We start from the raw sequence: 129,828 nt of genomic DNA, 5'->3' as shown, positions 1-129,828 counted from the left end.
GGTATGCTGGCCCATTCCTCCATGCAGATCTCCTCTAGAGCAGTGATGTTTTTGGCTTTTCGCTTGACAACACGGACTTTCAACTCCCTCCAAAGGTTTTCTATAGGGTTGAGATCTGGAGACTGGCTAGGCCACTCCAGGACCTTGAAATGCTTCTTACGAAGCCACTCCTTCATTGCCCTGGCGGTGTGCATTGGATCATTGTCATGTTGAAAGACCCAGCCACGTTTCATCTTCAATGCCCTTGCTGATAGAAGGAGGTTTGCACTCAAACTCTCACGATACATGGCCCCATTCATTCTTTCATGTACCCGGATCAGTCGTCCTGGCCCCTTTGCAGAGAAACAGCCCCAAAGCATGATGTTTCCACCACCATGCTTTACAGTAGGTATGGTGTTTGATGGATGCAACTCAGTATTCTTTTTCCTCCAAACACGACAAGTTGTGTTTCTACCAAACAGTTCCAGTTTGGTTTCATCAGACCATAGGACATTCTCCCAAAACTCCTCTGGATCACCCAAATGCTCTCTAGCAAACTTCAGACGGGCCTGGACATGTACTGGCTTAAGCAGTGGGACACGTCTGGCACTGCAGGATCTGAGTCTATGGAGGCGTAGTGTGTTACTTATGGTAGGCCTTGTTACATTGGTCCCAGCTTTCTGCAGTTCATTCACTAGGTCCCCCCGCGTGGTTCTGGGATTTTTGCTCACCGTTCTTGTGATCGTTCTGACCCCACGGGGTGGGATTTTGCATGGAGCCCCAGTTCGAGGGAGATTATCAGTGGTCTTGTATGTCTTCCATTTTCTAATTATTGCTCCCACTGTTGATTTCTTCACTCCAAGCTGGTTGGCTATTGCAGATTCAGTCTTCCCAGCCTGGTGCAGGGCTACAATTTTGTTTCTGGTGTCCTTTGACAGCTCTTTGGTCTTCACCATAGTGGAGTTTGGAGTCAGACTGTTTGAGGGTGTGCACAGGTGTCTTTTTATACTGATAACAAGTTTAAACAGGTGCCATTACTACAGGTAATGAGTGGAGGAAAGAGGAGACTCTTAAAGAAAAAGTTACAGGTCTGTGAGAGCCAGAAATCTTGATTGTTTGTTTCTGACCAAATACTTATTTTCCACCATAAAATGCAAATAAAATGTTAAAAAAACAGACAATGTGATTTTCTGGATTTTTTTTTCTCAGTTTGTCTCCCATAGTTGAGGTCTACCTATGATGTAAATTACAGACGCCTCTTATCTTTTTAAGTGGTGGAACTTGCACTGTTGCTGACTGACTAAATACTTTTTTGCCCCACTGTATGTGTCTAATGACATATATATATATATATATATATATATAGACAGTATATATATATATTTTTTTCTTTTTGGGACACATGGATCATTTCTATAGCGGTATGTTGGTTTTGCAAGCCTGCGAGAAAACCACGCAGTACGGATGCCATACGGATTACATACGGAGGATGCCATGCGCAAAAAACGCTGACACACCCTGCCTACGGAGGAGCTACGGACCACTATTTTCGGGACATTTCAGCGTATTACGGCCGTAATATACGGACCGTATTTTCATACGCTGAGTGTGAAGCCGGCCTTAAAGCCTGACCCCTCATACCTCTCTAAGGTAGCATCCACCTATCACAGATCTCAGGAAATTTTTCTACCTTCCTTTTTTGATTCTCCTATAACCCCAGAGCAACATAAGTTCCACACCTTAGATGTCAGAAGAGCCATCCTGACGTATATAGAGAGGTCTCAGACATGGAGGCAGAGTAGGGCTCTGCTTATCTCCTTTCAGGGCCGCAAGAAAGGACATGGGGTCACAAGAGTTATCATATCTCGGTGGATCAGAGAAGCTATCTGTTTGGCCTACACATCAAAGGGCGAAATCCCTCCAGCTGGGATAAAAGCACATTCAACACGAGCCATGGCTTCCTCCTGGGCGGAACAAGCAGATGTACCAATCCACTTAATATGTAAGGCCGCAACCTGGTCAACCCCTTCTACCTTCAACAACCATTACAGACTTGATATTTCTACATCTTCTGATCTGGCCTTTGGTAGAGCTGTTCTTAGTACAGTAATCCCACCCAAATAATGAGTCTCTGAAAGTCTCTCATGTGGGGTGCTGTTGTGGCGAAGGGTAAAAAGCCGGATTACTTACCGGTAATGCTCTTTTAATGAGTCCACGACAGCACCCATGTACTACCCTCCCTAAATTATGCAGTTCTTTATTTTAAATTCACAAGTAATGGTTGTATAGAGTTAAGAAATTTACGTTGCTGAGTAAGAATGAATACTAAAGCTTTTGCGGTTCCCTTTTTATACTCTGTAAACTAAACTGAGGAGGAGAGGGGACCGCCTCCTTTTATTTTGTAGGTTTCCTGTTCCTATGGGCGGATCCCTCTCTCTCATGTGGGGTGCTGTCGTGGACTCATTAAAAGAGCATTACCGGTAAGTAATCCGGCTTTTCTTGTGGATTGAGTTGAAGCTTTTATTGGGAACATTTTACATAACGTTTGGGATCACATTTATCCAGCGCTCTAAGCTGAGTACTTACCTTGTGGTTTCCATCTAAATCTGAGTGACAAGAAACCCCTGATGGATCCATTCAATATAATGTTGTCGCGGTGGGATAGCTTTTATGCTATTTTTGATCAAAAACATATTACTAAAAACTGTGTTATTTAAATGCACTTTTTGCTTTTTATTTACTTAGTTACAGCAGGGTTTTTGCTCATTTTTTTTCTCATGTAGTTTTTATGTTTTATGGCCAATGTGAACATGCGTTTATGTGCTGCATTTGTACCAACTTAAGTCAAGCTCAATTTTTGTGTTGTTTTTTTTTTATATGATACTCCTTTGTATGACGAGCCCAATATATGATGCTCCAGTGTATAATGGGCCTCATACATGATGCTCCAGTGTATGATGGGCCCATATAATACTCAATATACACTGCTCAAAAATATAAAGGGAACACTTAAACAACAGAATATAACTCCCAAGTAAATCAAACTTCTGTGAAATCAAACTGTTCACTTAGGAAGCAACAATGTTTGACAATCAATTTCACATGCTGTTGTGCAAATGGAATAGACAACAGATGGAAATTATTGGCAATTATCAAGACACACTCAATAAAGGAGTGGTTCTGCAGGTGGGTACCACATCTCAGTACCAATGCTTTCTGGCTGATGTTTTGGTCACTTTTGAATGTTGGGTGTGCTTTCACACTCGTGGTAGCATGAGACAGACTCTACAACCCACACAAGTGGCTCAGGTAGTGCAGCTCATCCAGGATGCCACATCAATGCAAGCAGTGGCAAGTAGGTTTGCCGTGTCTGTCAGCGTATTATCCAGAGGCTGGAGGTGCTACCAGGAGACAGGCCAGTACATCAGGAGACATGGAGGGGGCCGTAGGAGGGCAACAACCCAGAAGCAGGACCGCTACCTCAGCCTTTGTGCAAGGAGGAACAAGAGGAGCACTGCCAGAGCCCTGCAAAATGACGTCCAGCAGGCCATCCATGAGGATGGTCTGAGTGCCCGACGTCCACAGATGGGGGTTGTGCTCACAGCCCAACACCGTGCAGCACGCTTGGCATTTGCCACAGAATGCCAGGATTGGCAAATTCGCCACTGGCACAGCTGGCACAGCTGAAAGCAGGTTCACACTAAACAAATGTGACAGACGTGACAAAGTCTGGAGACGCCGTGGAGAGTGATCTGCAACCTCCTTCAGTGTGACTGGTTTGGAAGTGGGTCAGTAATAGTGTGGGGTGACCTGACTGTCATTAGGTACCGAGATGAGATCCTCAGACCATATGCTGATGCAGTTGGTCCTATCCCTGAACTAATTTGTACAGCACATTGCACAAAAAAACATTACACATAAACCTTGAGGGAACCATCAGTGTATAAGAGAAAGGAAACAACGCAGATTCCCTGCCACCTCCTTACACTCCTCCTTCCTAAAATATGGTCATCCCCGACCATAATGGCTCCTGTAAACTTAACACAGTTTATTAAACATACGCAGTCTCTGTCTCTTGTCTCGGCTGAGGTAAAACCTTAGAAACAAGAATTCCAGTTCCTCTTAAAGTTGGTCCGACTGACCCCGGTCCCTTGGCTCCTGGGACCCATTCAATCATACTGGCCCGATGGCCACATAGTCCTGACCCTGCTCTCACCTCGGGTCCTCCTGCTCAGCTTCTCCCCCTCCCTCCTTTTTCTAGATTATGGGCCCATTAGCACTTTGGTGCTCTGCTTTTAACGGGATAGTTCAGGGTTAAAAATGGGTAAAGTTCAAGGTTAAAATAGTTCCGTCCTTATAGCAGCTACACGCACAGTTCATAGCGACCAACCCTCATAGGGTTCCAGCCCCGTAATCCAGCAGGGGATGCACAACCATGCGCAAAGACACTTGGAGGAGGGGGAAAACAAACTCAACTGTGACCGTGATGGTCACCACTGACACCTAGTTCGGGTGCCATACAGGGCTCCTTGCCCTCGAGAGATGTGGAACAGTCTCTTCACTCACATTCTTTCTACACTGCAACCGGCACAACTTTCTTAAAAGGGCCACATCCGTCAATACACGGGCGTTGGTTAGAATAGTGGGCCGCATTTGGACCCTGCACAACAATATATGTATGGGCTGAGGATCCGCTGGAGGAGGAGTCTCCACTGCATCTCCTACTCCGTGCCCTCTCCAGCAGTGGCCCCATGGCTCCCAAAGCTTCCAGCTCTGATGATGTACCTGCAGCCACTACACTTTGTCCAGGTGCTGCTTCCTCCTGTGTAGCTGCAGGAGCTGTGACTGTTGCAGTCGGCCGCTCACAACTCTGTACCACTCGCGGTCGTTCTTCCTCCAGACTGGAGACCATTTTCACAACCACCGCATATGGGCCTTGGGGCTCTTCCTCCTTCAGAAAGGTGATGCGGTCCCATGCTTGAAGGGGACCTCTGTCATGATCCCAATGGCAGGGGATCACTAAAGGACAAGCACAGATACAAACAAGCTCTAGGGCGATGGAACCTGAGCTGACCGCGACCCTGAACCTAACACACAAATAAAAGTAGCCGGGGAACGTGCCTACGATGATCCTAGACGTCTCGCTCCAGCCGAAGATCTAACTTCCCCTATTAGAAGAAACACAGACCTCTCTTGCCTCCAGAGAAATCCCCCACAGAAATAGCAGCCCCCCACATATAATAACGGTGAAATGAGAGGAAAGCACATACGCAGTATGAAAACAGTTTCAGCAAAATGAGGCCCGCTAAAGCTAGATAGCAGAGGATACAAAAGTGAACTGCGCGGTCAGCGAAAAACCCTTCAAAAAACCATCCTGAAATTACTTGAACTCATGTGCCAACTCATGGTACATGAGGAGCAATTTCAGCCCACTAGAGCAACCAGCAGCAAGAATCACATATCTGCAGGCTGGACTAAAAACCAAATAAAGCAAAAGACCAAAACAGGAAAATCCAAACTTAGCTTGACCAGAAGGTTCTAGGAGCAGGGAGCAGAGGTAACAAGACACACTGGATACATTGATAACCGGCGAGGAAATGCCAGCAAAGCCAGGTTAAATAGGAAACTCCCATATGCTGATGGAACAGGTGGAACCCAGAAACCCAGGAAAGACAAGTCACCCAGTACCATCAGTAACCACCAGAGGGAGCCCAAAAACAGAACTCACAACAGTACCCCCCCCTTGAGGAGGGGTCACCGAACCCTCACGAGAACCACCAGGGCGACCAGGATGAGCCCTATGAAAAGCGCGAACCAAATCATCAGCATGAACATCCGAGGCAACCACCCAAGAATTATCCTCCTGACCATAACCCTTCCACTTGACCAAATACTGGAGTTTCCGTCTGGAAACACGAGAATCCAAGATCTTCTCCACAACATACTCCAATTCTCCCTCCACCAGCACCGGAGCAGGAGGCTCAAGCGAAGGAACAACAGGTACCTCATACTTCCGCAACAACGACCGATGAAACACGTTATGAATAGCAAACGATGCCGGGAGATCCAAACGAAACGACACAGGGTTAAGAATTTCCAAGATCCTATAGGGACCGATGAACCGAGGCTTGAACTTAGGAGAAGAGACCTTCATAGGAACAAAACGAGAAGACAACCACACCAAGTCACCAACAAGAAGTCGAGGACCCACGCGGCGACGGCGATTAGCAAACTGCTGAGCCTTCTCCTGGGACAACTTCAAATTGTCCACCACATGACTCCAAATCCGATGCAACCTATCCACCACCATGTCCACTCCAGGACAATCAGAAGGTTCCACCTGACCAGAGGAAAAACGAGGATGAAACCCCGAATTACAAAAGAAAGGAGAAACCAAGGTAGCAGAACTAGCCCGATTATTAAGGGCAAACTCGGCCAATGGCAAAAAGGTAACCCAGTCATCCTGATCAGCAGAAACAAAACACCTTAAATAAGTTTCCAAGGTCTGATTAGTTCGTTCAGTCTGGCCATTCGTCTGAGGATGGAATGCAGACGAAAAGGACAAATCAATGCCCATCTTAGCACAGAACGTCCGCCAAAATCTAGACACAAACTGGGATCCCCTGTCAGAAACGATGTTCTCAGGAATCCCATGCAAACGAACCACATTCTGAAAAAACAGAGGGACCAACTCAGAGGAGGAAGGCAACTTAGGCAAGGGTACCAGATGAACCATTTTAGAAAAGCGATCACACACAACCCAGATGACGGACATTTTTTGAGAGACAGGGAGATCCGAAATAAAGTCCATGGAAATGTGCGTCCAAGGCCTCTTCGGGATAGGCAAAGGTGACAACAATCCACTGGCCTGAGAACAGCAAGGCTTAGCCCGAGCACAAACCTCACAAGACTGCACAAAAGAACGCACATCCCTCGACAAGGAAGGCCACCAAAAAGACCTGGCCACCAAGTCTCTAGTACCAAATATTCCAGGATGACCTGCCAACGCAGAAGAATGGACCTCGGAGATGACTCTACTGGTCCAATTATCCGGAACAAACAGTCTCTCAGGCGGACAACGATCAGGTTTACCCGCCTGAAACTCCTGCAAAGCACGTCGCAAGTCTGGGGAGACAGCAGACAAAATCACCCCATCCCTAAGGATACCAGAGGGCTCAGAATTTCCAAGGGAGTCAGGCACAAAACTCCTAGAAAGAGCATCCGCCTTCACATTCTTTGAACCTGGCAGGTATGAAACCACAAAATTGAAACGAGAGAAAAACAGTGACCAACGAGCCTGTCTAGGATTCAGACGCCTGGCAGACTCAAGGTAAATCAAATTTTTGTGATCAGTCAAGACCACCACACGATGTCTAGCACCCTCTAGCCAATGACGCCACTCCTCAAATGCCCACTTCATGGCCAAAAGTTCCCGATTACCAACATCATAATTCCGCTCAGCCGGCGAAAACTTTCTAGAAAAAAACGCGCATGGCTTCATCACTGAGCCATCGGAGCTTCTCTGTGACAAAACCGCCCCCGCTCCAATCTCGGAAGCATCAACCTCAACCTGAAAAGGGAGCGAAACATCTGGCTGACGCAACACAGGAGCAGAAGAAAACCGGCGCTTAAGTTCCTGAAAGGCCTCCACAGCCGCAGGAGACCAATTAGCAACATCAGCACCCTTCTTAGTCAAATCCGTCAAAGGCTTAACAACACTAGAAAAATTAGTTATAAAACGACGATAGAAATTAGCAAAGCCCAAGAACTTCTGTAGACTCTTAAGAGATGTAGGCTGCGTCCAGTCACAAATAGCCTGAACCTTGACGGGATCCATCTCAATAGTAGAAGGGGAAAAAATATACCCCAAGAAAGAAATCTTCTGGACTCCAAAGAGACACTTTGAGCCTTTTACAAACAAGGAATTGGCCCGCAGGACCTGAAACACCTTCCTGACCTGCTGAACATGAGACTCCCAGTCATCAGAAAAAACCAAAATATCATCCAAATACACAATCATAAATTTATCCAGATATTCACGGAAAATATCGTGCATAAAGGACTGGAAGACTGAAGGAGCATTAGAAAGTCCAAAAGGCATTACCAAATACTCAAAATGGCCCTCAGGCGTATTAAATGCGGTTTTCCACTCATCACCTTGCTTTATTCGTATAAGATTATACGCACCCCGAAGATCAATCTTAGTGAACCATTTAGCCCCCTTAATGCGAGCAAACAAATCAGTCAACAATGGCAAAGGATACTGATATTTTACGGTAATCTTATTCAAAAGACGATAATCTATACAAGGCCTCAAGGAACCATCTTTTTTGGCCACGAAAAAAAAACCTGCTCCCAAAGGGGACAAAGATGGACGGATATGTCCCTTTTCCAAGGACTCCTTAACATAATCCCGCATAGCAGTATGCTCTGGCACTGACAGATTGAACAAACGACCTTTAGGAAATTTACTGCCTGGAATTAAATTTATAGCACAATCGCAATCCCTGTGAGGAGGAAGCGAACTGAGCTTAGGCTCCTCAAAAACATCCCGATAGTCAGACAAAAACACAGGAATCTCAGAAGGAGTAGATGAAGCGATAGAAATCGGAGGTGCATCATCATGAACCCCCTGACAACCCCAGCTTAACACAGACATTGATTTCCAGTCAAGGACTGGATTATGAGTTTGTAACCATGGCAGACCAAGTACTAGAACATCATGCAAATTATACAGTACCAGGAAGCGAATCACCTCCTGGTGAACGGGAGTCATACGCTTGGTCACTTGTGTCCAGTACTGAGGTTTATTCATAGCCAAAGGTGTAGAGTCAATTCCCTTCAAAGGAATAGGGACTTCCAGAGGCTCCAGACTAAACCCACAGCGATTGGCAAATGACCAATCCATAAGACTCAGGGCAGCGCCTGAATCCACATAGGCATCGACGGAAATGGATGATAATGAACAAATCAGAGTCACAGACAGAATGAACTTAGACTGTAAAGTACTAATGGCAACAGACTTATCAACCTTTTTTGTGCGTTTAGAGCATGCTGATATAACATGAGCTGAATCACCACAATAAAAGCACAACCCTTTTTTCCGCCTATACTTTTGCCGTTCACTTCTGGACTGAATTCTATCACATTGCATTATCTCAGGTGACGGTTCAGACGACACCGCCAAATGATGCACAGGTTTGCGTTCCCGTAAACGCCGATCAATCTGAACAGCCATAGTCATAGACTCATTCAGACCAGCAGGCGCAGGGAACCCCACCATAACATCTTTAATGGCCTCAGAAAGGCCATCTCTAAACTTTGCAGCCAGAGCGCACTCATTCCACTGAGTAAGTACCGACCACTTCCGAAATTTTTGACAATAAATTTCTGCTTCATCTTGCCCCTGAGAGAGGGCCAACAAAGCTTTTTCAGCCTGAATCTCTTGGTTAGGTTCCTCATAGAGCAAACCTAATGCCAGAAAAAACGCATCCGCATTAAGCAACGCAGGGTCCCCTGGTGCCAATGCAAATGCCCAATCCTGAGGGTCACCCCGCAGGAAAGATATAATTATCTTGACTTGCTGAGCAGGGTCTCCAGAGGAGCGAGATTTCAAAGAAAGAAACAACTTGCAATTGTTCCTAAAATTCAGAAAACGAGATCTATCTCCAGAAAAAAACTCTGGGACAGGAATTCTAGGTTCAGACATAGGAGCATGTACAACAAAATCCTGTATATTTTGAACCTTAGTGGCAAGATTATTCAGGCTGGAAGCCAAACTCTGGATGTCCATGATAAACAGCTGGGATCAGAGCCATTCAAAGATTAAGAGGAGGAGGAAGTAGCCACGCTGCAATAAGGCTAGGCAGCAAACTCTGAGGGAAAGAGAAAAAAAAAAAAAAAAAACTTCCTCAGACTACTTATTCTCCTACTTCAGCCAATACAATTAACACTTTGTGGGCCGGTTATACTGTCATGATCCCAATGGCAGGGGATCACTAAAGGACAAGCACAGATACAAACAAGCTCTAGGGCGATGGAACCTGAGCTGACCGCGACCCTGAACCTAACACACAAATAAAAGTAGCCGGGGAACGTGCCTACGATGATCCTAGACGTCTCGCTCCAGCCGAAGATCTAACTTCCCCTATTAGAAGAAACACAGACCTCTCTTGCCTCCAGAGAAATCCCCCACAGAAATAGCAGCCCCCCACATATAATAACGGTGAAATGAGAGGAAAGCACATACGCAGTATGAAAACAGTTTCAGCAAAATGAGGCCCGCTAAAGCTAGATAGCAGAGGATACAAAAGTGAACTGCGCGGTCAGCGAAAAACCCTTCAAAAAACCATCCTGAAATTACTTGAACTCATGTGCCAACTCATGGTACATGAGGAGCAATTTCAGCCCACTAGAGCAACCAGCAGCAAGAATCACATATCTGCAGGCTGGACTAAAAACCAAATAAAGCAAAACACCAAAACAGGAAAATCCAAACTTAGCTTGACCAGAAGGTTCTAGGAGCAGGGAGCAGAGGTAACAAGACACACTGGATACATTGATAACCGGCGAGGAAATGCCAGCAAAGCCAGGTTAAATAGGAAACTCCCATATGCTGATGGAACAGGTGGAACCCAGAAACCCAGGAAAGACAAGTCACCCAGTACCATCAGTAACCACCAGAGGGAGCCCAAAAACAGAACTCACAACAGACCTCTATTAGCAATGGATCCGGCATTCATGTAAACTTTATCTCCAGTGCTGGTCTCCAGAATAAATCCGTAACCCCTCATGGAGTCACCCGTCCAGCCATAGCTCCCCCGCTGGGGCACTGCAGCTCCTTCACTATGCGGCGCTCTCGCCGCTTCTCTTTGATGACTCCCCAGATCCACTGGGCCTCCTCGAGAGACAGCGCCCCTGGGCTCCTGCAGACATATGCCAGAAGAGGCAGTTTGAGTCTACGACATTGGTGGGGCCAAAGGGGGTAGGAGCTGGTGCAGCCGCCTGGTCAGACACCGGTCCCCTACTCACCGCTGATGCATCAAGTGACGATCTTCTCGTGCAGCCGCCTGGAACCGCGGTCGTGACGCCCCTCTCAAGACAATCTCCAAAGTCTTTCTGGCCTTATCCGGCTTGGTTTCCAGCAGTCCCACGATCTCATCATCCTCCACAGCTCACTTTTCTGGCCATCGGAAAAGGTGCCACTCCTCCCACTTTCCCATCCACCAGGCCTTCAAGCGCAGGCCAATCTCTGCTCAGGCCACAGATCGCTTCCAGTCCTGGCATTCGATGCCACTGTGGAAGGAGATACTCTGTCTCTGCATATTGTCTGACAATGGCGTCCTCTCTCCTGACATGCCGACCCGTCCTCCAGGGCTCCACCCGTTCATGGGTGGAGTTCCTTCTGGATGCTCCACCCATTTCCTCACACTCTGTTGGGAAGGCTGAAGCTTCTTAACCCACACTCATTTCGGGCAGGCATTACTCACAGTGGGGTGCGGCTTCTTTTTTTTTGGCACCAATTGCTCTCCATGCTGCCTAGAAATGGCGGCACCGCCCTCCATTCTCGTGCCACTGATTTGTCAGTGCTTGCTGCCATTTTAGAGTCACTATCAGCCACCATCTTTAACTCTTTCATGGCTGTCAACAGTCCACAACTCTTAGGGCTCTTCTACCCTAGTTCTGTAGCTGCAGGAGAGCCTCTGGATTTGATCCTGCCGACCACGCCAAGTGTAACAAGGTCGCACGGTGTGGTAGTCATGGTTGAGGTTATTGAGGTTACTAAGACACAGTCAGTGAGCATCCCGGCCCCTCGCACACAAACAAACAAGTGGAGTCCCAGTCCTGTGGTAGTCAGTTACCTCCAATATACGTGTACTCTATCCGCTGGGGATGAGCATGCAGGAAGACACCACAGTTCTGTCCCAATGGGAAAACTTTACTACAACAATACAATGCTTCCTGCACTGTCCCTGCAACTTTGTGAGATGGCACGGTCTCCATAGCTCCCATCCAGGCCGGGAACCACAAGAGTCCTTCTGGGGTCAGTCCTCAACACCAGGACCAGTCCACACTGCCCGACTGTCCGTGGCAGCCTGTTTTCCCCGACCGGGGTACCCTCTGCTCCTAGCAATGAAGAGCGCCCTGCCTCAGGCAAGTCTTACCGGGCTCTGCTGCAGGAACAGGAAATTCCTTCCCTGTCAGCCTGTTGAACCAGCCCCCTTTTTTAACTCCTATCTCTGAACTAATTTGTACAGCACATTACACATAAAACATTACACATAAATCTTGAGGGTTCCCCGCTACCTCCTTTCAAGTGCATCACACTACTATAATGATGTGTGTAAGCTCTGCTACTCAACAAAGGAACCAGGAATTACATAGACCCACAGACCTCCTGCCCAGGGGTCACAAATTACTGACCTGGAAGGTATATAACTCAAAGATTATTGTTTTCACAGCTTGAAATATGTTTGCAAAAATGTTTAATAACCACAGAGTTAAAAGAAAATGTGGTCCTCACATGAACTTCTTATTTTAAGAAGAAAGTTCTCAGTGGAGTTCTTCTGATCTCTGCAGTTAACTTTCTAAAACCACTAGCTAGGAAAAAATATAATTGTTTTATAACAAAGAAAACTAAAATATACTGTATCCGCTGCTAAAGAAAGCAATCTGCAGGGTCACAGTTCAGCAGTTTAATCAGCTTCTCTAGGCTCAGAATCTCATCCATATTGCTGTAAATTAATCGGCCTCTCCTTATAATTCTCTCGGTGTAAAACTATAGGAAACATCTACAGAAGAGATTGTCTTTAAAGAGGTTCTCCACTACTCAGAGGTGGCTTCATTTTACTTGGGAGAAACATGGTGATTGAGAAAGACTTGGCTGAGTTGTGGACAACTCCTATAACATGGGGCTCCCTCCATGTAATATTCTTAGCCGGTAATGAAAGTTTAAAATGCACAAATGGAATAGGGTTGGGGCATCTTATATAATGATTGGATGTCAATCAAAATTAGAACCGACGTAAGAACCGGGATGGGTTGAAACGTCTGCAATGTAGCATAGTCGCTTTGTATTATCTTTATTCCCCCCTGCGCCTCCTTTGTTTCAGGGACTTGAATAACATTGTTTTGCATGATCACCTGAACCAAAGAGTGTGTTGTGAAATTTGTCATACAATGTCCATGCCATGGAAGATATATCATAGTTGTTGAAGAACATAACCACTTGTGTGATAAATACCATACTCTCTTCTCGGTCTTAACCCCTTTCTGACCTCTGACGGGATAGTACGTCCGAGGTCAGAACCCCCACTTTGATGCGGGCTCCGGTGGTGAGCCTGCATCAAAGCCGGGCCATGTCAGCTGTTTTGTACAGCTGATGTGCTCACGATACCACCCGCCGCTATTAACTAGTTTAATTAACTAGGGCTTCTGGCCATCAGGCCGGAAATGAGCGCATCGCTGACCACGTCACGTGATCGGGGGTCAGCGATGCGTCGGCATGACAACCAGAGGTCTATTGAAGTTCTCTATGCTTGTTGATGCTGGATTGCTGTGAGCGCCACCTGTGGTCGGCGCTCATAGCAGTGCAGCAATTCTACTACGTAGGAATGATCTGAGCATCGCTCCTATGTAGCAGAGCCGATCAGGCTATGCTAGCTTCTAGCCTCCCATGGAGGCTATTGAAGCATGGCAAAAGTTAAAAAAAATATGTTTTAAAAAATCTGAAAAAAGTAAAAAAATATAAAAGTTTAAATCACCCCCATTTCGCCCCATTCAAAATAAAACAATAAAAAATCAAACCTACACATATTTGGTATTGCCGCATTCAGAATCGCCCGATCTATCAATAAAAAAAGGATTAACCTGATTGCTAAATGGTGTAGCGAGAAAAAAATTTGAACGCCAGAATTACATTTTTTGGGCGCCGCGACAATGCAATAACCGGCAATCAAAAGAATGTATCTGCACCAAAATGGTATCAATAAAAACGCCAGCTCGGCACGCAAAATATAAGCCCTCACCCAACCCTAGATCACGAAAAATGGAGACGCTACGGGTATTGGACAATTGCACAATTTTTTTTTTTAGCAAAGTTTGGAATTTTTTTTTTACCACTTAGATAAAAAATAACCTAGACATGTTTGGTGTCTATGAACTCATAATGACCTGCAGAATCATAATGGCAGGTCATTTATAGCAATTAGTGAACCTAGCAAAAAAATCCAAACAAAAAACAACGGTGGGATTTCACTTTTTTTTTGCAATTTCACTGCACTTGGAAAAAAGTTATGGCTCTGGGAAGGAGGGGAGCGAAAAATGAAAACGCAAAACCAAAAAAAGCTGGGGTCATGAAGGGGTTAGAAGTTGTGAATTATATTGTTCATGACCACTCTAAGACTGCTTTCATACAACAATTTTTTGCCGTCAGGCACAATCCGGTGAATTTTGAATAAAACGGATCCGGCAAAAGTTGCCGCCGGATCCGTTTTTTTTCTCATAGACTTGTATTAGCGACAGATTGCGACGGATGGCCTCACGTTTCATCTGTTTTATGCTGGATCCATCGAAAATTGGCTTTCCGGTGCTGGAGAAAATGGACATAGTAACGTTTCTTGTGTCTCTCTCTCTTTCTCTTCCCCTCCCCACCGAGAACAGCTAGCCGGACTCCCCTGGAACATCTAGTCGAAAAAACGCATCAGTTTTTCACAATTTGCGACTGATCTGTTTTTTCAAAATTCGCCAGATTGAGCCTGACGACAAAAAACTGATGTGTGAAAGCAGCCTTAAAAGTTTATAGTTTTGTTTCGGGGGTTGAAGCATTTGAAAGAGTTTCCAATTCAGACTTTTAATTTGAGACCACATACAGTGGGGCAAAAAAGTATTTAGTCAGTCAGCAATAGTGCAAGTTCCACCACTTAAAAAGATGAGAGGCGTCTGTAATTTACATCATAGGTAGACCTCAACTATGGGAGACAAACTGAGAAAAAAAAATCCAGAAAATCACATTGTCTGTTTTTTTAACATTTTTTTTGCATATTATGGTGGAAAATAAGTATTTGGTCAGAAACAAACAATCAAGATTTCTGGCTCTCATAGACCTGTAACTTCTTCTTTAAGAGTCTCCTCTTTCCTCCACTCATTACCTGTAGTAATGGCACCTGTTTAAACTTGTTATCAGTATAAAAAGACACCTGTGCACACCCTCAAACAGTCTGACTCCAAACTCCACTATGGTGAAGACCAAAGAGCTGTCAAAGGACACCAGAAACAAAATTGTAGCCCTGCACCAGGCTGGGAAGACTGAATCTGCAATAGCCAACCAGCTTGGAGTGAAGAAATCAACAGTGGGAGCAATAATTAGAAAATGGAAGACATACAAGACCACTGATAATCTCCCTCGATCTGGGGCTCCACGCAAAATCCCACCCCGTGGGGTCAGAATGATCACAAGAACGGTGAGCAAAAATCCCAGAACCACGCGGGGGGACCTAGTGAATGAACTGCAGAGAGCTGGGACCAATGTAACAAGGCCTACCATAAGTAACACACTACGCCACCATGGACTCAGATCCTGCAGTGCCAGACGTGTCCCACTGCTTAAGCCAGTACATGTCCGGGCCCGTCTGAAGTTTGCTAGAGAGCATTTGGATGATCGAGAGGAGTTTTGGGAGAATGTCCTTTGGTCTGATGAAACCAAACTGGAACTGTTTGGTAGAAACACAACTTGTCGTGTTTGGAGGAAAAAGAATACTGAGTTGCATCCATCAAACACCATACCTACTGTAAAGCATGGTGGTGGAAACATCATGCTTTGGGGCTGTTTCTCTGCAAAGGGGCCAGGACGACTGATCCGGGTACATGAAAGAATGAATGGGGCCATGTATCGTGAGATTTTGAGTGCAAACCTCCTTCCATCAGCAAGGGCATTGAAGATGAACCGTGGCTGGGTCTTTCAACATGACAATGATCAAAAGCACACCGCCAGGGCAACGAAGGAGTGGCTTCGTAAGAAGTCTTTCAAGGTCCTGGAGTGGCCTAGCCAGTCTCCAGATCTCAACCCTATAGAAAACCTTTGGAGGGAGTTGAAAGTCCGTGTTGCCAAGCGAAAAGCCAAAAACATCACTGCTCTAGAGGAGATCTGCATGGAGGAATGGGCCAACATACCAACAACAGTGTGTGGCAACCTTGTGAAGACTTACAGAAAACGTTTGACCTCTGTCATTGCCAACAAAGGATATATTACAAAGTATTGAGATGAAATTTTGTTTCTGACCAAATACTTATTTTCCACCATAATATGCAAATAAAATGTTAAAAAAACAGACAATGTGATTTTCTGGATTTTTTTTTCTCAGTTTGTCTCCCATAGTTGAGGTCTACCTATGATGTAAATTACAGACGCCTCTCATCTTTTTAAGTGGTGGAACTTGCACTATTGCTGACTGACTAAATACTTTTTTGCCCCACTGTAATTTCTATGAACGCCCCTGGTCACATCAAACTATCAGGTCACCCTACGAATTGGTTGGAACAAGCTGAGCATTGGATGAATACCTGAGCAACTATCCTGATCATGTATAGCAGCATCTGTCCATTGTCAATGTGAAATAGGATGGAAAAAAAAGCATCACTGGACAACCTTTGTGAGCTGCAGTTATATTGTAAAATATATTATACCTATTGTTCATATGTAACGTATATACTCCTGTGTAAGCAAAGTTTTTCAGCACCTTTTTTTTGTGCTGAAAACACTCCCTCGGCTTATACACGAGTCATTGTCCCAGAAGCCGGTGAGGTAGGAAAAGCGGTGGAGCAGCGGGTCACAGGAGGCAGGACCCGGCAGGGAAGGTGGAGCAGTGGGTCAAAGGAGGCAGGAGCCGGCAGCTCTTATAGCGCACACACATTTACAGGCACAGCTGCCGGCTTCCAGCAGCATTAAACAAAAAACCTCCTACTTACCTTCCCTGCGTGCCCTCGCATCTTGCTCCGGTACTAGCAGCTCCTGCAGTCTAGTGATCATGTGTCCCAGCTGAGTGGAGAGGGGTGAATATTCATTACCGTAATGAGCAGGGTCACATGATCGCTCGGCCACAGGAGCTGCTGGAAGCCGGAACATCAAGATGCTGCGAGGGCGCGCAGGGAATGTAAGTAGGATTTTTTTTATGCTTTTCTCAAGGGGGGGGGCATGCATACATGGATAGAGATGAGGTACCATGCATACAAGGATAGGGATGAGGAACCATGCATGCCAGGACAGGGATGAGGAGTCATGCAGACAAGGATGGGGATAAGGAGCCATACATACAAGGATGGGGATAAGGAGCCATGCATACCAGGACAGGGATTAGGGGACAATGCATACCTGGCTTACAGTGGGTATGGAAAGTATTCAGACCCCTTGAGGAGTAGAACCATCTCAAGGAGGATCACAAAGAAATGGACAGCATGTGACTTAAATATGAGTGTCTAAGAAAAGGGTCTGAATACCTATTGACCATGTGATATTCAGTTTTTCTTTTTTAATAAATTTGCAAAAAAAATTTTACATTTCAGTTTTTTTTTCAGTCAAGATGGGATACAGAGTGTACATTAATGAGGAAAAAATGAACTTTTTGAATTTACCAAATGGCTGCAATGAGACAGAGTGAAAAATTGAAAGGGGTCTGAATACTTTCCGTACCAACTGTATACTCGAGTCAATACGTTTTCACGGCAAAATTAGGTGCCTCGGCTTATACTTGGGTCGGCTTATACTTGAGTACATACGGTAAGTAAAACAAAATGGTCAAAGGTAATTGTGTATACTTTTAAAAAACATAACTGCTCTAAATGGTTTTCCCTTCCTTTTGAAAATTTTACTGTAACATTTTTTATTTTTACATTTTGTCAATTAAACAATTAGAAAATGAGAATGCTCAGGGCAGGGAGGAATGGCTAGCCATGATGGAGTGAAGATGCTCATCACTGAGCTCCTCAAGATTTCCACAAGATCAGACATCCACTGCCCAACACTGCTAAGAAGACAAGGACCCTTTCCTCAATGAAGGCACCTTCCCCTCCAGGGGTCATTGAAGTTTTTCTAACACTCATCAGATGCTGCTGGACTCCGATGCCCACGATGTGTCTACTACTGCCATGATGGAGGGGTCAGGTGAGTCATTCTCTGAGTTCCTCTGCCAAACACCCTTGTGGAGAGGCTCTCTCTGATCTCACCATCGTCCAATATCCCCGCTAGACCGTCACTGTGATGATGGCAGGTAGAATAACACCATTGCAAGATGGCTGCCAACGTTGCTCTTGGCATGGGTTGGCAACCATCTTGCAATGGTGTTATTCTACCTGCCAGGTACAGCAACCCACGAGCTCTTACTGCACCTCAGCTCACATTGCCTAAAATCTTCACATCCTGACTTCATCATCAGGAAGGCCTGACATCATTGCTGAGGTATGGGGTTTGTCTCACGGAAGGCTTATCTTGCCATTAGAAACACAGGGAACCACCTCTTCACAGTCAGTGTCACCAAGCCTTCGTCACAACCAGGAGGCACAGATTCCAGAGGACTCCAGCCATATTAATAGAGACATGTATCCCTGCCACGGGATTGACCACTAATCATGGGTTTCCCATAGGGCTCTCCTCTCTGCAATTACCTACATTCCATGTCAGTGGCTTCGGCCCATCTCACATTAAAGACCAGGAAAACCTGACCTGGTCCGCATCTCCATTGGTGAATCAACCCCACTTGCCAGAACAGTGGTCTACTCTTTCCTCATGGGGTGACTCACTTCTACAGTACATCCTTCTACAACTACCACCCCAACTCCAGAACCACACTGTGGTACATTTACTAATTCACCCTTGAACACCTTCCAACAGGTGTAAGCCATAGGTGCAAGGAAAAGGAGGGCCTTATTCCACAAGCCCTGTGTCCTGGCTGCTCCATGAGTCTTAACTATTTGATACACCATGCTCATTTGACATAAAAAAAATTACATAATTATAGCGCAATTCATTCATCCGTAGATACAGCCACCGCTAGAGGCTCTTAACTGTGTCCTAAGGGAGGGTGTTCATCAAACACAGCACTAGAATAAAAAAGAACACGACGCATGCTTAAAAACAGCCCTCCAGAACGTCACTAAGCTGGAAACAATCTACAAACAGGCACCTTTCATGACAACCCTTAGGGACCTTCTTAAGGCCAGAATGGAAGCCAAAAAAATGCTAGATATCTCCCATAGGTGCTTACTTTAACTGGGCTAAAGCAAATTCTATGAATTCGGAAACAACCTGGGAGAATTTTAGCCAGAGCCCTGAAGTCCAAAATGGTTCATAACCAGATTCCTTGCATCAAAAATGCAAAAGATTCTTTAATAAATACTACCCCAGAGATTACTATGGTAATTCCTTTTATAATAATATTCCAAATTATATAACTTACCTACCACACCCTCTGGTTCAGAATCCCCCACTACTATGTCCTCTCCTTTCTGACAGATGTCAGATGAGGCAGTAAAATATCTAGAAGACCCCTTCACTCCCAAAGAACTGTTAAAATTAATGGAAGAAGTACCCAGAAACAAAAGCCCAGGCCTAAATGGTCTCACGTCTAAATTTTATAAATACTTTTCGAACTAACCAACCCCCTGGTGATAAAAGCTTTTAACTCCATCTCAGATTCCACCACATTTTCGTGTCATTTCACAACCACACATATTAGTTTTTCATCAACCGGAATTAGATCCTAAATCTTGCAAAGCTACCATCAAATTTTAATATTGACTTGAATATGTAAGTTAAATTACTTGCAAATAGAGTGAACCCTTATCTTCCAGGCTTAATTCACCCTGACCAGGTGGACTTTGTCCTGGGCAGAGAGGCATGTGACAACACCCTCAAAATGTTTGACATAATTAATTATGCACACTTAACTTATATACAACTTTTTTCATGATTCTGTCTTTGGACGCTGAAAAGATTTTTAACAGAATTTGTTGGCCCTCCCTCTCACAAACTCTTGACCATATTGTCTAGGGCCAATATTTATATCTATAATACTTGCTCTATATCACACACTGATCATCAGACTAAAAATTAATGGTTCATTATCAGACCCTTTTTTGCATAAATAAAGTCACTCGACCAAGCTGTTATTTATCCCTCCTACTCTACATACCAATTATGAAAATTTCGGCAGCCATATGCCCCAACACTGATAAACATGAAATCAATATTGCAGGGAGAGAATACAAATGGTCATCATTTGCTGATGATCTCCTGATTTCTATTACCAATCCACATATATTTGTTCCCTCTCTGATTAAATTGAATTGATGCGTTTCGAGAAATGGTCACATTTCAAGATAAACATTGACAAATCTGAAGCATTGAATGTCTTTCTACCCCAATTAGTGAACACTTTGAAGTCCAACTTCCCCATAAAATGGCCCCAAAATAACAATATCAACTATTGGGGCATTGATGTTCCCTCAAATCTCAAGGCTATACTCTCTCAACTTTCAATTTTCTTTTGCTCAGTTGGAGTTGAAGCTAATCTTCTGGAACTAGAAAGAATTCTCTTAATGAGGCAATGCTCTTAAGAGGACAGTCTACATAGGCTGCTTTACCTGCTGATATCCATCCCGATATATGGTATATACCGCCCTCTTTTTGGGTTAAAATTCATCGTTGTTCTAGTTGTTCTGTTTGGTCATCAAGCTGTCCAAGAATGCAGTATAATATTATATCCTGCCCAAGAGATGATTACTGTGTCGGTTTACCTGATTGCTTACCTGATTGCCACCGATATTATCTAGCATCAGCCCATGCAACGATTCTCAATTTGATGCATTGCATTAAAGGTATATTCCCATCTCCAAGATCCTATCCCAATATGTAGTAGGTGTACTAATAATATTACCAAATGCCTCTAATTATATTAGTGGCCATAAACATGGATACCTAAGGTCTTGCAATGCCTACACATGAGGAAAGAGACATAACGAATCAGAAAAACTATACTACATGTCTAATTGGAGGTATTTGCTAATAATATTATTATTACACCTACTACATATTGGGATAGGATCTTGGAAATGGGAATACCCCTTTAAGTCAATACTTTAGGTCCGCTTTGCACGCAATATTTGCTAGGTGTTGGCATCCTCTTTTCCATGGACTTGGCTACTTGTGGTGCATAATAATACTTCAGTAACATACAGGGTCAGGCAGACACTGAAGACTATATATACACCAAGTGCGGGGGGTGTTTTGCTTGATCAAAGGGGACCAATGATGCCTATAACTGATCACTCTAGGTTTCTACCTGACACTTCCACAAATTCCTTCCAAGCAGCTATAAAAAGATGTCTTTACGTATACACCAAGTAGCTCTATTTGGTACCCTCATCCGTTTCTACTATCCTAGGTGACAGTCCTCAAAGGATGCGTCTTAATTTTGAATACATACAACTTCAACATGGTTACTCTTCACTGAACAGTCGTCCAGAATCCTTAGGCAGCCAAAACAATACCACATCATTGGAAATCAGTAGACCCCTCTTCCTTAGAATATGGTTCGTAGAAATGGCTAGAACTCATGCAATGGAAAAGCCCAAACACAAGAAGAGACTATTACAACTGCTACTAAATGGTTTTACTGGGAACCATTCCTCTATTTTCCACTCTACCAAACTATCCTAAGGTACGTTATAGTTTATCCCTTCTTTGCAATCACATAGACCAACAAGTTGTTGAATACTTTCCTGCCAAACAACATCCTTACACCCTGATTGTAATCCAATCTAATCTAAAAAGCGATGAACACCCATGGATCCCCTCAATTTGGCTTTTTTTTCTCCTTATTTCCAATCCTTTAAGTGTAACGCTTATCCATATTCTACATTGGATTCATGATATGTGTACCATGACTATCCCTCTTTATTCATATGCTTTATGTAATAAAGTCCATATTTGCCTTATTTCTGTTCTTCCTGTTCCAAGCTTTGATTTTCTGTTTATTGTTATATTATGCTGTTACACAATCAACAAAAACTTTGAATTTGAAAAAAAAAAAAGAAAATGGCTACATTCCGGTGTGAGTTTTCTGATGTCGAACAAGTAAGTATTTCTCACTATAACATTTCCCACATTCTGAACATGAAAAGGGCTTATCCCCAGTGTGATTTTTCACATGTGCAACAAGATTTGTTTTCCGATTAAAACATTTCCCACATTCTGAACATGAAAATGGTTTTTCCCCTGTGTGTATTTTCTGATGTCTGACAAGACATGATTTAGTTGTAAAACCTTTCCCACATTCTGAACATGAAAATGGTTTTGCCCCTTTGTGAATTCTCTGATGTGTAACAAGTTTTGATTTAGTACTGAAAAACTTCCCACATTCTGAACATGAAAATGGTTTCTGCCCTGTATGACTTATTTGATGTGTAACAAGAGTTAATTTATATGTAAAACATTTTCCACATTCTGAACATGAAAATGGTTTCTCCCCTGTGTGAACTCTCTGGTGTGTAACAAGCCTTGATTTATCTGTAAAACATTTCCCACATTCTGAACAAGAAAACGGCTTCTCTCCTGTATGAATTTTTTGATGTTTTAAAAGTACGGATTTCTTATTATAACGTTTTCCACATTCTGTACATGAAAATCTCTTATCCCCAGTGTGATTTTTCAGATGTGCAACAAGATTTGCTTTGCGATTAAAACATTTCCCACATTCTGAACATAAAAATGGTTTCTCCCCTGTGTGAATTCTCTGATGTGTTACAAGACATGATTTCATTGTAAAACATTTTCCACATTCTGAACATGAAAATGGTTTCTCCCCTGTGTGAATTTTGCGATGTGCATCAAGATGTGTTTTCCGATTAAAACATTTCTCACATTCTGAACATGAAAATGGTTTCCCCCCTGTGTGAGTTCTCTGATGTGTAACAAGTCTTGATTTAGTATTAAAACATTTCCCACATTCTGAACATGAAAATGGTTTCTCCCCTGTGTAAGCTACTTCATGTTCATCAGCCCTTCTGTGACTTTTGATTAGCATAGTTGTCTTTGATGAAGCAGAAAAAAGGACCTGCTGAATCGGATCAGATGACAGTTTTTTTCTGACAGGGTCTTGAGGTGTATCTGGTATAATGACATGTTCTTCACAAGTATCGGGTGTGATACCAAGATTATCTGCTGAAAAATCTGAGAATATCAGACGTCCCTCTGATCTCCTGGTATGGTCATCTGACAAGAATAAAAATGATTTTGTTATTTGTGAGTAACCTTGCATTGGAATTATTACTATTATTATTATATACTTTATCGCATTTTCATGCAAACTGTAGTACAATTTAATTATTGACAGACTAAGACAATAGACCACAAAGAGGGACTGAGATTACAGTGTTCGGTCACCAAGTTATATCCTTACAAATTTTCACTACTCTATTATAGCCATCTTTTCAGTTCATGTTTCACGGTGTCTGTCATGAATCTGTTGCAGTTACATGTTCAGAGAAGACTCATAAAAGAGATCTGTAATGAGACCACATTATACTAATAATAATGTCTTAATAGTGTCATCCAAGTAGCCTATATAATTTACATGTACTATTATTTTTTACTTACTGCATGGTATAAGCTCATTTTTTCTTGCCCTTGGATCTAGTTGCAAGACTTCATCGCTGCCATTCAAAACCTTTGCCCAGCGAGCCATGACATACATGTACTGTACATGACCGTAGCACATTCAAGCTTAATGCCATGAGGAAGAAAGAGTGCTGATGTAATCCTACCCATGTGAGGACAGAGCAGGCACCCCTTTCTGTAAGAAATAATGGCATCTTCCAGCAAAGCTGAGAACAAAAATTCTGTGTCATGTCATAAATCAGTGATGGGACAACAGCAACTTGACCAGGCTGAAGTTGAGTTTGGCACAAGTGGATGACTGAGAGTGTACATCTGTATCACTGTCACGCACTCAGGGACGGAGGCCTGACAGTGAGATAGAAAGAGAGGAGTAGGAGTATGATAAACAGTGGTTGTGGATGATGCAAATGAGGACACCAACAAGTTACTATTTAGGGATGCTGCCTGGTTACGAAAAATACAAGTGAAGGATGATAGATTGAGAACGTTGCTCATAATAGCAGGCCAACGTTCTTTTCCAAAATGAATAGTTCATGTTGCTTCGTGTGTTTATGAAGAGCTGTAATTCGTAGCTTTTTCTGGTGTCACCAAAATGGGCCTGTGTCTAGATGTTTCGGCAGTGAAAAGATAGCCTACTGATGAACCTACAAGATGAAGAAATGTGTCGGGGCAATGAGGATGCCCATATAAGAAGGACAAGCATTGAATGATAACTTATCCATTTGTTCCATTATTTATTACAGGGGTCTCCCTTTATATTTATATTATATTTCCATACCAGATGTTGCCTGTATTAAACTAATTTACATAATATAAAAGCTTAAACAGAGGCAACTAGGGAGAAACAATGAGAACCAGAATTGAGCGGGGGTGCCACCCTCTGCAGCTAGGCAGTACCAGCCTAGGTATTTATCTGGGGTTCCACAGGTTTGGTGTTGTCTGGGATTTTTATACCACTCAGTATCTCTGACCTAGATACACTACCTGCAGATCTTTTGGATTCATATATCAAATTATCTTGGAAAGATTTACACTATTGATTAATTGTGTATGTCAACTGTAAGTTACCCAGATATACTATCCTGTTTAGGATTTATATATCACAGTAGTTTGGACAGATCTACAGCATTGTAGGTCATCCAGACATACTACCCTACATCGGAATTTTTACTGCACTGGATTTTTTCTTGGTGTTTTTAATAAAATTTAATAAATAATTGTTTTAGGGGTACACTGTTGTGAATTCTGTTGTCGTACTCCCTCCTGTGGTCGTGAATGGTACTTCGGCGAGTTCTGTCTTTGGGCTCCCTCTGGTGGCTATGAGTGAAGCTGCTGCTTCTGAGCTTCCTTACACAGGTGACGTGGTTTATCCTTTGGTTGGCTGCTCTATTTAACTCCTCTCAGATTGTTACTCCATGCCAGCTGTCAATGTTTTTGCATTCGTTCAGTTCGCTCCTGGATCTCTCTGGTGACCTGCAGAAGCTAAGTTCATTATAGTCTTATTTTGTTCTGTTTTCTTGTCCAGCTGGTTTTCATGATTTTGTCTTGCTAGCTGGAAGCTCTGGGAGGCAGAGTGGTCCCTTCGCACCGTTAGTCGGTGCGGAGGTCTTTTTTGCACACTCTGCGTGGTCTTTTGTAGGTTTTTGTGCTGATCGCAAAGTTACATTTCCTATCCTCTGTCTATTTAGGAAGTCTGGCCTCCCTTTTGCTGAAACCTGTTTCATTTCTGCGTTTGTGATTTTCATCTTTACTCACAGTCAATGGGGGGCTTCCTTTACCTTTGGGGAATTTCTCTGAGGCAAGGTAGGCTTTATTTTCTATCTCTAGGGCTAGATAGTTCTTAGGCTGTGACGAGGCGCCTAGGTCTGGTCAGGAGCGCTCCACGGCTATTTCTAGTGTGTGTGATAGGATTAGGGCTTGCGGTCAGCAGAGCTCCCACATCCCAGAGCTCGTCCTGTATGAGGTTTAACTATCAGGTCATTCCGGGTGCTCCTAACCACCAGGTCATAACAGTACACATGGTCACCTTGTTTAACACTCTCTTACACATATCAATGTCTGCTAAAAAATAACCATTGCAAGTGGGTGTGGCTCTGTAGAGTTCAAGTATTGCCTTTCTTGTTTTAGGTCAATTAGGATTACCATAATATTTGCCTAATGCCAGAATAATGAGAGAGACAATATTTTAGGGCATTTTTATTACTTACTGCAAAGTCATAAGTTTGCAAACATTTAATTAGTGTTTGATACCATTGCCCTTAAACTGAATGATATGAGTCAAACATTTGCGATATCCTTCCACAAGCTTCTCACAATAGTTGGTCAGAATTTGGGCCCATTACTCCTGACAAAACTGGTGTAACTGATCCAGGTTTGTAGAACGCATTGCTCACACTTGCCTTTTCAGCTTTGACCAAAAATGTTCAATTGGATTGAAATCGGCTTTGTGATGGCCACTCCAAAACATTGACTTTCTTATCTTTAAGACACTTTGTTACCATTCTGGCAGTATGCTTCGGGTCATTGTCCATTTGGAAGTCCCATTTATGCCAAAGCTTTAACTTCCTGGCTGACAACTTCAAGTGACAACTTCAAGGCGCTCTTCTCTTCTGGCTCCCTCTGTCCTGTCGCGCCGGCTGTGTGGTGACACCCTTCCTGGAAGCGCCGGTTTCAGCTTTCTAACCCTGCTTGGGCTGCTTCTTAAGTGCAATAATTTTTTTCTGGGTGAATGCTCCATCCCCCATGATCCCATCATTGGGGAACACAATAGGAATGGTTTATCGTTTATACATGATGCATCACAATCTTGGCCTGCTATATGAGCTATATGGGGGGCAAGGATGTATACACATGGGGTGCCAGGATGGATACACATGGGGGGCCAGAATGGATACGTATGGGGGGGGGGCCAGAATGGATACACATGGGGGGGATTAAAACTAGGAACCACAAAGGTAAACATATAAACCAATAGTTTAGTAATTTTTTAGGGAAAGGCACATCTATCCTCCCTAGTCCTTTCCTATATTTATTTTGGTATCATACATCTGAGACCATAGATCCTTATGTGCAGGTTCTCTACTATTGGTTTATATGTTTACCTTTGTGGTTCCTAGTTTTAATCATTTATATTAAAGCTTATTCTTTTAGGTCTTTGTTAGCATAGTTTTGGTTCTTTTTGTGAATATATTAGACCTTAGTTACTTGTATGTTGGTTTTCTTTATACACATGGGGGCTAAAATGCATACACATGGGGGGCCAGGATGGATACACATGGGGTGCCAGGATGGATATATGGGGGACAGGACAAGGGGCCAGGATAGATATATGGGGAGCAGGAAAGGGGCCAGGATGGATACATATGGGGGGCCAAAATGGATATATGGGGGTGGCAGAATAAGGGACCTGGATGTATATTTGGGGGTCCACGATGCATGTATACGTTAGGGATGGATTTATGGGGGGAGGACAATGGATTAGGACTCATATCTGGGGGTCCAGGATGGATATATGTGGGGGGGGGCCAGGTTGCATATATTGGGGGCCAGGATGGATATATGGGGGGGCAGAACAAGAGATCAGGAAGCATATATATGGCGGACCAGGACAAGGGACCAGGAAGGATATATGGGGGTCCAGGAGAGATATATGGGGGGGCTGGACAAGGGACATGTGAGGGCCAGTACGTATAGCTGGGGGGCAGGATGGATATCTGGGGGCATATTATAAAATAAAGGGGGCCAGGCTGGGCAAGATTATTCAATAGAGGGGGCCAGGATGAGGGACTTAATTACTGTTTGAGGGCCAGAATGAGGAACATACTATATTAGTTTATGGTGACAAGTGGGGAACATAATTTCTTTAGGGTCCAATTAGGGACATTATTACTTCTGTAATATAATTTACTTTTTAGAAAATGGTTTTCCATGGAGGGAACAAAAGAGAGGTCCTGTTACTGAGCAGGGGCGGCACTACGTCATTTTGTTTCTTCATCTGACGTAGTGTAGAAGTCAGGGAAAAAGTGGGGAAAGTGCTCTGGAGGCGAACAGCTAATGATGACTGTGTGTTATTTTTTGCAGAGACAAGTCCTGGCTGGAAGAAATGATGGTGGTCTGTGTTGGTCGAAGAAGAAAAGCGAAAATGAAGGACTTAAACTACAGACGTCACTGGTGAGTCAGTGTATTACATGTACACGCACGCTATACATAATATACTGTGTACAGAGCTCCCTGTTTATAATGTCACAGGTGATTACTGTATTACCTATACACTGTATACATAACTTCTGTGTATAATGTCACTGGTGATCACTGTATTATCTGTACACTATATACAGAACTTCTGTGCATAATGTCACCTGTGATAATTGTATAACCTGTACACTGACACTATATACAAAGCTACTGTGTATAATGCCACTGGTGATCACTGTATTACCTGTACACTATATACAAAGCTCCTGTGCTTAATGTCACCTGTGATCACTATTACCTGTACACTGACCCTATATTCAGAGCTACTGTGTATAATGTCACTGGTGATCACTATATTAACTGTACACTGACACTATATACAGAGCTACTGTGTATGATGTCACTGGTGATCACTGTATTATCTGTACACTATATACAGAGCTCCTGTGTTGTGAATTCTGTTGTCGGGCTCCCTCCTGTGGTCGTGAATGGTACTTCGGCTGGTTCTGTCCGTGGGCTTCCTCTGGTGGTTGTGAGTGGAGCTGCTGCTTCTGAGTTTCCTTCCACAGGTGACGAGGTTAATTCGTTAGCTGGCTGCTCTATTTAACTCCACTTAGATCATTGCTCCATGCCACCTGTCAATGTTCCAGTATTGGTCTAGTTCTCTCCTGGATCGTTCTTGTGACCTGTCTTCCCAGCAGAAGCTAAGTTCCTGCTTGTTTTTCTCTGTTTTGCTATTTTTCTGTCCAGCTTGCTATTTTGTTTTTTGTCTTGCTTGCTGGAAGCTCTGGGACGCAGAGGGAGCGCCTCCGCACCGTGAGTCGGTGCGGAGGGTCTTTTTGCGCCCTCTGCGTGGTCTTTTTGTAGTTTTTTGTGCTGACCGCAAAGTTACCTTTCCTATCCTCTGTTCAGTAAGTCGGGCCTCACTTTGCTAAATCATTTCATCTCTGTGTTTGTAATTTTCATCATTACTCACAGTCATTATATGTGGGGGGCTGCCTTTTCCTTTGGGGAATTTCTTTGAGGCAAGGTAGGCTTTATTTTTCTATCTCTAGGGTTAGCTAGTTTCTTAGGCTGTGTCGAGTTGCATAGGGAGCGTTAGGAGCAATCCACGGCTATTTCTAGTGTGTGTGATAGGATTAGGGATTGCGGTCAGCAGAGTTCCCACGTCTCAGAGCTCGTCCTATATTATTAGTAACTATCAGGTCATTCCGTGTGCTCTTAACCACTAGGTCCATTATTGTCCTTACCACCAGGTCATAACAGTACAGGTGGCCCAAAGTATTAATGCATCTCAATAGAGGGATAAGAGAAGTTCTGAGACCATTTTTTTTTCTTTGCAGTGTGTTTTGTCTCTCTTTTCCCCTTTACCTCTGGGTGGTTCAGGATACAGGTGTAGATACGGACATTCAAGGTCTGTCCTCTTGTATGGATAATCTCACTGCAAGGGTACAAAGCATTCAAGATTTTGTGGTTCAGAATCCGATGTTAGAGCCTAGGATTCCTATTCCTGATTTGTTTTTTGGGGATAGATCTAAGTTTCTGAATTTCAAAAATAATTGTAAATTGTTTCTTGCTTTGAAACCTCGCTCCTCAGGTGACCCTGTTCAACAAGTGAAAATCATTATTTCTTTGTTACGTGGCGACCCTCAAGACTGGGCATTTTCCCTTGCGCCATGAGATCCGGCATTGCGTGATGTTGATGCATTTTTTCTGGCGCTCGGATTGCTTTATGATGAACCTAATTCAGTGGATCAGGCAGAGAAAATCTTGCTGGCTCTGTGTCAGGGTCAGGATGAGGTAGAAATATATTGTCAGAAGTTTTGGAAGTGGTCTGTACTCAACTCAGTGGAATGAATGTGCCCTGGCAGCAATTTTCAGAAAGGGTCTCTCTGAAGCCCTTAAGGATGTCATGGTGGGATTTCCCATGCCTGCTGGTCTGAATGAGTCTATGTCTTTGGCCATTCAGATCGATCGACGCTTGCGTGAGCGTAAAGCTGTGCACCATTTGGCGGTATTATCTGAGCATAAACCTGAGCCTATGCAATGTGATAGGACTTTGACCAGAGCTGAACGGCAAGAACACAGACGTCGGAATGGGCTGTGTTTTTACTGTGGTGATTCCACTCATGCTATCTCCGATTGTCCTAAGTGCACTAAGCGGTTCGCTAGGTCTGCTACCATTGGTACGGTACAGTCGAAATTTCTTTTGTCCGTTACTCTAATTTGCTCTTTGTCATCCTATTCTGTTATGGCATTTGTGGATTCAGGCGCTGCCCTGAATTTGATGGACTTGGAGTTTGCTGGGCGCTGTGGTTTTTTCTTGGAGCCCTTGCAGTATCCTATTCCATAGAGAGGAATTGATGCTACGCCTTTGGCCAAGAATAAGCCTCAGTACTGGACTCAATTGACCATGTGCATGGCTCCTGCACATCAGGAGGATATTCGCTTTTTGGTGTTGCATAATCTGCATGATGTGGTCGTTTTGGGGTTGCCATGGCTACAGGTCCATAATCCAGTATTGGATTGGAAATCTATGTCTGTGTCCAGCTGGGGTTGTCAGGGGGTACATGGTGATGTTCCATTTTTGTCTATTTCGTCATCCACCCCTTCTGAAGTCCCGGAGTTTTTGTCGGATTACCGGGATGTATTTGATGAGCCCAAATCCAGTGCCCTACCTCCTCATAGGGATTGCGATTGTGCTATCAATTTGATTCCTGGTAGTAAGTTTCCTAAGGGCCGACTGTTCAATTTATCTGTGCCAGAGCACGCCGCTATGCGGAGTTATGTAAAGGAATCCTTGGAGAAGGGTCATATTCGCCCGTCGTCGTCACCATTGGGAGCAGGGTTCTTTTTTGTGGCCAAGAAGGATGGTTCTTTGAGACCTTGTATTGATTACCGCCTTCTTAATAAGATCACAGTCAAATTTCAGTACCCTTTGCCGCTGCTGTCGGATTTATTTGCTCGGATTAAGGGGGCTAGTTGGTTCACCAAGATAGATCTTCGCGGTGTGTATAATCTTGTGCGTATTAAACAGGGCGATGAATGGAAAACAGCATTTAATACGCCCGAGGGCCATTTTGAGTACCTGGTTATGCCATTCGGGCTTTCCAATGCTCCATCAGTATTTCAGTCCTTTATGCATGACATCTTCCGAGAGTACCTGGATAAATTCCTGATTGTATATTTGGATGATATTTTGGTCTTCTCGGATGATTGGGAGTCTCACGTGAAGCAGGTCAGAATGGTGTTCCAGGTCCTTCGTGCGAATTCTTTGTTTGTGAAGGGGTCAAAGTGTCTCTTTGGAGTTCAGAAGGTTTCATTTTTGGGTTTCATTTTTTCCCCTTCTACTATCGAGATGGACCCTGTTAAAGTCCAGGCCATTTATGATTGGACTCAGCCGACATCTGTGTAGAGTCTGCGAAAGTTCCTGGGCTTTGCTAACTTTTATCGTCGCTTCATCAATAATTTTTCTAGTGTTGCTAAACCGTTGACTGATTTGACCAAGAAGGGTGCTGATGTGGTCAATTGGTCTTCTGCGGCTGTGGAAGCTTTTCAGGAGTTGAAGCGTCGTTTTTCTTCTGCCCTTGTGTTGTGCCAGCCAGATGTTTCGCTTCCGTTTCAGGTCGAGGTTGATGCTTCTGAGATTGGAGCAGGGGCTGTTTTGTCGCAAAGAAGTTCTGATGGCTCGGTGATGAAACCATGTGCCTTCTTTTCTAGAAAGTTTTCGCCTGCTGAGCGCAATTATGATGTTGGCAATCGAGAGTTGTTGGCCATGAAGTGGGCATTCGAGGAGTGGCGTCATTGGCTTGAAGGAGCCAAGCAACGCGTGGTGGTCTTGACGGATCACAAGAATTTGACTTATCTCGAGTCTGCCAAACGGTTGAATCCTAGACAGGCTCGTTGGTCGCTATTTTTCTCCCGTTTTGATTTTGTGGTTTCGTACCTTCCAGGCTCTAAGAATGTGAAGGCTGATGCCCTGTCAAGGAGTTTTGTGCCCGACTCTCCGAGTGTTCCTGAGCCGGCGGGTATTCTCAAAGAGGGGGTAATTTTGTCTGCCATCTCCCCTGATTTGCGGCGGGTGCTGCAAAAATTTCAGGCTGATAGACCTGACCGTTGCCCAGCAGAGAAACTGTTTGTCCCTGATAAATGGACTAGTAGAGTTATCTCTGAGGTTCATTGTTCGGTGTTGGCTGGTCATCCTGGAATCTTTGGTACCAGAGATTTGGTGGCTAGATCCTTTTGGTAGCCGTCTTTGTCGCGGGATGTGCGTTCTTTTGTGCAGTCCTGTGGGACTTGTGCTCGGGCTAAGCCCTGCTGTTCTCGTGCCAGTGGGTTGCTTTTGCCCTTGCCGGTCCCGAAGAGGCCCTGGACGCATATCTCTATGGATTTTATTTCGGATCTCCCTGTCTCTCAAAAGATGTCGGTCATTTGGGTGGTTTGTGATCGCATCTCTAAGATGGTCCATTTGGTACCCTTGTCTAAATTGCCTTCCTCCTCTGATTTGGTGCCATTGTTTTTCCAGCATGTGGTTCGTTTACATGGCATTCCGGAGAACATCGTTTCGGACAGAGGTTCCCAGTTTGTTTCGAGGTTTTGGCGAGCCTTTTGTGCTAGGATGGGCATTGATTTGTCTTTTTCCTCGGCTTTCCATCCTCAGACAAATGGCCAAACCGAGCGAACTAATCAGACTTTGGAAACATATCTGAGATGCTTTGTTTCTGCTGATCAGGATGATTGGGTGTCCTTTTTGCCTTTGGCTGAGTTCGCACTTAATAATCGGGCCAGCTCGGCTACTTTGGTTTCGCCGTTTTTCTGCAATTCTGGTTTCCATCCTCGTTTCTCTTCAGTCTTCGGACTGTCCTGGTGTAGATACTGTGGTGGATAGGTTGCAGCAGATTTGGACTCATGTGGTGGACAATTTGACATTGTCCCAGGAGAAGGCTCAACGCTTCGCTAACCGCCGGCGCTGTGTGGGTCCCCGACTTCGTGTTGGGGATTTGGTTTGGTTGTCGTCTCGTTATGTTCCTATGAAGGTTTCCTCTCCTAAGTTTAAGCCTCGTTTCATTGGTCCGTATAAGATTTCTGAGGTTCTCAATCCTGTGTCGTTTCGTTTGACCCTTCCAGCTTCTTTTGCCATCCATAATGTATTCCATAGGTCATTGTTGCGGAGATACGTGGCGCCTGTGGTTCCATCCGTTGATCCTCCTGCCCCGGTGTTGGTTGAGGGGGAGTTGGAGTATGTGGTGGAGAAGATTTTGGATTCTCGTATTTCGAGACGGAAACTCCAGTACCTGGTCAAGTGGAAGGGTTATGGTCAGGAAGATAATTCCTGGGTCTTTGCCTCCGATGTTCATGCTGATGATCTGGTTCGTGCCTTTCATTTGGCTCGTCCTGGTCGGCCTGGGGGCTCTGGTGAGGGTTCGGTGACCCCTCCTCAAGGGGGGGGTACTGTTGTGAATTCTGTTGTCGGGCTCCCTCCTGTGGTCGTGAATGGTACTTCGGCTGGTTCTGTCCGTGGGCTTCCTCTGGTGGTTGTGAGTGGAGCTGCTGCTTCTGAGTTTCCTTCCACAGGTGACGAGGTTAATTCGTTAGCTGGCTGCTCTATTTAACACCACTTAGATCATTGCTCCATGCCACCTGTCAATGTTCCAGTATTGGTCTAGTTCTCTCCTGGATCGTTCTTGTGACCTGTCTTCCCAGCAGAAGCTAAGTTCCTGCTTGTTTTTCTCTGTTTTGCTATTTTTCTGTCCAGCTTGCTATTTTGTTTTTTGTCTTGCTTGCTGGAAGCTCTGGGACGCAGAGGGAGCGCCTCCGCACCGTGAGTCGGTGCGGAGGATCTTTTTGCGCCCTCTGCGTGGTCTTTTTGTAGTTTTTTGTGCTGACCGCAAAGTTACCTTTCCTATCCTCTGTCTGTTCAGTAAGTCGGGCCTCACTTTGCTAAATCTATTTCATCTCTGTGTTTGTAATTTTCATCTTTACTCACAGTCATTATATGTGGGGGGCTGCCTTTTCCTTTGGGGAATTTCTCTGAGGCAAGGTAGGCTTTATTTTTCTATCTCTAGGGCTAGCTAGTTTCTTAGGCTGTGTCGAGTTGCATAGGGAGCGTTAGGAGCAATCCACGGCTATTTCTAATGTGTGTGATAGGATTAGGGATTGCGGTCAGCAGAGTTCCCACGTCTCAGAGCTCGTCCTATATTATTAGTAACTATCAGGTCATTCCGTGTGCTCTTAACCACTAGGTCCATTATTGTCCTTACCACCAGGTCATAACACTCCTGTGTATAATGTCACTGGTGATCTCTATTACCTGTACACTATACCCTATAGACAAAGCTCCTGTGCATAATGTCACTGGTGATCACTGTATTACCTGTACACTTATACACTATATACAGAGCTACTGTGTATAATGTCACTGGTGATCACTGTATTACCTGTACACTGACACTATATACAGAGCTACTGTGTATAATGTCACTGGTGATCACTGTATTACCTGTACACTATAGACAAAGTTCCTGTGCATAATGTCACTGGTGATCACTGTACCACCTGTACACTGACACTATATACAGAGCTCCTGTGTATAATGTCACTGGTGATCACTATTACATGTACACTATATGCTGTATACATAGGTCTTGTGTATAATGTCACCGGTGATCACTGTATTACCTGTACACTGACACTATATACAGAGCTTCTGTGTATAATGTCACTGGTAATCACTGTATTACCTGTACATTATACACTATATACAGAGCTCCTGTGCATAATGTCACCGGTGATCACTGTATTATCTGTATACTGACCCCAAATACAGAGCTACTGTGTATAATGTCACTGGTAATCACTGTATTACCTGTACACTGACACTATATACAGAGCTACTGTGTATAATGTCACTGGTGATCACTGTATTACCTGTACACTGACACTATATACAGAGCTACTGTGTATAATGTCCCCTGTGATCACTGTATTACCTGTACAATGACACTATATACAGAACTCGAATATAATGGCACTGGTGATACACTACATACTGTATATACACTATATAAGGAGCTCCTGTGTATAATGTCACCAGTGATCACTGTATTACCTGTACACTGACACTTTATACAGAGCTCCTCAGTATAATACTACTGGTGGTAATAACAGTGTTGTTAGTATTGTGGCTTGTATTCATGAACAGTATTGTAGTATTCAGTCACTATGTGGTGGTAATTTGTGGTCTTGTCACGGTGTGGCAGTATTTCTCGTATGTGGTATTATTTGGTCCCTATATGCTGGCAATGTCATATTATTCATCACTATGTGGTTGTAATATGTGGTCTCGTCATGGTGTGGCGATATTTGTTCCCTGTATATAGTATTATTCGGTCACTATGTGGTGGTAATATGTGGTCTGGTCATGGTGTGGCGATATTTCTTCCCTGTATGTGGTATTATTGGTCTTGGTATAGTGGATTGTGCTGTGTATTGCTGTCATTTGTTCTCTCAGATATTAATTAGGAGATTTTTATTTCCATTAGAGATTAAATACTTGGAACACAGCGGCAGAGATGCACTTACAAGGGTTCTCCTATGAAAAAAAGTAATCACCTCTCTACAGGAAAAGTGATAACATCAGAAAAAGAAAAAATGTACACAGGAACCAATCATAGTAAAAAGTAGAAAATTTTATAGACAAAAATGAAATGTACATTAGAGATTGATAAGCTAGCACCCTTCACATGTTAATGCATCCAAGAAAGAACCAAAAATTCCTAGTGAAAAAAACTTTGAACAAGAAGTTCGCCCAGAAGAAGGCGATAGCTGAAACAAGCGTAGGGGCAGGCACCAGCACCCACCAGAGGTAACCTTGATTTTTTTCCCTTGTACTCCTTCACATTTCTTCAGGAAAGTTTTTTTGGCTCTCTCTTTCTCATCCGACTGGTGAAGTTTCTAATGGTCGGACCCAAGTTATCACCTATCTTATAGAGCTCATGGATCAGTAATAACTTGTTTTAACCAAAGAACCCCATTAATGTAAACTACTGTAATTATACATCCCAGTTATGGGGGCGCACAGTAGATGTGCAGGAGCCCCCTGTGTTTTACAGTCAATGTTGCACTATAATCAGGATAATGACTGACAGATATTTGCATATAGCTGAAGGGTAAGCCCCACACACCCCAGTCCGAACCTGTTCAGTATTGCCACGTAATCTTTTCTCTTGATGCCATCTATTTTGTGACGTGCACCAGTCCCTGCTGCAGCAAACAACCCCACAACATGATGATGCTACCCCATGTTGGGATTGTGTTCTTAGGCTTCCAAGCTTCTCCCTTTTTCCTCCAAATGTAGCGATAGTCATTATTCCCAAAAAGTTAAATTTTAGTTTCATCAGACCAGAGGACATGTCTGCAAAAATTAAGGTCTTTGTTCTTATGTGTATTTGCAAATATGAATCTGGCTTTTTGTGTTTCTTTTGGAGTAATGGCTTCTTCCTGGCAGAGTGGACTTTCAGCTCCTATTGATTCAGTACTTGTTTCACTGTGGATATTGATACAATCTTATCAGCTTCCGCCATCATCTTCACAAGGTCTTTTGCTTTTGTCCTTGGGTTGATATGCACATGGGTAAATTAGGGTGCAGCAGCAATGGCTCAGGAAGTGGATATCAGCGTGCGAAGGTGGCCGCACTATACTTAATGACTCATAGTACCGTAATGTTTAGAGACAGTTGTCTGTTCTGCATGTTAAATGGCGACGTTCCAGAGTGTCAGCGCCGCTCTTAGATACTTCGCGTGCACTTGTTATGCATCGTGGGGCTAAGTCCCTCCCCACTATCACATGACCATCCCGGAACTCCCGAACAGAGTGAACCGCAAACTGCGTGTCACCCATATCGACATGCGCAGTACTCGCGCTACTTCAAAGAGCTCATTGTACATATGAGGCTAAAACCAGCCCCACCATTTGTTTAGTTTCAAGCGTTCCTAAGAAAGTGGGACGCAAATGCACGTCGCCGATGCGCTGTGCCAGCGCTACTTGAAAGCTCTTCTAATGCACGTTGGGGCTAACTCCCGCCCCCTCATCACATGCCTTTCAGCGCTCCCAAAATAGTGGAGAGCAAATGCGTGTCAGCCAATGCTGACATACGCACTACTTTAAGCCTAGTCTTATGCCAGACTATCTATCGGTTAGATGTCATTCCCGGGTATCAAGTCATAATGGTTCAATATTTATGGCTCATATTTTCCCGGCATGTGTAGTGCGTGCTCATTAGCACCGAGTCCATACTCATATAATGTAGCTCTATAATGCACTGCGCTGTTTGTGCCATACTCAATAGTATTCCGTATGGTACGATCTTTATGTGCCTAAAAGGACACCAAATTGTCTCATGTACATTGCAGCCATTCAGTGTGTATACCTCCGCACACACCACTGTATTCTGTGTATCGTATTCTTTACCAGAGGGCATCAATGCCCACCCTCAGAGGCCATCTGGCCTTTATTGATGGAGGAAACACTGCAGGGAAAAAAATAACCTACAGTATCCTTGAACTTCGCAATCAGTCAAAAACAGGATGGACCAAAAGGATTATCTGCCGGAATTAAAATCCTTCACACGAGCAGTCCTAAATGAAGCAGGTATATGTCAGTTGTTCATTGAGTCCTCCAGGGCTCATACTCTCCAGCCAGAAGATCCATCTACATTCTCGCTGAAGGATCTTATTGTCCCAATCGCCCTGTCTGATGGAGGGATATACTACCTCAATGATTTTAAACGAGATACAGTCAACATCCCCATTGTGCACAGAGTTGACATGTCTGGCTAGCGGAGAGTCTCACCTATGTCTAATGTCTCCTAGGTGCTCGCCCATTCTGACCCGCAGCTGTCGCTTGGTTTTTCCTACGTAGTCCATAGGGCAAGAGCACGTACAGACATAGACGACACCCTCCGTTTTACAGTTGCCGAATTGTCTATTTTTATATATCCTTTTAGTCACCGAGCTCTGGAACGTGGTAGATGGTGCAATATAGTTACAGAAGCTACAGTGACCACATCTGAAGGTCCCCACAGATCTGTTCGCCAACCATGTCTCTTTCACTTTTGGTGGATTATAGTGGCTATCGACCACCATATCTCTAATGGACCTACCCTTCCTATAGGTGACAGACGGGTAAGGGAAGATCCATCTATTAAGATCTGGGTCTGTTCTCAAGATCCCCCAATGTTTCCTTAATATGCCCATGACTCTTTCTTGCTGGTCATCAAAAGTGCCAATGAGTCTTGTTTTAGGGGTCTCATTATCATTTTTTCGGGGATGAAGCAATGTTGTCCTTTCCATGGTTTTGGCATATTGGTTAGCTTCCTCAAGTAGTGCCCTAGGATATCCACGATCCATGAATCTTTTTTTCAGATCTCTTGCTTTATTTTGGTAATCTCCATTTCCGGAACAGTTTCGCCTCAACCTTAAAAACTGTCCTTTTGGTATCCCTCGTTTCATTGGAGTCGGGTGATAACTCTCCCACCTTAGCAGGCCATTAGCCGCCGTTGGCTTGCGAAAGAGGGTAGTTCTTATTGAACCATTATCTTCAATGGACAGTTTCACATCGAGGAATGAAATCTCTCTACCTCCCACCTCATACGTGAACCTGAGGCCTAGTTGGTTCTCATTTAAAGATTCCATAAAGGAGCGGAAGGTAGGTATGTCTCCAGTCCAGAGGACGAGGATGTCGTCTATGTAACGACCACAAAATTGTATATGGGGTCCCCAGACGGCATCCCCGTCCCCAAAGACCACCGTGTCCTCCCACCAGCCCAGGAGCAAATTCGCATAAGTGGGCGCACAGGGGCTACCCATAGCGGTGCCCCTGAGCTGGTGGTAAAACTTCCCATTGAATAGGAAAAAGTTATGGCACAAAACATACTCAAGCAGAGTCATCACAAATTCATTATGTGGAGCCAAATGGTTACCTCGTGTATTCAAAAAATATTGAACTGCCTTGAGGCCTGCCTCATGGTGTATACTTGAGTACAAGGCCTCTACATCTATTGAAATAAGTATTGTCCCTGCTTCCACAGAGACCCCATCCAGTTTAGTCAATAGATCAGTTGTATCTCTCGTATACGATGGCAAGGCTACAACGAATGGCCTCAACACCTGGTCAAGGTAGACGCTACTGTTTTGTCCCAGAGCATCTATCCCCGACACTATTGGCCTACCTTTAAGCGGGGGGTACCCCTTGTGGATTTTTGGAATTGCATAAAATGTCGCAATAACAGGACTTTTAGGTAAAAGGAAATTCAGTTCATTTTTTGAAATCAGATGGGCTTCCAGAGCTCTGATTAGAATCTCTTTTAGACTTTTTTTTATACTCGGGGGATGGGTCGCGACGTATCACCTCATATGTTGTCTCATCAGCTAAGATGTCCATACACATTTTGACATACTCTACCCTATTCATCAGGACAGTATTTCCCCCTTTGTCCGATGGTTTTATGATCAAAGAGGCATCGGACTGAAGGCACTGTAACGCGGCCATTTCTTCCCTAGATATATTGGGGTTAGCTGACCTCTGTTTAGGGTTTATTCTCTTTATTTCATCCACAACCAGCTTTTCAAAAGCATCAATAATTCCGTGATCACATGGGGGCGGCATTTTGGTGCTTTTCCGTTTCAGGTCGGTAAAGGGACCTTCTCCCGGATTTCTATCCCCCTCTTCTGCCAGGTCAGCCAAAAGGCATACATCTTCAAAATCCTCTGGCAGGATGCCAAGCTGTTGACACTTATTCCGATCACTGTTTGCAAAAAACTTTTTCCACCGTAATTTCCTCAGGAATAAGTTTATATCCTTGACCCATGTAAAAGGATCAAAGTTGGTTGTGGGAACAAAGGAAAGCCCCGCCTGCAGAATAGTTTTTTCGGGTTCTGTCAAAATGTGATTAGATAGATTAATGATGTCGTTCTTCCCTTCGCCATACATATGGCGTCTAGTGATGGTGTCAGATATACTACCCATCATTAGTGCGTCACTGTTCGTCCCCTTAGATGGTATCTTATATCTCGATTCTCTAAAAAAGATGGAGCTGCAGAGGAAGTACCAGAAGAGGACGGCATATTTGTTTCCCCACGTGATGGCCCTCGCCATCTTGCAGAGTTACCCCTTTTGTTTTTGGCCTTAAACCGTCTATAGGGTCTAAAGGCGTCTCTCGGCTGGTAGTCAGAGTCAGATGTCTCAACTTCTGAGGAGGAGATATCAGCCCTAGTGGATGGTCTGCCGTTACCGGCGTTGATGTCAGTGAACTGATAAGCCCTCTTTTCGTTAAACTCAGTGAGGTCTCTAAGGAATTTTTTATGTTTCCTATCTTTAAGCGCAGCTTTATATTTGTCTACTGCTACTTTAAGACTTTCTTCCTTGCTGGCGAAATCCCCCACTGATTTATGTTTAAGGGTCTCATCAATTTGTTCTCTTAATTTTTTAGAGGAGACCTCAAAAGTCACTTTTTCTTCCTCCAGAAGAATTTGCATGAATTTTAGGGAGGAGGCGATGGATTCCTTTTCCCACCTTTCTAACAGTCTATCAGACCTAACTCTCTGTGCTGGGGTGATGTTAATTCGTAAACCGCGTGGAACAATACCCTGCTTTATATAGTTATCCAAAGATTGGATCTCCCACCCAGATTTTATATTCTCTTTATATGTGGTTTGGAGGTCCGAAAATAACGTTTTTAGTGCTGCGTAAAAGTCCACTAATTACGTGTACCCCAAAGCTATATCAGCAAAAGATGGTATAGATATTACTCGATGAATAAATGTTCTTAAAATATGAGTGATGATACACGAGCAATGATCAAAAATCAAAATAGTGGGGTACAATAGAGCACAGATATATTGTGCTCATAAATACTGAGAGGTCATAGGGAATAGACACCTCTAGTATATGTACCAATGTGTCACTGTCTTTGTTAGTACATCATGACCTACATGTCATAAAGGCAGACCTATACATAGGACCCATACACAAAAGCAGATACCTAGATAAGGTGTCTCAAGTCTGAAACAGCAGATACATTAGATCACTCAGTAGGTGTTCATATGTTTGGGTGATATATAAGTTTACACCCTGGATGCCATACGGATTCAGCATAAGATGTCAAAGATAAAAAATGAGCAAAATATTCAACAAAACAAGAAAAAATCATAAAACACAAATGAAAAAATATCTGCTATATCGAGCATCACATATAGTGTCTCTCATTTAAATAGGGTCAAAGCACCAAAAAGCCCGATAAAGCTGAGGCCAATTTCTCATTGCTTTCTCATAGATAAATACAATACCCGATCTTATGCGAGCTCGTTTATCTGGATGATATATACATTTACACCCTATATACCATACCGATTCAGTATCATGTATCAGAAGAAAATAAGCAAAATATTCAACAGAACAAGAAAAAATAAACAAACATAAATGAAAAAAATGTCTGCTATATCTGGTATCGCATATGGTGTCTCTCATTTAGATTGAGCCAATACATAAAGGATCCCAACACACCTGAGGCCAATCCCTCGTTCTTTTCATATAAGTAAGTGCTATGCTCGAACCTATGAGAGCTTATTTAGAAGGGTGATATATGAGTTTACACCCTAAATACCATGTGAGCTCAGCATCAGATATCAGAGATAAAAAATAAGCAAAATATGAAACAAAACAAGAAAAAATAATAAAAAACAAATGAAAAAATGTTTGCTATAACAGGTATCGCATATAGGGTCTCTCATTTAAATTGAACCAATGCACATAAGAGCCCAAAGCAACTGAGGCCAATCCCTCATTACTTTCTTATAGATGAGTGCTATGCTCGGTCTGCCGTGACAGATAAAAAGAAAAACTTATCTGAGTATGTGACATAGTTCGTCCCATCTCGCCATCCCTACGCGTTTCGCCCCTTCCCAGTATAGGGGCTCATCAGGGGATAAATTAGGGTGCAGCAGCAATGGCTCAGGAAGTGGATATCAGCGTGCGAAGGTGGCCGCGCTATACTTAATGACTCATAGTACCGTAATGTTTAGAGACAGTTGTCTGTTCTGCATGTTAAATGGCGACGTTCCAGAGTGTCAACGCCGCTCTTAGATACTTAGCGTGCGCTTGTTATGCATCGTGGGGCTAAGTCCCTCCCCACTATCACATGACCATCCCGGAACTCCCGAACAGAGTGAACCGCAAACTGCGTGTCACCCATATCGACATGCGCAGTACTCGCGCTACTTCAAAGAGCTCATTGTACATATGAGGCTAAAACCAGCCCCACCATTTGTTTAGTTTCAAGCGTTCCTAAAAAAGTGGGACGCAAATGCACGTCGCCGGTGCGCTGTGCCAGCGCTACTTGAAAGCGCTTCTAATGCACGTTGGGGCTAACTCCCGCCCCCTCATCACATGCCTTTCAGCGCTCCCAAAATAGTGGAGCGCAAATGCGTGTCAGCCAATGCTGACATACGCACTACTTTAAGCCTAGTCTTATGCCAGACTATCTATCGGTTAGATGTCATTCACGGGTATCAAGTCATAATGGTTCAATATTTATGGCTCATATTTTCCCGGCATGTGTAGTGCGTGCTCATTAGCACCGAGTCCATACTCATATAATGTAGCTCTATAATGCACTGCGCTGTTTGTGCCATACTCAATAGTATTCCGTATGGTACGATCTTTATGTCAACTGTCCATTGAAGATAATGGTTCAATAAGAACTACCCTCTGTCGCAAGCCAACGGCGGCTAATGGCGTGCTAAGGTGGGAGAGTTATCACCCGACTCCATTGAAACGAGGGATACCAAAAGGACAGTTTTTAAGGTTGAGGCGAAACTGTTCCGAAAATGGAGATTACCAAAATAAAGCAAGAGATCTGAAAAAAAGATTCACGGATCGTGGATATCCTAGGGCACTACTTGAGGAAGCTAACCAATATGCCAAAACCATGGAAAGGACAACATTGCTTCATCCCCGAAAAAATGATAATGAGACCCCTAAAACAAGACTCATTGGCACTTTTGATGACCAGCAAGAAAGAGTCATGGGCATATTAAGGAAACATTGGGGGATCTTGAGAACAGACCCAGATCTTAATAGATGGATCTTCCCTTACCCGTCTGTCACCTATAGGAAGGGTAGGTCCATTAGAGATATGGTGGTCGATAGCCACTATAATCCACCAAAAGTGAAAGAGACATGGTTGGCGAACAGATCTGTGGGGACCTTCAGATGTGGTCACTGTAGCTTCTGTAACTATATTGCACCATCTACCACGTTCCAGAGCTCGGTGACTAAAAGGATATATAAAAATAGACAATTCGGCAACTGTAAAACGGAGGGTGTCGTCTATGTCTGTACGTGCTCTTGCCCTATGGACTACGTAGGAAAAACCAAGCGACAGCTGCGGGTCAGAATGGGCGAGCACCTAGGAGACATTAGACATAGGCGAGACTCTCCGCTAGCCAGACATGTCAACTCTGTGCACAATGGGGATGTTGACTGTATCTCGTTTAAAATCATTGAGGTAGTATATCCCTCCATCAGACAGGGCGATTGGGACAATAAGATCCTTCAGCGAGAATGTAGATGGATCTTCTGGCTGGAGAGTATGAGCCCTGGAGGACTCAATGAACAACTGACATATACCTGCTTCATTTAGGACTGCTCGTGTGAAGGATTTTAATTCCGGTAGATAATCCTTTTGGTCCATCCTGTTTTTGACTGATTGCGAAGTTCAAGGATACTGTAGGTTATTTTTTTCCCTGCAGTGTTACCTCCATCAATAAAGGCCAGATGGCCTCTGAGGGTGGGCATTGATGCCCTCTGGTAAAGAATACGATACACAGAATACAGTGGTGTGTGCGGAGGTATACACACTGAATGGCTGCAATGTACATGAGACAATTTGGTGTCCTTTTAGGCACATAAAGATCGTACCATACGGAATACTATTGAGTATGGCACAAACAGCGCAGTGCATTATAGAGCTACATTATATGAGTATGGACTCGGTGCTAATGAGCACGCACTACACATGCCGGGAAAATATGAGCCATAAATATTGAACCATTATGACTTGATACCCGGGAATGACATCTAACCGATAGATAGTCTGGCATAAGACTAGGCTTAAAGTAGTGCGTATGTCAGCATTGGCTGACACGCATTTGCGCACCACTATTTTGGGAGCGCTGAAAGGCATGTGATGAGGGGGCGGGAGTTAGCCCCAACGTGCATAAGAAGCGCTTTCAAGTAGCGCTGGCACAGCGCACCGGCGACGTGCATTTGCGTCCCACTTTCTTAGGAACGCTTGAAACTAAACAAATGGTGGGGCTGGTTTTAGCCTCATATGTACAATGAGCTCTTTGAAGTAGCGCGAGTACTGCGCATGTCGATATGGGTGACACGCAGTTTGCGGTTCACTCTGTTCGGGAGTTCCGGGATGGTCATGTGATAGTGGGGAGGGACTTAGCCCCACGATGCATAACAAGCACACGCTAAGTATCTAAGAGCGGCGTTGACACTCTGGAACGTCGCCATTTAACATGCAGAACAGACAACTGTCTCTAAACATTACGGTACTATGAGTCATTAAGTATAGCGCGGCCACCTTCGCACGCTGATATCCACTTCCTGAGCCATTGCTGCTGCACCCTAATTTATCCCCTGATGAGCCCCTATACTGGGAAGGGGCGAAACGCGTAGGGATGGCGAGATGGGACGAACTATGTCACATACTCAGATAAGTTTTTCTTTTTATCTGTCACGGCAGACCGAGCATAGCACTCATCTATAAGAAAGTAATGAGGGATTGGCCTCAGTTGCTTTGGGCTCTTATGTGCATTGGTTCAATTTAAATGAGAGACCCTATATGCGATACCTGTTATAGCAATCATTTTTGCATTTGTTTTTTATTATTTTTTCTTGTTTTGTTTCATATTTTGCTTATTTTTTATCTCTGATATCTGATGCTGAGCTCACATGGTATTTAGGGTGTAAACTCATATATCACCCTTCTAAATAAGCTCTCATAGGATCGAGCATAGCACTTACTTATATGAAAAGAACGAGGGATTGGCCTCAGGTGTGTTGGGATCCTTTATGTATTGGCTCAATCTAAATGAGAGACACCATATGCGATACCAGATATAGCAGACATTTTTTTCATTTATGTTTGTTTATTTTTTCTTGTTCTGTTGAATATTTTGCTTATTTTCTTCTGATACATGATACTGAATCGGTATGGTATATAGGGTGTAAATGTATATATCATCCAGATAAACGAGCTCGCATAAGATCGGGTATTGTATTTATCTATGAGAAAGCAATGAGAAATTGGCCTCAGCTTTATCGGGCTTTTTGGTGCTTTGACCCTATTTAAATGAGAGACACTATATGTGATGCTCGATATAGCAGATATTTTTTCATTTGTGTTTTATGATTTTTTCTTGTTTTGTTGAATATTTTGCTCATTTTTTATCTTTGACATCTTATGCTGAATCCGTATGGCATCCAGGGTGTAAACTTATATATCACCCAAACATATGAACACCTACTGAGTGATCTAATGTATCTGCTGTTTCAGACTTGAGACACCTTATCTAGGTATCTGCTTTTGTGTATGGGTCCTATGTATAGGTCTGCCTTTATGACATGTAGGTCATGATGTACTAACAAAGACAGTGACACATTGGTACATATACTAGAGGTGTCTATTCACTATGACCTCTCAGTATTTATGAGCACAATATATCTGTGCTCTATTGTACCCCACTATTTTGATTTTTGATCATTGCTCGTGTATCATCACTCATATTTTAAGAACATTTATTCATCGAGTAATATCTATACCATCTTTTGCTGATATAGCTTTGGGGTACACGTAATTAGTGGACTTTTACGCAGCACTATTTTTTGCTGTGTTTTTAGTTTGTTTTGTTACACTTTTTACACTTTTTTTACGTTTTTGGTTAGTGTGACCTTTTGGTCAATTTGTGTGTATGTCTGTGGGGACCTGGGCGTGGGTAGTTGGTAGGGCCTAGTAGGGCTAGAAGGGACAGTCGACGTGGAGCGGGGGCGCCATATCGTAATTTAGGGTGCCAACCTCCGCTGTTAGGTAGGTGAGAGCCATTATAGGGCCACCTAACAGGGACTGTGTCAGGAATACATTTGTTACCACTCCCTGTATTTTTCCTAGCCTACCCAAACCCAGGTGGTTGATGTTGGTAGCATACATTTAAGTAATTTGAATTGTCTATGAGAATTTTAGAAATTATTAATAAAATATTTTTTTAGGATATTTCTTTTCTTTTTGGTTGTCCATCTTGAAATTGTACCCAAGAATGACCAGACTTGTGCATGTCCACAATTCACTTCTTTATATATTGGCTGATTTCCTTAGACTTTCCCATGATACTGCACAAAGAAGCAGTGTGTTTCAGGTGTGCATTAAAATTCATTAACAGGTGTGTCTCTAATTAACTCAGATTTTGCCAAACAACCTATCAGATGCTTCTAAACACATGACATCATCATATGGGCAGTCCAGAATAGCTTAAAGGCATAGTAATCTTAGTGTATGTAAACTTTTGACTTTGCAGTAAGTAATAAAAATGCCTTAAACATTCTCTCATATTATTCTGGCATTTGGCAAATATTAATAATTATGGTAATCCTAATTGACCTAAAACAGGAAAGGTTTATTCTGATTTTATGTCAGATATTGAGAAAAACATGCATATGTCTTTTTATATAGTGTATTTAAACTTCTGGTTTCAACTGTATGTATAATGTGAGTGACTTAGTGTGCTTCATCTCCAGCAATGTCCACCAATGTGTTTGCGCTGTTTCTGAGTCACTCCCAGATAAAGATGGGCAAACCTGAACTGCCTGCATCAGCCTATGCCTGTAGGCGCTAATAACAGTGAGAGCAGGCGGCTGCCGATGGCAGTCTTCATCGGCCGACTCCTGTGTTATAAATAAAATTAAAAAACGGTGTGAGCTGCACTGTATTTTTGATAACCAGCCAGGAAAAACTGACAGCTGCGGATTGCAACCCTCAGATGTCAGCTTTCAAAAATGCTGCTTATCAAGAAAAGAGGGGTTCCCACGTTTTTTTCAAATGATTTAAACATTTTTTTTTTAAATGGTGTGGGGTGCCTCCATTTTTGACAACCAACCAAGCTAAAGCAGGCAGCTAGGGGCTGTTATTTTCAGGCTCGTAAGGGGCCGCCATGGATATGGTCCCTCCTCAGCTGCCCAGATAAAGCACACCTATTGGATGCGCCAATTCTGGCGCTTTAGCTGACTTTTCCCACTTGCCCTGTGTTGGTGGCAAGTGGAGTTTATTTTTGGGGGGTTGATGTCACCTTAGCATTGTCCGGTACCATCAAGCCCACGGCCTAGTAATGGAGACACGTCTATAAGACGCCTATCCAGACCATTACTAATCCTATAATTGTATTGTAAATAAACACACAGCCAGAATAAAGCCCTTTATTTGAAATACACACTTTTCCTTTTTTTAGTTAAAAATAACAAACACAGTTATACTCCCCTAACACCCATTCCATTGAAGCCATTGTCTCGTACAATAAAACAAAAATAAAAAAGAACCATATCCCTCACCTGTTCCATCGTTCTGCCCCACGTTGTAATCCATGTCTGGGTATAAACAGTTTTCAACCTGGATGTTGCTAAGCTGTGACCGTCCAGGCTGAGAACCACTTGGGAACGATCTGCTGAAGGCTGAGACTCCGTGACTAACGTTGACATGGTCGAGGTGATCTCTTAAGGGGAGACCTTTGTGATTGCCTATTTCTGACCAAAATATGAGCCAAGAGCATGCATAAAAGAGAGATACCAAATTCGGATGTATGCTCCTTCTATGGCAAAGGCTGGCACACAACTGAACTTTATTCTTACAACAAAGAATCTTGTAACAGGCAGGATTTGGGTGTTGTTCAACTTATGAATAGTAACGGTGTGAGTCTATGATAGGTCCTTGCCAACTTCACTCCATATATGGTATTCAATCAAATGTCAGTGTCTGCTTCACATTCCAAAAATTCCTTCCAGTGTGTTGCTCCAAGATGTTTAATAATTGATTTCATTAGCCATTCTGTCCATCACAATGTCATTGAGGTTACTGCAGGTCACTGAGGCTTCGCTCCCGGCTGTGCTTCTGAACTACGGTGAGCTCGGTGAGATCACCAATAGCACAGTAAGAAAAAGTCTCACAGTGCAGCACTGAGCTTGAGGAGTTGACGGGGAGAACACCTGAGGGCTTGAGGTCACCGGACAATACAAAGGTGACACAACTCCACAAATATAAACCCCACTTGCCACTGCCACAAGGCAAATAGAAAAAGCTGGACAAAGTGCCAGAATTAGCGCGTCTAATAGATGCGCCTTTTTTGGACAGCTGCAGGATGCTATTTTTAGGCTGGGGGGGGGCAATATCCATGGCCCCTTACCTGTCAGAGAATACCAGCCCCTAGCTGTCTGCTTTAGCTTGGCTGGTTGTTAAAAATGGGGGGGGGACCCATGCTGTTTTTTTCTTATTTATTCAAATAATTTAAAAATAATGATAATCTTTATTTATATAGCGCCAACATATTCCGCAGCACTTTACAATTCAACAGTTCATATACAAGTCATAAGTAACAATATTAAAGATAATACAATAATTAAAGCAAAAAGATTGACGGTGCTGCTCGACACAAAGTACAGGGACTACTTTAGTAATAGCAAGAGCAGGCGGTGGCTGATAGGAGTATTCATCAGCCTGCACTCTAAATACATAATAAAAAAAAGGTGTGGAGACCCCTCTATTCCTGATAACCAGCCTTGCTAATGCTGACAGCTGAGGGTTGCAACCCACAACAGTCTGGTTTGTCTGCCTGATTATCAAAAATACATAGTAACCCATGCCCTTCTTAAAATTTATTTATTTAGAGTGCAGACTGATGAATACTCCAGTCAGTAAAGAAAGAAAGCTCTTTGCAGCTTGAGTCTGATGGGTTTCCCTTCTGTGTGCTTGTTGTTGAGTAGCATCCCTCCCAAGAGGCAAACAGCCCCGAGGTGTGGTTATCCAAGGGAGAATTTTGTAACTGCCCAATTGAAAAACTTTTTTCTTAAAGGAGCGTTTGATGATGTAACAGTACTAAATAGCGTTGCTCAAGAGCCGGGGCATATGCCCGATACCCTTATCTTGTCATGAATGGGGAGTTATTATATTGTGTCCTGTCCCACCTGCCAGTTAACCTTCCTGGTCACTCATTTCCATAGTCCCTTAGGCCGGTTTCACACGTCAGTGGCTCCGGTACGTGAGGTGACAGTTTCCTCACGTACCGGAGACACTGACTCACGTAGACACATTAAAATCAATGTGTCTCTGCACATGTCAGCGTGTTTTCACGGACCGTGTGTCCGTTTGGAAAACACGGAGACATGTCAGTGTTCGTGGGAGCGCACGTATTACACGGACCCATTAAAGTCAATGGGTCCATGTAAAACACGTACCGCACACGGATGCTGTCCGTGTGCAGTCCGTGTGAAGTGCAGGAGACAGCGCTACAGTAAGCGCTGTCCCCCCAGCGTGGTGCTGAAGCCGCCATTCATTTCTTCTCTCCAGCAGCGTTCGCTGGAGAGAAGATATGAAAAATCTTTTTTTTTTTTTTTTGGTGTTTAAAAAAAAAGATTCTTGTCCCCAACCCTCTCCCACCCCCTGTGCGCCCCCCGGCTGTTAATAAAATACTTACCCATGGGGGGCGTGGCTATGTAACTGAGGAAAGACGCACCTTATGTGAGCTCCAGCAATCCTGAGCCTATCCTGCCATTTGGACCCTCAATTATCATACTGTGCTGGTTGGTACTGGTACCCCATAGTCCCAGGAACCATGTGGACCCTTCGGACGGCCGCTGTGAAGGTTTGGGACGATAGGAGCTGTGGTGGCCTGGACGGGCGACCATTTTCTGAGTGCAAGCGCTGAGAGGACCAGATGCAGCGCCGGCTTTTCTTGGTGCCGGGCGTCCTCCCTTTTGGAGTCGGCGATCTCCGGACCTTAGCGGTGAGCGCTGGAGAGCACCGGTGAGCAGGAGCAGGAAGACCGGAGGTGGACGGCGGTGTCTGCGGGGGGCGCATCACTACAGCGCGCGCCCTGACAGTGGGGAAGCGACGCTCTCAGTCATATCTGCGACGCAGCTCAGGAGGTGAGAGACTAGCCTGAAATAATAAGGGGGTGGCGCGGTGTGTGTGCCCTGAAAGATTGGGCCCCGTGCCCCCTGCCATACAAGTACTCCTGCCAGCGCCATAACTTTAGAGGGGTTAACCCTCCCCCCCCCTCGCTCTGCTGTTCCCCCTGTGGAGACTGTGGATCTGCTCTAACAAACAGAGCCCGGGTGCATATTAAAACTGCTGCCTATATCACTCTCAGTATCCCAGCTGCCCATCTAGTGGTCTCTCTGGAATATAGTCCTACATTTAACTCTGTTGTGACTGGAACTGGAGAGTGCACTATATACACATATAACTGCAATTAACCAGTGGAGCCCTTCTAGCTGCCTGCCATGCATCACTCTAAGGGAACAGGGGCTGCTGACAAACTAAGGAAGTACGCCAGGGAGGATCCTTCTGATAATGCACGCACTCTCAGAAATAACCCTGCACAGACCCAGCGTAAAAATCGTCTTTCTGATAGTAATGAGGAGGGAGAACAAGATGAACTGACTCTTAAACAGGCATCAGAGCAGCTAATGCAGGCTATATCCCTCACTAGATCATCTCTCACAGAAAAAATAGAGGATGTGCATACTGAGGTGGGTCGTCTGCGGCATGATATGCAAGCTATGAGAGGGCGTATTTCGGAGGTTGAAACAAGAGTGTCTCATATAGAGGATACCATCACCCCTATGGAGGCTAAGTTGACAAAAGCTGCTGGCTCTGTAAACGCCTGGAAACAAAAGGCAGATGATTTGGAGAACAGACTGCGTCGCAATAATATTCGAATTATCGGTCTGCCAGAGCGTTCGAAGGGTCAGCAACCCGAACAATTTCTGAAGGACTGGCTTAAGGCCTCCCTGGGGGGCGAATTTTCTTCAACATTTGCAGTGGAGAGGGCCCATAGGGTCCCAACGAGACCTCTTCCCTCTGGAACTCCACCCCGACCCTTCCTGGCACGTCTTCTCAACTGAAGGGACAGAGATGCTGTTCTTCGTCTGGCGCGACAGAAGAGCCCTATTAAATTCAACAATGCTACCATATCAATTTTTCCGGATTTCTCCATGGAACTCCAAAAACAGCGGGCGCGGTTCATGGACATCAAGAAACAACTTAGATATAAGAGTATCATCTACTTCATGCTTTATCCGGCTCGACTGCGCATTGTTCATGATGGTTCCACCTTATTCTTCACGGATCCGGCGGAGGCGGCCGAATGGTTGCGGTCTCACGGGGTGTCTAATGTGAAAGACTCCTAATTTATGCTCCTTGTCTAATGGTAACATAAACGGAGCTCTCTAAGTGGGTGCTGAGGTTGTTAACAATACCGGACGCTGGATTCAGTGAGGGTATCCCCTTTTATATTTGACTGTAGGAGTATAGGATCTTACTCCTCTACTGTTCAGTTTTTGTTAAGTTGTTGTTTTTCTTTTTTGTTAGATTTAATTAGTTTTAGTAGGTATTTGGGTAAGAGCCGCCTCCAAAGCCATTATGACTTCCCATGCGTAATCAGCGGACTTTTCTCACCATGAATGCATACCATGTTTTTTAATGGCTGGATATGGGGTCTGAATTGATATACATGACATGGAACATACGGGGTATTAAATCACCCCGGAAGAAAATCAAGGTGTTCTCTCAAATTAGACGATATCATCCTCATATTGTGGCCCTGGTAGAGACACATCTAACCAGAGATACAGCCAGAGGTGTACAGAAACCTTGGGTACAGTGGTATGCTCACGCGTTTCACACCAGCTACTCGAGAGGGGTATCACTATTAGTACACAAAGATGTCCAATGGGAGGCCCAGACAACTCGGCGAGATTTAGAGGGACGTTTTGTTTTTGTCCATGCATTAATTAATTCCCGCGAATACGTCATACTATGCATATATAACCCCACCCCCCGGCTAATACTTCAGTACTTAAGATGGCAATGAGCTTTGCATTAAGCTACCCAGAGGCACATGTTATTTGTATGGGTGACTTCAACTTAGTTATGAAACAAAATAACCGTATGCACTACTGGTGAAATGGTGCTAAGGTTAGGTTCCCACACCTTCAGACAGTATAATGAAAAGAACCTAGCACTCAACTTGATGCTTTTAGTGCATAATTTATTGTAGTAGTACCCAAACGTTTCGGTTCTTCATAACGGACCTTCATCAGTAAACTACATGTGACAAAAATAAAAAAATTAAACAACCAAACATAAATCAAAAGAAAAAATAACTATACAAAACAAAGTATATACATGAAATGTTTGACACAGAAACAGCATCGGTATAAGATACAGGTCAAATGTATAGGTGGAATATGCGCTGAGGAGAAGTACACCGAATATCGAGGCATAATAGGTTCCACTACTAGAAATAAGAGAAGACAGCCCGAAAATGTGAAAAAGGAGGGTGAAGTACATACCGTACTAGTACGTGGAAAATGAGACCATAGGGTCATGGGGCACTAAAAGAGCAGCGTCTGGGGATATGAGAAAACCTATTAAAGACTCACATGTGCCACTGGGATATTAATGGGGGAATACAAAACATACCTTAAGAGTAAGGCCGGATAGGTATTGTAATACTGCGAAAAACAATAGGGCCAGTTACATACCAGGGTGTAGGAGATAGGGCACTGGCAGCGCTAGTGCTATAATTACCTGGATGAGCAGAGTATAATGAAGCCGCTGACAGACGCGGTGTCCACCGCTGGTCTGATCAGGAAACGAAGGAACCGCCGCTACATGGGCGGAGGGCGGGACCGATCACAGCCCAACGGCCAATCGGCGGCCGCGGTGATGACCGGAAGTGACGTCGCGCGAGGTGTAGGACAGTGTGTGGTTATGGACGGAGTATGTGCGCCGAACACCCGGAAAAGACGCCACATTGTCATGGTGATAGAGCGATACAGAGGGGCGGCTACAGGGGAGCACGGAGAACAGCGCCGGCCAAGTGTCTATATCTAACAGTACTCTAGTAGGGGGAAACGAAGAGAAAGTCCCAGGAGGGAGGATTCCAGATAGTCACAATACAAAGAGGTCAGGTACATAAGTAGCGTAGAAATGAGGTGCCTAACGGAGATTCCGTGACTGGTGAGAAGTCTCCGTAGTGATGGTGCTCCTATGGCGTAACATATAGCCATGTGACAAACTAGGCAAGGTGCGTGTAGCAGACTTGATCCAGTGTAAATACAGGTGGTATGACAAGACCTCAGTACAGGCGACTCTAGGTAAAAAAGAGAAAGAGTCAGTTATCGAGATACAGTATATACATACGGTACATTGTATTGAAATCAGTAGCAATAAAGTTATTGAAGTCCGTGATAACCTGTAGGAAAAACTACACCAACGTAATAGAACATTATATGAACATGCCATAGACATGGGATGGACTAGCTACCCTGGTTGAGGTAAAAAGCCAGATGTACATGTACCTGTCTGAATCCCTTCTCAGAGAAAAGAGGCCAAGTCATAGTCCCTATTGAGTCCCAAGGGATGGAGGGTTTCTAACGCGTGAATCCAAAATGCCCCCCTCCGTTTAAGACGGGCAACCCGATCGCCACCACGACGGATAGGGGGGACGTGTTCAATAACTTGAAATTGTAACTGTGAGACATTGTGGCCATGATTATTAAAATGAAGAGGGATGGGTAACAACAAATTCTTACAGCGAATCGTAGACTTATGTTTAGAGACACGATCCCGTATGGTTTGCGTAGTCTCACCTACGTATAAAAGTCCACAGGGACATTTGATCAGGTATATAACCCAGGAAGAGGCGCAGGTGAAATAGCCTGGAATACTGTACGTTTTTCCTGAGCGGGGATGGTGGAAGGAGGAGCCTTTCAAGACGTTATGGCATTGTGAGCAATTGAGGCACGGAAATGTCCCTGTGCGTGGACCCTGTAGAAATCGTTGGCGGAGAGATGGAGTACTTGATCCCAAGTCTGCCCGTACCAAAGAGTCCCTCAGATTGGGTGGGCGTTTAAAGCAAGGGAGGAAGGGGTTTTGAAATTCGACTACGTGGGGGTATGCTTTTGACAAAAGGTGCCAGTTTTGACGTATGGACCTATGTAGGATGTATGCAAAAGGGTGATATGAATGGACAAATGGAATACGATTGGAGGCTCTATTAGGTCGTGGGGGTGAGGGAGCAGCGGCTTTTTCTAATACGGATGGCGGGTAACCCCGTTGGGCAAATTTGGTGGCCATTTCCTGAAGGCGGACTGGTCTAAGCTCTGTATCAGATACAATCTTTTTGACCCGATGAAATTGAGATTTGGGCACCGAATTCTTGGTGGCAGGAGGGTGGAAGCTCGTGTAGTGTAACAAACTGTTACGGTCGGTGCTTTTAGTGTATAGGTCGGTGGTGATAGAGCCATCAGGTTGGAGAATGACCATAGTGTCCAGAAAGTTGATTTGTGAGGTGTTATGCGACATGGTGAAAGAAATACCCGGCCAAGCTGTGTTGAGCCAATCAAAAAAGGACGCGAGGGCTTCCAACGAGCCCCCCCATATGCAGAACACATCGTCGATGTAACGTCTCCAGACGATAACGTTGTCACGAAAAAGAGGATGAGAGTATATCAAACTCTCCTCAAAGTCGGCCATGTAGCAATTAGCATATAGGGGTGCTACGTTGGAGCCCATCGCGGTACCACGGATTTGTAGATAGAAGTCATCCTGAAATAAAAAATAATTACGGGTAAGAATGATAGTCAACAAATCAATACACAAGTTAATCTGATCTGGTAGAAAGCCAGAGTGGGTCAGAAGTTTATGGACCGCATTAATACCTTCTATGTGAGGAATAGAAGTATATAAGTCTTTTACATCCATAGTTACCAGTATGGAGTGTGAAGGAATGGATCCCATATCTTTAAGAATGTTGAGGAAAGATCCTGTGTCCAGGATGAAGGACCAGGATGACCTAATCAATGGGGTAAGGATCTTTTCCAAATAGATAGCCAAAGGGGAGAGGATGGAGTCGGTTGAGGCGACTATGGGCCTCCCTGGGGTTTTTTCCAAATTCTTATGGATTTTAGGGATGGTATAGAATACTGGGGTAATCGGGTGTGTATTGGTGAGAAATTCCCGTCTTTTTGGGTCTAACACTCCCCGTTCAGTATGTTTCAAGAGCGTGTCAGAAATGACCTCCCGGATGGTAGCTAAGGGGTCACGTTGTAATTTAACAGAGCGTAGAGTTGTCAAATTGACGTTTAATTTCGTCAAGGTAATCTGACCTATTCATGATGACAAGGGCGCCCCCTTTATCGGCGGGTTTAAAAATAAGGTTACTATCATTTTGTAGACCCCGAAATGCCTGCCGTTCCGTGGGAGAGAGGTTGGGGGGAAAAAATAACCTACCCCGTCTAATATCCTCACATAGTGTTTTAAACGATTCTTTGATAAATCCTATAAAGGATTCCATGGCATGTGAGCCGTATGGAGGTCTAAAGTGGCTTTTAGTATAGAGGCCTAAACTCCGCGAAGAGAGAGGGTGGTCAACTGGTGCCGTTGAAGGCTGTGTAGGGGGCGATTCTGGAGATGTAGAAAAAAAGGCCTTCAGTCTGAGCGTGCGGAAAAATCGTTGAAGATCCATCTCAAGGTCAAATGTATGACATTGATATGACGGGCAAAATGACAACCCTTTCTGTAGTACTTTGTATTCTGCTACACCCAGCAGTCTGTCAGAGATGTTAATTACCAATGGATTGGTACCTGTGATCTCGTGATCCTCCCTTGGGCCGAGTCTCCTCCTGTGTCCGTGGCCGCGCCTCGTGGTCTTCTTCGCGGGAAGCGTTGTCGCTGGCCTAAAAAAGGTGGTGGGAGTGTAGCAGGGGTACCTAAATCCTGCTCTGAGCCTGATGTCGAGTAGTCGAGGGAGGTACGTGGAGCTTGACGAGATGTGTTTCGACGACCGGAAAAGTTGTCCTGCCATCTGTATACCTGCTGGCGCTCGTAGTCCTCCGTATCTCTGTTGAATTTCAGACGTTTTCTTTCCTCCGTCTCACGTCGATGCTTCTCGATGTTTTTAGATATGTGATCTTTAAGGACGGTGAGTTCTTCGGGAGATCTGGATGAGGATAGTTGAGCCTCGATGGTTTTGATCGCCTCGGAGCTTGTGGAGATCGCCTTCTGCAGGTGCTCATTAGTCAGGGTAATAATATCGAAAGAACATTTGTTAAGAATTTGTTCGTATCGAGTACAATACTCGGGAGAGTCCCGAAACAGTGTGGGACGTAGTGAAACTCGTAGACCCCTAGGGATTCGTTGTGCTCGAAGGTATTCAGACAGTGTAGCGCAGTGAAGTTCAATATTGGTAAAGTGACGGAGCTCTCGTTCTAAGTCTCTCCCCCTCGTTTCCCTTGGAGGGATTTTCAGAAAATCACTATTAAAAGTGGAACGTGCCAGGATATTCGAAGTCTCCTCAGCATTATAGGAGAATGTTGACATGACCCGTCAGTGTGCACCACGTAAGGGAGTAATATCAAACAAAATAACCGTATGCACTACTGGTGAAATGGTGCTAAGGTTAGGTTCCCACACCTTCAGACAGTATAATGAAAAGAACCTAGCACTCAACTTGATGCTTTTAGTGCATAATTTATTGTAGTAGTACCCAAACGTTTCGGTCCTTCGGTGCCCAAATCTCAATTTCATCGGGTCAAAAAGATTGTATCTGATACAGAGCTTAGACCAGTCCGCCTTCAGGAAATGGCCACCAAATTTGCCCAACGGGGTTACCCGCCATCCGTATTAGAAAAAGCCGCTGCTCCCTCACCCCCACGACCTAATAGAGCCTCCAATCGTATTCCATTTGTCCATTCATATCACCCTTTTGCATACATCCTACATAGGTCCATACGTCAAAACTGGCACCTTTTGTCAAAAGCATACCCCCACGTAGTCGAATTTCAAAACCCCTTCCTCCCTTGCTTTAAACGCCCACCCAATCTGAGGGACTCTTTGGTACGGGCAGACTTGGGATCAAGTACTCCATCCCTCCGCCAACGATTTCTACAGGGTCCACGCACAGGGACATTTCCGTGCCTCAATTGCTCACAATGCCCTAACGTCTTGAAAGGCTCCTCCTTCCACCATCCCCGCTCAGGAAAAACGTACAGTATTCCAGGCTATTTCACCTGCGCCTCTTCCTGGGTTATATACCTGATCAAATGTCCCTGTGGACTTTTATACGTAGGTGAGACTACGCAAACCATACGGGATCGTGTCTCTAAACACAAGTCTACGATTCGCTGTAAGAATTTGTTGTTACCCATCCCTCTTCATTTTAATAATCATGGCCACAATGTCTCACAGTTACAATTTCAAGTTATTGAACACGTCCCCCCTATCCGTCGTGGTGGCGATCGGGTTGCCCATCTTAAACGGAGGGAGGCATTTTGGATTCACACGTTAGAAACCCTCCATCCCTTGGAACTCAATAGGGACTATGACTTGGCCTCTTTTCTCTGAGAAGGGATTCAGACAGGTACATGTACATCTGGCTTTTTACCTCAACCAGGGTAGCTAGTCCATCCCATGTCTATGGCATGTTCATATAATGTTCTATTACGTTGGTGTAGTTTTTCCTACAGGTTATCACGGACTTCAATAACTTTATTGCTACTGATTTCAATACAATGTACCGTATGTATATACTGTATCTCGATAACTGACTCTTTCTCTTTTTTACCTAGAGTCGCCTGTACTGAGGTCTTGTCATACCACCTGTATTCACACTGGATCAAGTCTGCTACACGCACCTTGCCTAGTTTGTCACATGGCTATATGTTACGCCATAGGAGCACCATCACTACGGAGACTTCTCACCAGTCACGGAATCTCCGTTAGGCACCTCATTTCTACGCTACTTATGTACCTGACCTCTTTGTATTGTGACTATCTGGAATCCTCCCTCCTGGGACTTTCTCTTCGTTTCCCCCTACTAGAGTACTGTTAGATATAGACACTTGGCCGGCGCTGTTCTCCGTGCTCCCCTGTAGCCGCCCCTCTGTATCGCTCTATCACCATGACAATGTGGCGTCTTTTCCGGGTGTTCGGCGCACATACTCCGTCCATAACCACACACTGTCCTACACCTCGCGCAACGTCACTTCCGGTCATCACCGCGGCCGCCGATTGGCCGTTGGGCTGTGATCGGTCCCGCCCTCCGCCCATGTAGCGGCGGTTCCTTCGTTTCCTGATCAGACCAGCGGTGGACACCGCGTCTGTCAGCGGCTTCATTATACTCTGCTCATCCAGGTAATTATAGCACTAGCGCTGCCAGTGCCCTATCTCCTACACCCTGGTATGTAACTGGCCCTATTGTTTTTTGCAGTATTACAATACCTATCCGGCCTTACTCTTAAGGTATGTTTTGTATTCCCCCATTAATATCCCAGTGGCACATGTGAGTCTTTAATAGGTTTTCTCATATCCCCAGACGCTGCTCTTTTAGTGCCCCATGACCCTATGGTCTCATTTTCCACGTACTAGTACGGTATGTACTTCACCCTCCTTTTTCACATTTTCGGGCTGTCTTCTCTTATTTCTAGTAGTGGAACCTATTATGCCTCGATATTCGGTGTACTTCTCCTCAGCGCATATTCCACCTATACATTTGACCTGTATCTTATACCGATGCTGTTTCTGTGTCAAACATTTCATGTATATACTTTGTTTTGTATAGTTATTTTTTCTTTTGATTTATGTTTGGTTGTTTAATTTTTTTATTTTTGTCACATGTAGTTTACTGATGAAGGTCCGTTATGAAGGACCGAAACGTTTGGGTACTACTACAATAAATTATGCACTAAAAGCATCAAGTTGAGTGCTAGGTTCTTTTCATTATACTGTCTGAAGGTGTGGGAACCTAACCTTAGCACCATTTCACCAGTAGTGCATACGGTTATTTTGTTTGATATTACTCCCTTACGAGGTGCACACTGACGGGTCATGTCAACATTCTCCTATAATGCTGAGGAGACTTCGAATATCCTGGCACGTTCCACTTTTAATAGTGATTTTCTGAAAATCCCTCCAAGGGAAACGAGGGGGAGAGACTTAGAACGGGAGCTCCGTCACTTTACCAATATTGAACTTCACTGCGCTACACTGTCTGAATACCTTCGAGCACAACGAATCCCTAGGGGTCTACGAGTTTCACTACGTCCCACACTGTTTCGGGACTCTCCCGAGTATTGTACTCGATACGAACAAATTCTTAACAAATGTTCTTTCGATATTATTACCCTGACTATTGAGCACCTGCAGAAGGCGATCTCCACAAGCTCCGAGGCGATCAAAACCATCGAGGCTCAACTATCCTCATCCGGATCTCCCGAAGAACTCACCGTCCTTAAAGATCACATATCTAAAAACATCGAGAAGCATCGACGTGAGACGGAGGAAAGAAAACGTCTGAAATTCAACAGAGATACGGAGGACTACGAGCGCCAGCAGGTATACAGATGGCAGGACAACTTTTCCGGTCGTCGAAACACATCTCGTCAAGCTCCACGTACCTCCCTCGACTACTCGACATCAGGCTCAGAGCAGGATTTAGGTACCCCTGCTACACTCCCACCACGTTTTTTAGGCCAGCGACAACGCTTCCCGCGAAGAAGACCACGAGGCGCGGCCACGGACACAGGAGGAGACTCGGCCCAAGGGAGGATCACGAGATCACAGGTACCAATCCATTGGTAATTAACATCTCTGACAGACTGCTGGGTGTAGCAGAATACAAAGTACTACAGAAAGGGTTGTCATTTTGCCCGTCATATCAATGTCATACATTTGACCTTGAGATGGATCTTCAACGATTTTTCCGCACGCTCAGACTGAAGGCCTTTTTTTCTACATCTCCAGAATCGCCCCCTACACAGCCTTCAACGGCACCAGTTGACCACCCTCTCTCTTCGCGGAGTTTAGGCCTCTATACTAAAAGCCACTTTAGACCTCCATACGGTTCACATGCCATGGAATCCTTTATAGGATTTATCAAAGAATCGTTTAAAACACTATGTGAGGATATTAGACGGGGTAGGTTATTTTTTCCCCCCAACCTCTCTCCCACGGAACGGCAGGCATTTCGGGGTCTACAAAATGATAGTAACCTTATTTTTAAACCCGCCGATAAAGGGGGCGCCCTTGTCATCATGAATAGGTCAGATTACCTTGACGAAATTAAACGTCAATTAGACAACTCTACGGTCTATGTTAAATTACAACGTGACCCCTTAGCTACCATCCGGGAGGTCATTTCTGACACGCTCTTGAAACATACTGAATGGGGAGTGTTAGACCCAAAAACACGGGAATTTCTCACCAATACACACCCGATTACCCCAGTATTCTATACCATCCCTAAAATCCATAAGAATTTGGAAAAACCCCCAGGGAGGCCCATAGTCGCCTCAACCGACTCCATCCTCTCCCCTTTGGCTATCTATTTGGAAAAGATCCTTACCCCATTGATTAGGTCATCCCGGTCCTTCATCCTGGACACAGGATCTTTCCTCAACATTCTTAAAGATATGGGACCCATTCCTTCACACTCCATACTGGTAACTATGGATGTAAAAGACTTATATACTTCTATTCCTCACATAGAAGGTATTAGTGCGGTCCATAAACTTCTGACCCACTCTGGCTTTCTACCAGATGAGATTAACTTGTGTATTGATTTGTTGACTATCATTCTTACCCGTAATTATTTTTTATTTCAGGATGACTTCTATCTACAAATCCGTGGTACCGCGATGGGCTCCAACGTAGCACCCCTATATGCTAATTGCTACATGGCCTACTTTGAGGAGAGTTTGATATACTCTCATCCTCTTTTTCGTGACAACGTTATCGTCTGGAGACGTTACATCGACGATGTGTTCTGCATATGGGGGGGCTCGTTGGAAGCCCTCGCGTCCTTCTTTGATTGGCTCAACACAGCTTGGCCGGGTATTTCTTTCACCATGTCGCATAACACCTCACAAATCAACTTTCTGGACACTATGGTCATTCTCCAACCTGATGGCTCTATCACCACCGACCTATACACTAAAAGCACCGACCGTAACAGTTTGTTACACTACACGAGCTTCCACCCTCCTGCCACCAAGAATTCGGTGCCCAAATCTCAATTTCATCGGGTCAAAAAGATTGTATCTGATACAGAGCTTAGACCAGTCCGCCTTCAGGAAATGGCCACCAAATTTGCCCAACGGGGTTACCCGCCATCCGTATTAGAAAAAGCCGCTGCTCCCTCACCCCCACGACCTAATAGAGCCTCCAATCGTATTCCATTTGTCCATTCATATCACCCTTTTGCATACATCCTACATAGGTCCATACGTCAAAACTGGCACCTTTTGTCAAAAGCATACCCCCACGTAGTCGAATTTCAAAACCCCTTCCTCCCTTGCTTTAAACGCCCACCCAATCTGAGGGACTCTTTGGTACGGGCAGACTTGGGATCAAGTACTCCATCCCTCCGCCAACGATTTCTACAGGGTCCACGCACAGGGACATTTCCGTGCCTCAATTGCTCACAATGCCCTAACGTCTTGAAAGGCTCCTCCTTCCACCATCCCCGCTCAGGAAAAACGTACAGTATTCCAGGCTATTTCACCTGCGCCTCTTCCTGGGTTATATACCTGATCAAATGTCCCTGTGGACTTTTATACGTAGGTGAGACTACGCAAACCATACGGGATCGTGTCTCTAAACACAAGTCTACGATTCGCTGTAAGAATTTGTTGTTACCCATCCCTCTTCATTTTAATAATCATGGCCACAATGTCTCACAGTTACAATTTCAAGTTATTGAACACGTCCCCCCTATCCGTCGTGATGGCGATCGGGTTGCCCGTCTTAAACAGAGGGAGGCATTTTGGATTCACACGTTAGAAACCCTCCATCCCTTGGGACTCAATAGGGACTATGACTTGGCCTCTTTTCTCTGAGAAGGGATTCAGACAGGTACATGTACATCTGGCTTTTTACCTCAACCAGGGTAGCTAGTCCATCCCATGTCTATGGCATGTTCATATAATGTTCTATTACGTTGGTGTAGTTTTTCCTACAGGTTATCACGGACTTCAATAACTTTATTGCTACTGATTTCAATACAATGTACCGTATGTATATACTGTATCTCGATAACTGACTCTTTCTCTTTTTTACCTAGAGTCGCCTGTACTGAGGTCTTGTCATACCACCTGTATTCACACTCGATCAAGTCTGCTACACGCACCTTGCCTAGTTTGTCACATGGCTATATGTTACGCCATAGGAGCACCATCACTACGGAGACTTCTCACCAGTCACGGAATCTCCGTTAGGCACCTCATTTCTACGCTACTTATGTACCTGACCTCTTTGTATTGTGACTATCTGGAATCCTCCCTCCTGGGACTTTCTCTTCGTTTCCCCCTACTAGAGTACTGTTAGATATAGACACTTGGCCGGCGCTGTTCTCCGTGCTCCCCTGTAGCCGCCCCTCTGTATCGCTCTATCACCATGACAATGTGGCGTCTTTTCCGGGTGTTCGGCGCACATACTCCGTCCATAACCACACACTGTCCTACACCTCGCGCAACGTCACTTCCGGTCATCACCGCGGCCGCCGATTGGCCGTTGGGCTGTGATCGGTCCCGCCCTCCGCCCATGTAGCGGCGGTTCCTTCGTTTCCTGATCAGACCAGCGGTGGACACCGCGTCTGTCAGCGGCTTCATTATACTCTGCTCATCCAGGTAATTATAGCACTAGCGCTGCCAGTGCCCTATCTCCTACACCCTGGTATGTAACTGGCCCTATTGTTTTTCGCAGTATTACAATACCTATCCGGCCTTACTCTTAAGGTATGTTTTGTATTCCCCCATTAATATCCCAGTGGCACATGTGAGTCTTTAATAGGTTTTCTCATATCCCCAGACGCTGCTCTTTTAGTGCCCCATGACCCTATGGTCTCATTTTCCACGTACTAGTACGGTATGTACTTCACCCTCCTTTTTCACATTTTTGGGCTGTCTTCTCTTATTTCTAGTAGTGGAACCTATTATGCCTCGATATTCGGTGTACTTCTCCTCAGCGCATATTCCACCTATACATTTGACCTGTATCTTATACCGATGCTGTTTCTGTGTCAAACATTTCATGTATATACTTTGTTTTGTATAGTTATTTTTTCTTTTGATTTATGTTTGGTTTAATTTTTTTATTTTTGTCACATGTAGTTTACTGATGAAGGTCCGTTATGAAGGACCGAAACGTTTGGGTACTACTACAATAAATTATGCACTAAAAGCATCAAGTTGAGTGCTAGGTTCTTTTCATTATACTTATTCAACTTAGTTATGGACAGTAATTTAGATAGAATGCGATTGGGAGATGGGTCGCCTGGGGAACCTTTATCTTCTTCTTCCTCGACCCCCGACTCAGTTGGCACTGTTCATGGAAGGTAGCGGCTGGATAGATCTATGGAGGATGCATCACCCCGGGGAGAGGGGATATACTTGCCACTCATCCACTAGAAGTTCCCTCTCTCGCATAGATTATATCTTCGGATCCGGCGACCTAGTGCGGTGGGTGGATAGTGTGGAACACGGTAATAGAGGGACCTCAGACCACAGTCCGATTATTCTTAAACTTGTGTTTGGGACATTAAATAATGGTAGAGTATGGAAATTGAATCCCTTTTGGCTTAAACTAATGGATTCGAACGATAGGACAGTTGACCAGCTGAACTGCTTCATTCAGTCCCACTCAGAACTTCAGAATATTAATTTATTTTGGGATACACTTAAGGCATATCTAAGGGGCTGTCTGTCTTCTACAATCTCATATATTAAAAGGGTAACATCGAGGGAGGACGACGAGATTGAACAACGTTTGAGAAATGCTGAGGCAACATATACAGCTGACCAGACTAATGATAATAGGGTTGAGTGGTTGACTCTGCAAAGACTATACGCCCAACACATAGACACCAAGTCTAAGCGTAAGTTGTTTTTTACGCGACAATCGTACTTTGAAATGGGGAATCAGGCGGGGAAATTTCTGGCCTACTTGGTGCGTCAACACAACACATCTAACATGATATTACAAATTCGCTCACCGAACGGCTCATTGAATTCTACTACTGAGGGAATACTTCAATGTTTTTATAACTATTATAAGGGGCTGTATGAATCTAAGAGCGGTTTTGGTGTTTCCGATTGTCTGGGATATTTGTCCGATATAACATTCCCTGTGCTGAGTTCTGCCCAGCAGACCTTTATGGACGCTGAATTTACCCTGGAGGAAGTGGAGCAAGCTATACCAGATATGGCCTCTGGGAAGGCCCCTGGGCCAGACGGCTTCCCTGTAGAGTTGTATAGGAGATACCGGGGGATACTGGCTCCGCTTTTATTGAAAGTATTTGAAGAGATATAGAAGGGAGGGTGTATACCTGACACTTTTTATGAGGCAAATATTATTGTACTTAAGAAGGAGGGGAAAGATCCTTTGGAATGCGGGTCCTATCGTCCCATATCCCTGGTAAATGTGGATTATAAGATCCTTGCTAAGATACTGGCTACCAGGTTGAACTCCATTATACTAGATATTATACATCCAGATCAAACTGGCTTTATGCCCGGTAAGAGCACCTCTATAAATATTAGACGGGTCCAGTCGGTGATTCAGTACAGTTCTTTGTTACCAGACAATGCCTGGGCATTGGCGCCGCTGGACGCAGCCAAGGCGTTCGACTCACTTGAATGGCCCTTTTTGTCCGCTTGTCTGCAGAAATATGGCTTTGGGGAGAAATTTTTGAAATGGGTTAGTGTGTTGTATCTGAAACCCAAGGCCCGTATAGTTGTCAACGGCTCTATGTCTGAACCTTTTTCACTATATAGGGGAACCCGTCAAGGGTGTCCCCTCTCTCCGGCCCTATTTGCTCTAGCATTGGCTGTGCGTTTGCGCTCAACCCCTGGTATTGATGGTATTAAAATAGCGGACCGCACCGACATCATTGGTTTATATGCTGATGATATGATAATATTCATGGATAGGGCAGAAGAAACGTTGCCAAAAATAATTGCTACCATAGATAAATTTAGTGGGTTCTCAGGCCTATATATTAATTGGGATAAATCTGCCCTATTACCTTTATCTCAACTCCCAGCACCCAATCTTAATACTCTTTCTTTACTGCCCATAGTGTCTGAATTTAAGTATCTGGGTATTTACATGTCCCAGCGCAGTGGGTCGGACCTACAGCTCAATGTTCTCCCCCTGTTGGAATACACTAAATTGAAATTTGCATCTTGGAGTAAGCTTCCATTGTCCGTAGCAGGCCGCATTAATCTCATAAAAATGATTTTGCTCCCTAAATTCAACTATTGCCTTCAACATAGTGCAGTAACTGTACCAAAATTCTTCTTTACCAGTTTAAATTCTCACGTTACTTCATTTGTGTGGGGGAAAAGCAGGCCCAAGCTCAAACTAACTACTTTGCAAAGACCTAAACAGGAGGGAGGAGCGGCATTGCCAGATTTTTTTTAATACTATTTGGCGGGACAGGCTAAAGCATTATGTAAATGGATGCCCCATAACTATCTCCCTAATTCTGAATATCACTTAGTTAGTTCTGTTGGTGCTAAATGTCCGCTGGGTCTTCTGGAATCGGGGAAAATAAGCGCTCCTAGTTTGCTGCCCATGATTCGATTGGCGCGATCCACTTGGAAGAAAATTTAAAAAGTTACTGGATTTGGGGACATTGTAGCCGAGATGCCTCTATGGGATAATAGTTATTTCCCGACGCTGGTGAATCACCCATCTACAAAATTTTGGGTTTCCTACGGGGTTCTTTTGATGGGAGACTTATATGATCAGGGGGTTTTTATGTCCTTTGAACAACTACAAAATAAGTATGACCTTCCAAGGTCTCAATTTTTTCGATACCTGCAGCTCAGATCTGCCGTTCAGTCATTTGTCAGGGATGAGGGGATGAACCGTAACATCTCATCTTTACCTCTGATAGGTATTCTTAAGTCCCAGTGACCTCAGGGTCTTATCTCGTCCCTATACACATATCTGCTATCAGCGGGAACGAACTCTGTTGTGGATTCGGTGAGAGGCAAATGGGAGGGTCTTATTCCTGATATGCAAAGTGAGGAATGGGAGGATATTTTGGAATCCCCCCTCAGAGTCTCCCCATCAGCCAATAATAAGATGACCCAATTATATATAATCCACCAGTCATACTTTACTCCGTTGAGACTTTGTCGGATGGGTCGATACTCGACGTCGGAATGTTTGCGTTGCCACTCACCTGACGCTGATTTTATACACATGATATGGCAGTGCCCCATAGTCTCTCATTACTGGAGGGAGGTGAAGTCATTATTAGCTTCAATACTGTCAATTCCGATTCCTCTTGAACCCTTAATTTGCCTGTTTGGAGTGTGGGACGAGGAGGCCTGGGAACACAATACGGGGATTTTTCTACGAGATACACTTTTCTTGGCAAGGAAGTTGCTAGCTCTGCGGTGGATGGGGAACTCACCCCCCTCCGTTAGGTCCTGGATTGAACTGGTAAATGCAGTTGTCCCCTATGAGCGCACTCTTTATCAAAATAGGGGCTGCCCGTATAAGTTCAGCAAAATTTGGGATAGATGGAACGCCTCTCATCTCACTCTGTGAGCTGACTAATTGGGAGAAATGTGGTTTACCTGGTCCATTGATCTGCAAATATTGCGCAATGGGAAAGGAACAAAATAAATAATATATTCAACTTTGGTTAAGTGGTAGCTTAGTAGTTCTGGAGGTTTAGTTTGGTTGTAGTTTAAGAACCCTATGTTCTGACTGTGTTATAATTTAGCACATATGTTTTCTATATGTGAAATGATTGGCATATGTATGTTCTGTATTTTTCAATCCCTGTAATGTAACCACGCAGATTAACGACAAGGACAAATATGTATGCTGTAATTTTATTCTATGTTTAATAAATAAACGAATTAAAAAAAAAAAAAAAAATACCCATCTCCCTCGCTGCTTCCTCTCGTCGCTGCAGCTTCTCCTGTATGAGCGGTCACGTGGTGCCGCCCATTACAGTGATGAATATGCGGCTCCACCCCTATGGGAGGCAGTACCATTAACAAACACCTAAATTAAGAGCATAGCCCAAGACCTGGTCCATATCTGTTCCCGGAAGGGACTGCCGAAAGAGATCCTGATGGACCAAGGGACTCAGTTGATGTTGAAAGAAATGAGAGAGTTGTGCAAAGCCTTGCAAATCACACAACTCTGGACCTCAGTGTACTACCCAGAGACAAACAATCTTGTGAAAAGGTTTAATAAAACCTTGAAGACCATGCTAAAGAAGGTTATACAGAAGGACAACCCAGGCTGGTACTGTCTACTGCCGTATCTGCTATTCATCAGAGAAGCTTCCCATGCCTCCCCATGATTTTCCCCGTTTGAGTTGTTGTATGGTTGACACCCCCGTGAACTCCTGAATATAGCGAAGGAGACTTGGGATGCAGAGGCTACACCCTACAGGAGCGTAACAGAGCATGAGGCTCAAATGCATGAATGGATTGCTAATGTGATGCCCATTGTGAGAGCATCTCTTCCAGGTGCAAGAGACCCAGTCAAAGGTGTACAATCGATTGGCAAGGGCGAGACATTTCAGCCCTGGGGATCAGGTACTAGTGTTGGTACCCATAGTGGAGAGTTAATTTCTGGCTAAGTGGTACTATAAAGTCCAACAACCAGGGAGAAGGAAGCCCTATTAAGTGTATCACTTCAACCTGATCAAGCCAGGTTTTTTTTTTCACAGACAGCACTTGGACAAATATTACAGTAGTGTGAACATAGCCTGACAATACTTGTTGCAATAAAGCGTATTGTAACACTAGCTGTTGATCAACAATAAATTGAAATCATTGGAAAAATGTTGTTCCTCACCTCTGCTCCACATGCATAGATCCACATCACATATGGGGCAGGAGCCGACAGGCAGGGGCTGAGAAAGCCTTACTGCAGTCTATGGAGTGGATGTGATAAGACACATATCACAGGGGGTAGCTCTATAGGGGACTAACCCTTACCTCTCCTGCACGGGATATACAACAGTACAAGCTGGGAGCAAAGAGGGAGGTAAGGGTTGACCCTCACGTACAATGGTGAGGAGACTTCAGAGTAGATGGTGGGGCAGAAGAGCAGTTTGGGGAGCACATAGAATATCCCATCTGCAGGTTGTATGTAGTGGAGGTGAGGGGGCACTTCACTGTTGGACCCTGTATTTAGAAGGAATACTCAGCCCCAGTGTTTTATCTCCTATCAGCTGCCAGGAAGATCCAGGGAGATGCATCTCCTACTAATAAGCTGCTCTCCCTGAGCATAAACTGCAGTCCCACAACTTTCATTTCATATTGTGAAAGGAGGCAACGCAGGTGCTGTGACCTCCTTAGGACAGCAGACACAGGATGCTGCCTCCCAGGTGGCATCTGGGCTCCACTTAGAAGCTACTCGCCCATTATCTGCAGCAGATGGGTGTTGCAATCCTGCTTCCCTCCTCCTGTCCTGACCGCTCTGCCTCCTGCATAGGTTTCACCAGCTCTGCAAGCCAGGAACTGATCAGCCCTGCATCCACCAACGAGAAGATGGGGAGAGGCTACAGCTGCAATGATGATTCTGAGAAAGATCAGTTCTTCTCCAGCTGTCGAGCTGAGTGTCAGCGGGCCGTACAGGATCAGTCAGGCGGCCGGATGTGGCCCGCGGGCCGCAGTTTGCCCAGGCCTACTCTACACTGTGGAATCCCTTCAGATATTTGTATACAGCTATTAAGTCTCCTCTTAGTCTTCTTTTTTTTCAAGTTCCATTAACCATCCCTTGTATGACATACTTTGCAGTCCGCTTGCCATCCTTGTAGCTCTTCTCTGAACTTGCTCCAATTTTTCAATGTCTGTTTTAAAATGTGGTGCCCAGAACTGGACACAGTATTACAGATGCGTCATGACCAAAAAGGAGTAGAGGGGGATAATTACTTCACATGATCTTGACCCTATGCTTATCTTAATACATCCTCTTTGCCTTTTTTGCTGCATCACACTGTTGACTCATGTGCACTCTGTGATCTATTAGTATTCTCAATATATCATAGACTGCATATTAGTCAAAAGTCAGACTGCAAAGGGAGTTAGTGGATAATATTCCGCGCTGCCGACAGAATGGAGATGTATATTCCAGTATGGCGCAGTAAGGTGGTGGTTTATTTCATCGCGTTTTGAAGTATATAACTTCTTCAGGAAAAACCACAAGGATCCGCTGCAGCTGATTTTCTACATTATATGCGTCTTTAACAGATTGAACAGGTGAGTTTAATCTGAGGGCTAAACTAACTATTTCTCGGATAAGACCCTATTTGCGCTGATTTCTCCTACAGTTTATTGGTTATCAGGAGTCAAAAGTATGATGCAGCAGCAAAAAAGGCAAACACGGTTCTAGGACGTATTAAGAGAAGCAGGGGGGCGTGGCCTAGCAGGAGATGTGAGAGGACGCTTGCCGGACCTCTCCCGCTGCCCGAACGGAGACTTAGGAGATTCTAAAGGCGCCGCCGAACGCCAAACACCGGAGGAGCAGCTCCTGAGTAACCGGGGAGCAGGGAGAGTAAACCGCACGCTGCAGGAGCCGGTAAATGACGCGCAAAAGGCAGAAAGAAGCCGGGGTGGCGGGCTGCACGCGCTCCCAAGATGGCGCCGACAGCGCAGCGGAGGAGGCGGCAAAGGCAGGCGCTGCTTACCAGAAGCGGCTAGAAATATTAGCAAAGCTGGAGCAGTTCGCCAGAACAGAGGAGGCAGGACGGATGATGCAAGGAGCTGAAGGAGAGGTGACAGGAGGAGCGGTGGACTCAGTGGAGCAGACGGGTGAGCAGGCTGGGGCACAGAGGGAGGTGGTGGAGAGTGAATCCTGCATGGCACCCACCATAACACCAGCCATAAGCAATGCTCCAATGGATAAAGTGGCTGGGCTGGCCCTGGATTGTGCAGCACAGCTGGGAACTGTATGTACTGATGAAGCTGCGGAGCCGACCCTGAGGGACATTTTCTCTGCTATACTGTCTTGCAAGACTGCACTAACAACGCTAACTGCTCAGGTAGATGGCCTGAAGGGGGAGGTTTCCTCGTTCCGCTCAGCTATGCACAAAATGGAGGGGAGAGTTGAATTGTTGGAGGAACGTGTAGGGGGAGTGGAGGACCAAATTGCCGAAATGGCTAAAAGGGAGAAAAAATATGTCCAACGTATTTCAGAGTTGGAGCTTAAAACTGATCTGGAGAACCGCTCACGTAGAAATAACTTGAGAATTATCGGTGTGCCTGAAAAGGCAGAAGGAAACAACCCCACTGAATTTATGGAGACATGGCTGAAAACTAAGGTGGGAGGAGATAGTCTCACTAAATTATTTGCGGTTGAAAGAGCGCACCGGGTGCCGTCCAGACCTTTGCCCCCTGGATCCCCTCCAAGGACCTTTCTGGCTAAAATCCTGAACTATAGGGACCGATATATTCTGCTGAGAAAGGCCAGGAATATGGAGGAATTAACCATCGATGGCAACCGAGTATCTATTTATCCTGACTATTCCACAATTGTGCAGAGGCTTAGGATGAAGTTTGGAGAGGCTAAAAGACGTTTGCGTGAACTGGGCCTAGCTTATTCTATGCTGTATCCGGCAAAACTACGTGTGGTGGCTATGGACAAGGTCCACTTTTTTCAGAGCCCTGAGGAAGTGTCGCATTGGTTGGAAGCGAAGCGTATTGGAGCGGAAAAGAACCGCTGAGGAGGACCAGGAGTGATTTTCTGACTAAAGTGTTCATTTGGCAGAATTAACTGAGTTACCGGTTCATTGTGACAGAATACTGGAGAAATTTGTTTTGAAGGACTAGTGCGCTATGATTGTGTTCGGCGGCGCAACTGTTTTTACATTATGTTTCAGATGGGCGGGGGGAGGGGAACGACTGATGGATAGCGGGAAATTTATTGTGGGTGAGTGTCAGCTTTTAAGTCACTGGTAGGAGTGTGTTAGTACGTTCCCTTTTTCTCATATAGAGAGGGAGTAGGAGTTTTGCGAGGAGGGAGGTTATTGAGGGAGGGAGAGGTAAGGTTTGGGTTATTTTGCAATAGTGAGGGATTGGGGGGAGGTTTGGGGTGGGCGGGGTCAGTTCAGGGGAGGGAAGAAGATCAAAGGATGGGAGAAGAGCATTTTCATTGTTTGGCACTATGATGGGAGATAAAGTTAAAATCTTGAGCTGGAACAGAGGTCTATCGAACAATACAAAGCGTACGGCGATTTTGCAATATATTTTGAAACAGAGGCCCTCGCTGAGTTGCCTTCAGGAAACCCATTTAGTTAAAGAAAAAGTGGATATACTGCATAAAAGATGGGTGAGGAAGGCGTATCACACGACATTCTCGGCCTACGCTAGAGGGGTGTCAATTCTTGTGCACACGAGCGTACCGTTTGAGGAGGTGGAGGTGGTGATAGATAGTGATGGACAATATGTATTCCTAGTGTGTAAAATATTTGCTAAATTGCTATGTGTAGTGTCGGTATATATTCCTCCACCGTACTCGGGGAAAAAATTGCAGGAAATCCTAAATATAGCCGGTAGATGGGGAGGAGTTCCTTTGCTTATAATAGGAGATGTCAATAACATTATCAATGATCACTGGGATAAGGGTCAGCACGCACCGCTAAGGGCGGAAGGGAATGAGACAGCGTTTGGCAGTTATTTGAAAGAAGTGGCATGGAGGGATCTGTGGAGAGTCCGTAACATTGACACATACTGTTTTTCCTGCTATTCGGCGACATACGGCTCGTTGTCTCGTATCGATTTGGCCCTAGGTAATGAAGGAATGGATGGGCTGGTGGAGGAGGTGGAATATATGACTAGGGTAATCTCGGACCATAGTCCGCTGGTGGTAACACTGCAAATTGAAAACCAGGGGGAGATAGCTAAACGGGGGTGGAAAATTAACCCTTTCTGGTTGCAAATCCTCGATACGGGAAAGATAGGGGAGGAGCTGGAGGAGTTCTTCCAAATTAATAACGGTAGTGCAGCGAAATACGTGGTGTGGGACACCATGAAGGCATATCTGAGGGGGATATTATTTAGAGAGATATCTAGACACAAGACACGAACGAGGGAATCGGATAAAGCGATAATGGAAGAATTAAGGGTGGCGGAAGCTGCATTGAATGCTCTGCGCTCACAGGACACCATAAAGCGTATGAAGATGGCTCAGGAGGAGGTGAATAAGTTACACTTACGTAGAGCAGAAAGGACAAGAAATTTCCAAAGAGAGGCATTTTATGCGGAGGGAGAGAGGGTGGGTCATCTGCTGTCGGTGGTGGCATCTGCACAGAGGGACTCGGCATACGTACATACCTTAGAATTGGAGAATGGTAGTATTGTCACACAGGGGGCCTAAATTGTGAAAGGATTTAAGTGATTTTACAGCAAATTATATTCATCACGATTGGAACAGGGGGAAGAAGATATTGATAGGTTTCTAGAGGAGGCAGAATTGCCTAGAATAGAGACAGAGGATAGAGATTGGTTGGATAGGCCGCTTACGGTGGAGGAATTGGAGGGTGCCTTGAGATCCATGGCGGGAGGGAAGGCGCCGGGGGCGGACGGCATTCCTGTTGAACTTTATGGTGTCCTTGCTGAAGAGCTGCTGGCTCAGTTGTTGGGGGTCTTTGAGGAGTCGCTGGAGAGGGGTATATTGCCTAATTCCATGCGGGAGGCCATTATTGTGGTCATCCCCAAACCAGACAAAAACCCACGGTTACCGGAGTCATATAGACCAATATCACTCCTAACAACAGATGTCAAGATTCTGGCTAAGGCCCTGGCGAACAGGCTGACCCGGGTGATAGAAAAAGTGGTTCATTCGGACCAATCAGGCTTTATGCCTAATAAATCAACTGCCATTAACTTGAGAAGGCTATTTCTCAATATGCAAATACCGGCTAATAATGCTGGTAGGAGAGTGGTGGTTTCCCTCGATGCACATAAGGCCTTTGATAGTATAGAATGGCAATACCTGTGGTCGGTGCTGAGTCGTTGTGGGTTTGGGCCAGTCTTTATGTCATGGGTGAGAGACTCCTATACTCCTCTCCGGTGGCCAAAATCAAGGTGAACAATGCGATGTCAGACAGCTTTCAGCTCTTTAGAGGCACTAGGCAGGGGTGCCCGTTGTCCCCGCTGCTGTTTGCTTTGGCGGTGGAGCCACTGGCAGCGGCTATCAGAAGGTCTCAAATGGTGAAAGGATTTTTATATGGGAAGATGGAGGAAAAAATTGCCTTGTATGCAGATGACATATTGCTTTTTCTTGAGAGCTCTGGGGAACCATTGAGGAACGTAATAGCACTAATCGAGAGATTTGGGCAAATTTCAGGGTTAGTCATCAATTGGGACAAATCAAGCGTTTTGCAGGTAGATAGAGAAGTGGATCGTACGAGGGAGGTGGAAGAAGGTACAAAATTAAGGGTGGTCACACAATTTAAATATTTGGGGATTCAGGTAGCTCTTCCCTTAACCAGATTTGAGGAACTTAATCTCGAGCCTTTAGTAACTAAGATACGCACCAAGATCTCAGTTTGGAGTAAGCTAAATTTGTCGGTGGTAGGAAGAGTAAATCTCCTCAAGATGGTGGTGATGCCTCAGATCTTGTATATTCTACATAATTCTCCGGTATGGATCCCAATGAGAACATTCCGTAGGTTGAGATCGTTATTCGGAGAGTTGGTGTGGGGAAGGAAGAGCCCAAGGATTAGGCAGGAGACTCTGCAGAGACCCAAAGATGAGGGGGGGCTTGCATTACCCAACCCATGGCTGTACTTTCTGTCTGCACAGAGCCAACATCTTAGGGGATGGGGGAAAGGGTTAGAGGAAGAACTGGGTCATAGTAGTCTGGTGCATATCAGCGGGGTGTGGCCCTTGAGTTTGGGTCTGGAATCAGGACTCTTTAAAAAATTGGGGATTGGTTGTCCCACCATGAATTTAATTCATAGAGTATGGCAGATGCTGAAGCGAATTAGGGGAGTTGGGGGATTCACGGAATTCTCACCTATCTGGGATAACTCATCTCTTCAAGAATTTAACCATATGGAAGGAATGGGAGAATGGACAGAAAAAGGCATTAGGTTGTTGGGACAACTGATTCACAATGGGAGCCTTAAGTCTTACGATGCGCTTCAGCAGGAGTTTCAGTTTCCGGGGTTAAAATGGTATCAATATAGGAGAGTTCAGCACGCTTTTCAGGCACAGAGGAGGAGGGGGCCCATGGTGATTCAGAAGGATCTTATGTTAGACTGTATACTAAATAATAATGGAACAAAGGGGGCTATATCGGAAGTTTATGGGGATTTACTGCACACATTCTTGGCGGATTACCCGATTAAGGCTAGAGAGAAATGGGAGGCTGAACTGGGGGAAATAGACGATGAAATATGGGAGTCTATTCTGGAATACATGCCCAAATTGTCGATGAGTGAGCCTGGGAGACTGTCGCAACTGTATGTGGTAAATAGGGCCTATAGGACACCCGACTTGTTGTTCAAAGCAGGAGTGAGATCTGATTCTGAGTGCCCTAGGTGCACTCAGACTGAGGCGGGTATGCTTCACATGTTGTGGTTGTGCCCCAGGCTCTTTTCGTATTGGGTAGCAGTGATGAACCAAATTGGGGTGCTTTATGGATGTGCGGTTCCCAGGGATCCAGTGGTTTGTATACTTGGGTATGTGGAGGAATTGTCGGCCGACGAAACTGCCAAAATGGCAATAGCTAGATTGCTCTTCGTTGCAAGGAAAGTGATTGCGAGATACTGGATTAGGGAGGAACCTCCAACCAGACGAGAATTTGTCGCACAAGCGAATCATATTGTCCAGCTCGAAAAAAGCATTTATATCAAGAGGAATAAGATGAGTTTTTTTCAAAAGCTATGGCAGCCATGGCTAAACGGGAATAATTGAGGGGTTGTGGAAAACAATGTTAATAATACAATATGTCTGTAATAAAGAAGATCTTCTCGTGGAGGGGGGGAAAGTTGGGGTTGGTTATCAGAGGGAGGGAGGGGGGGGGGAAGGGGTATATTTTCTTGTTAAAATAAAACACAAATGCAACTTGTTGTATAAATAGATAACATTTATTATGCTCAATAAAAATTTATCTGACTAAAAAAAAAAAAGAGAAGCAGAGTCCAGATCACATCTAGAAGACGTCTAAAGTATATAAAGTACAGAAGACGTCTGAACGTCTAGAAGATGGCCTTTTTCAATGCCAGATAGTTGTTTCTGGTATATTAGGTTGCAATTTGGGTTTCAAGAAGCTCGAGCCACCTTCCAGAGAGCCATGGACCGAATCCTATCTCCCCATAAGACGAACGCTGCAGCTTACCTGGATGACATCATGATTTTAAGCTAGGATTCGTGATGCCATCTATGCATAGTCCAGGCTATATGTAATGATTTAAGGAAGATAGGGTTTTCCATCAACCAGAAATGTGCCATAGGTATGGAAGAAGCCAAGTACTTAGGCTATGTCATATAGAGGGGCGAGATCAAACCACAAGTGAATAAGGTTGACGCAATCCAAATTTGGCCACAGCCGCTACAAAAGAAGCAGGCCATAATGTTTCTGATCATCATGGGCTACTACCGTTGGTTCATTCCTAATTTCTCCATGATAACGGCACCTCTGACAGACCTCCTTAAGGGTACAAAGTCGGCTATGGCCAAGAGGAGACAGCAGTCTAGGAACTGAAGTTATCCCTGTGTTAGCAGTCTGTGTAAGTGGCTGTGGACTTCTCCAAGGAGTTTGTGCTCCAGATGATTGCATCAGATGTTGGATTAGGTGCAGTCTTGTCTCAGTTAGTGAACAGTGAAGAACACCCGATAATGTACGCGAGTCGAAAACTGTCATCCTGCGAGAAGAACTACTCCATCGTTGATAAGAAGTGTTTGGCCATAATTTGGGCGTTGGACACTTTAAGATACTACCTATTAGGCAGGAAGCTCAGGTTAGTGTCAGACCATGCCTCGATGAGGTGTATATGAGAGAACAAGGAGAGCAATGCCCGAGTGACCAGGTGGTTCTTAGCTCTTTAGGATTTTAGGAATAGGCCCAGAAAACTAAATGGCAATGCTGTGTCAAAAGTTCACTGTACAATGGTAGAAAGTGCCAAGCCCCCAGACATTGGGAAAAGGTGAGGGTATGTAAGATGGTTGCCGAACATATCATTGACGGGAGATATGCATTACAGAAGTGGTTGTCCACACTGATGTAAGCTTAGAAGCAAGCTCCAGCATGTATGGTGCTGAGTGTGTTAATAGGGCGTGCAAAGGGCTCACACTTCCCTTCCCCCGGGCATTTTTTTGAGGCAAATAAAGGGATTCCAGCTGTATCATTCTTGCACAATGTATGGAGGTAAGAAGGCCTCCAGTGTGATGTCTCCAGACTAAATTGGTATACAGGATGTTATCCAGCCTGAGTGTCCTAGACTATCTCTGTTTGGACCGTTTGTTTTGCCTTCACTGAAAGGCCATTTATTTCCTTTCCTTGTGGCATGGTTTATGGAGTCTTAATAAATCAGCCTGGACATTTTACTTAAACCGATTTCTATGTCTACCTCAAACACAATGAGTGAATAGAAACTTTACAGTTCTATCAACTGCACAGTGAAGAAGCACTCATATGACACACAGATCTCAGATGAAGATTCAAAAGGAACATTGAGGTCCTTCTGGCTTCGGATACAGTGTGGGTCCATTTTTAGAAAACAAAAAGTTGTGCATGATGTGCTTACTTTATAGTTATTCAAACGGAGATGAATAAAAAAATTCAACCATTTTTAGTCACAGTATTTATCGATCACAATAATTTGTTTGCTGTATTCTATAGGTTGTTACGATTACACAAAGTATGTCATGTTTATTATAATTGTTTTATGTCTTTATTTTACCTTATAATGTACTGACATATAGAGATATCTGTATAGATCAGTATATATGTGCCAGTACATGTCAAAAGAATGTTATTGAGGTTTTTAGGCTGGGAAAATTATCTTGTGAGTAGCAGTGAAGGCTGCGGCTGGGAATATGGCTGTCTTACATATCAGAGGTTACTGACACAAAAGCTTCATAATATGTTCAGAGACATCCATTGTGCACAGTGACCTCTGCAGCAGCTTAAAAACATGTTCTGGATGCAGTGGAGAAACATTAGCACAAAATACTGTATACAAAAAAAAAAAAAACCTGAAAAGTCACAACTTTTTGAGGAACTTTTTGGCTTTTACACTCCTGTCTAAGGAAGGTCTGCCAAAGTGGGTGGAGCATGAACGGGACTTGCCGGTGCCCACCAAATTCACTGCTAGGGGAATAACTTACACCCATCAGAAATGTTGCTTCAATCTATCCTTGACTTAGGTACCATTTTTGGCGAGGCGCAAGGAAGCGCTTACCACTGAGAAGAAATAGCGTGTGCACGTCTGAATGAATTCAGCATTACTTAACTCCAACTTCATTAACGACTGGTGTGTTTGGTGCCAATTTTGAAGAGATTGTCTCAAGACTTACTTTTTTTTTGTTTTACTATGGGCCTATAAACTAAACAGGCAGGTATTTGCTAACATAGGCAATTACCTGTACTCAGCGCTGCGTCAGAGTGGTCACCGACCGCTCCTGCCAGTGATTCAGCTGCTCCACATCAGTGAGCACCTTTTCTTCTTCTTCTTTGCTGCTCTGTTGACAAGGCATGACTTTCAATCTCATGGTGAATGATAGTTTAATTGCGGGAAGCAAGCTGTCAAGTCAGCAGGACAAAGGCAGTCATGACCCATCTCAACATAGAACAGTGGAAGAAAAGCTGAATCACCAGGAAGAGCAATCTGTGTCAGTAGAGATCGTCAGGAGGTACAAAAGGTAGGTAGGAAGTGACTACCTGTGTGGTGGATCTTAGCACACTGTAAAAATGTAAAGAGAATAGTCCTGGGTAAATCCATAAAGAATCAGCCCCTGTATCCACAGCAAAAGTTTTATGTGAACACATCCGAAAAAAACTCAAACGTCTAAAGTTATTCTACAAGCCAGTGACTGGATTATAAACTGTTACTTCTCTGCATTTAGTGGTCACTACTCACCTGTGTGGTTATCTGTAGGAATCTCCTCTTTACACCGCTCATCACCCCTCACATATGTCTTTTTAGTATTAATATGGAGCTGGTCTATACCCTGAAAGAAATATTGTAAAGTCACAGACAGACGAAGATGTTTGAGAAGATCCAGACAACATATACAGTGCCTTGCGAAAGTATTCGGCTCCCTGGAACTTTTCAACCTTTTGCCACATATCATGCTTCAAACATAAAGATACCAAATGTAAATTTTTGGTGAAAAATCAACAAGTGGAACACGATTGTGAAGTTGAATGAAATTTATTGGTTATTTAAAATTTTTGTGGAAAATCAAAAACTGAAAAGTGGGAAGTTCAATATTATTCGGCCCCTTTAACTTAATACTTTGTTGCGCCACCTTTTGCTGCAATTACAGTTGCAAGTCGCTTGGGGTATGTCTCTATCAGTTTTGTACATCGAGAGACTAAAATTCTTGCCCATTCTTCCTTGGCAAACAGCTTGAGCTCATTGAGGTTTGATGGAGATCGTTTGTGAACAGCAGTTTTCAGCTCTTTCCACAGATTCTTGATTCGATTGAAGTCTGGACTTTGACTTGGCCATTCTAACACCTGGATACGTTTATTTGTGAACCATTCCATTGTAGAGTTTGCTTTATGTTTGGGATCATTGTCTTGTTGGAAGACAAATCTCCATCCCAGTCCCAAGTCTTTTTCAGACTCCAACAGGTTTTCTTCAAGAATGGTCCTGTATTTGGCTCCATCCATCTTCCCATCAATTTTAACCATCTTCCATGTCCCTGCTGAAGAAAAGCCGGCCCAAACCATGATGCTGCCACCACGTTTGACAGTGGGGATGGTTTGTTCAGGGTGATGAGCGGTGTTGCCTTTACGCCAAACATATCGTTTGGCATTGTTGCCACAAAGTTCGATTTTGGTTTCATCTGACCAGAGCACCTTCTTCCACATGTTTGGTGCGTCTCCCAGGTGGCTTGTTGTAGACTTTAAACAACACTTTTTATAGATATCTTTGAGAAATGGCTTTCTTCTTGCCCCTCTTCCATAAAGGCCAGATTTATGCAGTGTACGACTGTTGTCCTATGGACAGACTGTCGCACCTCAGCTGTAGATCTCTGCAGTTCATCCAGAGTGAACATGGGCCTCTTGGCTGCATCTCCGATCAGTCTTCTCCTTGTTTGAGAGTAAAGTTTAGAGGGACAGCCGGGTCTTGGTAGATTTGCAGTGGTATGATACTCCTTCCATTTCAATATGATCGCTTGCACAGTGCTCCTTGGGATGTTTAAAGTTTTGGAAATCATTTTGTATCTTATTTATTCTCTGAACTGAAACACCCTGCATGTCTATTGCTCCAGTTCCTGACAGCAAGCAGCCAGAATGGTATCTGAGTCATTCTATCTTCAGCATTGAATTCTGCCTGTTTCTAGATTTGTTCGCCATCTTAGTAAGCAATTACTTTTGTTTATAGATATTTAACTCACTTCTGCTTGTCCTCATGCAGAGAGACCATGTAACTGTTTTCAAAGTGGATTATGATCCATGTAGACGTGGACATTTGTTTATCTGTTCACTACATTTATTGTGTCCTGCTGTCTCAACTGAGTTAAATTGATTGCTAACGAGAGGGGGAAAAAAAAAAGTGAGATCTAAAAGCTAGCCTTCTATAAATGTAGACATACTTTGGGGATGCATTCGTGCAGGGGTGCATTTGTGCACTATTATTCGTGTACAATTATTCAAAGTACATTTTCTAAGTACTGGCAGTTATAACATGGCAGTTAGACAGGGCAGGAGACCGGTAAGACAATCTAAATCTAATCCCTGCTCATTTGGAACAGAACAAATACTCACCATATGTATTTGTATAATCTATATCCTGGCTACTGCACTCTCTCACATTCACCGCCCTTGCATAAACTCTTTACACTCCATCCATATCGGCCCCTCTGTCCTTGCCTCTCCCATGTATAGCACTCATGCTCTGTTCACATTGCTTAACAGCGCAGATCCATTCAGTCCCACCATCCAACACAAGAGACGCTCTCACAAATCACTTAACCATCTGCTCACTCTTTCTATCCTCCTTCTCCTAGTCGCTGGAGACATCTCTCCCAACCCCGGCCCCCCATGTTATAGCCAGTCAAACCTCCCAACTGCTACACTCAGAAACCCCTCTAACCTTATTAATATTCCCTGCATGCCTTCTCTCTCTTTCAATTGTGCCCTTTGGAATTCTCGCTCGGTGTGTAATAGACTCTCCTTCATCCATGACTTCTTCCTTTCTAATTTTCTTAATCTCCTGGCTCTTACTGAAACCTGGATCCAGCAGTCAGACACCACCGCTGCTGCTGCTGCTCTTTCATATGGTGGACTACACTTTTCTCATACCCCAAGATCGGACAACAGAGCAGGTGAAGGCGTTGATCTGCTCCTTTCACCCAAATGTACCTTCCAAGTTATCCACCAAGTAGCCTCACTTGTCTTCCCTTCCTTTGAGGTCTATGCTCTCAGACTCTACATCCCCTTCTCCATGCAAGTGGCGGTGGTGTATCGTCCTCCCGGCCCCTCTTATCAGTTCTTGGATCACTTTCCCACCTGGCTTCCACACTTTCTCTCCTGTGACACCCCCACCCTCATCATGGGTGATTTCAACATCCCCATTGCTTCTCCCCTCTCCACATCTGCTTCTCACCTTTTATCTCTAACCTCCTCTTTCGGCCTCTCGCAGCCTCTCGCAGCATACTAACTCTCCAACGCATGAAGATGGAAACTCCCTCGACTTGGTCTTCTCCCGTCCTTGCTCAGTGGATGATTTCACAAACTCCCCTCTCCCGCTTTCTGACCACAACCTTCTTTCATTCTCTATCAAGAACACCCAGAAACTTATGAAGAACTTGCAGTCCTCATTGGCCCCAATCTCCTCCATTTCATGTCCTGATTCTGCTCTGAAGCATTACAATGAAACCCTGCAAAGTGCCCTGGATGAAGCTGCACCTCCTATACATAGAACAACTCGGCACAGACGGCGACAACCGTGGCACACGTTGCAAACACTTTTCCGGCAGCGGTGCTCCAGGTGCGCCGAACGTCTGTGGAGAAAATCTAATCTACCCGAAGATTTCATCCATTATCAGTTCATGCTAAAAACACAACTCTGCCCTTCACCATTCCAAACAAACCTATTTCAACACCATCATCACCTCGCTGTCCAATATCCCTAAACGTCTCTTTGACACTTTCCAGTCCCTACTCAACCCAAGAGTACAGACCCCAACCACGGATCTCCGCGCTGACGATCTGGCCAATTACTTCAAAGAAAAAATTGACCACATTCGACAGGAAATTATTTCCCAATCCCTTTCATACCATGCACTGTCCTCCCTCCCCCACTGCATCTAGTTCACTCTCTGACTTTGAACCAGTTACAGAAGAAGTAATCAGGCTCCTTGCATCTTCTTGCCCAACCTCTTGCACCAGTGACCCCATTCCGGCACATCTCCTCCAGTCCCTTTCCCCGGCTGTCACCTCTCACCTAACAAAAATATTCAACCTCTCTTCCGGTATTTTTCCCTCCTCATTTAAGCATGCCATCATACATCCATTACTTAAAAACCATCCCTCTATCAAAACTATTCTTCCCTTCATCTCTAAACTCCTCGAACGCCTGGTCCACTCCCATCTTACCCGCTATCTCTCAGATAACTATCTTCTCGACCCTCTTCAATCTGGTTTCCGCTCTTTACACTCTACTGAAACTGCCCTCACTAAAGTCTCTAATGACCTACTAACAGCTAAATCTAATGGTCACTACTCCATGCTAATTCTCTTGGATCTCTCCGCAGCATTCAACACTGTGGATCATCAGCTCCTCCTCACTATGCTCTGCTCCATCGGCCTCAAGGACACTGTTCTCTCCTGATTCTCCTCCTATCTCTCTCTGACCGCTCCTTCACTGTATCTTTTTCTGGTTCCTCCTCCTCTCACCTTCCCTTTACTGTAGGGGTTCCTCAAGGATCAGTCCTAGGCCCCCTCCTCTTCTCTTTGTATACTGCCCCTATTGGACAATTAGTAGATTTGGTTTCCAGTACCATCTCTATGCTGACGATACCCAATTATACACTTCTTCTCCTGATATCACGCTGACGTTTTTAGAAAACACCAGTGATTGTCTTACCGCTGTCTCTAACATCATGTCCTCACTCTATCTGAAACTGAACCTGTCAAAAACTGAACTCCTCGTGTTCTCTCCCTCTACTAACCTACCTTTGCCTGACAATGCCATCTCCGTGGGCAGTTCCACCATTACTCTAAAGCAACATGCCCGCTGCCTTGGGGTCATACTTGATTACGAGCTTTCATTCACCCCCCACATCCCATCACTGGCTCGCTCTTCTTATCTGCATCTCAAAAACATTTCTAGAATTCGCCCTTTTCTTACTTTCGACTCTGCAAAAACTCTTACTGTTTCACTTATTCATTCTCGTCTGGGCTATTGTAACTCTCTACTTATCGGCCTCCCTCTTACCAAACTCTCCCCGCTCCAATCTGTCTTGAATGCTGCTGCCAGGATCATATTCCTCACCAACAGTTACACCCATGCCTCTACCTTATGCCAGTCATTACACTGGCTACCCATCCACTCCAGAATCCAGTACAAAACTACTACCCTCATCCACAAAGCACTCCATGGCTCAGCACCACCCTACATCTCCTCTCTGGTCTCAGTCTACCACCCTACCCGTGCCCTCCGCTCTACTAATGACCTGAGGTTAGTATCCTCAATAATCAGAACCTCCCACTCCCGTCTCCAAGATTTTACACGTGCTGCGCCGATTCTTTGGAATGCACTACCCAGGTTAATACAATTAATCCCCAATCCCCACAGTTTTAAGCGTGCCCTAAAAACTAATTTGTTCAGATTGGCCTACCGCCTCAACGCATTAACCTAACTATCCCTGTGTGGCCCATTAAAAAAAAACAAACAAACCATAATCAGGTTCCTCGCATCATGTTCTCATACACTTTATGCAGTTATTAGCCCTCTGTGTCTGTACTGCTACATACTTAGGCAGTTAACTGGTTCATGCAGCTTTACATGAACACCCGAGCCTTACACTATGGCTGGTCCGAATAACTAAAGCAATTGTTACCATCCACCTCTCTTGTCTCCCCCTTTTCCTCATAGTTTGTAAGCTTGCGAGCAGGGCCCTCATTCCTCCTGGTATCTATTTTGAACTGTGATTTCTGTTATGCTGTAATGTCTATTGTCTGTACAAGTCCCCTCTATAATTCCACGCTGCGGAATATGTTGGCGCTATAGAAATAAAATTATTATTACTATTATTATCCAAATCCGGCTTTAAACTTCTCCACAACAGAATCACGGACCTGCCTGTTGTGTTCCTTGGTCTTCATGATGCTCTCTGTGCTTCAAACAGAACCCTGAGACTATCACAGAGCAGATGCATTTATACAGAGACTTAATTACACACAGGTGGATTATATTTATCATCATTAGGCATTTAGGACAACATTGGATCATTCAGAGATCCACAATGAACTTCTGGAGTGACTTTGCTGCATCGAAAGTAAAGGGGCTGAATAATATTGCACGCCCCACTTTTCAGCTTTTGAATTTCCACAAAAATTTAAAATAACCTATAAATTTCGTTCAACTTCACAATTGTGTTCCACTTGTTGTTGATTCTTCACCAAAAATTAACATTTGGTATCTTTATGTTTGAAGCATGATATGTAGGAAAAAGTTGAAAAGTTCCAGGGAGCCGAAGACTTTCACAAGGCACTGTAAAATAAATGTCTATGAACAGCTTTATCCGGTCATCTCCACCAAGTATAAAACATACAGTGAATGGCCACATTACTAGAGACACCCATCTAGTAACACATAGGATCTTCTTTGCCCTTCAGAACCTCAGCAATTACCGTATATACTCGAGTATAAGCCGAGATTTTCAGCCCAAATTTTTGGGCTGAAAGTGCCCCTCTCGGCTTATACTCGAGTCAAGGTGGGCGGCAGGGTGAGGGGGTGAGGGCGCTAAGGCATACTTACCTGCTTCCAGCAATCCTGGCGCTGTCCCTGCCGTCTCACGGTCTTCTGTGCTGCAGCTCTTCCCCATAGGGGTGGAGCCGCCTATTCATTTCTCTAATCAGCGGTGCCGGTGACCGCTGATAGAGGAAGAAGCTGCGGCACCGAAGAAAGCTGTCCGGGGGAAGGAGCCGGACGCCGGGACCAGGTAAGTATGTCATAGTTACCTGTCCCCGTTCCAGCCGCCGGGCGGCGCTCCATCTTCCCAGCGCCGCTCCATCTTCCCGGCGTCGCTCCGCTCTGACTGTTCAGGTCAGAGGGCGCGATGACGCATATAGTGTGCGCGGCGCCCTCTGCCTGATCAGTCAGTGCACAGAGACGCCGGGACCGGACGCTGGGAGCTGCAAGCAAGAGAGGTGAGTATGGCTTTTTTTTTTTAATTGCAGCGGCAGCAGCGGCACAGATTTATGTGGAGCATCTATGGAGAAATATGAACGGTGCAGAGCACTATATGGCACAGCTATGGGGCAAGAATGAACGGTGCAGAGCACTCTATGGCACAGCTATGGGGCAGTATGAACGGTTCAGAGCACTATATGGCACAGCTATGGGGCAGTATGAACGGTGCAGAGCACTATATGGCACAGCTATGGGGCAGTATGAACGGTGCAGAGCACTATATGGCACAGCTATGGGGAAATATGAACGCTGCAGAGCACTATATGGCACAGCTATGGGGAAATATGAACGGTGCAGAGCACTATATGGCACAGCTATGGGGAAATAATGAACGGTGCAGAGCACTATATGGCACAGCTATGGGGAAATAATGAACGGTGCAGAGCACTATATAGCACAGCTATGGGGCAATAATGAACGGTGCAGAGCACTATATGGCACAGCTATGGGGAAATATGAACGGTGCAGAGCACTATATGGCACAGCTATGGGGAAATAATGAACGGTGCAGAGCACTATATGGCACAGCTATGGGGAAATAATGAACGGTGCAGAGCACTATATGGCACAGCTATGGGGAAATAATGAACGGTGCTTAGCACTATATAGCACAGCTATGGGGCAATAATGAACGGTGCAGAGCACTATATGGCACAGCTATGGGGAAATATGAACGGTGCAGAGCACTATATGGCACAGCTATGGGGAAATATGAACGGTGCAGAGCACTATATGGCACAGCTATGGGGAAATAATGAACGGTGCAGAGCACTATATAGCACAGCTATGGGGCAATAATGAACGGTGCAGAGCACTATATGGCACAGCTATGGGGAAATATGAACGGTGCAGAGCACTATATGGCACAGCTATGGGGAAATAATGAACGGTGCAGAGCACTATATAGCACAGCTATGGGGCAATAATGAATGGTGCAGAGCACTATATGGCACAGCTATGGGGAAATAATGAACGGTGCAGAGCACTATATGGCACAGCTATGGGGAAATAATGATCTATTTTTATTTTTGAAATTCACCGGTAAATGCTGCATTTCCACCCTAGGCTTATACTCGAGTCAATAAGTTTTCCCAGTTTTTTGTGGCAAAATTAGGGGGGTCGGCTTATACTCGGGTCGGCTTATACTCGAGTATATACGGTAATAGTGTCATAGATTGCACAAGGTGCTGAGATTGTTCCCCAGGAAAATTGGCCCATGTCACCAAGATAGGTTCTTGTTGGTGCTGCAAATTAGATGAAGGGGCTGATACGCTCTGAACAACCAATTCTACCTCGTCCCAGAGATGCTTTTCAGGGTTAAGATCTGAGGAATGTTAAGCTGAGAAACAAGGAAAACTCACTGTCATATTCCAGGTGTAAAGGAATGGAAGATCCTGGTACATCCTGAAGATAACTTATCTGTGTCATAAAGGTATATTTGTGGTGCTGCAGGATATATTTATTACAAGACTCTGATGAAAAGTGCAGTAACTACATGGTTAATGCTATGGTTAATTATTTACTGTTATGTGATTGTTATGGACTGTAGGCAGCTGGGCAGGAGATGGTTACAGAGGGGCAGCCCTGCAGCTGGGCAGGAGAGAGTTAGAGGGTCAGCCCTGCAGCCGAGTATGGGAGAGTTACAGAGGGTCAGCCCTGCAGCTGGGTAGGGGAGAGTTACAGAGGGTCAGCCCTACAGCTGGGCAGGGGAGAGCTACAGAGGGTCAGCCCTGCAGCTGGGCAGGGGAGAGTTGCAGAGGGTCAGCCCTGCAGCTGAGTATGGGAGAGTTACAGAGGGTCAGCCCTGGAGCTAGCCAGGGCAGAGTTACAGAGGGTCAGCCCTGCAGCTGAGCATGGGAGAGTTACAGAGGGTCAGCCCTGCAGCTGGGCAGGATAGAGTTACAGAGCGTTTCAGCCCTGCAGCTGGGCGGGGGAGAGTTACAGAGGGTCAGCCCTGCAGCTGGGCGGGGAGAGTTATAGAGGGTCAGCCCTGCAGCTGGGCATGGAAGAGTTACAGAGGGTCAGCCCTGCAGCTGGGCAGGAGAGAGTTACAGAGGGTCAGCGCAGCAGCTGGGCAGGAGAGAGTTACAGAGGGTCAGCCCTGCAGCTGGGCAGGGGAGAGCTACAGAGGGTCAGCCCTGCAGCTGGGTAGGGGAGAGTTACAGAGGGTCAGCCCTGCAGCTGAGTATTGGAGAGTTACAGAGGGTCAGCCCTGCAGCTGGGCAGGGGAGTGTTACAGAGGGTCAGCCCTGCAGCTGATCATGGGAGAGTTACAGAGGGTCAGCCCTGCAGCTGGGCAGGGGAGAGTTACAGAGGGTCAGCCCTGCAGCTGGGCAGTTGAGAGTTACAGAGGGTCAGCCTTGCAGCTGAGCATGGGAGAGTTTCAGAGGATGGGCAGATGAACGTTACAGAGGGTCAGCCCTGCAGATGTGCAGAGGAGCGTTACATTGGAGATGTTTTTAGGTGGTTCACTGTATATACAATTGACTGTAGTTGTAGCTCACATTTCCTATATGAAGGGCTCTATAGTGAGGTTGTGCTATTGCTCATTGTTGGCACTTGAGGCATGATATTAGGTGTGCGGTCCAAGCATGACAGTTGCATAGAAATACATGCTGTCAATCTTAGGTTGTGAGAGCTGCCGACCTGTCCGAGCATTGTGATGCAATCCCCATCCGAGTTATACGGCCATCTGAGTCTTCCCTTATACTTGTGGTTAACCCCTTCATGACCCAGCCTATTTTGACCTTAATGACCTGGCCGTTTTTTGCAATTCTGACCAGTGTCCCTTTATGAGGTAATAACTCAGGAACGCTTCAACGGATCCTAACGGTTCTGAGATTTTTTTTTCGTGACATATTGGGCTTCATGTTAGTGGTAAATTTAGGTCAATAATTTTTGCGTTTGTGAAAAAAATGGAAATTTGGCTAAAATTTTGAAAATTTTGCAATTTTCAAATTTTTAATTTTTATTCTGTTAAACCAGAGAGTTATGTGACAGAAAATAGTTAATAAATAACATTTCCCACATGTCTACTTTACATCAGCACAATTTTGGAAACAACATTTTTTTTGCTAGGAAGTTATAAGGGTTAAAATTTGACCAGCGATTTCTCATTTTTACAATGAAATTTACAAGGGACCACCTCACATTTGAAGTCAGTTTGAGGAGTCTGTATGGCTGAAAATACCCAAAAGTGACACCATTCTAAAAACTGCACCACCCAAGGTACTCAAAACCACATTTAAGAAGTTTATTAACCAACATTTTTTTTTCCCAAGGGTAAAAAGAGAAACTGGACCCCAAACATTATTGTACAATTTGTCCTGAGTACGCCGATACCTCATATGTGGGGGGGGGGGGACCACTGTCTGGGCGCACGACAGGGCTCTGAAGGGAAGGAGCGCCATATGACTTTTTCAATGAAAAATTGGCTCCAATCTTTAGCGGACACCATGTCGGGTTTGGAGAGCCCCTGTGTGCCTAAACATTGGAGCTTCCCCACAAGTGACCCCATTTTGGAAAGTAGACCCCCAAAGGAGCTTATCTAGATGCACAGTGAGCGCTTTGAACCCCCAGGTGCTTCACAAAATGATCCGTAAAAATGAAAAAGTACTTTTTTTTCACAAAAAAATTGTTTTAGCCTCAATTTTTTCATTTTCACATGGGCAACAGGATAAAATGGATCCTAAAATGTGTTGGACAAGTTCTCCTGAGTACACAGATACCTCATATGTGGTCACAAACCACTGTTTGTGCACACGGCAAGGCTCGGAAGGGAAGGAGCGCCATTTGACTTTTGAATGAAAAATTAGCTCCAATCGTTAGCGGACACCATGTCGGGTTTGGAGAGCCCCTGTGTGCCTAAACATTGGAGCTCCCCCACATGTGACCCCATTTTTGAAACTAGACCCCCCAAGGAACTTATCTAGATGCATAGTGAACACTTTGAACCCCCAGGTGCTTCACAAATTGATCCAAAAAAATGAAAAGGTACTTTTTTTTTTTCACAAAAAATTTCATTTAGCCTCAATTTGTTCATTTCCACATGGGCAACAGGATAAAATTGATCCTAAAATGTATTGGTCAATTTCTCCTGAGTACACTGATACCTCACATGTGGGGGTAAACCACTGTTTGGGCACGCGGCAGGGCTTGGAAGGGAAGGAGTGTCATTTGACTTTTTGAATGAAAAATTAGCTCCAATCGTTAGCGGACACCATGTCACGTTTGGAGAGGCCCTGTGTGCCTATACATTGGAGCTCCCCCACATGTGACCCCATTTTGGAAACTAGACCTCCCATGGAACTAATCTAGATGTGCGGTGACCACTTTAAACCCCCAAGTGCTTCATAGAAGTTTATAACGCAGAGCCGTGAAAATAAAAAATCATTTTTCTTTCCTCAAAAATTATTTTTTAGCCTGCAATTTTTTATTTTCACAAGAGTAACAGGAGAAATTGGACCCCAAAAGTTATTGTCCAGTTTGTCCTGAGTATGCTGATGCCCCAAATGTGGGGGGGGACCACTGTTTGGGCACACGTCGGGGCTCAGAAGGGAAGTAGTGACTTTTGAAATGAAGACTTTGATGGAATGGTCTGCGGGCGTCACGTTGCGTTTGCAGAGCCCCTGATGTGCCTAAACAGTAGAAACCCCCCACAAGTGACCACATTTTGGAAACTAGACCCCCCAAGGAACTTATCTAGATATGTGGTGAGCACTTTGAACCCCCAAGTGCTTCACAGAAGTTTATAACGCAGAGCCGTGAAAATAAAAAATAATTTTTCTTTCCTCAAAAAAGATGTTTTAGCAAGCAATTTTTTATTTTCACAAGGGTAACAGGAGAAATTGGACCCCAATATTTGTTGCCCAGTTTGTCGTGAGTACGCTGATACCCCATATGTGGGGGTAAACAACTATTTGGGCGCACGTCAGGGCTCGGAAGGGAAGTAGTGACGTTCTGAAATGCAGACCCCAATATTTGTTGCCCAGTTTGTCCTGAGTACACTGGTACCCCATATGTGGGGGTAAACCACTGTTTGGGCGCACGTCGGGGCTCGGAAGGGAGGGAGCACCATTTGACTTTTTGAACGCAAGATTGGCTGGAATCAATGGTGGCGCCATGTTGCGTTTGGAGACCCCTGATGTGCCTAAACAGTGGAAACCCCTCAACTCTAACTTCAACACTAACCCCAACACACCCCTAACCCTTATCCCAACTGTAGCCATCACCCTAATCACAACCCTAACCCCAACCCTAACCCCAACACACCCCTAACCACAACCCTAACCCCAACACACCCGTAACCCTAATCCCAACCCTAACTCTAATCCTAACCCTAATCCCAACCCTAACCCTAATCCCAACCCTAACCACAACTTTAACCCCAACACACCCCTAACCCTAACCACAAGCCTAATCTTAACCCTATTTCCATGGCTAGCCCTAATTCCAACCCTAACTCTAATTCCAACCCTAACCCTATGTGCCCACGTTGCGGATTTGTGAGATTTTTCCGCACGATTGCCTTTTACCTGCGGATTTACAGCTGATTTCCAGTGTTTTTTTGTGTGGATTTCACCTGCGGATTCCTATTGAGGAACAGGTGTAAAACGCTGCGGAATCCGCACAAAATTGATATGCTGCGGAAAATACAACGCAGCGTTTCCGCACTGTATTTTCCGCACCATGGGCCCAGCGGATTTGGTTTTCCATAGGTTTACATGGTACTGTAAACCTGATGGAAAACTGCTACGAATTCGCAGCGGCCAATCCGCTGCGGATCCCTGGCCAATCCGCTGTGGATCCGCGGCCAAATCCGCACTGTGTGCAAATACCCTAAACCTAACCCTAACCCTAGCTCTAACCCTAACCCTAGTGGTTTATTATTGGCCCTACCTATGGGGGTGATAAAGGGGGGGGGGGCATTTACTATTTTTCTTATTTTGATCACTGTGATATAACCTATCACAGTGATCAAAATATACCTGGAACGAATCTGCCTGCCGGCAGATTCGGCGGGCGCACTGCGCATGCGCCCGCCATTTTGGAAGATGGCGGCGCCCAGGGAGAAGACGGACGGACACCGGGAGGCCCGGTAAGTATAAGGGGGGGGGGGAGATCTGAGCATGGGGGGGAGAGATCTGAGCATGGGGGGTGGATCGGAGGTCGGGGGGTGGCATTGGAGCACGGGGGGAGGGGCAGGAGGACGGGGGAGCAGACAAGACGGCGGAGGGGAGCGGAGGACCAGGGAGGAGATCGGTGGCGGTGGGGGGGTACATCAGTGTTTCCAGCCATGGCCGATGATATTGCAGCATCGGCCATGGCCGGATTGTAAAACTTCACCAGTTTTTTAGGTGAAATATTACAAATCGCTTTGATTGACTGTTGAAAGTGAAACTGCCAATCAGAGCGCTAAAGTACCACTCCCCCTGTCCCTGCAGATCGGATGAAATTGGAGTTAACCCTTTCACCCGATCTGCAGGGACGCGATCTTTCCATGACGCCACATAGGCGTCATAGGTCGGATTGGCACCGACTTTCATGACGCCGTCGAGAAGGGGTTAAAACAAGACTGAACATAAGACCTTTACAGCCTTCTACACATCATAGGGAAAATCTCATGATACCTTCTCTCCATCTATCTGATGATCCTGAGGAAAATCAGGATCTTCTTGTTTACAGTCCTGTGGAAGAAGAGGACGGGGACATCTCTCTGGTGTTGTCATCTTACTGGATAGACCTGGAGGAAACACATACAGGGACTGAATTCATTCTTTGCATAAAGATAATTATAGGCCGTGTGTATTTAGTCCTGTCTATTACCTGGTGATGTGAGGGGCTGGGGAATCTCCATCATGACGTCCTTGTACAGATCTTTGTGTCCTTCTAAATATTCCCACTCCTCCATGGAGAAATAGACGGCGACATCCTGACACCTTATAGGAACCTGACACATACAATGATACAGTCATCCCTGATCCCTCCATAGCGTTACTGTATAATGTCCCAGCATTCCCAGCAGTGTCACCTCTCCAGTCAGCAGCTCAAACATCTTGTAGGCGAGTTCTAGGATCTTCTGGCCATTGATGTCCTCATGTATCAGAGGGTGAGGTGGAGGCCTCATGATTGGGCTCAGGGGTCTTCCCCATCCCTCAGACACAGGGGCCTGACAGCGCTCATTAGAGGTCTTCTTCACTACTGTGTAATCCTGGTTATGGAGAGACACATTAATAAACCTCACTACAGACATTTCCAGAGTCCTCACCTCTCCAGTTCTGTCCATCTGTTATTCCCATAGAGAAGAATGATGTAATGTGACGTCATCAGAATCTCTCACCTCTCCAGTAAGCCGGAAGAGGATCTCTAGGGTGAGGTGTAATATCCTCTCCGCCATCTTGTCCCTGTCCCTATCCATCCTTGTAGGGTCACTCAAAAAAATTCTCTTTTATAGAAGTTCTCCACTGAGAGGATCCGATATTGTAGGGACCTGAATGGGGAGAAGATGACGATGTGACATCATAAAGATCCCATGTAAGAAATCTCCGTACCCGTTACCGATGTCACATGATAACTACATCCAGCCATGGCCCCGTCCTGCCCCCAGTATAACACACAATCCAATTATAGTCACATACAGATATTTATCAAATTATATCTCCAATCCAGCACCAAAAACATAGAACAAATCTAAAAAGAAAAATCTAAATTATCTGAATCTTTATTAAATAGTGCATAAAAACAAGACAAAGTTATAAAGTGCAGGGAACATCCACAAAGTACGGGACGGCAGATCTGGGGACGTCAGTAACAGATAATGATAGAAGCTACAGAAGATTGTAATCCCAGTAAATGTGATTGTCCCAGAAAGGCCCCAAAAATCGAGAAAACCGAGAAGGGGATATGTGTCAGCGCAGAAATAATGATACTAATGACTAAAAAATAATAAACACAACAGTATAGAAGTGCGCACACAAGCGGTCAATGTAACTGAGCAAGATTGCTCAGATGACCCCTTCGTCAGGACATACCACTTACAATATCATTGATATTGTAAGTGGTATGTCATGACAAAGGGGTCGTCTGAACCCTGAAACGCGCTGAATAAACCACGTTGAACTTTTACTATTCCTGGAATTCTTCTTGCGGTAGCGCGGTGATGATCCCCTTCTCCTTTTAAGGGCATACTTCTACCAGGTCTGGCACTGACCTGTGGATCTGCTGCAGCCTACATTATTATATGTCTTTTTATCATACTCACCAGGTGAGTAGTTCTCTTGGTGGGTGCACCCTATGCAATGCGAGATAAGACCCTATTGCGCTTTTGTGTCTCCTTTTTCTATCTTCCTTTTTATTTTTATAACATACCTTCCTGGCTTCTGACATTGAACTCCTTGACTATCCCGTCTCACGACATACAAAGAAAGATATCAAAAATCACGGAATAAATATAGAGAGATCAGCAATATCATACAGAAAAACTGATATCAGTGCGGTCTGTATGTAAAAAGTAATACAAAAAACATTCTCTGCTGTCGCCCTTTCTCGGCAGTTGCCCAATTAGCAGCTTAACCCCTTCATGACCTTGGGATTTTTCGTTTTTTCCGTGTTCGTTTTTTCACTCCCCTCCTTCCCAGAGCCATAACTTTTTTTATTTTTCCGTCAATTTGGCCATGTGAGGGCTTATTTTTTGCGGGGAGAGTTGTACTTTTGAACAACATCATTGGTTTTAGCATGTCTTGTACTAGAAAACGGGAAAAATATTCCAAGTGCGGTGAAATTGCAAAAAAAGTCCAATCCCACACTTGTTTTTTGTTTGGCTTAGCAACCAGGCAACCAGGCAACCCCCACATGTACTTATGCTGGCTAACAGATATAAATCATTCAGCTACAGCATTAAAAACTAAATTTCCGAGCACTAAAAAAATACTCGGAGGACACCCGAGCGTGCTCGGGAAATCTCGAGTAACGAGTATATTCGCTCATCACTAGTGGTAACTCTTATTCAGCAATTGGAGCAGTGATTCCCACAAAATTTTTACACTCGCCCCTAGGACATTGCATTCCGGGGGTGGTCAATGCGGATGTCTTTCCCTTCATGAACCCTAAACCTGTGGCTGTACCCTGATGTACTCTCGCACAGTTTGTACAGTTTAATTCCATACCTGGCCCTGTTACTGCGTACATATTGTCAGAATTTTAGCCTCCCTTTGAAATGATTCATCTATAGAAATGTCCCTATGGGGGTTGTGTGCATTATCACTATAATGCAAACATTTTTGGATTTCTTCAAATCTTTTCCTTGTCATGGCCATATGAAATACTGGTATGCTTTAGAGTATATCAGCACTCCAGTATTGCCGAAGCTCTGGTTTTCTGACTATGACCATATGCAGCATAATGCCCCAAAATTTCAATTTCTGCTGCATTTACAGGGGTCCATCTGAAGTATGAAAACATGGTATTTTTGGTGAAAAATTGATGGATCACCATAAAATTTATTATTTCCTCACTGAAAGAAAAATGTGAAAAAGTCCACTTTAGTGAGGCCTGTAGTGTCAAATTGGATTCCTGGGTTGCCCATGAAGTCTTGAACAACTGGCTGATAATTTTTTGCGAGTGAAATCCATATCGGATCGATTGGTGTAGGGATTGCCTCGGTCGAAGGGCGCCTTGCTAGGGGTCCTCCTGTAGGGGGGAGGCTGGGACAATGATGGCTTTGTGGCAACAAAGGATTGTTAGGATGTTGTATGAAGATTTATCTATTAATGCTATTATTGTGATAAAAGTAATGTTATGTTTTTTTCCTATGGCCAGTGTTCTGTGTTCAGTTCTACTACAGGCTTTGCCTAAGGCCAGTCTCACACATCCAGATAATTCCGGTACCGGAAAAATCGGTCCGTGTGCTCACGTGGCACATCAGTGTGGCACACGTGCGGCATTCGTGTGCCGCCCGTGTGCCGACGGGGTACCACACGCACCGTGCAGGAGACAGCGCTACAGTTAAGCACTGTCCCCTGCATCTGGTGCTGAAGCCGCCATTCATTTCTTCTCTCCAGCAGCGTTCGCTGGAGAGAAGATATGAAAAATCTTTTCTTTTTTTTTTTGGTGTTTAATAAAATACTTACCCGGCTCCCTCGCTGCTTCCTCTCGTCGCCGCAGCTTCTCCTGTAAGAGCGGTCACATGGTGCCGCCCATTACAGTGATGAATATGCCCTATGGGAGGTGGAGCCGCATATTCATCACTGTAATGGGCGGCACCACGTGACCGCTCATACAGGAGAAGGTGGGACGGGTTTGGGGACAGGGATCTTTTTTTTAACCCCTTTACCCCCAAGGGTGGTTTGCACGTTAATGACCGGGCCAATTTTTACAATTCTGACCACTGTCCCTTTATGAGGTTATAACTCTGGAACGCTTCAACGGATCCCAGTGATTCTGACATTGTTTTCTCGTGACATAATGTACTTCATGATCATGATAGTGGTAAAAATTCTTTGATAGTACCTGCGTTTATTTGTGAAAAAAATGGAAATTTGGCGAAAATTATGAAAATTTCGCAATTTTCCAACTTTGAATTTTTATGCAATTAAATCACAGAGATATGTCACACAAAATACTTAATAAATAACATTTCCCACATGTCTACTTTACATCAGCACAATTTTGGAACCAAAATTTTTTTTTTGTTAGGGAGTTATAAGGGTTAAAAGTTGACCAGCAATTTCTCATTTTTACAACACCATTTTTTTTTTAGGGACCACATCTCATTTGAAGTCATTTTGAGGGGTCTATATGATAGAAAATACCCAAGTGTGACACAATTCTAAAAACTGCACCCCTCGTGGTGCTCAAAACCATATTCAAGAAGTTTATTAACCCTTCTGGTGCTTCACAGGAATTTTTGGAATGTTTAAATAAAAATGAACATTTAACTTTTTTTCACAAAAAATTTACTTCAGCTCCAATTTGTTTTATTTTACCAAGGGTTACAGGAGAAAATGGACCCCAAACGTTGTTGTAGAATTTGTCCTGAGTACACCGATACCCCATATGTGGGGGTAAACCACTGTTTGGGCGCATGACAGAGCTCGGAAGCGAAGGAGCGCCATTTGACTTTTCAATGCAAAATTGACTGGAATCGAGATGGGACACCATGTTGCGTTTGGAGAGCCCCTGATGTGCCTAAACATTGAAACCCCCCACAAGTGACACCATTTTGGAAAGTAGACCCCCTAAGGAACTTATCTAGAGGTGTGGTGAGCACTTTGACCCACCAAGTGCTTCACAGAAGTTTATAATGCAGAACCGTAAAAATAAAAAATCATATTTTTTCACAAAAATTATCTTTTCGCCCCCAATTTTTTATTTTCCAAAGGGTAAGAGAAGAAATTGGACCCAAAAAGTTGTTGTACAATTTGTCCTGAGTACGCTGATACCCCATATGTGGGGGTAAACCACTGTTTGGGCGCATGGGAGAGCTCGGAAGGGAAGGAGCGCCGTTTGACTTTTCAATGCAAAATTGACAGGAATTGAGATGGGACGCCATGTTGGAGAGCCACTGATGTGCCTAAACATTGAAACCCCCCACAAGTGACACCATTTTGGAAAGTAGACCACCTAAGGAACTTATCTAGATGTGTTTTGAGCGCTTTGACCCACCAAGGGCTTCACAGAAGTTTATAATGCAGAGCCGTAAAAATAAAACAAAAATTTTTTCCCACAAAAATTATTTTTTTAGCCCCCAGTTTTGTATTTTCCCGAGGATAACAGGAGAAATTGGACCCCAAAATTTGTTGCCCAATTTGTCCTGAGTGCGATTATACACAATATGTGGGGGGAGCCACTGTTTGGGCGCATGGGAGGGCTCAGAAAGGAAGGAGCGCCATTTGGAATGCAGACTTAGATGGAATGGTCTGCAGGTGTCACATTGCGTTTGCAGAGCCCCTAATGTACCTAAACAGTAGAAACCCCCCACAAGTGACACCATTTTGGAAAGTAGACCCCCTAAGGAACTTATCTAGATGTGTGGTGAGCGCTTTGACCCACCAAGGGCTTCACAGAAGTTTATAACACAGAGCCGTGAAAATAAAAAATCTTTTTTTTTCCCACAAAAATTATTTTTTAGCCCCCAGTTTTGTATTTTCTCAAAGGTAACAGGAGAAATTGGACCCCAAAAGTTGTTGTCCTATTTGTCCTGAGTACGCTGATACCCCATATGTTGGGGTAAACCCCTGTTTGGGCACACGGGAGAGCTCGGAAGGGAAGGAGCACTGTTTTACTTTTTCAACGCAGAATTGGCTGGAATTGAGATCGGACGCCATGTCGTGTTTGGAGAGCCCCTGATGTGCCTAAACAGTGGAAACCCCCCAATTATAACTGAAACCCTAATCCAAACACACCCCTAACCCTAATTCCAACAGTAACCCTAACCACACCTCTAACCCTGACACACCCCTAACCCTAATCCCAACCCTATTCCCAACTGTAAATGTAATCTAAACCCTAACCCTAACTTTAGCCCCAACCCTAACTGTAGCCCAAACCCTAACCCTAGCCCTAACCCTAGCCCTAACCCTAGCCCTAATGGGAAAATGGAAATACATTTTTCTAATTTTTCCCTAACTAAGGGGGTGATGAAGGGGGGTTTGATTTACTTTTATAGCGAGTTTTTTAGCAGATTTTTAAGATTGGCAGCCGTCACACACTGAAAGACGCTTTTTATTGCAAAAAATATTTTTTGCGTTACCACATTTTGAGAGCTATAATTTTTCCATATTTTGGTCCATAGAGTCATGTGAGGTCTTGTTTTTTGCGGGACGAGTTGACGTTTTTATTGGTAACATTTTCGGGCACGTGACATTTTTTGATCGCTTTTTATTCCGATTTTTGTGAGGAAGAATGACCAAAAACCAGCTATTCATGAATTTCTTTTGGGGGAGGCGTTTATACCGTTCCGCGTTTGGTAAAATTGATAAAGCAGTTTTATTCTTCGGGTCAGTACGATTACAGCGTCACCTCATTTATATCATTTTTTTATGTTTTGGCACTTTTATACAATAAAAACTATTTTACAGAAAAAATAATTATTTTTGTATCGTTTTATTCTCAGGACTATAACTTTTTTATTTTTTTGCTGATGATGCTATGTGGCAGCTCGTTTTTTGCGGGACAAGATGACGTTTTCAGCGGTACCATGGTTATTTATATCTGTCTTTTTGATCGCGTGTCATTCCACATTTTGCTCGGCGGTATGATAATAAAGCGTTGTTTTTTGCCTCGTTTTTTTTTTTTTTTTCTTACGGTTTTTACTGAAGGGGTTAACTAGTGGGCCAGTTTTATGGGTTGGGTCGTTACGGACGCGGCGATACTAAATATGTGTACTTTTATTGCTTTTTTTTTATTTAGATGAAGAAATGTATTTATGGGAATAATATATATATTTTTTTCATTATTTAGGAATATTTTTTTTTAATTTTTTTACACATTTGGAAAATTTTTTTTAAACTTTTTTATTTTGTCCCAGGGGGGGACATCACAGATCAATGATCTGACAGTTTGCATAGCACTCTGTCAGATCACTGATCTGACTTACAGTGCTGCAGACTTCACAGTGCCAGGCTCTGTGAAGCCACTTCCCTCCCTGCAGGACCCGGATCCGCGGCCATCTTGGATCCGGGGCTGGAGCAGGCAGGGAGGGAGGTAAGAGACCCTCGCAGCAACGCGATGGCATCGCGTTGCTGCGGGGGGCTCAAGGAAGCCCGCAGGGAGCCCACTCCCTGCGCGATGCTTCCCTGCACCGCCGGCACATCGCGATCATCTTTGATCGTGGTGTGCTAGGGGTAATGTGCTGGGGGCGGTCCGTGACTGCTCCTGGCACATAGTGCCGGATGTCAGCTGCGATAAACAGCTGACACCCGGCTGCGATCGGCGGCGCTCCCCCCATGAGCGCTGCCGATCGCATATGACGTACTATCCCGTCGGTGGTCATAGGGGCCCACCCCACCTCGACGGGATACTACGTCTAATGTCAGAAAGGGGTTAAACACCAAAAAAAAAAAAAAAAAAAAAGATTTTTCATATCTTCTCTCCAGCGAACGCTGCTGGTGAGGAGAAATGAATGGCGGCTTCAGCACCACGCTGGGGGGACAGCGCTTACTGTAGCGCTGTCTCCTGCACGGCACAAGGACTGCACACGGACAGCAACCGTGTGCGGTACGTGTTTTACACGAACCCATTGACTTTAATGGGTCCGTGTAATACGTGCGCTCCCGCGAACACTGACATGTCTCCGTGTTTTTCAAACGGACACACGGTCCGTGAAAACACGCTGACATGTGCAGAGACACATTGATTTTAATGTGTCTACGTGAGTCAGTGTCTCCAGTACGTGAGGAAACTGTCACCTCACGTACCGGAGCCACTGACGTGTGAAACCGGCCTGAGGCCGTCCCTGGGAATGCTGGAGGTTTGTCCACTAGGGGGACCATACAGCAGATAGAGATACAGTCTGCACTACACTAGAGATTAGATAGTGAATTTGGATTAGCCCACAGTTTAGGAGGGTTAGGTCTGGTTTTATAGAAAATGATCCCGGATTACAGTCAGATAGTCAGAGTCTAAGACGCAGTAAGTGCAAATCATGGGTGAAGTGAAGAGTAAGACTAAACATAGCAGAGTAAGAGGTTTTAGTGCACCGAAGGTGCAGCAGAGGAGAGCGAGTTCGGTCAATGCAAGTTTCTTAAAGAAGCACATCTCCAGCCACGTCAAGATGGTGGGACAGTTTTGGGCCTAAGGTCCAGAAAAGGTATAGCGATTCATGCCTCTGTCTCCCTGATGAAGAATTTGTCAACTGGGTCGTGGAGTGGGGTAAAGATGGACTTCAGGACAGGATGGGGACAAGGACTGATGGAGCACAAAGCCAAGGGAACATCTCTAAAAAGAGACTGTCTTAATCTGTATGCTGCAGCAATGTGTAAATGAATTCCACAGTAAAGTTGGACCTGTTAACTCAGACCCAAGGTCTTCTGTCTTGTTTGTAGCCGAATCTATTCCCATGGACAGGAAGGTAACGAGAGCTCCAGAAACAAAAGTGAGTAAGGAACGTACTCCACCACACAACACACTCCACCCAGACTTCTGTTTAGAAAAGGGGGTTTGGGCAACCAGAAGTCAGTTATGGCCCACAGCACACTGGCCTTGTAACCCCTTTCACCTCCTCACTAGATGAGGAGGAAAAGAGTTCTACAGGAATGTGGTTATCACTAGAGTTGAGCGACCTTGACCTTTTTAGAGTCGAGCCGGGTTTTGCGAAACCCGACTATGTCCAAAGTCGGGTCGAGTGAAATCGGCCGATTATGACGTAAAGTCGGGATCGACCGAAACACGAAACCCAATGCAAGTCAATGGGGCAGCATAGTCGGCAGTGAGTGGGGGCCAGGAAAACACCTAGAGTGGCCATTTTAATGTCAAAACCATCCATTCTTCTTAATGAAGCTTGTCAAGCGTAATTTACCTTATAATAATTGGAAGGCATTTGAAATTGGGGGTCATTTGGCTAAAGTTGTGGGGGGTAGGGCTGGTTCAAGTAATTAGTGGGCCCAGGAAATCTGGACCACGTCACGGCAGTGGAGCAGGGAGAGGTAAGTATTTCAACTTTGCAAGTGCTGTGAACCTGAGCAAGCAGGGGGGGCCCACTCGTTGGCATTGGCACTGGCACAGGGCCCCTCAAAGTACAGCGGTGTGTTTGCACGGCGGGGGCGCCTCCCACCGGCAGCAACACTTTTGCGTACTATGAGAGGCCCTGTGCCAGTGACGTCGCCAACTAGTATTCCTCCCCCCACCTGATGAAGGAACCTGCACTTTCATCTGCACCTTCCTCTTTGTCCCCGTGTAAGGTGGTATGGTATGCGGGAAGAGCAACCTGACTTTCAGCAGGGTCACAATGTTGTTGTGTAGCGTGCACGGGGAATGTTGCGTTATGGGTCAATGTACCAGCAGACTCATCTATCACTGGCTGGGCAATGGGCACGATGAAGTGGAAACACAGATATAGGCCCAAAGAAGAAAGTGGGCTAAATGCAGTTCAAAATTGGTAACACAGGAATAACCAGGGGGCATTGCAGTGGAGGACAACTGGAATGAGAGGCTGACACAGAGAGTAGGGCCAAATCAGTAAGTAGTCGAAATGCAGTTCAAAATTGGCAACCGTAGTAAACAGGCGGCACAGCTTTGTTCAGTGGAGGAGAACAGCAAGGAGTGGCAGACACCGATAGTAGGCCCCAAACCAACTAGTACGCCAAATGCAGTTGTTCCATTTAACCACAATTTAATGAGAGCCTGAAGATAGAAGCTCAGGAAAGGCAACCTGGGGAACACCTTGGAGTGTAACACACCATCTCTCTCCACCCCATACCCATTTTGTATGGCCTAATGCAGTGTACTTTTCTACAACTACTAAACGAGAGTCGGAAGACCGAAGCAATGGCAAGGAAACCTGGGGAACACCTTAGAGTGTAACACACCCTCTCTCTACACCCCATACCCAATTTGAAGGTCTAATGCAGTGTAGTTTCCAAGAACTACTAAACGAGAGCCGGAAGATCGAAGCTCAGGAAAGGCAACCTGGGGAACACCTTGGAGTGTAACACACCCTCTCGCTACACCCCATACCCAATTTGAAGGCCTAATGCAGCGTAGTTTCCAACAACTACTAAACGAGAGCCGGAAGATCGAAGCTCAGGAAAGGCAACCTGGGGAACACCTTGGAGTGTAACAAACCCTCTCTCTACACCCCATACCCAATTTGTAGGCCTAATGCAGCGTAGTTTCCGACAACTACTAAACGAGAGCATGAAGATCGAAGCTCAGGAAAGGCAACCTGGGGAACACCTTGGAGTGTAACACACCCTCTCTCTACACCCCATACCCAATTTGTAGGCCTAATGCAGCGTAGTTTCCGACAACTACTAAACGAGAGCATGAAGATCGAAGCTCAGGAAAGGCAACCTGGGGAACACCTTGGAGTGTAACACACCCTCTCTCTACACCCCATACCCAATTTGTAGGCCTAATGCAGCGTAGTTTCCGACAACTACTAAACGAGAGCCGGAATATCGAAGCTCAGGAAAGGCAACCTGGGGAACACCTTGGAGTGTAACACACCCTCTCTCTACGCCCCATACCCAATTTGTAGGCCTAATGCAGCGTAGTTTCCGACAACTACTAAACGAGAGCCGGAATATCGAAGCTCAGGAAAGGCAACCTGGGGAACACCTTGGAGTGTAACACACCCTCTCTCTACACCCCATACCCAATTTGAAGGCCTAATGCAGTGTAGTTTCCAAGAACTACTAAACGAGAGCCGGAAGATCGAAGCTCAGGAAAGGCAACCTGGGGAACACCTTGGAGTGTAACACACCCTCTCGCTACACCCCATACCCAATTTGAAGGCCTAATGCAGCGTAGTTTCCAACAACTACTAAACGAGAGCCGGAAGATCGAAGCTCAGGAAAGGCAACCTGGGGAACACCTTGGAGTGGAACACACCATCTCTCTACACCCCATACCCAATTTGAAGGCCTAATGCAGAGTAGTTTCCAAGAACTACTAAACGAGAGCCGGAAGATCGAAGCTCAGGAAAGGCAACCTGGGGAACACCTTGGAGTGTAACACAACGTCTCTCTACACGACGGAAGGGCTGATTCTTAGGAAGGAAGGCTGTTGGAAATAAGCATTGCGCGTCCGAGGGTGATTATATTCTTATTAGGTATATACTCACCCTCGGACGCGCCCTGCTTCTTTATTTGGAATGAATGTTTATTTGCAATGTGGTGTTGACTTTCTCTATTATTTTGGTAATTAATGATTTTATTATTTTCATTATTTTGCATCTTCTCGGCAATAATATAAAGAAGACGCGACAGGACAACACTCGGTGGATGCCATATGTGTGTTTTCAATTTAAAAAAACTTTCAGTTAACTACTTGCAGGAGAAAGTAATTGTAGCTGGTGGCCATTTTTAGTACTGTACCAGATTTTAGTTGTGTGTTTGTTTTTAATGTTAAAATGTCTGCATTTGATATCTCACCAGTATTTTCTTTTTTATAAGCAAAATACTTATTTTTATATTTTCTGATGTTGGTTCCAGGGGTACACGGCCAGCAGTGCCCTGGTCAGTGTAGTAGTAGTTGAAAGAATGGACCGCAGACAGGCATCGAAGGCCTAAAATAATAACACATGGCTGTAGGCAATTTTAAATTGGTTCCAGGGGTACACGGGCAGCAGTGGTGTGGTCAGTGGAGGCCTAGTGGAAGGAGTGACCGCAGACAGGCATCGAAGGCCTAAAATAATAACACATGGCTGTAGGCAATTTTAAATTGGTTCCAGGGGTACACGGGCAGCAGTGACCTGGTCAGTGTAGTAGTAGTTGAAAAAATGGACCGCAGACAGGCATCGAAGGCCTAAAATAAAAAAATTGGGCTGGCTGTAGGCAATTTTAAATTGGTTCCAGGGGTACACGGGCAGCAGTGGTGTGGTCAGTGGAGGCCTAGTGGAAGGAGTGACCGCAGACAGGCATCGAAGGCCTAAAATAATAACACATGGCTGTAGGCAATTTTAAATTGGTTCCAGGGGTACACGGGCAGCAGTGACCTGGTCAGTGTAGTAGTAGTTGAAAAAATGGACCGCAGACAGGCATCGAATGCCTAAAATAATAACACATGGCTGTAGGCAATTTTAAATTGGTTCCAGGGGTACACGGGCAGCAGTGACCTGGTCAGTGTAGTAGTAGTTGAAAGAATGGACCGCAGACAGGCATCGAAGGCCTAAAATAAAAAAATTGGGCTGGCTGTAGGCAATTTTAAATTGGTTCCAGGGGTACACGGACAGCAGTGGTGTGGTCAGTGGAGGCCTAGTGGAAGGAGTGACCGCAGACAGGCATCGAAGGCCTAAAATAATAACACATGGCTGTAGGCAATTTTAAATTGGTTCCAGGGGTACACGGGCAGCAGTGACCTGGTCAGTGTAGTAGTAGTTGAAAAAATGGACCGCAGACAGGCATCGAATGCCTAAAATAATAACACATGGCTGTAGGCAATTTTAAATTGGTTCCAGGGGTACACGGACAGCAGTGGTGTGGTCAGTGGAGGCCTAGTGGAAGGAGTGACCGCAGACAGGCATCGAAGGCCTAAAATAATAACACATGGCTGTAGGCAATTTTAAATTGGTTCCAGGGGTACACGGACAGCAGTGGTGTGGTCAGTGGAGGCCTAGTGGAAGGAGTGACCGCAGACAGGCATCGAAGGCCTAAAATAATAACACATGGCTGTAGGCAATTTTAAATTGGTTCCAGGGGTACACGGGCAGCAGTGACCTGGTCAGTGTAGTAGTAGTTGAAAGAATGGACCGCAGACAGGCATCGAAGGCCTAAAATAAAAAAATTGGGCTGGCTGTAGGCAATTTTAAATTGGTTCCAGGGGTACACGGGCAGCAGTGACCTGGTCAGTGTAGTAGTAGTTGAAAGAATGGACCGCAGACAGGCTTAGAAGGCCTAACATAACAAACTTGGGCTGGCTGTAGGCACTTTTAAATTGGTTCCAGGGGTACACGGGCAGCAGTGGTCTGGTCAGTGGAAGTCTAGTGGAAGGAGTGACCGCAGACAGGCTTCCAAGGCCTAACATAACAAACTTGGGCTGGCTGTAGGCACTTTTAAATTGGTTCCAGGGGTACACGGGCAGCAGTGGTCTGGTCAGTGGAAGTCTAGTGGAAGGAGTGACCGCAGACAGGCTTCCAAGGCCTAACATAACAAACTTGGGCTGGCTGTAGGCACTTTTAAATTGGTTCCAGGGGTACACGGGCAGCAGTGGTCTGGTCAGTGGAAGTCTAGTGGAAGGAGTGACCGCAGACAGGCTTCCAAGGCCTAACATAACAAACTTGGGCTGGCTGTAGGCACTTTTAAATTGGTTCCAGGGGTACACGGGCAGCAGTGGTCTGGTCAGTGGAAGTCTAGTGGAAGGAGTGACCGCAGACAGGCTTCGAAGGCCTAACATAACAAAATTGGGCTGGCTGTAGGCACTTTAAATTGGTTCCAGGGGTACATGGGCAGCAGTGTATGGTCAGTGGAAGTCTAGTGGAAGGAGTGACGGCAGACAGTCTTCGAAGGCCTAACATAACAAAATTGGGCTGACTGTAGGCACTTTTAAATTGGTTCCAGGGTAACACGGCCAGCAGTGGCCTGGTCAGTGTAGTAGTTGTAGAAAGAAGGGACCGCAGACAGGCTTCGAAGGCCTAACATAACAAAAATGTCAAAACAATGGTATTGTCAGTGCCAGGCATTGAAGGATGTCAGCGGCTAGACTACACATTGGTGAAGCTGTGAGAGATAATTTTGCTAGTGGTAGAGCACTGTTTGAGCTGGGGGGGGGAACTGTCTTGTGGCCGGCGGTACAGGCACAGGGCCCCTCATATTACAACGGTGTGTCTGACGTTGGGTGCGCACCACCACCGCCAGAGACACTTTATTGTACTATGAGGGACCCAGTGGCAGTGCCGTCGACCAAAAGCGGCCACACCCACCTCTTCAGACAAACAGCACTCTCAAGGGTCCAAGCGCAAAGTGGCGATAGCACGGCCCCGTGTGGGGAGTTTGGCCATTTCGTGAGGTGGAAACATGTCGTATGCTGGACAATCAGGTGAAGAAAATTACGAGATTGGAAAAGTCATTCAGAATAGTCCACAGGCAAGACCTTTTCATAGGAAAGCTAGGTGTCAGCCGGGCAGGGTGGGGCAAAAGATTTTGAAATCCAGTTGTGGTTCATTTTAATGAAGGTTAGATCATCTACATTTTGGGTAGCCAGACGAGTCCTTTTTTCTGTTAGTATTGAACCTGCAGCACTGAATACTCTTTCTGATAGGACAATAGCTGCCGGGCAAGCAAGCTCCTGCAATGCATATTCTGCCAATTCTGGCCAGGTGTCTAATTTGGATGCCCAGTAATCAAATGGGAATGACGGTTGAGGGAGAACGTCGATAAGGGATGAAAAATAGTTTGTAACCATACTGGACAAATGTTGTCTCCTGTCACTTTGAATTGATGCTGCAGTACCTGTCCTGTCTGCGGTCATAGAAAAATCACTCCACAACCTGGTCAGAAAACCCCTCTGGCCAACGCCACTTCTGATTTCTGCCCCTCTAACACCTCTGGTCTGCTGGCCCCTGGAGCTCGTGTGAGAACGATCACGGGCGCTGTGTGCAGGGAATGCCAGAAGCAAACGGTCAACAAGAGTTGATTGTTTTGTTGCTAATATTAGTTCCAAGTTCTCATGTGGCATAATATTTTGCAATTTGCCTTTATAGCGAGGATCAAGGAGGCAGGCCAACCAGTAATCGTCATCGTTCATCATTTTTGTAATGCGTGTGTCCCTTTTGAGGATACGCAAGGCATAATCCGCCATGTGGGCCAAAGTTCCCGTTGTCAAATCTGCGGTTGTGCTTGGTTGAGGGGCAGTTGCAGGCAAATCTACGTCACTTGTGTCCCTCAAAAAACCAGAACCCGGCCTTGCCACGCCACCAATTTCCCGTGCCCCCGGGAAAGCTTCCTCATTAAAAATATACTCATCCCCATCATCCTCCTCATCCTCCACCTCCTCTTCGCCCGGTACCTCGTCATGTACACTGCCCTGACCAGACAATCGCTGACTGTCATCAAGGCTTTCCTCTTCCTCTGGTGCAGACGCCTGATCCTTTATGTGCGTCAAACTTTGCATCAGCAGACGCATTAGGGGGATGCTCATGCTTATTATGGCGTTGTCTGCACTAACCAGCCGTGTGCATTCCTCAAAACACTGAAGGACTTGACACATGTCTTGAATCTTCGACCACTGCACACCTGACAACTCCATGTCTGCCATCCTACTGCCTGCCCGTGTATGTGTATCCTCCCACAAAAACATAACAGCCCGCCTCTGTTCGCACAGTCTCTGAAGCATGTGCAGTGTTGAGTTCCACCTTGTTGCAACGTCTATGATTAGGCGATGCTGGGGAAGGTTCAAAGAACGCTGATAGGTCTGCATACGGCTGGAGTGTACAGGCGAACGGCGGATATGTGCGCAAAGTCCACGCACTTTGAGGAGCAGGTCGGATAACCCCGGATAACTTTTCAGGAAGCACTGCACCACCAGGTTTAAGGTGTGAGCCAGGCAAGGAATGTGTTTCAGTTGGGAAAGGGAGATGGCAGCCATGAAATTCCTTCCGTTATCACTCACTACCTTGCCTGCCTCAAGATCTACAGTGCCCAGCCACGACTGCGTTTCTTGCTGCAAGAACTCGGACAGAACTTCCGCGGTGTGTCTATTGTCGCCCAAACACTTCATAGCCAATACAGCCTGCTGACGTATGCCAGTAGCTGCCCCATAATGGGAGACCTGGTGTGCAACAGTGGCAGGTGCGGATGGAGTGTTTGTGCGACTGCGGTCTGTGGACGAGCTCTTGCTTCTGCAGGAGGACGAGGAGGAGGAGGAGGAGGAGGAGGGGGTGCGAACGGCTACAGACAACTGTTTACTAGACCGTGGGCTAGGCAGAACTGTCCCAAACTTGCTGTCCCCTGTGGACCCTGAATCCACCACATTTACCCAGTGTGCCGTGATGGACACGTAACGTCCCTGGCCATGCCTACTGGTCCATGCATCTGTTGTCAGGTGCACCTTTGTGCTCACAGATTGCCTGAGTGCATGGACGATGCGCTCTTTAACATGCTGGTGGAGGGCTGGGATGGCTTTTCTGGAAAAAAAGTGTCGACTGGGTAGCTCGTAGCGTGGTACAGCGTAGTCCATCAGGTCTTTGAAAGCTTCGCTTTCAACTAACCGGTAGGGCATCATCTCTAACGAGATTAGTCTAGCTATGTGGGCGTTCAAACCCTGTGTACGCGGATGCGAGGCTAAGTATTTCCTTTTTCTAACCATAGTCTCATGTAGGGTGAGCTGGACTGGAGAGCTGGAGATCGTGGAACTAGCGGGGGTGCCGGTGGACATGGCAGACTGAGAGACGGTGGGAGATGGTATTGTTGCCGCCGGTGCCCTAGATGCAGTGTTTCCTACTACGAAACTGGTGATTCCCTGACCCTGACTGCTTTGGCCTGGCAAAGATACCTGCACAGATACAGCAGGTGGTGCGCTAAATGGTGGTCCTACACTGCCGGAAGGGATGTTGCGTTGATGACTAGCTTCATTGGCCGAGGGTGCAACAACCTTAAGGGACGTTTGGTAGTTAGTCCAAGCTTTCAAATGCATGGTGGTTAAATGTCTATGCATGCAACTAGTATTGAGACTTTTCAGATTCTGACCTCTGCTTAAGGAAGTAGAACATTTTTGACAGATGACTTTGCGCTGATCAATTGGATGTTGTTTAAAAAAATGCCAGACTGCACTCTTTCTAGCATCGGATACCTTTTCAGGCATTGCAGACTGAGCTTTAACCGGATGGCCACGCTGTCCTCCACCAGGTTTTGGCTTTGCCACGCATTTTGGGCAAGATACGGGCCCGGCAGATGGAACCTGTGGCGATGTTGATGCCTGCTGCGGCCCCTCCTCCTCCTCTGCTTCAGAACTGCTGCCGCCTGCACCCTGTTCCCCCAATGGCTGCCAATCGGGGTCAAGAACTGGGTCATCTAATAACTCTTCTTGTACCTCCTGCGCAACTTCGTCTGTGTCACCGTGTCGTTCGGTGGTATAGCGTTCGTGATGGGGCAACATAGTCTCATCAGGGTCTGATTCTTGATCAGCACCCTGCGAGGGCAATGTTGTGGTCTGAGTCAAAGGACCAGCATAGTAGTCTGGCTGTGGCTGTGCGTCAGTGCACTCCATGTCAGATTCAATTTGTAATGGGCATGGACTGTTAACTGCTTCACTTTCTAAGCCAGGGACGGTATGTGTAAAGAGCTCCATGGAGTAACCCGTTGTGTCGCCTGCTGCATTCTTCTCTGTTGTTGTTTTTGCTGAAGAGGACAAGGAAGTGACTTGTCCCTGACCGTGAACATCCACTAACGACGCGCTGCTTTTACTTTTACCAGTTTCACGAGATGAGGCAAAAGAGCTAGAGGCTGAGTCAGCAAGATAAGCCAAAACTTGCTCTTGCTGCTCCGGCTTTAAAAGCGGTTTTCCTAATCCCAGAAAAGGGAGCGTTCGAGGCCTTGTGTAGCCGGACGACGAACCTGGCTCCACAGCTCCAGACTTAGGTGCAATATTTTTTCCCCCACGACCACCTGATGCTCCACCACTACCACTACCCTCATTACCAGCTGACAATGAACGCCCCCGGCCACGACCTCTTCCACTAGACTTCCTCATTGTTTTAAAAACGTAACCAAACTAACGTTATTTGTTGCAGTCACACAACTTACACGGTGAGCTATAACTTCAGTATGATTTAGCTACCCCTTTACAGGTTGGTGAGACCACAGCGAAAATCAGGCCCAATGTTACACACTCTTTTTTTGGTGGCTGCAAATTAGAGAGATGCCCCACACGCAGGACTGTCACTGAAGCACAAATGTTAATATTAATGTCACACTATTATTTTTTTTTTATTTTTATTTTTTTCAGGAACACTTTAGAAACCCCCCCCCAAAAAAAAATAGATTTTTGCAGGGAGAATTTAGAAAACAAATGTAACAAACTATATGCTTTCTATGGGCCACTGAGTGAGAGATGACGCACACAGGAATCAGGAGTGGCACACAAGCCCAGAGGCCAATATTTTTCTACCAATGATTGATGGAGTTATTTTCTCTGGTAGATTTTGGAACCCAAATCAAGGAAAAAAAATATAGGCTTTCTATGGACCACAATTGGAGAGAGAGAGAGAGAGAGAGAGAGAGAGAGAGAGATGGCACACCCAGGAGTCAAGACTGGCACACAAGCAGAAAGGCCAATATTAATCTTCCACTGTTTTTTTGGGTTGTTTTCTTTTTTTTTTTTTCAGGGAGACTTTAGAAAAAAAAATAATAAAAAAAATATGATTTTATCAGGAAGAATTTAGAAACCAAATAAAATAAAATGATTTTTTCAGGGAGAATTTAGAAAACAAATAAAACCAAAAATAGGCGTTCTATGGCCCACTGACTGAGAGAGAGAGAGAGATGGAACGCTTAGGACTGGCACACAAGCCCAAAGGGCAATATTAATCTCCCTTTTTTTTTCCAGGGAGAATTTCTAAAACCCAAAAAAAAAATAAAATAGGCTTTCTATGGCCCACTATTTGTGAGAGAGATGGGACGCTCAGGACTGGCACAGATGGCACGCTCAGGACTGGCACAGAAGCCCAGAGGCCAATATTAATCTCCCTTTTTTTCTGGGAGAATTTATAAAACCAAAAAAATATTTAAATAGGCTTTCTATGGCCCACTATTTGTGAGAGAGATGGCACGCTCAGGACTGGCACAGATGGCACGCTCACAACTGGCACACAAGCCCAGAGGCCAATATTAATCTCCCTTTTTTCAGGGAAAATTTATAAAACAAAAAAAAAAATTAAATAGGCTTTCTATGGCCCACTATTTGTGAGAGAGATGGCACGCTCAGGGCTGGCACAGATGGCACGCTCAGGACTGGCACACAAGCCCAGAGGCCAATATTAATCTCCCTTTTTTTCAGGGAGAATTTATAAAACCCCCAAAAAAAATAAAATAGGCTTTCTATGGCCCACTATTTGTGAGAGAGATGGGACGCTCAGGACTGGCACAGATGGCACGCTCAGGACTGGCACAGAAGCCCAGAGGCCAATATTAATCTCCCTTTTTTTCTGGGAGAATTTATAAAACCAAAAAAATATTTAAATAGGCTTTCTATGGCCCACTATTTGTGAGAGAGATGGCACGCTCAGGACTGGCACAGATGGCACGCTCACAACTGGCACACAAGCCCAGAGGCCAATATTAATCTCCCTTTTTTCAGGGAAAATTTATAAAACAAAAAAAAAAATTAAATAGGCTTTCTATGGCCCACTATTTGTGAGAGAGATGGCACGCTCAGGGCTGGCACAGATGGCACGCTCAGGACTGGCACACAAGCCCAGAGGCCAATATTAATCTCCCTTTTTTTCAGGGAGAATTTATAAAACCCCCAAAAAAAATAAAATAGGCTTTCTATGGCCCACTATTTGTGAGAGAGATGGGACGCTCAGGACTGGCACAGATGGCACGCTCAGGACTGGCACAGAAGCCCAGAGGCCAATATTAATCTCCCTTTTTTTCTGGGAGAATTTATAAAACCAAAAAAATATTTAAATAGGCTTTCTATGGCCCACTATTTGTGAGAGAGATGGCACGCTCAGGACTGGCACAGATGGCACGCTCACAACTGGCACACAAGCCCAGAGGCCAATATTAATCTCCCTTTTTTCAGGGAGAATTTCTAAAACCCAAAAAAAAAATAAAATAGGCTTTCTATGGCCCACTATTTGTGAGAGAGATGGGACGCTCAGGACTGGCACAGATGGCACGCTCAGGACTGGCACAGAAGCCCAGAGGCCAATATTAATCTCCCTTTTTTTCTGGGAGAATTTATAAAACCAAAAAAATATTTAAATAGGCTTTCTATGGCCCACTATTTGTGAGAGAGATGGCACGCTCAGGACTGGCACAGATGGCACGCTCACAACTGGCACACAAGCCCAGAGGCCAATATTAATCTCCCTTTTTTCAGGGAAAATTTATAAAACAAAAAAAAAAATTAAATAGGCTTTCTATGGCCCACTATTTGTGAGAGAGATGGCACGCTCAGGGCTGGCACAGATGGCACGCTCAGGACTGGCACACAAGCCCAGAGGCCAATATTAATCTCCCTTTTTTTCAGGGAGAATTTATAAAACCCCCCAAAAAAATAAAATAGGCTTTCTATGGCCCACTATTTGTGAGAGAGATGGGACGCTCAGGACTGGCACAGATGGCACGCTCAGGACTGGCACAGAAGCCCAGAGGCCAATATTAATCTCCCTTTTTTTCTGGGAGAATTTATAAAACCAAAAAAATATTTAAATAGGCTTTCTATGGCCCACTATTTGTGAGAGAGATGGCACGCTCAGGACTGGCACAGATGGCACGCTCACAACTGGCACACAAGCCCAGAGGCCAATATTAATCTCCCTTTTTTCAGGGAGAATTTCTAAAACCCAAAAAAAAAATAAAATAGGCTTTCTATGGCCCACTATTTGTGAGAGAGATGGGACGCTCAGGACTGGCACAGATGGCACGCTCAGGACTGGCACAGAAGCCCAGAGGCCAATATTAATCTCCCTTTTTTTCTGGGAGAATTTATAAAACCAAAAAAATATTTAAATAGGCTTTCTATGGCCCACTATTTGTGAGAGAGATGGCACGCTCAGGACTGGCACAGATGGCACGCTCACAACTGGCACACAAGCCCAGAGGCCAATATTAATCTCCCTTTTTTCAGGGAGAATTTCTAAAACCCAAAAAAAAAATAAAATAGGCTTTCTATGGCCCACTATTTGTGAGAGAGATGGGACGCTCAGGACTGGCACAGATGGCACGCTCAGGACTGGCACAGAAGCCCAGAGGCCAATATTAATCTCCCTTTTTTTCTGGGAGAATTTATAAAACCAAAAAAATATTTAAATAGGCTTTCTATGGCCCACTATTTGTGAGAGAGATGGCACGCTCAGGACTGGCACAGATGGCACGCTCACAACTGGCACACAAGCCCAGAGGCCAATATTAATCTCCCTTTTTTCAGGGAGAATTTCTAAAACCCAAAAAAAAAATAAAATAGGCTTTCTATGGCCCACTATTTGTGAGAGAGATGGCACGCTCAGGGCTGGCACAGATGGCACGCTCAGGACTGGCACACAAGCCCAGAGGCCAATATTAATCTCCCTTTTTTTCTGGGAGAATTTATAAAACCAAAAAAATATTTAAATAGGCTTTCTATGGCCCACTATTTGTGAGAGAGATGGCACGCTCAGGACTGGCACAGATGGCACGCTCACAACTGGCACACAAGCCCAGAGGCCAATATTAATCTCCCTTTTTTCAGGGAAAATTGATAAAACAAAAAAAAAAATTAAATAGGCTTTCTATGGCCCACTATTTGTGAGAGAGATGGCACGCTCAGGGCTGGCACAGATGGCACGCTCAGGACTGGCACACAAGCCCAGAGGCCAATATTAATCTCCCTTTTTTTCTGGGAGAATTTATAAAACCAAAAAAATATTTAAATAGGCTTTCTATGGCCCACTATTTGTGAGAGAGATGGCACGCTCAGGACTGGCACAGATGGCACGCTCACAACTGGCACACAAGCCCAGAGGCCAATATTAATCTCCCTTTTTTCAGGGAAAATTTATAAAACAAAAAAAAAAATTAAATAGGCTTTCTATGGCCCACTATTTGTGAGAGAGATGGCACGCTCAGGGCTGGCACAGATGGCACGCTCAGGACTGGCACACAAGCCCAGAGGCCAATATTAATCTCCCTTTTTTTCTGGGAGAATTTATAAAACCAAAAAAATATTTAAATAGGCTTTCTATGGCCCACTATTTGTGAGAGAGATGGCACGCTCAGGACTGGCACAGATGGCACGCTCACAACTGGCACACAAGCCCAGAGGCCAATATTAATCTCCCTTTTTTCAGGGAAAATTTATAAAACAAAAAAAAAAATTAAATAGGCTTTCTATGGCCCACTATTTGTGAGAGAGATGGCACGCTCAGGGCTGGCACAGATGGCACGCTCAGGACTGGCACACAAGCCCAGAGGCCAATATTAATCTCCCTTTTTTTCAGGGAGAATTTATAAAACCCCCAAAAAAAATAAAATAGGCTTTCTATGGCCCACTATTTGTGAGAGAGATGGGACGCTCAGGACTGGCACAGATGGCACGCTCAGGACTGGCACAGAAGCCCAGAGGCCAATATTAATCTCCCTTTTTTTCTGGGAGAATTTATAAAACCAAAAAAATATTTAAATAGGCTTTCTATGGCCCACTATTTGTGAGAGAGATGGCACGCTCAGGACTGGCACAGATGGCACGCTCACAACTGGCACACAAGCCCAGAGGCCAATATTAATCTCCCTTTTTTCAGGGAGAATTTCTAAAACCCAAAAAAAAAATAAAATAGGCTTTCTATGGCCCACTATTTGTGAGAGAGATGGGACGCTCAGGACTGGCACAGATGGCACGCTCAGGACTGGCACAGAAGCCCAGAGGCCAATATTAATCTCCCTTTTTTTCTGGGAGAATTTATAAAACCAAAAAAATATTTAAATAGGCTTTCTATGGCCCACTATTTGTGAGAGAGATGGCACGCTCAGGACTGGCACAGATGGCACGCTCACAACTGGCACACAAGCCCAGAGGCCAATATTAATCTCCCTTTTTTCAGGGAGAATTTCTAAAACCCAAAAAAAAAATAAAATAGGCTTTCTATGGCCCACTATTTGTGAGAGAGATGGGACGCTCAGGACTGGCACAGATGGCACGCTCAGGACTGGCACAGAAGCCCAGAGGCCAATATTAATCTCCCTTTTTTTCTGGGAGAATTTATAAAACCAAAAAAATATTTAAATAGGCTTTCTATGGCCCACTATTTGTGAGAGAGATGGCACGCTCAGGACTGGCACAGATGGCACGCTCACAACTGGCACACAAGCCCAGAGGCCAATATTAATCTCCCTTTTTTCAGGGAGAATTTCTAAAACCCAAAAAAAAAATAAAATAGGCTTTCTATGGCCCACTATTTGTGAGAGAGATGGCACGCTCAGGGCTGGCACAGATGGCACGCTCAGGACTGGCACACAAGCCCAGAGGCCAATATTAATCTCCCTTTTTTTCTGGGAGAATTTATAAAACCAAAAAAATATTTAAATAGGCTTTCTATGGCCCACTATTTGTGAGAGAGATGGCACGCTCAGGACTGGCACAGATGGCACGCTCACAACTGGCACACAAGCCCAGAGGCCAATATTAATCTCCCTTTTTTCAGGGAAAATTGATAAAACAAAAAAAAAAATTAAATAGGCTTTCTATGGCCCACTATTTGTGAGAGAGATGGCACGCTCAGGGCTGGCACAGATGGCACGCTCAGGACTGGCACACAAGCCCAGAGGCCAATATTAATCTCCCTTTTTTTCTGGGAGAATTTATAAAACCAAAAAAATATTTAAATAGGCTTTCTATGGCCCACTATTTGTGAGAGAGATGGCACGCTCAGGACTGGCACAGATGGCACGCTCACAACTGGCACACAAGCCCAGAGGCCAATATTAATCTCCCTTTTTTCAGGGAAAATTTATAAAACAAAAAAAAAAATTAAATAGGCTTTCTATGGCCCACTATTTGTGAGAGAGATGGCACGCTCAGGGCTGGCACAGATGGCACGCTCAGGACTGGCACACAAGCCCAGAGGCCAATATTAATCTCCCTTTTTTTCAGGGAGAATTTATAAAACCAAAAAAAAAAATAAATAGGCTTTCTATGGCCCACTATTTGTGAGAGAGATGGCACGCCTAGGGCTGGCACAGATGGCACGCTCAGGACTGGCACACAAGCCCAGAGGCCAATATTAATCTCCCTTTTTTTCAGGGAGAATTTATAAAACCCCAAAAAAAATAAAATAGGCTTTCTATGGCCCACTATTTGTGAGAGAGATGGCACACTCAGGACTGGCACACAAGCCCAAAGGCCAATATTAATCTCCCACTGTATTTTTATCAGGGAGAATTTATACACCCCACAAAAAAAAATACAGAAAAATGAAAAGGCTTTCTATGGCCCACTATGTGAGAGAGATGGCACACACAGGGATGGCACTCTAGCAGAAATGCCAAATTGCCAATCTTAATCTCCCACCAAAAAAAAAAAAAAAAAAAAAACAGGGAATGTCCTACAATTACTATCTCCCTGCCTGCAGTAATCTCAGCCAGGTATGGCAGGCAGCTACTATCTCCCTGCCTGCAGTAATCTCAGCCAGGTATGGCAGGCAGCAATAAGGAGTGGACTGATGCACAAATGAAATAAAAAGTGTGGACAAACAAAAAAGATAGCTGTGCAGAAAGGAAGGAACAAGAGGATTTGTGCTTTGAAAAAAGCAGTTGGTTTGCACAGCGGCGTACACACAGCAATGCAGCTATCAGGGAGCCTTCTAGGGCAGCCCAATGAGCTACAGCGCTGAGGGGAAAAAAAAAAAAAAAAAAACTTCCACTGTCCCTGCACACCGAGGGTGGTGTTGGACAGTGCAAATCGCTGCAGCACAAGCGGTTTTGTGGTTAATGGACCCTGCCTAACGCTATCCCTGCTTCTGACAAAGCGGCAGCAACCTCTCCCTAAGCTCAGATCAGCAGCAGTAAGATGGCGGTCGGCGGGAACGCCTCTTTATAGCCCCTGTGACGTCGCAGACAGCAAGCCAATCACTGCAATGCCCTTCTCTAAGATGGTGGGGACCAGGACCTATGTCATCACGCTGCCCACACTCTGCGTTTACCTTCATTGGCTGAGAAATGGCGCTTTTCGCGTCATTGAAACGCGACTTTGGCGCGAAAGTCGCGTACCGCATGGCCGACCCCGCACAGGGGTCGGATCGGGTTTCATGAAACCCCGACTTAGCCAAAAGTCGGCGACTTTTGAAAATGTTCGACCCGTTTCGCTCAACCCTAGTTATCACTGCTTAAAAGCGTTTCGGAAGCAAGAAAAGTGTATGCCTCCTCTGCTTAATAGCATCTTCTTGAAGAATGGATCATATTTTTTTTATTCTTTAAAACACTGTGAATGTGTGGGTAAGTGTTGCTTTTACATGTGTTTTGTGTGGGGATTGTGTAAAGGGTATTAGAGAAAAAAATAAAAATAAAAAGTAAAACATGCATAATTTTTATACTGATTGCTGGTCTCATACACAGCAATACTTGTGGATTCAGCTTTCAGAGGCCACAGTACAGTGGGGTCATCACATGACATCAGAGTAGCATGGCAACCATTGGGAACCGCGATTCTCATTTCGAGGGTCCGAAAGTTACTAAGGGACTCTTGTGACCCCCTTGTAATCATTTGATTATTGATGTTGTGACTGATAATGGTATTTAAGGGGTTTATCGGCCTCAATTGTATCCAAAACCAGCCGGGGCCGACACTGCAGGGTCTCAGCTGTCATGAACAGCTGCCACCAGTGGGAATTTCAGCCGCGGGGCAGCGCTGTACTCTTATTGCTCAGTGCCGTTATAAGGCATAACGGTGGTCGATAAGGGGTTAATATAAAAACTTTCGTATTGATTATATTGAGTCCTGGACCACAGGAATGTTTGGCCACCAGTAAAGCTAAGCTCACATTAGCATTTGGGGGCTTTGCGGAGGGCTGCGTACTTCCTCCGTTAAGCTCCACCTACTTCCTCATAATTCTGCATGCGTCCCTATGTTTAAAATTGGGTACGCAGGACTTGCGGATGTACTGTATGCGGATGCATTGTCTTGATGTGACCGCCAACCGCAAGGGAACGCAGCAACTTGCGTTTTGTGCGTATGGCGGGTGCGCCAAAACAACGCATCTGCATACATCCGCATGTCCTGCGTACCCACTGTTAAAGATAGGTATGCAGGACGCATGCAGAAGTATGAGCGAATTAGACGGAGCTTAATGGAGGAAGTACGCAGCCCTCCACCAAGCCCCGGAACACTAATGTGAACTTAGCCTAAAGGGGTTTTCTGTCTGTAATCATGTGGCAATGACATCCCATCCTCGCTCTAGTTTCTGTCCTGTTTCTCCAACACAGAGACCCCCAATAGGACATATAGTGCACATAATTAAGTACACCCCATTGGGTGAGGAACATGTGAATGTCCCGGGAATATTATACTCCTGCTGTGTGTTGGGGATCTGTATCCTGTCTGTGGTCATTACATGAGTGCAGGTTTTACAGCTCTTCACAGTAATACACACATGTGATCATCAGAGCAAATGTGCAGATAGTCCTAATGATTCCCCCCAGGACTGAGTCTTGTCCCCTCTATCACACAGTCCCTGCTCCCCCATTACCGCTCACCAGTGCAGACTTCTCCTCTCAGCTCTTACATGTGGAGCCGGCTGTACCCTAATGTGCAGAGTCCCGGTGCCCCCCCAGGACTGAGTCCTGTCCCCTCTATCACACAGTCCCTGCTCCCCCATTACCGCTCACCAGTGCAGACTTCTCCTCTCAGCTCTTACATGTGGAGCCGGCTGTACCCTAATGTGCAGAGTCCCGATGCCCCCCAGGACTGAGTCCTGTCCCCTCTATCACACAGTCCCTGCTCCCCCATTACCGCTCACCAGTGCAGACTTCTCCCTTCAGCTCTTACATGTGGAGCCGGCTGTACCCTAATGTGCAGAGTCCCGGTGCCCCCCAGGACTGAGTCCAGTCCCCTCTATCACACAGTCCTGCTCCCCCATTACCGCTCACCAGTGCAGACTTCTCCCTTCAGCTCTTACATGTGGAGCCGGCTGTACCCTAATGTGCAGAGTCCCGGTGCCCCCAGGACTGAGTCCTGTCCCCTCTATCACACAGTCCCTGCTCCCCCACTACCGCTCACCAGTGCAGACTTCACCCTTCAGCTCTTACATGTGGAGCCGGCTGTACCCTAATGTGCAGAGTCCCGGTGCCCCCCAGGACTGAGTCCAGTCCCCTCTATCACACAGTCCCTGCTCCCCCATTACCGCTCACCAGTGCAGACTTCTCCCTTCAGCTCTTACATGTGGAGCCGGCTGGACCCTAATGTGCAGAGTCCGGTGCCCCCAGGACTGAGTCCTGTCCCCTCTATCACACAGTCCCTGCTCCCCCACTACCGCTCACCAGTGCAGACTTCACCCTTCAGCTCTTACATGTGGAGCCGGCTGTACCCTAATGTGCAGAGTCCGGTGCCCCCAGGACTGAGTCCTGTCCCCTCTATCACACAGTCTCTGCTCCCCCATTACCGCTCACCAGTGCAGACTTCTCCCTTCAGCTCTTACATGTGGAGCCGGCTGTACCCTAATGTGCAGAGTCCCGGTGCCCCCCAGGACTGAGTCCTGTCCCCTCTATCACACAGTCTCTGCTCCCCCCATTACCGCTCACCAGTGCAGACTTCTCCCTTCAGCTCTTACATGTGGAGCCGGCTGTACCCTAATGTGCAGAGTCCCGGTGCCCCCCAGGACTGAGTCCTGTCCCCTCTATCACACAATCCCTGCCCCCCCATTACTGCTCACCAGTGCAGACTTCTCCCCTCAGCTCTTACATGTAGAGCCGGCTGTACCCTAATGTGCAGAGTCCCGGTGCCCCCCAGGACTGAGCCCTGTCCCCTCTATCACACAGTCCCTGCTCCCCCATTACCGCTCACCAGTGCAGACTTCTCCCCTCAGCTCTTACATGTGGAGCCGGCTGTACCCTAATGTGCAGAGTCCCGGTGCCCCCCCAGGACTGAGTCCTGTCCCCCTTATCACATAGTCCCTGCTCCCCCATTACCGCTCACCAGTGCAGACTACTCCCTTCAGCTCTTACATGTGGAGCCGGCTGTACCCTAATGTGCAGAGTCCCGGTGCCCCCCCAGGACTGAGTCCTGTCCCCTCTATCACACAGTCCCTGCTCCCCATTACCGCTCACCAGTGCAGACTTCTCCCTTCAGCTCTTACATGTGGAGCCGGCTGTACCCTAATGTGCAGAGTCCCGGTGCCCCCCCAGGACTGAGTCCTGTCCCCTCTATCACACAGTCCCTGCCCCCCATTACCGCTCACCAGTGCAGACTTCACCCTTCAGTTCTTACATGTGGAGCCGGCTGTATCCTAATGTGCAGAGTCCCGGTGCCCCCCAGGACTGAATCCTGTCCCCTCTATCACACAGTCCCTGCTCCCCCATTACCGCTCACCAGTGCAGACTTCTCCCTTCAGCTCTTACATGTGGAGCCGGCTGTACCCTAATGTGCAGAGTCCCGGTGCCCCCCAGGACTGAATCCTGTCCCCTCTATCACACAGTCCCTGCTCCCCCATTACCGCTCACCAGTGCAGACTTCTCCCTTCAGCTCTTACATGTGGAGTTGGCTGTACCCTAATGTGCAGAGTCCCGGTGCCCCCCAGGACTGAGTCCTGTCCCCTCTATCACACAGTCCCTGCTCCCCCATTACCGCTCACCAGTGCAGACTTCTCCCTTCAGCTCTTACATGTGGAGCCGGCTGTACCCTAAAGTGCAGAGTCCCGATGCCCCCCAGGACTGAGTCCTGTCCCCTCTATCACACAGTCCCTGCTCCCCCATTACCGCTCACCAGTGCAGACTTCTCCCTTCAGCTCTTACATGTGGAGTTGGCTGTACCCTAATGTGCAGAGTCCCGTGCCCCCCAGGACTGAGTCCTGTCCCCTCTATCACACAGTCCCTGCTCCCCCATTACCGCACACCAGTGCAGACTTCTCCCTTCAGCTCTTACATGTGGAGCCGGCTGTACCCTAATGTGCAGAGTCCCGGTGCCCCCTAGGACTGAGTCCTGTCCCCTCTATCACACAGTCCCTGCCCCCCATTACCGCTCACCAGTGCAGACTTCTCCCTTCAGCTCTTACATGTGGAGCCGGCTGTACCCTAATGTGCAGAGTCCCGGTGCCCCTCAGGACTGAGTCCTGTCCCCTCTATCACACAGTCCCTGCTCCCCCATTACCGCTCACCAGTACAGACTTCTCCCTTCAGCTCTTACATGTGGAGCCGGCTGTACCCTAATGTGCAGAGTCTCGGTGCCCCCCAGGACTGAGTCCTGTCCCCTCTATCACACAGTCCCTGCTCCCCATTACCGCTCACCAGTGCAGACTTCTCCCTTCAGCTCTTACATGTGGAGCCGGCTGTACCCTAATGTGCAGAGTCCCGGTGCCCCCTAGGACTGAGTCCTGTCCCCTCTATCACACAGTCCCTGCTCCCCCATTACCGCTCACCAGTACAGACTTCTCCCTTCAGCTCTTACATGTGGAGCCGGCTGTACCCTAATGTGCAGAGTCCCGGTGCCCCCTAGGACTGAGTCCTGTCCCCTCTATCACACAGTCCCTGCTCCCCCATTACCGCTCACCAGTGCAGACTTCTCCCTTCAGCTCTTACATGTGGAGCCGGCTGTACCCTAATGTGCAGAGTCCCGGTGCCCCCTAGGACTGAGTCCTGTCCCCTCTATCACACAGTCCCTGCTCCCCCATTACCGCTCACCAGTGCAGACTTCTCCCTTCAGCTCTTACATGTGGAGTTGGCTGTACCCTAATGTGCAGAGTCCCGTGCCCCCCAGGACTGAGTCCTGTCCCCTCTATCACACAGTCCCTGCTCCCCCATTACCGCACACCAGTGCAGACTTCTCCCTTCAGCTCTTACATGTGGAGCCGGCTGTACCCTAATGTGCAGAGTCCCGGTGCCCCCCAGGACTGAGTCCTGTCCCCTCTATCACACAGTCCCTGCCCCCCCATTACCGCACACCAGTGCAGACTTCTCCCTTCACCTCTTACATGTGGAGCCGGCTGTACCCTAATGTGCAGAGTCCCGGTGCCCCTCAGGACTGAGTCCTGTCCCCTCTATCACACAGTCCCTGCTCCCCCATTACCGCTCACCAGTACAGACTTCTCCCTTCAGCTCTTACATGTGGAGCCGGCTGTACCCTAATGTGCAGAGTCTCGGTGCCCCCCAGGACTGAGTCCTGTCCCCTCTATCACACAGTCCCTGCTCCCCATTACCGCTCACCAGTGCAGACTTCTCCCTTCAGCTCTTACATGTGGAGCCGGCTGTACCCTAATGTGCAGAGTCCCGGTGCCCCCTAGGACTGAGTCCTGTCCCCTCTATCACACAGTCCCTGCTCCCCCATTACCGCTCACCAGTGCAGACTTCTCCCTTCAGCTCTTACATGTGGAGTTGGCTGTACCCTAATGTGCAGAGTCCCGTGCCCCCCAGGACTGAGTCCTGTCCCCTCTATCACACAGTCCCTGCTCCCCCATTACCGCACACCAGTGCAGACTTCTCCCTTCAGCTCTTACATGTGGAGCCGGCTGTACCCTAATGTGCAGAGTCCCGGTGCCCCCCAGGACTGAGTCCTGTCCCCTCTATCACACAGTCCCTGCCCCCCCATTACCGCTCACCAGTGCAGACTTCTCCCTTCACCTCTTACATGTGGAGTCGGCTGTACCCTAATGTGCAGAGTCCCGGTGCCCCCCAGGACTGAGTCCTGTCCTCTCTATCACACAGTCCCTGCTCCCCCATTACCGCTCACCAGTGCAGACTTCTCCCTTCACCTCTTACATGTGGAGTCGGCTGTACCCTAATGTGCAGAGTCCCGGTGCCCCCCAGGACTGAGTCCTGTCCCCTCTATCACACAGTCCCTGCTCCTCCATTACCGCTCACCAGTGCAGACTTCTCCCTTCAGCTCTTACATGTTGCAGGCGCTTCCTACACAGAGAAAACCCTTCACTTCCAGTTCCAGCCCCCACCCCATGTAACTGATCACATGACTGTGACATCATCACAGGTCCTGGAAGCAGAACTCCAAAGGGTTACTGAATGGTAGAGACAAGATCTGAGGTGATTTTTTCAGGACCTAATTTTACCATCTCCGCTTTAGACGGCTCAGCACTGAAGTGACTACAATCAGGTACGGAAAGGGGCAGAAATTCAGCCCTGGCATTTGAAACCAAACAGGCCCATGTTGTCCCCATTCCCAAGAACCAGATGGTATATATTACCCTGGATGGAGGAAAGAAAGATTTACTACAACACCAATATTTCAAATGATACCCGTGGCCTGCTGGGGTAAGTGACGGAGTCAGTGACTTTGTGCTTTGTCACAACTCTTAACAGTGTGGGTGTCCTGAGAACATCGATTCTGTTAACAATGTAGCAGACAAGGCAGCCCACGACCAGACAGGCCCTAACTACAATGGAGTGTCTATGGTGAGCTCCTCACACAGACTCCATTGTAGTCGCCTCTTCTGGCTTTTTTATGGAATTGCTGCAGGTTAGGAAAATACTAAAACCCTATGTGTCATATTTGTCTATACCTATGCCTATGGTAGATTTTACCTATGCCTATGGTTGATTTTTTTAGTCATATTTGTCTATACCTATGCCTATGGTAGATTTTACCTATGCCTATGGTTGATTTTTTTAGTCATATTTGTCTATACCTATGCCTATGGTAGATTTTTTACAGTGTACGGGAAATCAGCGATTCCACAAAATTAATGAATGTTTCGTGGAAAAAAATCACAACATTTGCACAAGTTTTGCGGATTACATTGAAATGATTGGAAACCATATGTAAGCGTTTTTTTCACGTTTATCGCGTTTTTATAGCAAAAAAAAGCGAAAAATACTGAACGTGTGCACATAGCCTTACAACTCCCTTCTCTGTGTACCTGAACTGAGAGAGGGAGGGGGATGTTTTGAGTGAGATAATATTAAGGCTAGTTTCTCATTTCATTTTCGGGTGAGCGCTAACAGACAGCGTTGCACGGCGAAATTAACGCCGTCCAACGCGTCCATTAGTGCTCCCATTGCTAGCAATGTTAAAGCGCATTGCTAGTGCGTGCCATTTTCGGCACGCGCTAGCGATGTGCCGTTCTTTTGTGGCGCGCCTCGGACGCTGCTTGCAGTGTCCGAGGCGTGCCCGAGGTCTGTTCCCCGCTCTCGCAGATCGGGGATCTGCACTAGTGGGGACATTTAACGCGACCCCTAAAAAGACATTGCGTTAGCGCAATTCGCTAGCGCTAAGCGGATTGCCCTAACGCAATGAGAACCTAGGCTAATATTGTCTACCTTGAGAGAGTTTATAAACCCTCCTCTCACACATCCAGTACCCTAGCAACCACAGAATGCAGAGTAAGTGGACATGCTAGCTGGGGCATATCTTAACCCCTTCATGACCCAGCCTATTTTGACCTTAAAGACCTTGCCGTTTTTTGCAATTCTGACCAGTGTCCCTTTATGAGGTAATAACTCAGGAACGCTTCAACGGATCCTAGCGGTTCTGAGATTGTTTTTTCGTGACATATTGGGCTTCATGTTAGTGGTAAATTTAGGTCAATAAATTCTGCGTTTATTTGTGATAAAAACGGAAATTTGGCGAAAATTTTGAAAATTTCACAATTTTCACATTTTGAATTTTTATTCTGTTAAACCAGAGAGATATGTGACACAAAATAGTTAATAAATAACATTTCCCACATGTTTACTTTACATCAGCACAATTTTGGAAACAAAATTTTTTTTTGTTAGGAAATTATAAGGGTTAAAATTTGACCAGCGATTTGTCATTTTTACAACGAAATTTACAAAACCATTTTTTTTAGTGACCACCTCACATTTGAAGTCAGTTTGAGGGGTCTATATGGCTGAAAATACCCAAAAGTGACACCATTCTAAAAACTGCACCCCTCAAGGTACTCAAAACCACATTCAAGAAGTTTATTAACCCTTCAGGTGCTTCACAGCAGCAGAAGCAACATGGAAGGAAAAAATGAACATTTAACTTTTTAGTCACAAAAATTATCTTTTAGCAACAATTTTTTTATTTTCCCAATGGTAAAAGGAGAAACTGAACCACGAAAGTTGTTGTGCAATTTGTCCTTAATACGCTGATACCTCATATGTGGGGGTAAACCACTGTTTGGGCGCACGGCAGGGCTTGGAAGGGAAGGAGTGCCATTTGACTTTTTAAATCAAAAATTGGCTCCACTCTTTAGCGGACACCATGTCACGTTTGGAGAGTGTGCCTAAAAATTGGAGCTCCCCCACAAGTGACCCCATTTTGGAAACTAGACCCCCCAAGGAACTTATTTAGATGCCTAGTGAGCACTTTAAACCCTCAGGTGCTTCACAAATTGATCTGTAAAAATGAAAAAGTACTTTTTTTTCACAAAAAAATTCTTTTCGCCTCAATTTTTTCATTTTCACATGAGCAGTAGGATAAAATGGATCATAAAATTTGTTGGGCAATTTCTCCCGAGTACGCCGATACCTCATATGTGGGGGTAAACCACTGTTTGGGCACACGGCAGGGCTCGGAAGGGAAGGCGCGCCATTTGACTTTTTGAATGGAAAATTAGCTCCAATTGTTAGCGGACACCATGTCGCGTTTGGAGAGCCCCTGTGTGCCTATGCATTGGAGCTCCCCCACAAGTGACCCCATTTTGGAAACTAGACCCCCCAAGGAACTTATCTAGATGCATATTGAGCACTTTAAACCCCCAGGTGCTTCACAGAAGTTTATAACGCAGAGCCATGAAAATAAAAAATACTTTTTCTTTGCTCAAAAATGATTTTTTAGCCTGGAATTTCCTATTTTGCCAAGGATAATAGGAGAAATTGGACCCCAAATATTGTTGTCCAGTTTGTCCTGAGTACGCTGATACCCCATATGTGGGGGTAAACCACTGTTTGGGCGCACGGCAGGGCTCGGAAGGGATGGCACGCCATTTGGCTTTTTAAATGGAAAATTAGCTCCAATCATTAGCGGACACCATGTCACGTTTGGAGAGCCCCTGTGTGCCTAAACATTGGAGATCCCCCAGAAATGACCCCATTTTGGAAACTAGACCCCCAAAGGAACTAATCTAGATGTGTGGTGAGGACTTTGAACCCCCAAGTGCTTCACAGAAGTTTATAACGCAGAGCCATGAAAATAAAAAAAAAAAATTATTTTCTCAAAAATGATCTTTTAGCCTGCAATTTTTTATTTTACAAAGGGTAACAGGAGAAATTTGACCCCAAAAGTTGTTGTCCAGTTTCTCCTGAGTACGCTGATACCCCATATGTGGGGGTAAACCACTGTTTGGGCACATGCCGGGGCTCGGAAGTGAAGTAGTGACATTTTGAAATGCAGACTTTGATGGAATGCTCTGTGGGCGTCACGTTGCGTTTGCAGAGCCCCTGATGTGGCTTAACAGTAGAAATCCCGACAAGTGACCCCATTTTGGAAACTAGACCCCGAAAGGAACTTATCTAGATGTGTGGTGAGCACTTTGAACCCCCAAGTGCTTCATAGAAGTTTATAATGCAGAGCCGTGAAAATAATAAATACGTTTTCTTTCCTCAAAAATAATAATTTAGCCCAGAATTTTTTAATTTTCCCAAGGGTAACAGGAGAAATTTGACCCCAATATTTGTTGTCCAGTTTCTCCTGAGTACGGTGATACCCCATATGTGGGGGTAAACTACTGTTTGGGCACATGCCGGGGCTCGGAATTGAAGTAGTAACGTTTTGAAATGCAGACTTTGATGGAATGCTCTGCGGGCGTCACGTTGCGTTTGCAGAGCCCCTGATGTGCCTAAACAGTAGAAACCCCCCACAAGTGACCCCATTTTGGAAACTAGACCCCGAAAGGAACTTATCTAGATGTGTGGTGAGCACTTTGAACCCCCAAGTGCTTCACAGAAGTTTACAACGCAGAGCCGTGAAAATAATAAATACGTTTTCTTTCCTCAAAAATAATTATTTAGCCCAGAATTTTTTATTTTACCAAGGGTTACAGGAGAAATTGGACCCCAAAAGTTGTTGTCCAGTTTCTCCTGAGTACGCTGATACCCCATGTGTGGGGGTAAACCACTGTTTGGGCACACGTCGGGGCTCAGAAGGGAAGTAGTGACTTTTGAAATGCAGACTTTGATGGAATGGTCTGCGGGCGTCACGTTGCGTTTGCAGAGCCCCTGGTGTGCCTAAACAGTAGAAACCCCCCACAAGTGACCCCATTTTAGAAACTAGACCCCCCAAGGAACTTATCTAGATATGTGGTGAGCACTTTGAACCCCCAAGTGCTTCACAGACGTTTACAACGCAGAGCCGTGAAAATAAAAAATCATTTTTCTTTCCTCAAAAATGATGTTTTAGCAAGCATTTCTTTATTTTCACAAGGGTAACAGGAGAAATTGGACCCCAGTAATTGTTGCGCAGTTTGTCCTGAGTATGCTGGTACCCCATATGTGGGGGTAAACCACTGTTTGGCTGCACGTCGGGGCTCGGAAGTGAGGGAGCACCATTTGACTTTTTGAATACAAGATTGGCTGGAATTAATGGTGGCGCCATGTTGCGTTTGGAGACCCCCTGATGTGCCTAAACAGTGGAAACCCCTCAATTCTAACTCCAACACACCCCTAACCCTTATCCCAACTGTAGCCGTAACCCTAATCACAACCCTAACCCCAACACACCCGTAACCCCAACACACCCCTAACCCTAACCACAACCCTAATTCCAACCCAACCCTAGCCCTAAGGCTATGTGCCAACGTTGCGGATTCGTATGAGATTTTTCAGCACCATTTTTGAAAAATCCGCGGGTAAAAGGCACTGCGTTTTACCTGCGGATTTACCGCGGATTTCCAGTGTTTTTTGTCCGGATTTCACCTGCGGATTCCTATTGAGGAACAGGTGTAAAACGCTGCGGAATCCGCACAAAGAATTGACATGCTGCGGAAAATACAACGCAGCGTTCCCGCGCGGTATTTTCCGCACCATGGGCACAGCGGATTTGGCTTTCCATATGTTTACATGGTACTGTAAACCTGATGGAACACTGCTGCGAATCCGCAGCGGCCAATCCGCACCGTGTGCACATAGCCTAATTCTAAAGGTATGTGCACACGCTGCGGAAAACGCTGCGGATCCGCAGCAGTTTCCCATGAGTTTACAGTTCACTGCAAACCTATGGGAAACAAAAATCGCTGTACACATGCTGCGGAAAAACTGCACGGAAACACAGCGGTTTACATTCCGCAGCATGTCACTTCTTTGTGCGGATTCCGCAGCGGTTTTACAACTGCTCAAATAGAAAATCGCTGTTGTAAAACCGCATTGAAATGCGCAGAAAAAACATGGTAAATCCGCCATAAATCCGTAGCGGTTTAGCACTGCGGATTTATCAAATCCGCAGCGGAATAATCCGCAGAGGAACAGAATACGTGTGCACATACCGAAACCCTAACCCTACCCCTACCCCTAACCCTAACCCTACCCCTAACCCTAACCCTACCCCTAGTTCTTACCCCAACCTTAGTGGAAAAAATATATATATATTTTTTTTATTGTCCCTACCTATGAGGGGTGACAAAGGGGGGGGGGGGGTCATTTACTTTTTTTTTTTTTTTTTGATCACTAAGATATAACCTATCTCAGTGATCAAAATTCACTCTGGAACGAATCTGCCAGCGGGCAGATTCGGCGGGCGCACTGCACATGCGCCCGCCATTTTGGAAGATGGCGGCGCCCAGGAAAGAAGACGGACGGTCCCCGGGAGGCCAGGTAAGTATAAGGGGGGGGAGATCAGGGCACGGGGGGGGGCGTCGGAGCACGGGGGGGGGTGGACCGGAACACGGGGGGGTGGATTGGAGCACGGAGTGGGGGATCGCTGTGCGGGCGGGTGGATCGGAGCACGGGGGGGGGAAATCGCTGTGCGGGGGGGGGGATCGCTGTGCGGGGGGGAGGATCGGAGTGCGGGGGGGGTTTGATTGGAGCACGGGGGGTGTGATTGGAGCACGGGGGGAGCGGGCAGGAGGACGGGGGAGCGGAGCACAGGACCGAGGGGAGCAGACCACAGATCGGAGGGCTGGGGGGGCGATCGGAGGGGTGCGGTGGGTGCACATTAGTGTGTCCAGCCATGGCCGATGATATTGCAGCATCGGCCATGGCTGGATTGTAATATTTCACCATTTTTTTAGGTGAAATATTACAAATCGCTCTGATTGGCAGTTTCACTTTCAACAGCCAATCAGAGCGATCGTAGCCACGGGGGGGTGAAGCCACCCCCCCTGGGCTAAACTACCACTCCCCCTGTCCCTGCAGATCGGGTGAAATGGGAGTTAACCCTTTCACCCGATCTGCAGGGACGCGATCTTTCCATGACGCATATGCTGCGTCATGGGTCGGAATGGCACCGACTTTCATGACGCAGCGTATGCGTCAAAGGTCGGGAAGGGGTTAAGGTACCGTCACACTCAGCAACTTTGCAACGAGAACGACAACGATCCGTGACGTTGCAGCGTCCTGGAAAGCGATCTTGTTGTGTTTGACACGTAGCAGTGATCATGATCCATCGCTGGTCGGAGCAGAAAGGCCAGAACTTTATTTGGTCGCTAGATCGGTGTGTATCGTCATGTTTGACATCAAAAGCAACGATGCCAGCAATGTTTTTACATGGAGCGAGAACAATAAGTGAGTCGCCGTTACGTCACTGGATCGCTCCTGCATCGTTGTGTTTGACGTCTCTACAGCGACCTAAACAGCGACGCTCCAGCGATCGGCTCGTTGTCTATATCGCTGCAGCGTCGCTAAGTGTGACGGTACCTTACTGAAGTCAAGCTGCAACACCAGGCTCTCACATCATCACTTTGGTAAGTATTACAAATAACGGTTTTAAGCTCCGTTTTTTTTTATTGGAATAAGTTCATATTAGTGACAGAAAGTTACTTTCCCAATTTCATTAGGATCTTTTTAGGGATTCAGTCTTTATGCGCCATATTCTGCCATACCTATGCCTAGTGTGTTATCATGGTTGGAAACGGAATAACGGTTTTGAGCTCCGTTTTTTTTATTGGAATTAGTTCATATTAGTACAACAACGTTATCTTCCAAGTTTCATTAGGATCTTTTTAGGGATTCAGTCGTTATGCGCCATTTTCTGCCATACCTATGCCTAGTGTGTTATCATGGTTGGAAACGGAAAAACGGTTTTGAGCTCCGTTTTTTTTATTGGAATATGTTCATATTAGTACAACAACGTTATCTTCCAAGTTTCATTAGGATCTTTTTAGGGATTCAGTCGTTATGCGCCATTTTCTGCCATACCTATGCCTACAGTGTTATCACGGTTGGAAACGGAATAACGGTTTTAAGCTCCGTTTTTTTTATTGGAATTAGTTCATATTAGTACAACAACGTTATCTTCCAAGTTTCATTAGGATCTCTTTAGGGATTCAGTCTTTATGCGCCATATTCTGCTATACCTATGCCTAGTGTGTTATCACGGTTGGAAACGGAAAAACGGTTTTGAGCTCCGTTTTTTTTATTGGAATATGTT

General features: G+C 45.4%; 1 protein-coding gene across 1 annotated transcript; it reads right to left on the bottom strand.

Annotated features, from left to right (window-relative positions):
• Positions 1-21,949: 21,949 nt before the first annotated feature.
• LOC138667022 (gastrula zinc finger protein XlCGF57.1-like) lies at positions 21,950-122,249 on the bottom strand. The gene is made up of 7 exons (XM_069755265.1): positions 122,166-122,249; positions 92,150-92,299; positions 91,841-92,020; positions 91,636-91,759; positions 91,440-91,552; positions 78,298-78,388; positions 21,950-23,242 (listed from the first exon to the last, which is right to left on the bottom strand). Exons 2-7 carry the CDS (start codon positions 92,225-92,227, stop codon positions 22,071-22,073), a joined length of 1,758 nt encoding a protein of 585 aa, XP_069611366.1. The 5' UTR covers positions 92,228-92,299; positions 122,166-122,249; the 3' UTR covers positions 21,950-22,070.
• Positions 122,250-129,828: the final 7,579 nt, after the last annotated feature.

This window comes from Ranitomeya imitator, chromosome 2 (assembly GCF_032444005.1).
Source record: "Ranitomeya imitator isolate aRanImi1 chromosome 2, aRanImi1.pri, whole genome shotgun sequence".
Taxonomy (NCBI): domain Eukaryota; kingdom Metazoa; phylum Chordata; class Amphibia; order Anura; family Dendrobatidae; genus Ranitomeya; species Ranitomeya imitator.
This window is presented reverse-complemented; position numbering and strand designations above follow the sequence as displayed.

What these genes read in the sequence shown, in the direction of transcription:
- LOC138667022 (XM_069755265.1), bottom strand. Translation starts at nt 92,227, where the DNA reads ATGGATAGGGACAGGGACAAGATGGCGGAGAGGATATTACACCTCACC. An exon ending in TCTTCCGGCTTACTGGAGAG is followed by an intron (nt 92,021 to 92,149) that starts GTGAGAGATTCT and finishes CTCCATAACCAG; the next exon opens with GATTACACAGTAGTGAAGAA. An exon ending in CCAGCCCCTCACATCACCAG is followed by an intron (nt 91,553 to 91,635) that starts GTAATAGACAGG and finishes TGTTTCCTCCAG; the next exon opens with GTCTATCCAGTAAGATGACA.